This window comes from Corvus cornix, chromosome 6 (genome assembly GCF_000738735.6).
Source record: "Corvus cornix cornix isolate S_Up_H32 chromosome 6, ASM73873v5, whole genome shotgun sequence".
Classification (NCBI taxonomy): Eukaryota; Metazoa; Chordata; class Aves; order Passeriformes; family Corvidae; genus Corvus; species Corvus cornix.
In genome coordinates, this window is record NC_046336.1 from 2,108,948 (window position 1) to 2,233,258 (window position 124,311).

The following is a 124,311-nucleotide window of genomic DNA, read 5'->3' on the forward strand; positions in this document are numbered from 1 at the left end:
GCACCAATTTAGTGGATTTGCTCCCACAGAAATTTCCTTGCTAAATTTTAATGAAAAATGTTAAAAAATATAACCTTAATCCCATGAACTGCAATACCTGGGGCATCACAAGGCAGACTCAAACCTCTTTAGCAGAACAGTGAAGGGCTGCTGCCAGCATATCCAGGTTCCTTCGTGGGACATTCCATGGACTGATGCTGTGCCACGGGCCGGGTGTGGTGGTTGACCCAGGGACCCACCAGAGCTGCCCCATCACTCCCTGAACTGGACAGGGGGGACAGAGAGAAGGGGACATGGTCAGCTGGTCAGTTTACCACCCTGTTCCTTCCTCCTCAGGGACTGGAGTCCTTCCCTGCTCCAGCGTGGCTCCCATGGGAGCCAGTTCCCCACAGTCCTCTCCAAGGTGAGTCCTGCAATTTATTTTTCCAGATAGATTCATCATCTTTATTTTAGAGAGGTTCCCTTGCTTCTTTTTTAAGCAAGTTTTAATGACCGTTCATGATTAGTGGAGCTTTCTGATCATTCCTGCCCTGCCTTTTGAAACAACCAAGGGACATTTTGGTATTCTTGGAAGTAAATTTGATTCACGTAAACAACAAACAACTGTTGTTCATCTTGATTCCTTCCATTCCTCCACAGTTGGACACTGTTTATCATCACTCTGGAGTGGAAGTAAATAATAAAATAGTTCTCATGGAATTAATCATTCAAAGAAATGACAGAAAAATACCAAAAACCCAAGAAATATTTACCTTTGTTATTATGAAGACAAGGTCCTTCTCTTTCGAGGCCTTTCTTTAAAAATGGTGGAAAAACTTGAAAGGGCCTGCCAATATCTGCTTCAGTATTAATTAGGATGAATCGATCATCATTGTATGGAGTATTGTTTGCTGGTTAAAGCAGAAACACTTTGGGAGATCACACCTTCGAATAACTAAGGATGCACTGGGGAAGATTAAGCGCTTTAAAGTAGTGCTATCCAGTTCTAATAGTAAATGACCAAAAGTTTGAATTAGAGGAGAAATGAAGTCTTTGCTAATTGCTATCACAGCTGTTTTCTGTGATTCCAATGAATTTGATTATTTCAGATGTACAAACCACTGCCCAGAGAGCCTACACGTAAATATTGCACGACTGGTTGCCCACTGCACCTCTTAAAGATTTCAACTGAATTAAATCTCATTATTTCTCAAAATAATTTCTAGTAAAGGCTACTCAGCCAGCACAAAATACATTTATTTTGCATAGAATCATAGACTCGTTAAGGTTGGAAAAGACCTTTAAAATCACCGACTCAAATCATCAACACTTTAAAATAGTTCCTGAAAAAAAGACTGATTTACACTGAAAAAGACTTTTCTGCCTTCATTCCCTAAGGCAAACATGTTTCCTCTTCCCTCCCTGCTTCTCACAAGGGAATTGGTCCTTGGAAAACATTTAAAAAGGACTTGGAAGAAGGGTTTTACTTTCAGAGAAAGTTCTTAACGTGTACTCAAATGACTTCTCTTTATTCCTGCCTCATCCGCGTCATCTCCCGGCTCTGTGTTTATGTACAGGTGTGAGAGTGAGGAAAAGGTCACAAAAACCCAACAAACGTGGGCTTTGGGGTTGGCATTTAGCAGGGACAGCGGGATGGGAGGCACAGGAGGGACAGACACTGGGAAGGTAAACAAAGCAAGCCCAGCCATTGCTTTTCACCCAGCAGCAACATTTAACCCGGGCTTGAAAAGGAGGAGGCTCACAAATACAGTGAAGTCATGTATTCAATTTTGCTCAACTACTGGTGTGAAATTTTAATCAAAAAACTAGAGGAGCTCATTCAAAAAAGAAATTAGCGAAGAAAAAAAATTAAAAAAAAAAAAAAAAAAAACTTTGGTCGTCTCTCATCAGTGAAAACTGATTTAGTTATGCAAATTACTGCTATGAATATTAAACCACTGATGAAAGGTTTTTAATGAAGGGATCTTTTGTTTTGGAAATGCAAGGGTATATGCTTTAATTTCTTGCTAATTTACTGTTCTTTGATAATGTTCGCATTTTCCCCAAAGTGACTCCACTGATGGGTTTAATACTGTGAATAGAACTACAGGCCAACAATACTGGTTTTGACAAGCCTTCCCCTGTGTAACTATAGATCATGATTTGCAGCCCCTTATGCACAATTCTATTAGGGTGAATTTTGTCTACAGGGCTTTCCATGAAATGAATTCTCATTTTAATGTTAGCCTCCTGCAGTTTTTAATTTTTAATCTGTAATATGAAATTGCAAATTTTACAAACATCATTTGAAAAAGCCACTAGGACAGAACCGAATGCCAAAGTTTACATATTGCCTAATTAGACTGTTATGAGAAGCAGCTTATCAATGTCAAGCCAAAGATCATCAAAAAATCCAATTACTAATTTGAAAAACACATATATTTATAGGTTCATTTTGTTTAATTTGCATCCGATTAGCTTAATAATTGTTTAAAAATTGTATTAAGGTTAATAATTTTGGTTCAGTTAGCAACACACCTGGGCTGCCTAAGCGGGTACCCCACCAAAAATAAAAACTCCATGGTGATCTTTTCCAGCAGAAAGCACAGAGAGCTCATTACTCAAATGACAAGGCAATTTTAAATATGAAAAGTTATTAAATCCACTCACAGGCCACTCTTTTTTCAGCTGGGTTACTGGGCAGGACCGCTCAGAGTGGGCTCTCCCAAACCTTCCAGGAGGATTTTACAGCGCTGAATGTTGAGTCTTGTCTCACCAGCAAAGGTCTGCTCCGAGATCCTAGCAGGGAATTTGGACTTTTAAAAGTTGGCATCAAAGGGGAGCAGCGGTGTGCAAGGCAAAGGGGTTGTTTCTCTTTAGGGTCAGTTTTAGTGCAGCCTCGGAGTGGACATTTCTAATTACAGCAAGGGACAGGTCTGTGGAATAGGTCTTGTTGTTGGACTCAATCTTAAAGGTCCTTGTGGCTGGACTCAGTCTTGAAGGCCTTTTTCAACCCAAATGGATCTAGAATTCCATGAAATAGGTGCCACATCCAACATCCCTTTGCAACGCTGGCTCCTGGAAGGGCTCGTCCCTCCTGCTCCTCCCTGACATTGCGTTGGACAGCTCAGTGGAGCTTTCCAAGGGGGAGCTGCTGTGCTTATGGACAATACTGCTCCTATGGACCAGTGCAGCTGCGGACAGAGCCTGGGAAAGCCACGGACAAGCTGGGAAAGGTGGAATGGGACGGTGGTGTCCGTGTTTCTGAACGGGCCTCACTGCGGCACCGGAGCCGCCTCTGCCCTGGGATTTCCTTCATTAAAACAGGAGCGGGGCTGAGCAGGGCCATCCCTTGCCTCGGGATCCAGGCTTTCCCTTTAGTTAATGGAAAGCAGGAGGCTTCTCCAGAGGGGGAACAGGAGCACCAACCCGCGCTGAAGCGCCCTGGAGGAACGGCCGCGTCTCCGCTGACTCCGCAGGATCTTGGGAAGCAACTCTCCAGATGATCGAATTAGTGCTTCTGCTTGCCTCGCTCCCTAATTGGCACGAGGTGCACCAGCTAATGAACAACGTGCACTGCAACAAAGGAGGCACACGCTGGAAGAGGAGAAAAACGAGCTGGTGCTAATTGGTGGGCTCGACTTGGCTGGGACTAATCACACATTTTAACGGGAGGGCTACAAAGTAATGCCCACACCCCAAAAGGCACTGCAGCCCTGATTTGCATATGTATAATGAGCTAGATTTGGTAAATTGGCAGGATTCAACTTCAACATAGTAAAGCTGATGGGTTTTCATCTGGTCCAGCCCCTGAAAGTCTCAGCTTTAGTTTTAAACTTAGTTTCAGGCTTTGACTGAAGAGCTGCGCTCAGTGGGTTCAATTAAAATGGATTTGGCCCTTCACTTGCCTCATGGATGATTTCTGATCTGCCTGACCCTCCTAGAGGGGTTTCTCATTTCCCATTATTTAAAAATAGGTCACTGAGAGTTTTATGAACACATGCAAAATATTAATTACAAAGTTCACCAGCCCAGTTTTGGTCAGCTGGTGGGATATCTTCCCTCAAAGAAAAACAAGGATTTATGGCAGCGAGCTCTTCTGCAGAGATTTACAGGATAAATGCTCGTAGGTGGTTGAGAAGAGCCTGGTCTAATCTAACTTACAGCTCTAATTAGCTGATTTTTAGAAAACTCTGTTTGACCTTCTTGAGGGCAGTGAAAGCTGCATCATTCCCTGGTATTCACAAACACTGCAATTTAAAGCAGCTCCAGAGCTGCAAAACGGAGAGCATCAGATCCAGATGGAGATGCAGCTCCCTCTGGAAGGAGCAGAGGAGAAAATCAGGAGTTCATTCCTGTGCCACACAGTAGCCACTAAGATTTCCCTCTATTCTTCCATCAAGCAGCCTGGAAAACTCTCAAATTGTACAAAATCCCAATTTTCATTGCACCATGCCAGCACTTATGTCTTGTCCTAGCAAATGTCCTCCTCTCACTGAAGGAAATGATATTAAGAAAATTAAAAAGCTAAATATTAAATAAAAAACCATTATACAATAATTTCATATTAACATAACTTACTTTATAATGGTATTTCTATTAAAAAGATAAATATTAACATTAAATTCACTTTTGAAATAAACTTTTACTTAGAATTAAATTGAGAAATGCAGAAATAAGCTTCTACTTTTCAGATGGCTGCAAATCTGTGCAGTCCTTTGATCTCCTACCACAAATAGCAAAAAAATGGTATTTTTCCTGGAAATCACAAGTGTTTTGCTTAGTGAAAGGGTTATGCTTTATTGTTAACAGGTTTCTCTTGTGGTAGAACATAAAAACAACTCCAATCCAACAAATTATTGTGTCTGTGCAAGTTTAAACTTGAGCTAACTTGGATTAAACTCCTCTCTCAAAGTGCTGCAGTTCAATTAGTCCAGGCCTCTCCTGGAGCTTGGACATTTGTGTTGAAGGATTTGATTCAGCATTTTTTAAACTGCTGGTCTGAAGTCAAAATTGGGTTTTTTAGTTCCTAAATGAATACTGAGGAGTGAGATTTCTCTCACACAGGTCTTGTTTTAAATATCCAGCTAATTTTAGGAGGGAAAACAAGCCACGAGGAAATTTCTGGCAAGATTTTTGTATCTAAATACCCTAAGTTTTAAAATGTAGTAACTTTACTCAGATAATTCTAATAGCAGCACTGAAAGTGGTGCTAAAAACACTGATTAGTTGCCAGTGTTTCTTCCCTGATACACAGATACAGGAATATTTATCTCAAAGTGCTTTGATTTCTTCTGGCTTTGGCCAAAAGTATTTCCTGGGCAAGGTGATCCTGAATGATGCTGCTCAGAAGCAGCAGTGAGTAGATATTGAAGCACTTCTTTCATGTTTTTATGGTATCCCTGCCCTTAATTCCAAATTCTGACTGGAGGCCTCTTGTTAAAATTGATGTTTTCAGTGAAATACAGAATGCTTTACTCATTGCTTCCTCTGCCCTCTGTCCTACAGAACCTGTGGCAATCAAACATCAGTTTGGGACTACAAGGGTGTATTTTAGCCAGGCACAATCCTGCATTCTACTGGAATCTAAAAAGTCCTTCTGGACAAAAAATTAATATGGAGAATTCTCTTAAATTCATTACAATAAAAAAAGAGAAGTTTATAATGCTGAAGATCAGAACAGGATTGGGTTTTTAGTTTTCCAATACACTGATTTTTCCCAATTTTCAGTGTTAATGTCCATTGCTACTTTATCATAAAGATGACCCAGTGAAGACAAACCATGATGACAGACACGTCCTGACCTACCTGCCACTCACAGAACCACAAAAACATCAATACCTGCCCTGAGCACCATAAAAACTTCCCAGATGACCCCACAGCCCTGATATTTAGATTAGCTTTTTTAGTACTACAGAAGGAAAATTTACTTCATGAGATGTTCACGTTTATTTTATCCACAAATTCCAGTTTCTGGTCGCAAGCCTGAGAATATTCACTAATTATGTCTTTTGGAGTGGCCGGGAACCTCATGTGGAATTTTTTTTAAAGGGTGGGAGCTCCCACCTGTCTCCAGGAGTTTTTTTTTGTGACCTCCTCTGAGTACCAGCCATAAATTATATTCTAAAGGAACAGGGAAAGGAAGCTGGAGTGGGAATCTATGGAGACAACATCCTCAAAGATCCTCAATTACCTGCTATCTTTCAATCTGTGAGAATTGCCTCCACCAGAGCCCAGCCTTTGGGAAATTACAGAATTTCCCAAAATTCTGGGGGTGTTTACAGCTCAGCTCCAAGGTTAACAACTGCACTGCTCCTGTTCTCCCAAAACAGCATCACACCTCCAGGGCAGGGCAGGAGAGGGATGCCATGGAAAGAGACAAATTAAAAGGTGCAAAATCCAAACCACTTCAAGTTTTCTTTCCATATTTCATGTAATTAAGCAGCTCGTCCTGCTGTCAAGGAACTCTTTCAAGGCAAGAACTCGCAGAAGTCCAGAAGGAAATTGGATATGAAAGAGACTGTCAGGAAGAGGCAGAACTGTGGCATTGATTGCAATGCAGGGCTGAAATATTAAAATCCAGTTTTGTTGTCAGGAAGTTTTGAAGGTTCTGATACTCTCTGTGACAATCAAGTTGATTTTTCAACCTTATTTATGTCGTGGAAGCAGAAAGTCCATCTATTTTTAATAAGTGTGGAGATGAATTTAGAGTATAGAAGGAGGTTCCCACAGGGAATGGATGTGGAGCGGTGACAATTGACAGCACAGCAGTGACAATGCCATCTAAAGGATGTTCAAACCAACACCCCTGGAAAAATAATGCTCCTGCTTAAATAATAAATATTCTGCAGGGATTTAAAAGCCATGAGGATGTGGCACTTGGGGACATGGCTCAGTGGTGGCCTTGGAAATGCCGGGGTTGGACTTGATGGTTTTAGAGGGCTTTTCCAACCTAAATGAGGCTGTGATCATAAATATCATCAACAGGTTGCTCTCTCTATTCAAACAAGATTTAAATTGCTTATTCTTCCTTACTACTCACTCAAAATCTCTGGAGAAATTATCTTTTAAAAAATGTGTAGATATAAAAGATACATAGATATATCTATACCCAGCAACTTGTAAATGCAAGAAGTCATGGGTAAGGGGAACCTCTGCTTCCTGACTTTTTATTTATGCCTCATTCATTCCTTCCTTTCTCTCCTTAAGAAAGATCATCCGCTCTGATCAAAAACCAAAAAGATTGATGATGCAGAAAGTCTGCAATGAACTTTTCCTACCTGGGGAAGAAATTTCCTAGAGGAAAGAGAAGATTTCTTTGGCTGACTCCTAAGGTAACAGATCTGTCTGAGCTTTCCCTCAGAATTATCTGCCTTGAGGTCGATTTGCAGGTTCAGATTTTCTGAGTGGAAATGTAGCTGCCCACATAATACATCTTTAGCAAATTTGAATCAGCAGGAATTCATGTGAAATATCAGTCCTACAAAAGAGCAGAGTAAATCTCTGGACATGTCCTGGATAGTGAGCAAAGCCATGGTCTGTGTGGCTGCAGCGTCCCCACAACCCAATCCAGGTTTATGTTCCTAAGATTCATCAGCCACATACCTTAAACTTCTGTTTTCCCTGGCTGGCTGTAGAACATTCCAAAAAATGACACATCCTCACTTCCTGAGAGACTTCCACACATTAACCTTTTTTACCTTAGAAATTCCCATCCTGCCTCGTCCATCTCTTCACGGAACAGATCTGGCCTTCCATAGATCTCCACGGGATCTGTGTTCCTGCAAAAACTGGGATCTGACTTTAGAGAGCTCTCCAAATCCTACAAAAGCACCAGGATACACTCCCTAAGGAGAGACTCTGCTGCCTACCTTAGAGAAGACTGGGACCAGGGTTCCTTGAGACCAAATCCAGGGAGGCAGCCTGGGAAAGTGGGAATGAGAGCAGCAAACAATTCCTGATAGTTTTGGCTGGAAGGGGAGAAACCCCAGCTCTGGAGGAGAACTGAGGCATTTAACCTGAGCTGAGCTCCTGTTAGACTTGAACTAGAACCAAAGCCAAAATTGACAGATCAGAGTGACTGGAGAAAAAAAAAACCCAAACCACTTGTTAGCAGCAGAAAAACATTCCTGTGGATCTTTGTATTTCCCAACCATGGCACTGGCATTGCTAACACAAAGGAGACAGTTTTGATTTTAGGGGAGATGGTAAAATTTGCTCTCCTCTGAGATTTCAAGGCTAGTTTTAGGAATGTCATGATTGGGAAACAAGAGTTATAAAACCCACAAAAAGCCCACCAAAAAAGCAAACCAAACCAAAAAAACCCCACCATAACATATTCCAGTTCTCCTATCAACCATGTGAATTTCAAGGGAAAGTACCGGATTCTGCACCTGGGATGGAGCAACCCTGGATGTATGGACAGACTGGAATTTTCACACTAGAATTAAGTAGATTAAAAAAAAAGTGCATTCTAATCTGATAAAAACTCCCTGTGGATATGGGCACAGCACATCCCACATAATAAAAACAAACAAGCAAAAAATCCGAAGTAAATTATAAAAAAAATCTTATTATATCACATCTAAGGTTTGATGTCTGACCATTACCCAGTGCATTCCTTCATCTGTTTTGGATTTTGAAGGGAAGACTTCACGAATGTGAACTCAACTAAAGAAAGGGTCACTCGATCTCATTCCCAAAACGAGAAATTGAGAACATCCAAACATAGCTTCCAGCTGGGGTCCCTTACAAGGACACTGAGGGGCTGGAGCGTGTCCAGGGCAGGGAACGGAGCTGGGAAGGGGCTGGAGCCCCAGGAGCGGCTGAGGGAGCTGGAAAGGGGCTCAGGCTGGAGCAAAGGAGGCTCAGGGGGGACCTTGTGGCTCTGCACAAGTCCCTGACAGGAGGGGGCAGCCGGGGGGTCGGGCTCTGCTCGCAGGGAACAGGGACAGGAGGAGAGGGAACGGCCTCAAACTTTGCCAGAGCAGGGCCAGGGTGGATATTGGGAAAATTCCTTCATGGAAAGGTTTGTCCAGCCCTGGCACAGCTGCCCAGGGCGGTGTTGGAGTCCCCATCCCTGGAGGGATTTAAAATCCATGTGGATGTGGCACTTGGGGATGGCTGGAGTTGATCTTTAGGGTCTTTTCCGAGCTTAACAGTTGCAATTCCAACTCCTCTGCTGCAGAACCATTCCTAACTCCTCACACACCACATAAACACGGAGGATTTTAAGTCAGGCCTAAGAGCTGTGCAGACGTTTGATGCCCAGGCTGAATTTTCTGTTTCTGCATCTAAGAAGCCCCCAGCCTTGAGGACAAATTACCTGTAAAAGGTCCTAAAAATTGTATCTCCAAACCACATCAACCAGAGAGGATGAACCTTAGAAATGAACTCGTAAGACAGCATTAATTACATTCTTAAAACCAAAAACCCACACCAGTCCCCAATTGTTTACAAGTTTAATGACTTAGAAATCGCATTTTTCAATACAAGCTTTGATTTTTTTTAAAAAAAAAACTTATCAAAAATTCAGCATCATAGTTCTGCTAATACAACTGCAATTTTTTAAAAAGAATATTTACAGAACTCCAATGAAAGATAAAACTTAAGCAGAGGAAAATTTCAGTAGAAAATAGCTTCAGCTGGCAGTAATATGGCTTCCTGATTGCTGAATTGATCAACAGGAAAAGGGAGAGAAATACTGGCATAACAAAATGTATTTCCTGTTTGCAGCTTTGCACAAGCACCCCATGGTTTAGGAACCACCACACATTGGCAAAGCTACTAAAAAAATATCTACCTTCTATCTGTAAACACATTAAGAAATATACTTTGTAAAGCAACCATAGAATTATCAAAAATCTGAGCTTAAAATCTGAGTGCAAATCAATTCACATTAAAAAACCCCCTGTAACTGGAATTACTGAATTGATTTAAAAACTGGTTCTGGGACTCCTATTTCTGTGTTCTTCTGCTGGACCTTGTCTTCCTGTCCATCCCTCCAGTGCTCTGAGCTGCCCTTGCATCCTCTTCTCCAAGTTCTTTAGTTTTGTTTCTTCTTCCTTTTTGTAGGGATCCATTTTCATCACTCCCTATTTGCACATGGAAAAATGTCAATTTGTATTATCAATCAAACATTTCCCACAAAATTCCATCTTCACCTACATTGTTTTGACAGGAAATGTCCCCAATGACAACATTCCAAAGATTACGTCTCTGAATTCAACAAACCAGATACCAACCCCACACTTCTGCACATCCAATATCCTTTAAGTTGGATCCCTGAGGATTTACAGCTATTTCTGAAAGTAGGTTAACATTAATGAGAGCACCAAAACCAATTAGCGGCCATTTGAGCTAAAATTCCTTCCACTGATATGTAAACCTAAAACAGAACCAACACCAAAGTTCTGCAAAAATGAAAACAGAGGAAGTTTTAGGGCAGGAAATTCCTCACTGTGTAGCCCTAAAGAGTTGCTGTCATTTCTACTTCAAGGCATTCATTTGATAATATTTTCTAATTGGGAGTTTTTAAGTCAAGCTGAAAATTCCAGGGAATATTTCAGGTGGCCAGCAGGACCAGGGCAGTGATCGTCCCCCATCCTGGGCACTGGGGAGGCACCTCCAGTGCAGTGTCCAGTTTGGGTCCCTCACTTCAGGAAGGACATGGAGGGGCTGGAGCGTGTCCAGAGATGGGAATGGAGCTGGGATCTTGGATCTTTTCCAACCTAAAAGATCCCATCATTCTGTGCTCTCCATCAGCAGCCCCCCGAGTTCTGCACACATCACTCTTGTACCTACACATAACTCAGCCACCCTTAGAAAAGAGAAAGCCAATCCTTGCCTCACCTGATTTTAATCTCTTGGGTGCCACATCCTCTGCTGGCAGCTGGCATTTCCTTCTGCGAGAAGGGGGGGCTGCCTGTGGAGCAGGCTCACCCTCCTGGCCTTTTTCAGACTGATTCTCTTCAGAGCCAGTGGATGTCCCACTCAAATCCTGAGTTTCCAGAGTGCTTCCATTTTCTGGCAAGTCACTGCTTTTACAGAGAGAAGTAGAAGTAGCTGCCTCTAAGGTGAATTCCACCTTCCTCCTATTATTCCTCAGTTGCCTTGTTCTTCCCTGGCATGGATTATTCTGTGGAGATGCATCTTCACTTTCTTTAAGAATCCTCTTCTGACCTCTGCCTCTGGGCAGGTTGGGTTTTCCCCTGAGAGAAGTGGAAGTTGTTTCTTCACAAGTGGAAGAAGTTGTTTTCTTCCTGCCCACTCTGGATGGATTTTCTTTTGCAGGTGGAGCTACTTCCACAAGTTTACTTTGTTCTTCAGGAATTCCATCCTTACCATCTTCTGGCAAACCTTGACATGAGGTGGGGCTAAGAGCCAGTGAAGTGGTTGCTTGCCTTGAGCCCCCTTCTGAAAGATCCCTGTTTTCTTGGGAAAGAGAATTGTCCAAACTCCGTTTTGCTTCCCTACTGTTATTTTTCCTACCACTTTGTTTTGACAGGCCCTGTTTTCCCTGAACAGAGGGGGCAATTTCTTTCCTTCTGCCTCTTCTCAGTTGATTTTCTTTTCCAGGTGGATCACAAGTTTCTAAGGGAACATTTTGCTCTTCTTTGGGAGCTTCTTCATCACCTGCCGGCAAACCACGTTTCCCTCGAAGAGAGATGGAATTGGCTGTGCGTGATGCCAGAGCAGTTTCTTTCCTTCTGCCCCTTCCTGGTGGCTTCTCCTTTGCACAGGACACTGCTTCCAAAGGCACACTTTGTTCTTCATGAGTACCCTCATCTTTAGTCTCCAACAAGCCACATTTTCTCTGGAGAGGAGCTGAACTTTTTGCTTCTGCTGCTGGATCCATCTTTTTCCTCCTGTCCCTTGCTGATGTATTCACTTTTGCCTGCACAGTTTTATTCCCCAGAGCTGGATTTTCATCTTCTCTCTCTGCCATCTTTTTACCATCCCCTTGCAGCACCCCATGCCTCGTTCTGACAGAAGGAGATCTGGTCTGTGACGCTGCAGCCACCTCGCGTCTCCTCCCCCGTCGCGGTGGATTGTCTTCTGTTGAAGAGGGAGCAGCTTCCAAAGCCGATTCCTGCTCTTGTACAGCCTCATCTTTGCTATGGTCTGCACTTAATGTTTGTTTTTCCACAAAGGCAGGACTAGCTATCTGTGGCATGGAATCAAGTTGCTTTCTCCTGCCCCTCCTTACCTGTGAAGGAGGATTTTCAGAATTCTCATGTTGATTACCTTTGTCAGTCATCCCTTCATCTTCCTCAGGTAAACTTTTTCCTTCAACCACTTTGGAACTGCTTTCTTCAAGCTGAAAATTAACTTTTTTACCTCTTCCTCTTCGACACATCACTGCATTTCTTTGTGCTGGATTCTCCTGCACGATTTCAGTTTGCTTTGCTTTAATTATTCCCCGTTCATTTCTCGTCCTCCTTTGAGCAGGACTGGCACTGCCTGCAGCAGGGACTGCTGTGGCACCTGGGCTGGGCTGGTCCTTCCTGGCTTGGCCTGCATTGATACAAACAGAGCCCAAGGAATTCTGGAGAGAAGATTCATCCACTTCTGCTTCTGAGTTAAATTTGGGAGGAATTGGTTTTAGGCTGTTCACATTTTCAGTAAGTTCATCAGCTTTTTGCTCCAAAGAGTCTTTTTTGCCTCTTCTGTTTCTAGCCCTGTTTGTTTCCAAGTTCTGAGCACTGACTGGCATTTTGTTTGTCTCTGCAGAAGGTGACTCTGCCTTTAATCTTCGAGCTGCCTCTGTTGTATTTTCCTGAGCATTTTCTGTTTCACATCCCTGAGAGCCTTTCATCTCATTTTTCACGTGGGATTGTGTTTCAGCATCAGTTTCAGCTGATGTTTCCTCAGTTTTCTGAGGTGTATTTTCAAGTGCGACCCCACGAGCATCTGCTTTCATTTCAGCTGAGTGCTTTCTGTTTCTAGTACTTCTAAAAGATTTAACTCTTCTCTCTGTTGCCTTTAGTTCAAGTTTAGTGCCATTTTCAGATTTTTGTGCTGTGACAGCCTCAGGAGCTTTGTCACAAGTCTGTTCCTGTCTTTGTGTAACTTTTGGGGATGGGTCTTTACGAAGCTTTCTGGTTGCTCCATGAAGTTCTGCTGGAGAAGCTGCTTTCCCTTGGTCATTCCTTGGTTGCCTCCCTTTTTTAGGTGGTTGCCTCCCTCTTTTGGGTGGAATCACTGGTTCTGTGTTCTCCGCTCCTCTGCGCTTCCTCCTCGGTGACAGGAGCACTTCTTCACTGTCCTCTATCCCACTGTCATTAGCTTTGCTATCAGGTTCATTGGAACCTGTTTGCAGCTGACAAATTTCATTCTGAATGTTTCCAGGGTCTGTCTTTGTGCCTGGATCACCTTCAGTTTCTGACACATCACAGATGCCACAGTCCTGCAGATCCTGTTTGGTATCTGCAGCTGCTTTTTGTAGCACTGAAGAATCTTCAACACAAGACTCAAGATTTCTGTTCAGATGTTTTGACTCCTTCACCTCTTTCCTTTTACCTCTACCCGGTCTCTGAGCAGCTCCAGGTGGTTCTACAGATGCAACAATGTCAAGCCCTTCCCAATCAGGGTGCTTTGGAACAACTTCTTGTATGCAATGTTTTGTCTTCCTTCCTCTTCCCTTATTTTCAGGTGTGATCACTCTCATCTCCTCCTGGGTATCAGGACTCCATAATTCCTTTAAATTCACACCATTTTCACACAGCTTTTCTGTAGCAGGAGGCAGAGCCTTCCTTGGTCTGCCCCTTCTTGGTCTCTGGGCAGGCTGCTCTTCACCAGTTGAGTCCTTCTGTTGAAAACCTTCACCTTGGGAAACTTTTCCTTTCTTTTCTAGAACAGGGTGAAGAGCACAAACAAAAATTAGAAATTACTGTGCCTGATCAAAGTATTTGTGAGTTTCCATTTTCCTGAGAGAGGCATCTTGCTCAAACAAGCCAAAAAACACCCTAATTTAGAAAGGAAGAAATACTTAACCAATTCCTAGATTAAAGGCCAGGCTTCTGAAGTTGTTTAATTTATTTGGGAGGACAGGGGGAAAGGAAAAAGGGATCTTAGCTCAGGAAGTAGCTGGGCTCACTGACAGAGCTTTAAACTGGATTTGAACTTCATGGTAGCATTCATGACTTCGTATATTCATTATTCCTCTAAGCAAAGTATTTGTACTTACCATGTTTATGACCGGAATTAGAACCGGGAAGTGTAATTTCTTCCTGAGAATCCATAGCATTTACTGGTCTGACCTAAGGGAATAAACAACAACTAATAAATGGATGAACGTATTGGAGCCAACCAACACCAGATGAATGTACACCAGTATTTATAAAAATTCTTGTCAAATCCTTTTCATTACATATGAAATCAATTAGTCTTATAACTATATCCATTTATCTGACAGAAGCACACAAACATAGCAAACTTAACTCTTGCCATCTAGAGTGAAAGAGAACAAACACTGTGGAGAAGCATCTAAACAACTGCTCAAAGGGAATTTAAGGTATTGAAGAGAAATTGAGTGTTCTGTAGTGTTTTATTGTAGTTCTAAGCACTAAGCCCAGTGATACTCAGCATTTTACCCATGGAATATGAAAATCAAAACCACTTTTTCAGTGATAAATGATACTGGGAGTGATGGCAGCACATCTCCACTGAAGATCAAGATTCTTCTCACAATAAAAACCAGCACCAGAATGAACCAGGCTGGGCACAGACATCACCAAACCTGACCCACTGGACGGAGAGCCTGACTTTTCCTACCTGTAATGATCACAGTGGAATGGTGAATGAGATGCCGGGAATGCCACTTTTATAGTAAGTCTGTTTTTAATGCCACTAGGCTGGTGATTCTTTAAACAATCTTAAAACACTCATTCGTGACAGATCCCTTCAAATAGATACATTTTAACGCACACAAATGCACCTGTCCTAGAAAATGTTGCAAGATACAAGATGTCATACTAGGAAGTCTGAATTCATTTCAAGCACAGGTTTCAAAGTCTAAAAACATCCCTTCCAAAAGTTAAAATGTTTTACCTTCATTTCCTCTGGGGTACCAAACATTTCTGTCACTCCAGCATAGTCCACTTCAGAATCAGCAGATTTCTGCCTGGGTTCTGCCATGAGCCTTTGCAGCCCCACAAAATCCTCAACTGGTTGATATTTCTCTTTAGGAGACTTCATTAATCTGCTAATTCCAAACATGTTTTCTATGGGCTCAGTTTTCTCCTTTGGCGTCTGGAAAATGCGGCTGATCCCAACCATGTCCTCCACGGGCTGGGATTTCAGCTTTCGGGCCCTCTTGGTTGAAGTCACACCTGGCACACCTTTTATGGCTTCCCTGCTCTCTGCTGGAGTCTCCAGCAACCTCTGCAAGGCAATTTCATCTGAGGCTGGTTCCAACTCTTGCTGTGGGGTCCTCATGAGATGCCTGATGCCTGACAAAGCCTCTACAGGCTCCAATTTCTGATCTGGGGTCTTCAAGAGCTGTTTGATGCCTGACAAAGCCTCTACAGGCTCCAATTTCTGATCTGGGGTCTTCAAGAGCTGTCTGATGCCTGACAAAGCCTCTACAGGCTCCAATTTCTGATCTGGGGTCTTCAAGAGCTGTCTGATGCCTGACAAAGCCTCTACAGGCTTTGTCTTCTGCTTTGGGGTCTTCATGAGCCTCTTGATACCTGACAAAGCCTCTACAGGCTTTGTCTTCTGCTTTGGGGTCTTCATGAGCCTCTTGATACCTGACAAAGCCTCTACAGGCTTCGTCTTCTGCTTTGGGGTCTTCATGAGCCTCTTGATACCTGACAAAACCTCTCCCGGTTCTGACCTTTGCACGGGGGTCCTTAAAATCTTCCTTTTGCCTGACATGACCTCAACTGGCTCCAACTCCTGCTTTGGAGTCCTCCTTTTACTTCCTGATTTCACCAGAGATGGTGGTTTTTCTGGAATTACTGCCAAACTATCCACATCATCTTCATGCATAGCTTTTCTTTTTTCAGGAGTTTTTGTGGCTATTTCATCAAACATGGATGGAGATGACTCCTCTCTCAGAAAGTGGAATATGCCTAAACTCTCTTGCTTCTGTTCTGAAGCATCTGAATTATTTAATGGTGACACCATCATCTCTCCTGAAATAAGCAGTAAATTTATGTCATTTGGAAAATAAATTAAGCAGAAAATCCTGTAGAATCAAAAATCTACTCAAATACAATCTTCTAGAAACCAAAATCCAAACACGTGCATGGGTTTGCTGCCATGTCTGAAACAACACTTCAACAGTTTGAAGTTTCACACCAAATAAAATGAATGATAAATTATCCTACTCAGAAGTTAACTGGAACTACAACATTTTCTTCTAATACCTCATAAATTTCAATGGTTCCTTTCATGGGTTACTGGCTGCTTCACCTCAGTTAAGTCTGCCTAGGCTGAGATTGCTGCTAACCCAAAATATACCTAAACATTCCTTTTTTTAAACCTACCAGATTCCTCAGGAGTGTGCAAGTCAGAAATGTCCCCTGCAGCACACAGTGGTGTGAACTCAGCATTCTGAGCAGCAGCCAAAGATAATGTTCTTCCATCCTGATTTTTCGGAGTTTGAAACATTTCAGGCATTCCTAGAAATTGTATTTGGAGAAATGAGCACATGTTTTGACAAAAGAACTGCACAGCTGGCAGAGTGAGCAGACTTTAAAATCTCACCTGTGAAGCTTTCATCCATATCCATGTTGAGCTTCAGCATGGGATTTTTTACCACTTTAGGGATGTGTCCAGCAGATCTGATTGTGGTGGAATAAGCTCTACCTACAACTATAGTAGCAGGTGACTCTGCATGACCCGTGCTGAAGTGATCTTTTATTTTCTTCTCTGGAGTCTGCAGAGGTAAAGGAAAAAGAAAATAAAGAGTTATTAAACCAAGATTCTTCTTGCTGGAAGAGGTGGCCAAGCTCCTTCCACCATTTATCACTAGTCCTGGTTCACTGGGAGGTTCCAGATGACTGGAGGATGTCCAGTGCTAAGAAGGGTTGGAAGGCCCAGCCAGCCTGAGATTAGGAAAGGAAAGGCAGGTCCTGCCTGATTTCTATGATCAGAGGTTGGACTCCATGATATTGGAGGTCTTTTCCAACCTTAAAAATTTCATGATTCCTTTTGTACAAATCTCCATTTCCCACATGCTGTGAGAGACATCAACCCCCATTTTATACCACAACAGGAGCTTCCAGCTTCTCTATCAAAATCCACCCAAGCTGTTTGGTGGTCATGCAAGAAAATAAAACAAAGAAAGACAAAAAAGGATACCTTTGGTGGGTGGTTTATCCTCTTCAGGGGTCTTCCTTTACGGACACTTTTTTTAGCAATCTTTGACTGTGGTCTTGCAACTCCCAATTTTACCACTTCGGCCCAAGATTTTGCAACTAGAAGCAAATGAGAAAAAACCACTTCAACTCTCAGCTGTGTAAATGGAAGTTGGCAATTTTATTTCTTTATGGTTCCCATACATTTTCTGCAGTCTGCCAGAGGAAAGTGTTTGTTATTATCTGACAACACCTAAAGTGTTCTCTGAAATATTTTCAATTCGAAAACCCAGTTTCACCTTAAATTTAAGAAGAGTTCAAGTACCCAGTGTGGCTTTCCACACCAAAACAATGAGCTTCACACAGGGTCAAACACAGCTCAGATCCTACAACTGAACTCTGACCCAGTTCCTTCCTTCCTCTTTTGTAAGGAACTCATTTTTCCCAACAGAAACTCGCCATGAGCCTTTCAGCCTTGTTTATTACAGATGAGCTTTCCTCTGGTGAGATTTAACTTAAGAGAAATTGTTTCCAAGTGAAGTTTCTTTCACCACTTCCTGAGGAATTTCAGTCAGGAAAACTATTTATTTATCCTGCATTTAGATCTACACAGACTTCCCGTAATTTTTCTTGTATCACCTTCTCCTTGTGGCACACTCCCAAAATTCCTGAAACAAGGTTACCTTCATCACAGCATCATTCTGTACACAGCAGTGGGAGCAGGGAATTACAGCTGTGGAATAAATGAAGCTGGAAGTTGTAGGACACCTGCCTTGTTTACTTCAGAAAAAAATTTATCAAAACACAAGGATTATATAAAAGAAATGATTTTTTAAAGTAGAGATAAAAAGGGGAATGCTGTTCCTAAAGAAAAGGATGTTATTACTCTCTTGTCAGAATTGCTATGTCAGTCTGTAAATAAAAAGAACTTTGAAAAGCTGACATTGCCAGGATGTGCAAGATGCAGAGAAAAATGCCAAGCGTCCAGGAAATTATCTGAAAAAGCACTGGAAACAGAGTTTTATTTTGGATCTGAAATTTTAAGAGCTGTGATGTTCTTTTCATGTTACTGAAGGAACTGATGCAGTGATATTAAAAAGCACATTACAAAGAGGTGGTGAGAAATGGAGTGCCATCAATATTTGTCAACAGCTCTGCTGCCATTAAAATGAACAGAATAATAAAAAGCAATAAAAATTCCTGGGTGAATGGTAAATTTGACTTTGTCAAACTGATTTCACTGATGAAAACAGGTGACAAATACACCCTACCTAAAAGTTTATTCAAAATTCAAAACTCAAAGAACCAGAGCTCCCCTATTACAGTTTCCAATGCTGTCAAAACTATTTCAAATCAGTGCTCAACACCGAGAATTCTGAAGATTTGAAAGTAACACCCAGTTATGATCTTATTTTTTATTTCTATCCATTATGTACCACTGTGAGTTGTTAAACTCAGTCCAGTTCCCAGACAAAGGTTGTGAGCCTTGTATAAAAATAAGGCACGAAGTGAAGCCGCCTTGCTATAAAATGTTACATTTTGGAAAACAAAATGGATGTGATAAACATGGCTTGGTTTAAGACTACTTGAACTTGACAGATTTTAAAGATCATGACTCTAAACTTGCAAAGAGAATGCTAATTTTACCTTTTTTCAATGTCTGAACTTTAAGATTTGTGTTTAAATGAGTTTATAGATGCTTTAATAAATCTGCTTTATGAATGAGAAAATGCAACACCTTGCACTTCCAAGAAGCCCAGCAGACTTCAGAAGATTCACCAATTATTTGGTGCATAACAAAAAGGCCTTCTCCAGTTTGGTTCCTGTATTTTAAAGCGTGAAAGTGAATATTAAAAATTATCTGTTGAAACCAACCTAATAAATTGGCACTGGAGGCACCACTTCTCCTCTTCGCAGTGATAACAGCCACAGCTCCACCTCTGCTCTTCATGGGAGTGCCCTTCAAACCCAGCTGGGCACTTCTGGTTGACCTGGTGGGTGTCACTGTCGCAAAGGCTTTGGCATCCTGGGCAGCAGGACAAGATTTCGGTGTTTTCCCTTGGACACCACTTCTCTCCTTTGGATCCACATCTTCAGCACCAGCATCCTTCTCCTCTGCAATTGGGAATGGTGTGGGGGGCTGGGAGATGGAGAAACGCCCTTTCCTGAAAGGGGCTGGAGAGCCTGAAGGAACTTTGGGTGTTGCCTTCCCTGATGGAGGGAATGAGGCACCTGGAGACTGCTGGGCTGGGGAATTTTTGGGTGACCTTTTTTCTTCCTGGTAAAAAAAAAATAGACATTAGTGAATGGAGGATATTTCCTTCTTTCTAATGAAGTGATCTGTCCAGGGGAACCCTGCCTGAGACCGGGATTATTTTACTCTTTTCAGGAATGATACAGGAAATGATTCCTAAACTGTTGATCAAGTTTGGGGCTAAGTTTGGCAGGAGGGTTTACCTTCCTTTTGATCCTCACACTTTCCCATCCTTACCATTCATCCATCCCCAGCCACCAATTAAATCATTTTATGTCAAATTTAGATTCAGATTGATTGATTTTTAATTTTTAGTCTGTTTTTTCCTTGTGTGTTTTACCCATCCATTAAGTAGCAGAGTGATCTCACCAATGAATTTCGTGGCACTTTCACCTTAAAATAAACCTGTTTTTGCTGATGCCTTTGCTGTTGATTCTTTGAGCATCCCAAATCACTCATGAGTGACACCAGCATGCATCACACAAGATTTACTACTCATTTTGAATTAATAAATAATAGAATAAATACATATAATAGAATTTATAAATTCTGATCACAGTAATGGACTCAGCAACTTGATTGCTCGTAACATTTACCTGATCTACCAAGTGCTTCAACCCCTGAGCCTTTTTGAGCACAGCCCGAGGAGAGTTTCCGTAGGGTAAACTCTGCCTGGCAGGGAGAGCTCCTCTTTTCAAGGGAGAGTTGGGAGGCAAACTTTTATCAAAGAGTTCTGGACTCAGATGACCACCAAAAGACACTCTTTTTCTTTTTCCCGAAGTTTGAGGGAGCATCTCACCACTCCTCCTCTTCTGAGGGATTCTTTTTGTCTTGCCTGAAAAGAACAATTAAAAATATTTTTACATTATCTAAGAAACCAAGGCAGCATTTTAAGCCTTCCTTCTGCATTTCAAAGTTAGAAACAAACCCAAAGAAACTTACCTTAAAGAGAAACAGATTCAATCCAGGACATTTTATACATATTGTGTATTGTTATGGTCAAATGTAACTCCATGATAAATATTTTACAATTAGTGTCAGCAACTGGTTCTGCATTTTATCCCAGTGGAAGAATTTTTAGGAAAGTGTTACAGCATTTCTCTAATATCAAAAACAAGGCAGGGGATCCAATGTATTTACCTGAATCTTCTCCATTCAAGAGGCCAGGAGTTTTAGTTTCTGAGCCAGGCTCAGTGACTTTGAGCTCAGCAGCACTTCCAGACCTTCTCTTGGCTGATGGTCTCCGAGGTGTTGCAGCACTGGCATCTTCCAAATCCTGGTTTTGGTGATACCCCTCCATGCCCAGCTCTGCTGGAGTTCCACTGGCTTTTCTGCTTGAATCATGATGTTCCTGACCAGCGTTTGTCTCCAGTGCTGTTTCAGTCAGCACTCCAGAGGTCCTTGGCCTCCCCCTTTTCCTTCCAGAGCCAGGTGTCTGAGCAGCAGGAGATGCCATTATCCCTTCTGAAGCTGGTGCCTCTGAATGGACACTTTTGTCCAAGAAATTTTTACTTTGCCTGCTGTTTTTTCTGGGACTCTTGGAATTAGAGAGAGAGGCAGAGTTATCCAGGTTTGCCTGATCCCAGATTTCTTTCAGCACTTCTTGGACAGGTTTTCCTGGTGTTTGTTGTTTGCTGTTTCGTCTTTGCTTTAAGCATTTGTCTTCTGGCAAAGGCAGTTGTGTGCTACCAGTTCTGCACACTGAATCTTCCCCTGGAGCTCCAGCTGGGATTTCTGGAAGAGACTTCAATTTCAAGGACCCACGCCGTGGGGTTCTTGGAGTCTCTGAATTTCCAGGATTCATTCCACTGGCTTCTTTGGGAGGTGACACAAACAGAGACCGAGGACTCTTCCTCCTGGGCGTTGGTGTGGACAGCACACATTTACCTCCTTCAGCAGCGCTGGGGGTGGGCGGTGTGGGGCTGCATATTGTCCCTTTAGCTGGACAATCCAACCTTTCTATGGAGCACTGCTGCAGTGAAACCAGGGAATTCCTGTGGTTCTCCTTGCTGGGTTTGGGTGTAACAGCAGAATGTTTGCATCTGCCTGGTGTCCCTAATTCCTTAGGATCCTGCAAAGGACTCTGACTGGTATCTCCTGGCACCACCTTTGAAATGGGAGTTCGAGGACTCCTGGTAAAACTCTTTCTGGGAGTTCTTCCTACAGCTGACAGCTGCTTAAATCCTGAGCTGTTTCCTTCTTCTCTTCTTACAATTGTACATTCTTCAATATCTTCCCTTCTGCCTGTTTCCTTTCCTTTAGTCAGGCCGCCCAGATCAGAAAGATGACTCAGGGATGAAATGGGAGCATTTGGTTCTGGCAGAACACTCCCAGGGTCTCCTTTTGCAGCTTGTTGAGAGGCACTTCCCCTGTGCAGAGGTTTTTCCACTTTCAGCTCATTCTTCAGGTTTTCATAGAGTTTACTAAAGGGGGACACTTCATTTTGCTTTTTAAGAACATGATGTAGTCTCCGTGAAGATTTGGGTGTTCGGAGTTTGACAGGGAAAGCTTCAGGAAGATTTTCCTCTGGAGTTCGTTTATTTTCATTGGCATTTTTCTCTTCACACTCAGCATTATCTACACAGTAAGCAAAACAAAACAAAAATACAGACGCAGAGTTACTTCAAAATGGTAGAACTACACATATAAGTTCCATAAATACAGATTAAAAATTCCTTCTTTTCCCTCCCAAGATGGTCAACCAGGATCTACTGAAATGGAACACTTGGAAGCAGCCTGGGCTTTTTGCATTGGAACAAAAATCTGTCAGAAATGATAATAAAGAACCTTCTCTGAAACTGAGGATTATTTAAGATAAGAAGGATAAGAAGGTGAAGCCCTGGCATTTAACCAGTCTATGAGTTATAATCATCCAGAATTAGCAGCTCTGGATTTTTCTGGTTCTACAGGAAACAGCTCCTGTAAACAATTATTTCAGTATCTACCAGGTACTTCCAAAATTACACTTGTTTCAATTTTTTATTAGGGAAGAATGCATGAGAGAATGCAGTATTTGCTCAAAAAAGGTGTAGCTGTAGGTGAGCAGAGAAGTTCGAGTTAAATTTTAATGACAGAGGTGAATTCACATCTGTCATGATGAGATCTAAGCGTGATGCAGTAATTGCTGACATAGCAAGGTGTTCTCAGATTGAAAAGTCTTAAAATGCCTTTTTTTCCCTCCTTTAACCTTGTTTGAATTCTTAAGCTAAGCAAAAACGCAGTTAAGGGGACAAAAGCAAACAAAGTCCCCAGAGAAGAGGAACCAACCTGAAGCGTCAAGACTTTTAGCTCCTGAAGTTTGTTTGTGTAATAATTCCACTCCTGCCACCTGCTGAACATGAAGAACCTGTAAATTTGTACAACATTACAGCAGAGCAACAAAGATTTTACAGTTTAGCTTTCAATTCTACATTAAAAAAACTACTTATGAGAGACCATGCATTGTCCCTAAACAGGCATTAAAGTATTCAAATTAAATCCTTGAACTTTGCAATAGTTAACATTGAGTAATACATTTGAGACTCTAAAGAGGAGAGGTTGATCTTGTTTTATCATTTAAATTCTGAGCTGTCAAAGCAGCTGTAAAATCAGAATAAAAACACTCGAATCTCCCCTTCTTACCAGACCCAGTGGAAGATTTATAGCTCTATCTGTATTAGTAACATCATGAATTATTAATTGTCTTTTACCAAAACCAGACAAATTTTTGACTAAAATTTAGACTAAAAATTACTAAATTTTGAAGAGTATTTATCTGAAGGAGTTTATTTGTATTTTAGACAGAAAGGCACTTCAGGGCTGAAAAACTACCCCTAAGAAGAAAACAGAACAAGGAAATAAAAAGCCATATCACTACTACCAATGTACTGGTAAAGAAAATGCCCACAGCCACCAATTTACCTGCAGAGTTTCATCTTTTGGAGACCTGGAACGCCTCTTTTTCAGAGTTGATTGCAGAGGATATTCAAACCTGAAAGAAATATTTTAAAATACTATTTTTTGTCAAATAGTTGATGACTTAAATTCCTGTTATTAAGAGGAATGACCTAGGAATAGTTGTCCCTTCCCAACAATGCACACATCTCAATTTGAAAGGCTTTAGCAACTTAAAACCACTTTCAATTTCACCCTAAAACTGACAACTCTTGAAACAAAATCAGAATTATCTCTCTAGACAGTTCTATCTTTATTTACCGTAATGTAATATAAGTGATAAAAAGATATCTTTAAGCAATCCTGCCTTCTCATGAAGGCCTGTAAGACTTTATGAACTAAACTTCATTAATTTACACTCTAGAATCAAATAATTAAAGTGTGGTCCTGGCACCCACCTGAAAGAACGATCAATAATGGTTAACACATCTCCGTGCTTCAGGAGAACAGGCTGCTCAAAGCAAGCCCCATTCAGCTGCGTGGGGTTTACTGTGCTTAAATTAGTCAGGACTGCCTAAAAATCAAACAAAGAGTTCAGTGACTGCTGAGATGCACCAAGGCAATGCATATTTCAGTAAAACATGAGCATCTCACCTCCTTGTTCTCATTTATCTCAATTTTGCAGTGCTCATTGGACACCCACGGCAGCCGCATGCGGATGTCACATTCTGTTTTCCTGGGGGAAAACACAAGTTCAGTTTCACACAAAACACAGGGAAATCTGCTGTAGAATTAGGGAATTTCCCAACATTTTAGTTAATAACGGTACAGCAGCATAATTTCTCAAATTTGAAGAAAATCTCTAATGCTTTTGATTTGCTGTTGGTCTTATCATTTATCACTTTTATTCCCTTCCCCACATTTCCTGTGGCCAGAAATTTAAAAGTCAATCAATAAACAGAAGTAGTTCTGGCAAGGAAAGGACAAGTAATAAAATAAAGTTCAGCTTTCTACTGTAACATCAACCTTAATCCAGTCTCACCTTCCCTCCCTCTTCACACCATTCCTCCATTAACATTTATTTTTGTAAATAAGCATTAAAAGACCTGATCTGCAGGAAAACACTCATTATTTCAAAGTATGCAAGCAAATTCTCACCTTCCAAATAAACAAGAAGTTGAGGTGAGTGGAAAAACAATTCCATCAGTCCCATTCCTTTTAATGACAACGATTTCCCCATAGCGTGGCATCTTCAAATATAAAGAACCTTACCTATAAAAAACATGCAGATTACTCATTCTAATTTGGTTTACATGCTTACAAGAGTAAATCAATGTAAGTTTTTATGTTTTACTTTTGTTCCAGAGATGAGATATTTCCCAATGAGCAGCAGAAGAATCTCGGTGCTGTTTACATGTGTTTGTTTCCCTGTGTAGAAAACTGGGAATATGTTTATATAAATTGTTAGAATACTCACAGGTATTCAGGAGATTTTTGCTACCCATCAGAACCTTGGAAAGGTTCAGGAGCAACACAGATCATATTTTGTCCCGTAAGCAATTTAAAAACTCACTCCTCCTCAGCTAAATCCGAATCTTTCAACCTCTTACCTAGACGGAAATTTTCAGATTTAGATTTAAAACAGAGACCAAATGACTGCAGTTGTGTGCTCCAGGAAAAGCAGGAATAGTGTCATCAGCTCCCAGGAGCACTGGCAGGAACAGCTGGGAAGAGGCTGGAAATCGGGAAATTGCTGATCTCTGTCGCGATGGGCTGCGACAGAGCTGAGAGGGAAGCAAGTGCAGATCTCTGCGTGCACAGATCGCGGCACAAGGAGAAACAGCACTGGACTGGCATAAGAACCCCAAAGCCACAGCACAACCGATGCACCTTTTATATATTTCCATGTAACGCATTACTTAATGTATAAATGCGATTGCCACAAGCGAGCCTTAAGGAAGCATCTTTATAAACACTCTATATTTGAAAGCAGCAAGGTAAAAACAACGGAATTAAAAGCAGTTAAGAGAGACCCTTATGGAATGTTTGGGTCGGTTTCATGCGATAAACACTTGTTGACAACAGGACACAACTTTGGGGCGAACCCGGCAGTCCCTTCGGCTTTTAGGGAACGCAAATAAATACTCGGTGTCCCGTACCGAGAGTTCCCCGTCCAGGCAGCCACCAACTCCTACAAGCCAAAAAAGGCACATGAGCTGCAGATGCCGAAGTTTATAAGCCAGGGCTCCGGGCGGTCACGGCACAGGTAAACACCGGGTGAGAGCGGGGCAACAGCCACCACGGCAGGGGCAAGAGCCATCATGGGGGGGTAGGTGGCCACCGAGGGGAAGATGTCAGGCGGCCCAACTCCTCCCCGCGGCCCCCCTCACCCCAAAGCCGCATCCCCCGGCCCTGCTCCCCTCACCCGCTCGCCCACCCGTACCTGGATCTGTCAGAGCCCTGAGGGGCCCCGTGCGGCGGCGTCCGACGCGCCCCCCCCCGCGCTCCCGGCACGGCGCGACGCCGACTGAGCCCTTCCCGCGCGCGCGCGCCGGCCCCCGAGACCTCGCACTGAACGCCCCATTCCCCTCCCCAGACGGCTGTATTCCTCCGCCAGGCACCGAAACGGAACCCCCCGGGAGCCGCGCAGACAGACGGACAGGAGCGGCAGCCGCCGCCCGCGCCTGCCGGCAGCAGCCGTGGCTGAGGGACAGCACCGAGCCCTTCTGGCCGCGACAAGCGGCACCGGACAGTGGGACTCTTTTAGCTTTACCCCGTGCCGGATCGGCGGAAGGAGAAACGAACGCACCTAGGTTGCTTCGTTGACCGTTGAACATTCGAAAAGGAGCGCGGCGGCTTTTGATTGGCGGAGGGGGCGGCGCGCGACGCGCAGCGGAGCCAATGAGAAGCGGCGAGGGCGGTTTGAGTTCAAACGGAGGCGCCGCCCCCCGGAGCCGCTCGCGCCTCAGGCGCCGCCCGGGACGGGGCGGAGCCACCGCGGAGCCTCCCGGGCCCTCATGGCAGGGGCGGGCCGGGACACGGATTCGTGACCGAAGCTGTGCCTGAACATGGATCTGTACCTGTGCCCCAGCCTAAACCTGTACTTGTGCCCGAACCTGAACCAGTATATGAGCCCGTGCTTGTAGCTGTACCTCTGTCCATACCTGCACATGAACCTGGACCTATATCTGTACCTGTGCATAAAGCTGTCCTGTACCTGTGCCTGAATCTGTACCTGAGCTCATACCTGAATCTGTACCTGAACCTGAACTTGTACCTCAACCTTTACCCATTCCTGTGCCTGTATCTGTACCTGTGCCTGTACCTGAATCTCTACCTGTACCTGTGCCCATACCTGTGCCTGAACCTTTATCTATATCTGTATCTGAACCTATACCCAAACCTGTGCCTATATCTCAACCTGAAACTGGATCTGTACCTGAACCTAAACCTAAACCTGTACCTGGATCTGTACTTGAACCTAAACCTGAACCTGTTCCCAAACCTGAACCTGCCTGGGCTTATTCGGCCCCTCTGTGAGGGAAGGGGATTTGCAGGGCTCAGCTGCTCCCAAATTTGCACCTCTGCAGATCAGCAAAAAGCGCCCAGAATCAGTTTATATCAATTCAGCTTCACTTATAAAGTGAAGTGTTATAAATTTAAGCATCTGTGTTTAATCAGATTAAAATACTACTAGCCACAAAAATACTATTAACCACGAAAATAAGGGGTTTAAAGAGAGGGGAAAAATAAAGGGAGCAAGGATGAGAGGGGGTGAGCAGCAGTAAAAGTTAAATTAGTATTTTAAGTCCATTTTAATTAGCAAATTAGTTACCTTCATTTAACTATAAAACTGATCCCCATCTCTGCTCCCAAACAGGAATTCATTACTGAGACTTGAATTTGAGGATCTCTGAGGCTGAACATCAAGAATCAACATGAACATTGTGTTGCTCTGTGTTTGAAGATAGAAGAAAAAAAACTTTAAAAAACGAAACAAAACAAAACAATGCATTACTGAGATATGAAATGGGACCTTCATTCCAAATTTGCTGCTTGTGCAAGGGAAAGGGATACAGGACAAGGTCATCCAACCTTTTGTGCTTCGGGGGATAAAATTCTACTATTCAGATCTTTCACAAAACAGAACTTTTGATTTTACTACTATTTTATTATCTGGCTTGCCTCAAAGACTATCCTGTGTGGTGTGATGACTTCAGGGTGCTTAGATGTGATACAGTTAGATGTAAGCAGCTTTTAAAATGTTATTTCTGTTCCTTTCAATCAAATGACTTTGAAGTCTATTTCATAAGCTTGGGGGGGGAGTTTAATTTAGGTCAGATTATTATTATTATTATTATTATTGTTATTTTAGAATAGCCGTATGCTACTGGACAATCTTTAATTTAGATGTAAATCATACCAAAGTCAGGATTCTGTTTGGGTATCACTGGGTATCTAATTGGATATCATTGCTAATAAACAGGTAATCAAGTCAGAGCCTTCCAAGGACTCTTTACAAGTGCAGTTATACCTGAATGACGTATCTGAAACAAACAATTTATAGCAGAAAAACTCTTTGAAATGGAATTTATTGCAGTCTCTGCCAGCCCACGTGATCAAACAGCACAAATAAATAACTACATCTGCACTGTGTCAATAATTGTATATTCTGGCCTGATTTACTCTGGTGTCACAGCCTTTGTGATGTGTTCCTGCAAACACAGCAATACTTCGAGGGAAACACAAATTAGGAGCGAAGGTTTTCAATCTGTCTCCAAGAGCAGCAGTGCTCTCTGAAACAGCATCTGTACAAATATTTGCCAAAGTGGTTTTACAGGAGGGAAAAAAAAATAGGACATTTTCTTCAAGGTTTGAACTTGCTGGTAGGTTAATTTGGGAATATTTAATTTAGATAAATACACCTGAATACACCATGAAGTAAAATTGTCAACTGTTAAAAATGAGCAGAAAAATCACGTCAGTGCTTGAATCTCCTTGTTAGAGAGTTTAAAAAATCAGCATTTTAATTTGTCACATGAAGATCCTCATACAGGGTTATTTATTCAAGTGTCTGAACAGGTGGTTTGGAAGCACTGAATGAAGCTCATTTCTCACAGATTTGTACTATCAGTGGTTTTCACTTTAAAGTCTAAAAAGCACAAATTCTAGTTAAAGCTTTCCCTAAATTAGGGCTTCTACAAGGTATAAAGTAAATAAATATTCAGGCTATTCACACTGTGTGAAGCAAAGTCTGGAGATGAGAAGTTGCTGTGTGACAAACCCTGAAAATGTAATGTTTTGCACCAAATTTCTCTCTTAAAATCATAGTTTATTACACTAACACATTATTGCACCCAGGATGTTTGGAATGCTTGTATTCATGCACAGAACCTAATGTTGACACAGGATTTTACATGGGAGGAATCTGCATAAATTTAGGAACAAATGGGATATGTTTCTAAATTATATCAATCCACAGTTAACAAACACTTTGAAATAATAAATTTACCTGAAATGGTGAAAGCACATAAACTACGAAGGGAAAAACATCTGAGTATGATGGACACACCAGTATTTTAAAGTCAAATCTGTATTTCAAATAATCCAAATTCATCTGGAACAGCAGCTTTCCAATAGGCTGTAGTCCTTCAAAGCCAGGGAAGATAACTGGGAAGCAAAAGGCACAATGTCCCAGTGAAACATGTCTGGTTTAAAATGCAAATCAAAACTTTGCAGTGTGTTCTAGGCCAATTCCAAGATTTCAAGATCACCCCCAAGGATTGTGGAACCCAATTCCTGGTCCCCAAGAATCCCACCCGGTACCTGATCTGGGAACAAAGTTCTTAATCCAGAAGATTTTGCCATCAACTGCAGCAGATCACTTTTGATCCCAAGGGTGACCATAAGAGGGATTTTGCATCTCCCAGCCAGTCCTTTTGCACAGCTGAGTTAGGAATTTGTACATTTTATGAGGACTGGGGTGAGATTCCCCTGGATTCAGCAAATTAACAAATTCTAGAGTACATTATTTCCATACTTACAAACAAGGGAACAGAGCTATTCCACGGGCTGCTTCCTTGGGAACAGCTTCTGCTCAATCCACAGGCTACCACATGATCATAAAATCATGGAATGGTTTGGCTTGGAAGGGAATTTAAAGCCCATCCAGTGCCACCCCTGCCATGGCAGGGACACCTCCCACTGTCCCAGGCTGCTCCCAGCCCCAATGTCCAGCCTGGCCTTGGGCACTGCCAGGGATCCAGGGGCAGCCCCAGCTGCTCTGGGCACCCTGTGCCAGGGCCTGCCCACCCTGCCAGGGAACAATTCCTGCCCAATCTCCCATCCAGCCCTGCCCTCTGGCACTCCATGCTCTCACTCCATCTCTTCCAACAGCCTCACTCCATCTTTTCCATAGGCTCCCTTCAGATTTTGGAAGGACAAAGTTTCTATAAAAATCTCAACGAGAAAATACCCTGCTCAATAATTCCTTCTCAAGCTCTTCCCACCTGGGAGAGTTTTCCTTTCTTTTTGTCCACCCAACTGGCTACCCCAGCTTGGATCTTTTGTTCCATGTTTATGGATAGTTGGAGTTCAGGAAATGTTCACGAGAACACTGGAGCAGTTTCTCATGCAATGGGAACAGGTGAAAGGAGAAAATGATTCATTGTGCAAAGAACTTCCTTGGCAAGGTGTCAACTCGATTAATAACGGAGTAATTCCCCTCCTCTGTGCAAAGCAGCACAGAAAATGGATAAAAGTCATTAGAAGGAAGCTCTCACAAAAAGATCTAAATTACATCCTAATCCTTTAATTCCTCAGATGAAGAACACTCCCTGGGAAGTTCAGTGGCTTGAAAAATTCTCAATTCAACAACTTCTGCATTAGGCAAAACAGAGCTGAGACTTGACGTATGTGCCCTGTACAGAGCAAACACCCCTGTGATCTGCCTTAGTTCATGCTGTGTAAATATGCCATTAAAATAAATCTATCTCATGGACAGTTTACAACCAAAGTGTGGTTGTTTCTAAAAGATGAGTTTCTAAAAACAGAACCACAAGGTCTTCATGGTGTTCCTTTGTAACATTTAGAAGTAGGAAAAAAACAACTTTATCACCAGTAGAGTACAGGAATATCCATGTTTGCTGTGTGATCAACAATCACAATTATCAACAGTTATTTAGATTAACCAACAATTAATTAATAACTGATTAATACTTGAGATTCTTCTATTTTCTGAGATGCACCAAGGCACCTGCCTGTCCTCACACACAATTTCTGGTGGTCTCACAATCTCTGCCTCTTGATCCCTGCTAGAAGTACATGACCCAGTCACACAAAATACTTGATCAACTCCTCTGGAGTAATTTAAAAAATTAACAGCTTTTACATGCAATGGCAAATTAGAATCAGAGAGTTGCTACATTTGGAAAAGATCATCAAATCCAGCCATCAACCAGTTTGTCACTAGCCCATGTCCTCAAGTGCCACATCCACACATTTTTTGAACGCTTCCAAGGATGGGGACTCCACCACTGCCCCAGGCATTTTTCCAATGCTTTAAAACCCTCTCCATGAAGAAATATTCATCTCCAAACCTCCCCTGGCACAATTTGAGGCCATTTCCTGTCACCCTGCCAACGTCAGAGCAGTGCCCAGGGAGGACATGCTGGCTGAAAGTTCAACAACTGTGGGAAAAAAAAAAAACCTAAAATTACCTACCCTGAAGAGGCATCTCCCAAACGGGAGGTGTGGGATGGGCCAGGGCAAACAGAGAAGGGGTCAAACAGAAAAATGGCTTCATTAAATCCTATTTGATTCAACATGAGGATGTAACCTCAGAGCAGTTACTCCTGGTTTACACAAACCGCCCCCGCCCCTTGTTACAACAGTGGGGCCTTCTTGGTTGATTTTAGCAAGATGTCCACAGCAAAACTGAATTGTCAAAATGAATTAAGAAATTGCTGTTAATTACAGGGAACTTTCAATTCATGATTGGTGACACAGCTGGAAGTTTAGCTCCTGTTTTTATCTTGGTATGACATCAGTTTACCACAGGATTATGTTACTATATTTAATTAATTTTACTATATTTATTTTGTATCCTTACAGTTTGGGAAGACCTGGATTCCAACTACTTCCATGAGTGTCTACACCCTTTATATGCACAATGTTCAGTCCCGACATCAATCAGAGTTTTTCTCCCAAAAAGCTGCTGATAAGCACTGAAAAATTACTCATCTAGATAATGGATTTCAACTCTTTTAGAATGCTTCATTCAAATGAACACACGACACAGGAATGAAATTAAAAGATTTAAATGAAATAATGCAGGTGGAGAATAAAAAGGAAGCTTTGTTCTTGCATCAGAATGTATTAGATCTTGCAATTTGCATATACAAATAATTCAGCCACATTCACCGGCATTAAAAACACAGCAAGATCAAATTAGAAATGTAATAAAAGAAAATAATAATAGCTGAAACTGTATAATACATACATATGTTATAAAGATTTGACAAATTAAATACATTTTGGTTATTAACTTTACATGAAAAATGGGACGAGGGAAACGCAAACGTTTCAAAAGACTGAACATGGGGTGGTCAGGCTCATTTTAAAAGTTTAAAAAATACATAAAAATAGCCTAAAAAACACTGCTAATTACAGTATGCATTCTTCATTACGGCCCAGTTCAGCCAAGCACTTAAGGGATTGCTTCGGGAACACAGAACCCATGGCACTCCCATGGATAAAGTGGGATAAAGATGCTGGGAAGCGAACGCTTAAATGCTGAGGTGAGCTGGGACCTTCTGAACACATGAACAGTCAAAGTCACACAGTGACCAAAACCACAGACAGATCAGAAGGACACTTCCAATCCAACTATTTGGCGTTTTAAAGGAATTCCATGCAACGTACGCAGATTCAAAGGAAAATTCCAAGCCACCGAGACGCTCCCCAGAGCTCCAGCCAGAGCACACACGACTGCGAAGGGAACTTTTCCAATTCCACAAAAATCTTAGGGAGCTACAGCTGTCAATTCTGAATTATATTTTAGGCATTCCTCTTTCCTCCTCCATATCTGAATATGGTTATCAACTAAAATCCGAGTACCCACTGAGGATTTGGTGTTCCAGCTGAACCCCATCCTACTCCTGGTTGTAAGGAGGCCTTTAGTAAACCCCACGGGCAGCTGGAGTTGTGCTGCAGCTCCTGGGGGGCTGTGGGACCCCCACACCCTCACACCACATCACTGCTGCACTGAGATGGACTTCATAGACAACTCACCCCAGTTTTAACCTCAGGGACCCCAAAATCTGCCCAACACACAAATTATTTTTCAAATGCTGAATGATCAGAAGCATCCTGAAATCAGGATCATAAAATGGGAATTCCTTTGCATTATTCTCCAACCTCTTGGAGTCTCCCTGCACTGAGACTGACCTCATGAGACAACACCAGTTTTAACCTCAGGGACCCACAAATCTGCCCAAAACACAAATTATTATTATTCAAATGCAGGCTAAAGGGTCAGAAAAATCCTGACATCAGCATCAGAAAATGGGAATTCCTTTGCATTATTTTCCAACCTCTCAGAGTCTCCCTGCACTGAGACTGACTTCAGGAGACAACTCGCCCCAGGTTTTTACCTCAGGGACCCAAAAATCTGACAAATTATTGTTCAAATGTGGGCTAAGTGGCTGGAAGGATGCTGACATCAGGATCAGAAAATGGGAATTCCTTTGCATTATTCTCCAATCTCCGGGAGTCTCCCTGTGCTAGAAATCAGACGGAACCCCCTCTGTATCAGTTCCCAGACTGAATTTGTTTTGGCTCTCTCAGTTTGGATGGAATTGCAGGAACATGCCCTTCCTCAGCTTCACTTTCCTACCCAACCCTGTGGCTCGAGTGTTTCTTCTCGTAGAGACTCCCAAGCGAGGTTTAGTCTTTAAACGACCTGTTTTCTGAAGTGCATAATTTACTGTACAAATAAATACAGGAGTGCAGCGATGGGAAGACAAGAAGCAGCCAATGGCACTGTGGGAATAGGGTGCTCAGGAATTCCTATCCTGCCCCTTTCCAGCCAGGATGGAATGGACGGAGACCTATGGACACCTTCCCTCCCCCTGCATTGCTCCAAGGTGCAATGAGATTATATTGGAATGGGAATGGGATAAAATAGTGCAAGAACAGCAGGGAAAAGCTCGGTTTAAGCTGCTTGTTTTAAATAAGGCTTTGATGTTGCATCGCAAAAGCCCGGCTGGACGAGACAGAACTATTGCATATTCGTTATGGAATTAATTACAGATCCACCCCTCTGTGCTCATTAAGTCAGAGATGCTTTTGGAAGAGTGGGAAAGATAAACTTGGTGATTATTCGACGTTCGGGTGCCCCGTGATTTGGGGACTTTCCAACCCCTGGTCAGGGCTGTAATAAAGACTTTGATATTTTTTGTCACCAATTCTGTTCTCAGTAGTACTTTCAGTAAAAATATATCTCTGTACACAACCCTAAACCCCTTAGAGAAAGGCAACAGTCCTTTTTTGATAACATTTCTGGGAGGGGAAGAACCTGGAGGAGCTTTTGCTGCAACACTCAATGTTTCTGGCACTAAACTGTTCATAAAATGTTTTTTCCAATTTTTACCTCTTAATTATCATGCTGAGTCAAATCAAGGAATAAGAGTTCATCTCTTATTTTAAAGAAGTGGGAAATTATGCAGGTGTTTATAGAGAAGAGAAGCTTTTAACTCCATTCCTGGCCTTTTTCTTCACATAGACAAATTCAGGTGCTGCAAAATATACTCTTCAAATATGCAAAATACTCTAAAAAATCACATTATTGCCTTTCTACATCGATTGAAACAATATTAGGGAAAAAAACCAAACTGACTGGGCTTTCAAAGTTCTGTCAATTCAAAAATTCTAATCTGTATTTCTACTGATTTTAGCCTATGGACAGTAAGATTCAAAATCCAACTGCCATCAAAACCTGGAGGCTCTTCAAACCAGCCTTGAAAAATAAAATAAATATCTATTTTCCTGGTGAACATATTTTCCTGGTGAACAAAACATGTTTAAACATGTGCATCACAATTCACTGTTTTTAGGATGAACTGTAAATCACCTGTCAAAAATGTCAAGAACTGGGAGATAACATTACTGATAAATATTTATAAGTGGCAAAATTCAAAGGAAAACAAACCTCAAGAATTAATTTCTTGTTATTTAGAATAAAGATTTCTATCCCATCTTACAGTGCTATACAGTATAGGAACATTATACTTTGCTTTAGAAGATATTTATATTTAAGAAACAACTTTATACAGCAAATGCAACTTTTAGAGCCAACACAACATTGTATTTACAGTTAACTCAACAATCCAAGTGGCATGGAATAAATTAACATAATATACAACTATTTATACAGACAAATTAAAAAATAAGGCAGAATCTCATTTGAAATTAGCATAATCTGAAAAGATGTCGATGAAATCTTGTACCACTCTGTAGCAGAATTCATATTGCTCCTGGAAAACAAGGAAAAGGTGTCAAAATGTGGGTTTGGTCACACTGAGAAAACCTGACTTCTGCAAATCCCCGTGATAAATTCAGCATGTCCTAACTGGGACCAGTAGGTGAGAACTGGTCTGTTCTGATTTCTGTTTGTTACTTTAAATAAAAGCAATGGTTCCTCTTTCTTTGGTCAGGCACAGGCTGATCGCTGCTCTTTGGTTAAAAGGATTTCTTGAGCTTTTTCAGACATGCTTCTTAAACTGAATCAGTTCTTAGGCCTGGCTTTTGATTTAAACCCAGCTGCTCACAGTCCTGGGCTGTCACTGGGCTCTTCCTACAGGAGAAACTCCTGATCATGGCCCAGGGATAATCAGAGAATCATAAAATCCCAGGATGGTTTGGGTTGGAAGGGACCTTAAATATGATCCAGCGCCACCCCAGCCATGGTGCCCAGAACAGCTGGGGCTGCCCCTGGATCCCTGGCAGTGCCCAAGGCCAGGCTGGACATTGGGGCTTGGAGCAGCCTGGGACAGTGGGAGGTGTCCCTGCCCATGGCAGGGGTGGCACTGGGTGGGCTTTGAGGTCCCTTCCCACCCAAACCATTCCATGATTCCAATTTGTGTCCACACATTTTAAGGTAAGAAAGAACAACTGATAAATAACTTGAAAGACATTTACTTAATATATTTAATCACCTACAACACTCAAAATATTATGGTTTAACAGCCTCAAGTTCCTGAAAGACAGAGAATATTCATCCGAGTTGTATTTTTGGAAATGCTCTAAAAACCCCTGTAAAAACCCTGCTAATGCCTTGCACGCACACAGCTATCGTGTACCATTGATGTCACCCTGCAAAAACCCCTTTGTTCTCGTCCCCCAAGAGTATTTCCACACAGGACTCCCTCCCCAAGCCCTGGGCTGGTCAGTCCCATCCATACCAGCGTTTGCACCATGTGTGGCCTCTGCAGCCTCAAGCTCTTCACAGCTTGGAACACGTCCAGGAGCCCCTCGGCCTTCACCCGCTCCAGGATGTTGCTCAGGGCTATGAAGGTGCCCGTTCTCCCTGCGCCAGCACTGCAACAAAACACCTTTGCTTGGCATCAACTGGGGTAAAAACGGGAGGAGTAACAGGGGCAGAGAACAGGCAAGCTCAGGTGCAGAGGGGGCTCACCTGCAGTGCACGGTGATGGGGTGGTTCCCTGTCTGCTGCTGCTGCTTCTGCACAGCTGCAATGAGGTCGATCATCCCCTTCCCTTCGGCAGGAATCCCGATCTCCGGCCACCCATGGAAGTGGAACTGCCTCACCAGCCTGCTCTGCTTCTCCTGGTTGCTCTGCCAGCAGGAAAACAGCATTCAGCCACCTGTTACTTCCAAGTGGAAACACAATTCCTGCCTGGAACACCTGCAGCATCAATTTTGCCTTGCTACATCAGAGTACTTGCAACCTGATCCATCATGTATTATGGACCTTGGTGATCTTATTTCCAGCCTAAATATTCCAGGATTCTATCCTGGTCCAGCAGACTTATCAGGCCTGTTTCCAAATCCCCATCCGCTGATAATTCCCCTATAATTTTCCTTTGGATTTGCACAGCTGTTTCCCCTGGGAAGGACTTAGGATACACTGGAAGTGACCAAGGCCAGGTTGAACAGGACTTGGAACAACCTGGGATAGTGGAAGGTGTCCCTGCCCATGGCAGGGAATAGGATGGGATGAGTTTTAAGGCCCCTTCCACCCAAACCAGCTTGGAATTCTGTGAAAAATCTTGGACCGAATTTTCTTTGATAGTTATATGGAAGATGGCAGGAAAATCTAGGAATAACAGCAACAACAAAACAGTTTAAAAAACCCCACCCCCACCTCCCATTTTGCAGCCACCTGTTTTACTGACCAGAATTTTCAGGGGCTTTAAGCAAAAATGTTTCCTATAAGCTTCCCCTTAACGCCAGATTTTGATTAACCACATTTAGCTTTAGCTAGAAATCCCAGAATTTAATATACATAATCAGATTTGTAAATGCCTTCGAATGGAAAAAAAAAAAGAACAAACCAAAAAACCTGGAGTTTTAAAGGATTACCTGGTTATATGTGACCAGGAAATCCCTCACACTGATGGCATCCATCAGGCTGTCACTCTTGATTTCCACCGTGATCTCTCCGTGAGTCACAGAGCCCTCCGATGGCCAGTACTGGCAGCATTTTTCCTGCAGAATCCAGAGAATTGCAAACATTCCTTGATTTTTTTCCCAGTTATCACGTTCTTATTAATCTCTGATATAAGAAGTGACTTCCAGCATAAGAAGTGTGTTCTCAACAGTTTGTATTGCAAACACTAATAACTAAGAATACAGAGATAAAATATTTCTGTAATAGAAACCATTAAGATGAAAAGGACTCAGGAGGCCCAGATGGTAAATACTGCTTTAAACCAGAGTAGAATAATAAGTGTAATTCCTGAAAGCAAGGCAATATTGTTAAAAACCTCCCAAAACCACCAAGAAAAAGCTTTTCACAACACCCTTGTTGAACCCAGAATCTTCAATCTGCAGCACAGGACTCTTTCATTAATTAATGATGTATTAGGACAGGCTTGGAATGAGCCACGGGAGCTTTTACTGGGACAAATGGGACAAGAGTTTATAGAAACGTTTGTTCCCAAATGCCAAAACTCTGTCCCATGTCAGGCATCCCTTAATGTGAACTGGAAGTTTGAAATCAGTGATTTCAAAAAATCACAGCATTCCGTAATTTGTTTGTGTTTTCTGACACTTCCAGCAAAAGCAGCAGTGCTGCCCCACACCGAAGAGTGAAGCAAGTGTCACTTTAGGAAAAGCAAAAAAAAAATCTCAGATTGCTGGAATTTGTAGGCAAAAAAATTCTTTTCTCCAGTATTGATGCTCGTGGCTTGCAGGTGGGAAGGGAAACTGTGAGGCTGCAGGGTGGGCACATACCTGCTCCCTCTCCTGGACCTCAGTGAGCATCACGATGGTGTGGCACTTCCACTCCCACACCATCCGCCAGAAATCCTCCACCGTGTGGGGAAGGGGGCCCTGGGTGGCGATGAAATAATCCTTCTGCCGATATCCCTGCGGGAACAGACCGGGGTCACACGGGGGAGAGGGACACGGCTGATGGGCACAGCGACATCACAGCTTCAGTGATTGGGAACAAGAGGGAACGGCCTCAAATTGCACCAGGGGAGGTTGAAGTTGGATATTGGGGGAAATTTCCCCACAGAAAGTGTTGTCACTGCCCAGGGCAGTGGTGAAATCCCAGTCCCTGGAGGGATTTAAAAACCATGGGGATGTGGCACTTGGGGACATGGGGCAGTGGTGGCCTTGGCAGTGCTGGGGAATGGTTGAACTCGATGGTCTGAGAGAGCTTCTCCAACCTCAACGATTCTGTGAATCTAAAATCTCCCCGAAATTCACAATCCTGAGGTGAATTTTTCCAGTCATGGCTGAAGGGATGAGATTCTGCAGGACCAGATTTCACAATATTATCCCAACAGCAGCTCTCAGCTTTTCTCTACAGTTAACTCCTAGCTCAGGTTCTGAGCTCCAGTTTTATTTCACAGAATCACAGAACCAGTGAGGTTGGAGAAAACCTCTGGGATCGAGTCCAAGCTCTGACCCAACACCACCAAGGCACTGAGGGCCACGTCCAGCCTTTCCTTATTTCCACACAGATGTGATCTTCACTTCCTCAGCACCCACAATCCTCAGTCACTGATGTGGTTTTACTGCTTAAGGGCATGATGACTTCTCGTATTTAAATAAAATCCTGTGTTACTCGGCTTCCAACAGGAACCTGGGAAGAAAGCTTGGAATTTATCCAGCTCTGCCCAAATAAAGCCTGGCTGCCAAACACTGTGACAGCCTTTCCCTGTGCTAAACACTGACTTTTCTGTTTCTCAGAAAAGCAAATATTTACACCTGTTAACCTGAACCAGATAATGGAACCGCTGGCTGTTAGTTGTGCAGCCGATTTGTTTTGTCAGAATTTCATAAAAGGCTTGGTTTGTAAATCTAACAACAAGGTTTAAATGACACAGCCATTTAAACTGAAATTGAAAACACCAGATAAGAAAAGCATCTGGAAACTCCCATAAACAAAGCTCATGTTCTTTGCAAGCCAAGTCGACTGTGCCCCTTTAAAAAGACTTACCAACAACAGCAAAAGCTCTGATTTGAAAAGGAAATGCATGAAAATGTTGTGTACGTACATCTATGAAGGAAGCATTGATGTAGTCTGTGTACTCCTGCCCTCTTTTCATGGACAGAATCACTCTGTTAAAATCATCTGGAAAAAAAAAAAGTTTAGTCTTAGTTTTGAGTCCAGTCTTACTTTTGTTAACTGCATGTGGAAGAAGAAACCCCACTAAATCTCTTCTCTGAAATGTTCCTTTTCAGGTGCAAACATTACAGTGCTGCTCAGACCATGCAAAGGTGAAAGTGCCGAGTTGTTTAATTCAAAAAACCTGATTGTAACAGATTTTGGGATGATTTAGTAAAACCCAATTCACGGAATTTTTTACAGATGACACTTTATAAGAGGAGCTGTGTCCTGAGATGAGCTGGGCTGCTGCCAGCAGACAGATCCAGTGTGTGCTCCCAACCAGGGATTGATGGCACTTGTTTGTTTCGGGAGATCAGAGGCTGGGCTCTTACAGGGGATGATCTGGATGACTCTTGCTTTCTTCATGTTGGCTGGAAGGTTGCCAGTTCTCATGTTCTCCTTCATGATCCGCACGTTGGTCAGCTTCTGCAAGAAACCACACAGGAGAGTGAGGGCACAGGGACAGGAGAGGGGTCACTCAGCACATCCTGCACTCACAGGGCCCTCCAGTGACTTTACTGGGGCTCAATCAGTGCCACAGTCACAGGGAGCCTGACTGCACAACAGCCACTTCATGGTCCTGGCTGTAACAACTAAGAAAGAAACAGTCACAGAATCCCAGAATGGTTTGGCTTGGAGGGACCTTAAAAGCCCATGAAGACACCTTAAAGACACCTCCCACTGTCCCAGGCCGCTCCAACCTGGCCTTGGACACTGCAAAGGATCCAGGGGCAGCCACAGCTTCTCTGGGCACCCTGTGCCAGGGCCTGCCCACCCTCACAGCCAAAAAATTCCTTCCCAATATCCCATCTAATCTTCCTTCCCTCAATACTGTTGATTTTTGAACTTGTTGCTCTATCATCAAACTTATTTTTACATCATTTTCTTTACCCAGTTCCCAATTTCTGGTTAAATTAATCGTCTAAAGCAAAGAGAGAACTCCAGTGAACACCCAGATGTCAATTAATACTCTCTATCTATACAGAAAATAAATATTTCAGCATAAACAAAATCATAAAAAAATTCTAACTATTCCTCAGGGCACTAAAGTCATTTTAAGAATGATCACAGACAGCCAGTGTGGTTTGCTTCATTTGGGGTTCCTCCACTGATCAAAAATGGGTTTTTTTTGGGTTTTTTTGAGGTTTTTCTCCTGACAGTCTGGACATTCAGCACCAGCTCTGTAAACTCCCTGCAGTTCTTCCTGCTGTCAGTCACCTCGGAGTTAAAAATCCCATTGGGATGCAGATTAGGAACACCTAATCCAGTTTCCTCTTGCAGCATTATCTGATCTGGCAACCAGCACCAGCCCAGAGAATCACTCCCCTTTTCTTTCAGAAACAAACAAAAAAGGTTTAGGGAAAGGCCATGGAACCACACAGCCCTGAGTGAGCATTTAGGGAACAGGATGTTCAGCAAGGCCCCATTCACAACCACCACAGAACAGAACGACTTCCCTTTAATGCACCTTTAAGGTCACACTTTTATCCTCTTGGCTTAAGTCTTGGAAATCCTATGGCAAAGATTTCCATACTTACTTTAAACTCCTCTTCCAGCCCTATTTTGACCAGGTTTGGTGCAGCATTGTGGGATGTCTGGAGGTGTTTTTCCAGGGATGACACATCCAGCTCCGTGTCCCCGTAGAGGTAGTACTCGAGTAAGGCTTGGTAAATGAAGGAATATTGCATCTGGAAGGGACAGGGAGGGAATGAAGGGAGGGAAATTAGGAATTCTGGGATTCATCTAATTTAAAATCCCAGACTGGTTTGGGTTGGAAAGGACCTCAAATCCCACCCAGTGCCACCCCTGCCATGGCAGGGACACCTCCCACTGTCCCAGGCTGCTCCCAGCCCCAATGTCCAGCCTGGCCTTGGGCACTGCCAGGGATCCAGGGGCAGCCCCAGCTGCTCTGGGCACCCTGTGCCAGGGCCTGCCCACCCTCACAGGGAACAATTCCTTCCCAATATTCCATCCATCCCTGCCCTCTGGCAGTTCAAAACCACTGCTCCTTGTCTTGCCACTGGTTGGGGTACAACCTACTGATTATTAAAATAAGAATAATTAGAAATTGTTAAGCTAAACCAGAGTTTTCCTGTTACATCACTCACATTCTCTGACATTCCACTCTCATGTGCATGGGAAAACCTGGAAATGACTCCTAAAAATGATGTGTTTTACAGTGGTCTTCACCTGTATCTTCTCCCCCATCCTTCCACTGGGCTTTGTTCATTTTCGAATTAGAAAATCCCAGAACGGTTTGGGTTGGAATGGACCTTAAATCCCATCCATCCCACCCCTGCCATGGGCAGGGACACCTCCCACCATCCCAAGCTGCTCCAAGCCCCACCCAACCTGATCTTTTCCAGGCGTGCAACAGCACAGGACACACTGGGCTGCACAACGGAGTGGAAGTACAGCAGCATTTCCCTCTCTGCCCAGGACAAGCTGGAATTTCGGGAGATTCAGGTGCACTCACGTCTGTCTGAACCATCTGGGGCCGCTGATTGCGGATCCTGGAGACGAACTCGAACACGTCCACCTTCTGCTCCGCATGCATCATGTCCATGATGGCATCGATGACGATGAAGGTGCCCGTGCGCCCCACGCCAGCGCTGGGGAGGCAACAAACACACAGAACCCACCATGGGACCACCCAGCCTGCAGGGACTGCTGCAGCAGTGAGCCTCGCTGCCATGGTTTAGCATAGTTTAGGTTTCTATCAGAGAGCCCTCTCTATCTCTGCGTCCTTGAAAACATGAAAACAAACTGCAAAACTGCTTTGGAAGTTTTGGTCGGGTTTTTTTCTCTTCTCAGGCTCAGTTTAAAGGCATAGAAAGGCACAAAATTAATTTCTGGGCATAGGGCAGCGAAATGGGATACACATCATAAAGTCACCCCAAGACACTCGTGCTTAGACTGGACCGAAATGCTCACTGGGAAACACTGAATTCCACAGAATCATGGAATCATGAAGGCTGGAAAAGCTGCCTCAGATCCTTGAGTCCAGTTGTTCCCATCCACATCCCCAAGTGCCACTTTTTAAATCCCTCCAGGGATGGGGACTCCACCCCTGTGGCCTGTCCCAATGCCTGGCCACCCTTTCAGTGAAGAAATTTTTCCTAATATCCAATCTAAACTTCCCCCTTTTTCATTTTAACAAGGACAGCAAAAAAAGAGGGGTGTTTTTAACATAAAAACTCAGCCCTTCCCAGCTGGTACCATCAGAATTATACTTAAAAAGACATTTGAAAAAAAAAATCTGCTTGACCATCTGTAATAATTCAGGTTAAGATGAAATTTAAATTATTGTTTTACTCATTTTTAGCGCCACATTTCCCAACGCTGACATCGCTAAACACTTTTTTGGTTTTTATATCCTTAAAAGCCACGAGAGGGAGCACGACCATTAGAAATGACAAAAATCCAGCGACTTTCAGCTCTTCCTTCCAGAGGAAAAGGGCATGGCATCCTGTACTAGTCATTCATTAGTGGCTCTCCTTTAACCTCCGGGCAGTTTGCTTGGCTGCAATGGCCACAAACACCTCCAGGAACACGATAAAAACATCTCCCCTCCCCTCGTGGCCTCAAAAATACAAAGCAATTCTCAGCAAGGCAACATAAGGTTTTAAATAACACCAGAAATGAAAATTACTGTATTTGTAGTACAGTTATTTCATATCCCACACATGCTTTAACAGCAGTGAAACCAAAGCCCATGAGCTCCTCTGTTCCAGAGGTCTGGAGGGACGATGGGGATTCCCTTCCCTCTCCCTTCCATCCATCCATGTTGGCCCTCTGGCACCACAAAGAGTCCCCCTCATGTCTTAACCCCCACTGTTTCTCCTCCTGACAGCCCTGGAAGCCACCTCTGAGCATGGATCTCCCCTCACTGCTCACTCCTGGGACTTTCGCCCCTGAGCCCCAAGCACAGCTTCCTCACTTCCCTTTCCAGCCCTGATGCCCCTTTTTACACATCCCTGTTCCCTCCCCACGGTTCCCTGATCAGATCAGCTCTGGATTCCATCCCTGCACCTTCCTGCTAAAGCTGGGGACTTCACCACCCTGGACATTCAGCTCAGAAGCTCCCTGAGGGTCTTCATCCTTAGCCTGCTTTGTCCCTCACTCAGCCATTCCTCAAAGTCCCTCTCTGCTCACTGAAAGATTTCTATTTCTAAAAAAACCTATTTCTAAAAACCTAGGGAATACAAGAATCAGCAGAAAATCCTGATCCTGCCACTCCTGATTTTCACTTCTTCACTTCCAAATGCTCAATCAGTGTTTTATTCACTTCCGAAACCTCCCTGGAGAGGTGTTGGTCAGAGTGGCTGGGTCAGACTTTCCTACAAGCTCCCTAAAAACGGCTGGTTACTCACTGCTGAGGGGCTTCCCTTTCCTTTTCCCAACAATTCAGTGGTGTCACATCCTGAACTCGGACGGAAGGTCGGTGTCACCTCTGTGCTTTGCTCTGACACTGCACGAGCCCCCAGCACTGACCTCACTGTGCTCTGCTGGCCCTTTATATTTAAATCTCTGCAGGTATTTATTAAATTATTTTATATTTTCCTTTCTTTTGTCTTTCCTTCTGCTGGTTAAACCAAGCACAGCATTTCCTGCTGCTGCCAAATAAAGCTCAAGCCCAGAATGAGACTCCATACACAGCAAAGGGCTATAAAAATATTGTGGCTCTCTCAGCTGACACAACTCAAATCTGCTTTTCCCATTTAAATGGTTTTCTTCAAGCCTTTTATTTAAGACACCTGGGAGAGAAGGTGACTCCCAGCAAGGCAAGAGCTGCATGGAAATGAACCAACAAATCTGGCTTGCTCAGGACAAACACCCTCTTTTTCACCAGCACATACTTCCAGTATTTCTAGCAAGGAAAAAAGAGACAAATACAGGAATTTACAGCATTTCTTTCCTTATAAACAAGACCCAGACAGACAAAGCTGCTCTTTTTTCCTTTTCATTCTGCTCTTGTGTGTTCATTTTATTCTAACCTTGCAATGATAATTGCTCCTGGAAAGACACTTCTTGCTCAGTGGTGAGCTTACAGTTGCTCACAGGTTGCAATTCTTCTCTTCAAACTGTTTGGGAGTTTGGCTTTAGTTTCATTAAAGATTTCAACAGTTTGGCACCAGCCTTTGACAGCAGGATGTGCCTGTGTGAGTGGCCAACAAGTGGGAATTGCTTCTGCATTGGTATGAAGCACATTTTTAAAATTGCAGCATTTCAGTCTCTTGAATGCAAGTCTTTCTTCCAAGCTTTTTAGGCATTTCATGGCTAATTTCCATAAAAAACTGCAATTTGACTGTGGGAGAAGTGGGGGACGAATTCCCAGAACAGCATTGAGTGGCAAAGGCCACGGATTTCTATCACCAGGCTGTTTTTCTGACAAAGAACAGATTTCTACCAAACAATGGGTATCCCTCATAAAAAAACCCCAAACAGAACAACAACTTCTGTTTGAGTATTAAACTGACAGCAAAGACAGAGCTTTGGAAACTGTTCTTACTCTGGGCTCTCAAAAACTCAGCAGATTATTACCCTTGAATATAAATATGTGAGTAAATATATAATATATCTATTCATATAAATATTTTACAATACTTAAGCAGATATGAATACACAGATATAAACATATTAATATAAATATATAAATATTAATATATATATATTTAAAAAAAAATATATATATATAAATAACTGCAGGCCAAGCCACAAGAATGGTTTGAGGAGCACATACATACCTACAGTGAACCACAATTGGTCCAGCATGGGCAGGATTCAATGATTTGACTTTTTTCAGGAATTTCAGCATCCCAATAGGTGTGAAAGGCACCCCAAAATCCGGCCAGCTGGTGAAGTGGAGCTGTGTGACGAGCCTTGGAGCTTTACATCCCTCGTGGAGCTGCAAGAACACCCAGGCTCAGAGCTGATATCTCATTTTTCATGCACAGATTAATAAACAAACTGCTGTGGTCATTTATGGCTTCATTCCCTGCCACACTCAGAGCCTGACTCAAGGATTTGGAGTTTTCAGTGCATGTAAAATACAAACACTATTTCACTAAGTGAAAATATCATCTATTATTAATTTGCAGTGGGATAATCCCAGGACAGGATTGCAAAGAATGAGACAGACTCTTCCAAGTTGCCAAAATATAGCCAAATTCACTCATTTTTTTATCAGTGCAATTTTTTTTCCTCAAAAGCTCAAGTCCCTGCTCCTGTGCTGGGCTGTGACAAGGCATCATTTGCTGTGGCCCTTGGGGACAGAACCTCTCACAACCCATGGACTGTAGAAGATGTTCGGTGGGCAGACCCTGCTTCCCTGCCTGGCCTGGGAGAGGCCCCCCACCTTTCTCCCCTTGCAAATCAGCTGCTTGAATTTCTTCTAAGCAAATATTTGAGGTTTTATCAGCTTTTCCTAAGGCTTAGGGAAAGCCCCCAGGAGCAGCTGTGTCCTCACCGACTGCACGCAGAACTTGCGGATGGTGTAGTCCACCAGCACGATGCAATCCTCCACAGACACACGGATATTCCCGTAGGTCCAGCAGCCCTGGTCAGGCCAGTACTGGTAACACTTCTCCTGCACAAAAACACAGGGAAGTTTAGAACCTTGACTTTGCTTTCACTGCTGGGTGCTCGTGGGGTTTTTTGAAAACAGGGAAGGTGAGTACAGCTGTGAGTGTGCAGAGCTTCTCATCTGGCACAAGCAGCTTTAACACCCTGCTGCTGCTGCTTCTTAAACTGAGGCAGAGAAGGTGAGAACAGTTTTGAAGCAGTTTTTTAACCTGCTCAGCCCCACACAGCTTTTGTTTCAGTTTGGCAGCTCTGTTACAAGGTGTCCAACTGTAGGCAGGCACTGTGAGGTTTGGACTTTGTTTTCCAGCTTTAGCGGCAGGCAGTGAGAAATTCAAAGCAGTTCTCATCTGGAGCCATTGGGAATATCCACATTTACCAGCTCTGGCTGCTCACATTGGGAATGGACCCTCATGGACTGGCTTTGCTGTCTGAGCTTCCCCAAGCAGCAGTAAAAGTGCAGGAAAATAAAGCCCAGGAGGCAAACAAGGAACGCCCGTCCTCAGGGGAGGAATGGGGGACAGGAAGGAACAGCAGCACCCTCACAACGAAGCAGCTTTAATTTCTCACTGTTCAGTTGACAAATTGGGCATTTTGAAACCTAATGCTCAGGAAAATGAATGGAGTTTTTACCTTCACTCCTAATCAGTCCCATCCACAAGTGCAGCCTTACACTGGGATAAAACCATTGGAGCTTTCCTTTGGCTGTGAGCTAAGCAGGACACCACTGGCTATCAGAACTTTCTCCTTCAGATCAACTCATATAAATGGGTATTTTAGAAATGAAAACTGTGTTTTGGAACAGAAACTCAGCTGTGCTGACAGGGGCCAGGGCAGGAAGTGGTCAGAAATGCACCTGGCCAAACCCTGAGCAGCCACGACTGCTTCTGCAGCACAGGGGACATCCCAGAGCAGAGTGAAAGCTCTTTACCTCTTTTCTTTCTTTCAGGTTGGTTAACATGACAATAATGGCCGATTTCTGCTCCCAGATCATCCTCCAGAAGTCATTGACTGTTTCCTGCTTGGGTCCTGCAGACAGAACAGGGCAATGCTCAGGAGAGGGGATGGAGCAGATCCCAGAGCAGCCCCACACCCCTGCCCTGGGCACCCACCCAGAGCTGTGCTTGCTACGGCCTGCACAGGTTTAGAATACACCAAATATATATATATATATATTTATATGTTAAATAACCCCCCGTGTTTTCTTTTACATAATCATGCCCCCAAATCTACGTTTTTAGCAGAAATCTCCTCTCTTGAAATATTCATAGAATGACAGAAGAGTCTGAGTTGGAAAGGACTTCAAAGCTCATCTCCTTCCCACCCCCTGCCATGGCAGGGACACCTCCCACTGTCCCAGGCTGCTCCCAGCCCCAATGTCCAGCCTGGCCTTGGGCACTGCCAGGGATCCAGGGGCAGCCCCAGCTGCTCTGGGCACCCTGTGCCAGGGCCTGCCCACCCTCCCAGGGAACAATTCCTGCCCAATCTCCCATCCAGCCCTGCCCTCTGGCACTGGGAAGCCATTCCCTGTGTCCTGTCCCTCCATCCCTTGTCCCCAGTCCCTCTCCTGCTCTCCTGGAGCCCCTCCAGAGTATTTATTCTTAAATACTATTTAATCTTGTAACCAAATTATGGCAGGAGCAACATTCAGCATTCCTACTTCGCAGCTCTTCCCCATGCCAAGGTCCAAGGTTCCCACAACAAACTCAGAACAGATTATCAGGAGACCCCAATTTTGGAGAAGCAAAGAGGATCTGGAGGGGGAAATGAGCCTCTGCTCAGAGCAGAATCTCCAGGTCTAGAGGCAGCTGGTCACCTCACACATATTTCAAGTTCATTTCAACTGTGGCCTCTAAATCCAGCCTCACACTTGACCACCACCTGCAGCTAAAAACAACCTTTAAAACACATCTATGATTAAATGTGCTCAGCCCTAAGCTGTAGAGAAGAGAGAAATGAGAACAACTTACCTTGTGCTGCTATAAATTTATTCTTTTCTTTATAACCCTGTGGAAATAAACACCACAGCAGTTAAAAGGTGAAAGGCCAACATGTGCTAGCAGAGAATTACTTCTTGAATTCCCAAAGTTTGGCCAGCTGTGGGCAGCTCTCAACTCACATCTATGTATGATGCATTAATGTAGTCTGAAGGTGGGACTCCATCAATTTGGGTCAAAATCACTCTGGAATGATCATCTGAAAGAAAACAAGCACATTGGCAAGCTCATCAACCTGAAATATGGTATTTCCTTGCAAGCAGGAGGCCTGGAAAAGCACAGAGTTCCCAAACCACAGACAACACATGAAGAGCATTTCTGACCAGTGGAATTGTTATTATCTGAGTATTTGCAGCAAATGAACGCTACCAGCAGCCTGCTCAGTGCCAAAATTATGTGTCTGGTTTAAAAGCAAAAGGAATGGCTTACATGGCAGGATGTTGGGATATCTGTTCTTCTCCCTGTTTTCTTCCTTATTTGCCATTTCAAACGTTCCCTGCACATATCCAGATGTTAATGACTGAAAAAAACAAAGATATAGAGTCCATGTGTTAGAAAACAAATCATTCTGACTTGCTTAGGGAAAATGTGCATCCAACAGAACTGAACATATTTCAACCTTTTTCCCTCAGTAACTTTCACTACTCTCCAACAGGCAACTACAACCTGGCAGATTTCACTCCAGAGAACAAGTTCAGCAGTTGGGGAAAGAGAAGGAATTTTTTTTCCCCTCGGAGATCACAGTTATTTAGCAAATTGGGAAACTCTGAGCTGCTGCCTGGAGCTGCCATCTGCCGCGGTGACTCAGAGCGCGCGACCCAGCCGTGCCAGCGCCACGCTCCACAGCCACTTACAGCACCCACACCGGGCTCAGGCACACAGACAGGGCTGGGGCCTGAACCCCTCAAAGATAAGGACATTAAATATCCAACATCTCGCTCAGCTCTGCAGGTCAAGGCCCAGCCCTGGCTGGAAAGGAGGAAGGAAAAATAATTTGCGGGGTTTTTACGCGGTGCGAGCGCGAGTTGAATTCTGAGAGTCATCAGCAAGAGCTGAGTGCAGATAAATTTAGTCTGGCTTAAAAAAATAACAAACAGTCATGGAGGGCAATAAACCAAAGGAAAAAGAGAGAGAAGAGTGGAAGTGAAAACAAGGAGGTGCCCAGGGTGGAGCTTCTCCACAGCTGAGATGCCACTACTGCAAATGGACAAACCAGAACTGAATTTCATGAAGTTCCTTTAACTGAGCTCCAAAACCCCCAGAGCCAGCAGGGTGGATCCCACCGAGGTAAAACCCCAGCGGTTTGGGAAGGCACCACCACCTTCCCCACTCTTGTACCTCCCACTGCTCAGTTTGAGTCACACAGGGCAAGGAAAAACATGGTCAGGGAGGGCACAGCTGAACCAAGCAGCCCTGGGTGGCTGGCAGAGAGCAGGGCTGGAATTTCCCCCTGGAAACACAAAGGTGTTGTCAGCGTGACACGGGAGGAGAGGGGGGCACGGGGAGCACTGATCCTCCACCACACAGGAAACAGCACCGAGCTTCTGCTGGGGCTTTGATGGCACGTAAAGCTGTGAATGCAAAGGAAAGGAGGTTAAAAGAGGGTTGAGAAAGAAAGCTGCTTTCAGCAGACTGAAATTCCTTAGGTGAATGAAGCTCATGGCTTTTTATCAGCCCATATTGCTGATTAAAATACATTTATGATTTATAAAATACAAACTCATTTCTTATACAAAAAGAAGGAGTGGAAGGCGTCCCTGCCCGTGGCAGGAGGTTGGAACTGGATGATCTTTAAGCTCCTTCCAACCCAAACCCATTATGTGATTCTATGAAATAATTATCTTTTTAAACACAATTTCTTCAAACTTAAAGTCAGGCACCCAAGTTTCAATTAACAGTCAGCCAAGTTCTGCATTTCCATGTGAAAAATGCATGAAAAGTAATTATCTTTGGCAAAATCACCTCTCCATCCCCCACTCCTGACCCCTGCAAGGCCTTGGCATCTTCCCAGGAAGCTCCTTGTGCCCCAGAGTGGGTGGTGAACCCAGAGCAAGGGCAGAGCCCAGCTCCCTGCTCCCACCCACTGGGGAGGATGTGATTCATCCAGGATGCTCCTCAGCACATCCTCCCCATCACCCCCAAATCACGAGGAGCTGATGTGTCCTGCTGGTACCGGGTCATCTGCTGCCACCACACTGACCTGTCCCTGCTTGGCAGGAGCCCTAAAATCCAACTGAAGCTTTGAGAGGCTCAGCCCACCCCAGATCAGCACATTCCCTCTTTTTTTACCACTGAATGAGCCACGGGGATGTCTTAATCAAGCCAGAATTAAAATTTCAAAAGAAAACTCTTACAGGAAGCTTTTTAGTAATTAATCTGAAAATCCAGGCAATAATCCCGAACTTCCAACATCCAGCTTCCATTAGGGATGATCAACAGAGGTAGGGGTCTTACAGAAAAGAATAAATTTCTTTTAAAATTGTTTTCTTTTTTCCTGTGAAGAAAGAACACACTCTTCTAGTGCCCAGTGTTCACAAAGGAATCACAGAACAAAAAAAGAAGGAGCTTCTGTTATTCTGGTGAGTGTCCAAGGAGTGCAATGGACCTCTTAAGGGTCATTCAGGCTCTAAGGACAAAATCAAAGGTGCTGGAGAACACCATCAGGCACATAAATCTAAGAGAACTGTCCTCAAAGTGTCAGGAACTGTCCTCAGAACTCTTTTCTGCCTGCTGGGTGTCCTCATCTCTCAGTGTCTGGTTTATTTTTACAAAAAAATCACTTGGGACCAAACTTCTCAGTCCTGGGCAGCGCTGGCTCACAGGGCTCACCATTTTCAGCCTAAATTTGTTCCTAATTCCCACTGGAGCCCCTTTATCTGCATTCCCAGAGATGCCTGGCCCCTGGCATGTTGGATCAGGAACTGTGGAGCAAACACTGCAGTGGGCACAGACCCCTGGAGCATCCCCAGGGCAGGGCTGAGGCACAGAACCAGAGAACCATGGAATGGTTTGGAAGGATCTTTTAAAGCTCACCCAGTCCCACCCCTGCCATGGGCAGGGACACCTCCCACTGTCCCAGGCTGCTCCAAGCCCCAATGTCCAGCCTGGCCTTGGGCACTGCCAGGGATCCAGGGGCAGCCCCAGCTGCTCTGGGCACCCTGTGCCAGTCAGGGTCCAGCAGGACCCAGCAGCTCCCACCCCACGGCCTGTGCCACGTAGAAAGCTTTGGACACGTCCAAATCCTGCAGGATTTGGCAGCTGTGGCTCCATGGGGCAGACACAGGAGTCACCTCAGGGGCTGAGTGCAGGGGGATGTGAGTGCTGTGAAGGAGAGGGCAGCACAGGGGTGTCTGTGCTGAAGGGTTTGCATTTATCAGCCCCTTTCCTGCCAGGGCTGCATAACAAACCTTGGAGCTTTATGCTCCAACATCAATCACTCAGATTTCCAGCTGCCTTTGCACCTTCCTTCCCCTCCCCGGCTGGAGAAAACAGCTCCTCCATCCACACAAACAGCCACAGGAAAAAAACCACATCGAGCATCAACCCCATCCAACCCCCAACCCCACCACTGCTCATTTTTGGGGACCAGACCCCAGGCTTTTTGGGTGCAGACAGAATCCCACATGCTCACAGCACGGGCCAGAAAATTACCAAAGCAAAGAGGGGTTTAAAAACCGAAACAGATGGTTTGTTTCACTCTGAACCTCAGAGCAAATTAATCCGGAGAGTCAAAATTCACCAGCGCACACCTTGTCAACCTGGTTCTCACTTTCATTTTGTCAACCTTGATAAGGATTTCCACAATGCTCCCTGTCTGGTAAGGCAAAACTCTGTGGTTTAAATTTATCATCACCCAAACTGCAGCTATAAACATGCTCCCAGTTAAGAAGGTAACTCAGCAGCCTGCCTAATCAACACGTGCATTGGCTCTCACAAATCCACGCTTGACATTTAAGCTCCCGCTTTGCTTCTGTCTGTGGAGGGAAGTGAAAAGAAGTTATCAAAAGTCTGGAAGAGGCCCCAGATGCAGGCTCCTGGTGGTGTGTTTCTCCACAGGAAGTGGCCCTGCAGCAGCTCAGCACAGACTCCAGGTACAGCTCATCCCCGCGACCACACTCAGGCTCTGGGCACAAAGCAGTGACCAAGGCCACCCTGAGAGCTGAGATACTTCATAGAAGCTCTGTGCTAGGGCACGGGAGCAGCAAAGGGGGAAGTGGTGGGATGATAGCAACGAGCAAAAAGCCAAATTATCAGGAAAAAAGAAGTCAAGCCCCACCGGGGCAATATTGAGGCCACACTGCACCCTCTCCTCTAAGTACTTCCCACAGAGGTGAAACACCCAGAGCCCCCAAAACCCTTCCACCACCATCACGAAAATCAATGCCAAAGAGATTCAGATTCAGTGTTCCTCTCCTCCAGCTTCAGGCAAACATTAAAGACCTTCTTTAAATGTTAGCCAGAGGCAAACAGTCCATACAATACAATTTGGCATCAAATAGCAGTGAACATTCCAGGTTTTATCCAGATAAATGTCCCCACCCATGCAGAGCCCACAGGAACACCACCAATCACGCACCAAACACAGGAATTATTAATACTTGCAGATATTTTGGTTTTCCCCCCATTTTTGGCCATCCACGTGTAAAAACTCACATTAAACTCCTCCCTAAAGAGCTTCCCCTCGTCTGCTGAGCGTATCCGGATTTCCTCCTCCAGGTTTTCCACTGGGATAGGGAAATACTTCTTGGGGCCCGAGGGAGACCTGCTGAGCAGCATGACCCGTTGCTGTTCTGTCAGGACAAGGGCAGCATGTGTTAAAGGCACGGCCAGAGCGAGAGATTTCCAACTACAAATTAATCTTTATGCTGAAAGATGCCCAACCAAACTTCTACCGTGACACTCTGAGGTGATAACGGTGATTTAAAAGAAATATAAAACCAAATCATAGGCCAAGTATTGGTGAAATTAATGATTTCTGTATTTACACTGGATTAAAATGTGACCAAGTTTTATTCAGAAAAGGAGCAGGTTCTTTCTGCTGACAGGACAGGGACTGCAAGGGCAGCTTTTGGCACCTGTCACCGAAGAGATGCTGTGAGATTATTTCATTTAGAGGGGAAATAATAATAACAATAATAATGATAAAAATTTATCTTTAACTTGGCAGCCACCAGAAACTGTGCCCCAAGAGGAGCTGCTGCCCCTGGGCACAAGCACCAGCCCAGCAGGAAGCTGATGGGTGTTTTTAGGGTTTTGACTTTCCCTCCAGCTGCCACCCTCTTTAACTCACTCATCACTTCACACACAGCGAAGTGCAACTGGCAAAACCCACAGACTGATTCGTTTTTATCTTTAAGTGTATCATTTTTCTCTGGGTTGTGGCTAAAACAGCTTGCACGGCCTTTCCAGGTTTGCTGGGTTTGAGCTGGGCCCCACAGCGGAGCCAGCCTGGGGATCCCCGCGGGCAGAAACAAACCCAGCACAACTCAAACCAGTGGGAAACATTTTTAACTCCTCAGAGTGTTTTATTTCACTGCCTCTGGCTTAAAACTGCCCCATCTCAGCCCCTACTTCCCGTTCAGAAACCACCCAGTGTATTCACAAAGAGTTAAGGACCTTTTACCCCATTCTAGGAAGAAATACTGCAATTCTTTCTCGAAATCCAAAGATCAGTGTCAGAAACGCGGATCTCGGCCGGCATTCTGGTAAAACATCTCCCAAGAGCCCAGGCAAGTTTTACACAGAAACATTTGCTGTATCACAGCTTAAAGTGAAACTTAATTCAAACCACCAACTGAAAATTCAGATTTTATACAGACTACTTGAATATGGATTTCTAAATATGGATCTCTACTCCAAGGCCAGGTTGGATGAGACAGCCAAGTGTTGGAAGGGGTTGGAACTGGATGAGTTTAAGTTCCCTTCCAACCCAAACCATTTGTGACCGTATTTTTTTAAACTATTTTCTCTTTAATAACAACCCTGTCAGTTATATTATAAATAAAAGCAAACATTGAGTAATTGTTAATTAGAGAACAAGGCACACACAAACAAACCTGAGAGTCTGAAAGCAAATCTCTCCATACCTTGCTCTTCCAAGATCCCATTTGGCATCTTTTTGTCTCCGGAGCTCACCACGGCTTTCCTGTGTCTCCTGAACCTGGAGCAGAGACACCACGTTAGCCTGGGCACCTCTGCTGAGAGGAAGCAGCATTTCCCCACAGCCCTTTCTGACCCACCATGTAATTCTGGAGAAACTCTTTCTGTTCATGCTGGCAGCGCGAGCAGGGCGGGCACGGCCCCGTCTGTGCCGCGCCGAGGCTCTGCCTCCCCTTTTGCTTCCGTGGGAGGGCACAAAGGATGGGGCTGAGCCACTGCACGGCCCTACAAACACCCACCTGAAAAAGTACCCCACCAGCACCACGAAAATGATGACCACCAGCACCAGAATGAGCAGCGAAGTCAGCAGCTCCTTGTGCAAGTTGTTCTCCTCGGTAGAGTCTGGGGATGGAACACAAGAAATGTGGAATATTAGACATGGATCCTCCTCTGGCGCAAAAGCTGTGCTTGGTGCATCAAAAACTCTGTCCAATAATCTGCCTCCACTTACTAAAAACATCACAATCACTTGGCACAGGCAAGCTCAAATGGAAAGTTATTTTTTTTGTTTGTTTTTAAATTTTTCCCCCCCTCTTCAAAAGCACAACCAGACCACCCACTTCAGAGAAAATCAAGGATACTTTTTTGGAATGCCTGGTTAAGCAAGGGATTTACCTGTAGTCAGAGAAAGCTGAACAGGTATTAAGCTGAATCTGAAGTCCATTAAAAGGTCTGCTGCAGTGCCCTTATGCCCATCAGCTGCTTCTCAACCAGACAGAAACCACCCAAAAATGCCACCTTTCATATAGATTTTATTCACTCATATTCTATATAAATATACAAGCGAGTAGGAATAATGAGATTTTCCTCAGAATGGAGATTAAAGAACATCTTTGTTCTATCTGGTACAAACTCTGAGCCTCACCCTTCTGTTCCCAGTGTTTTATGCATGTGTCTCTTTACCTTTCATTATGCTTCTGTAACCTTTTAGTTCTACTGAATAATTCAATATAGAACAGATTAAAATCATTAAAAACCCAACGTTTTATTTAAGGGAGCCAAACTCCCAGCCTGAACCTTCAGCAAGCAAAACACAAACCTACAACCACTCCTCCAAAATTAATGCAATTTCTGTTGCTGCTGGTATTTTAGATTTTTTTTCCCTTTTAAATTACATTTACACACTTCTAATGGGTTTTTTTACCATTCCTACAGTGGTCTTTGAGAGCTGACAGATGGAAGGGTTGGATGGGATATTGGGAATTAGGAACTGTTCCCTGGGAGGGTGGGCAGGCCCTGGCACAGGGTGCCCAGAGCAGCTGGGGCTGCCCCTGGATCCCTGGCAGTGCCCAAGGCCAGGCTGGACATTGGGGCTGGGAGCAGCCTGGGATACTGGGAGGCGTCCCTGCCATGGCAGGGGTGGCACTGGGTGGGCTTTGAGGTCCCTTCCATTCCAAACAATTCTGGGATTCAATAAAATATTGAGGAACACATAACACCTGCAATAACTCAGAAAGGATTCATATGGATCAACCAATTACCCAGAACTGATGGCTGCAAAACCATTTGAGTCTTGGGAGCAGCTGGGAACTCTCTGTGTGCTCAAGCAGGGTGTGAGGGCATGGGAAAAAATCCCTTTAGAGGCACAGGTGAGCTCAGGACACACAGGGAAAGAAGGTCTCGTAAGTCAACATCATAATCCGAAGCCAGGGAAGGCAATAAAACGCACGAGAAATGACATTTAAGTGGTGTATAAAGATAAAAGTGACAGGCATGACAAAATTGTAATCAGAAGCCACGACTTGGCAGGGTTTCAGGAAATCACTCTTGGAAGGAGTGTCTGGATGAAGATGAATCACCACTGAACACTTTCTGTGCGCTGTTTTGCAACTCCGTCTGGAAGCCGAGGGCTGATGGGGAAACAAACACAAAAATTCCCTATTTTTGCCCCTCGCAGACAAAATGCAGCCACTTCCACCCACTTTTGGAGCTTAGAAATGTCACCCTCAGGATCTCAGAATGCTCCAGGATTTGGGGGTTTGTGTTGGCTCTCTTTAGCTCTGTGACAAGACCCATGACGTGAGGGGGAAAAACAACGAGTTTGTCTCACGAGACAGTTGAAATTTCCCTCAGACAATTACACAATAAAAAAAATCACCCATCTCTTCCTTTCACAGAACTGCTGCACCATTTTTGGGGTGTCTTTGGAGAAGTGATTCCCACATAAATACTGAAAGCTCAACCCAAGCTGGGAGAAGTTGAACCTTCTGCCAAATCGCTGCCCCCATTTCTTTAGCCAAGGGCAGAGCACCCCTGCCATGACTGATTTCATTCTCTGCCCCAAGATGTCACCTCTCCTCCTACCATTTCACAAGGAAATTGGGTCAAAATCCACAAAAAGTCCCTTCTTTGTACCTGGCCACATCTGTTCCCAAATCCTTGCAGTTGTTCACCAATGCTCACTTGCAGAGCCTGTGAGTGAGGCGCGGTGTGGTTTCATGTTTTACCTGCAATTTGTTTTAGTATCAGTAAATTTATAGAAGTAGCCCAAAAATTGCATGAGAAAGTTAAAACTGAGCTTAGGCCACTGCAGACCAGAGGCTGAAGCATATCTGGCCAACACAACTGTCCCCAGACCAAGGAAGGTTTTAAGGGGAGACTGAAACAAAGGCCTGAAATAATTTTTTAATCCCTACTGCTTCAAAAATTCATGACTAAAACATCCCAGTAAATGGATGTGGTGGAGGCAAATCCTCCAAAGCAGGGAAACTTTTCCTCTGCTCCCACCCCAAGAGCTGTGGCCCAAACCCACTGGAATTTCTGCTCACAGCCAGCCAAAGATCATCCCAAGGGAATTTTTTTAGATATAATGAAAAAGTGACTTCAATATTCACCAGAGAGGGGGATTATCACCAGGAGGGTGCTGACAGCTCTTGTGCTTCCCCTGGCACCCACCAAGGCTGACTCAGGGTTCTCCCTGGCTCCATCCCTGGTGCTGCTGGCCCGTGGCTCTTTCTGGAAGCACATCACCATGTCCTCCAGGGTTGGGATATTCCCACTTCCCATTTGTGTCAAACACAAAGCCAGCCCCAAGGAGAACGGGGATTAACAGCAGCGTGTGCACATCAGTGATCCTCCTTCCACATTCCCTCCCAAACTTTGATTTTTCTCCATCCTAGGATCAGCTCCTTTGCATTTTTGGGTAAAATGGCCCATGAATAAAAGTGTGATTAAAACACTTTTTTCCCCCTCCACAAAGGCAAGCCAGCAGGGCAAGGTTTGCCCTAATCCAGAAAATATTCTGGTAAGTGACACAGAACAAAATCTTGTTTAAATGAGCACAGGAGAAATCCCACAATCACCAACTCTATTTATGCACAGGTCTGATCTTCTTTTCAAAAACCAGAGACATCACAAACAAACATCCAACAGGGAATATGACAAAACCCACACTAAAGCCTCTCAGGCTATTTTTGGAAGAGAAAACCCCAACCCTGCCATGCCTCGGCTGCAGGAAGGCAGGAGCTGATGGGCAGCTGATAAGCAGATTTGTTTGCTACATGTGAAGCACAAACCCAAATCAGAGAAAAATATTAAATAAAGGAAGGGCAAAGGAAAAAAGACAGGTAGGGGAGGGAAACCAGCACCCACAGTGGCAGAAAACAGAAGGCAAGCAGCAGTAAATGCAAGTTTCATGTCTCAGCTGAATCCCACTCAGGCAAAGCCAGCACAGCCCAGCTGGCACTGCAGGCACAGAATCACTGAGCAGTCTGGGCTGGAGGGACCTTTAAATGTCACCCAGTCCAACCCTCAATCCGAAACCACCTCTTTCTGGAGTTCTGCTTTGCAAACTAATTCTTGGAATTGAGTGTCTACCAGCAGAGCATCCCTCTGGCATTTAAATACCAAGTAAAAGGAGCCAGATTCCATCTTCGTAACTCAGTTTTCTGATGTGGCCTCATTTTTCCCATGAAACAACCACGAGTCTCGCAGGGAAGTCCCACCTCTGGGTCCCTTCTGGATATTTCAGAGTCACAGAATGGTTTGGGTTGGAAGGGACCTTAAAAATCACCCGGTGCCACCCCCTGCCATGGGCAGGGACACCTCCCACTGTCCCAGGCTGCTCCCAGCCCCAATGTCCAGCCTGGCCTTGGGCACTGCCAGGGATGCAGGGGCAGCCCCAGCTGCTCTGGGCACCCTGTGCCAGGGCCTGCCCACCCTCCCAGGGAACAATTCCTGCCCAATATCCCATCTAAATCTCCCCACTTTCAGCTTAAAAGCCATTCCCTGTGTCCTGTCCCTCCATGCCTTGTCCCTAGTCCCTTCTCCAGCTCTCCTGGAGCCCCTTCAGGCCCTGAAAGGCCACAATTAGGCCATGCCAAAGCTTCTCCTCTCCAGTCTGAACAATCCCAATTCTCCCAGCCTTTCCTCCCAGCAGAGCTGCTCCATCCCACTAAACATTTCGGTGCCTCCTCTGGATTCATTCCAGCAGCTCCATGTCCTGTGCTGGGGACCCTAGAGCCGGACACAGTGTCCTGGGTGGGGTCTCTCCAGAGTGGGGCAGAGGGGGAAATAATCTTATTTCCAGCATCCCACTGACTTGCTGGAAGTTGAAACCAGCACCAAACAGGACCCCCAAAGCTGCCCCATTTCCTGCCTCTTAACCTGCAGCTCCTCTGATATTCCTCCCCTCTGCACGTTCCTGCAGCGGCGGTGGAAAGGAACGACAGGATTCAAAGGCACCAACCCCATGAACGCTGGCGGAGTAAATACCAGTGGAATGTAAACATTTGGAAAGGTATTTAAAGGTTTACAACTGCTACTCCCAGGCTGCTTCCACATTTCAGCTACTCAACAAGTAAAAATACAAGAGGAAGTAAAACAATCCTGTCCATGACTACTCCTGGAGAATTTACAAATATTGGAATTAGCAGGAGTTATGTGAATGTCATGGACAGTATCATGAATAAACAGTCTGTGGCACGGATCTGAGAGCATTAAGCTGTCTCTACTGGAAATATACATTTATTTATGCAAATTCTAATAAATACTAGCTTGGAAGTTGGAACGACATGGTCCCTCCCAAGCCAAACCATTCTGTGGTTTATTTATTTAATACAGTTGAATATCTGGACTATATATCAGGGCAGCTTTCCAGTAAATGGCAGTGCAATAAACCCCAGAATATTCTCATTTTCTGAAAGGGAAATTTCAAGGTAGCAATTTCATGGCAGCAATTTCATGGTGCTCTTGTAGGAAGTAAAATGGCAGCAGAGCTAAAAACCAACCCATCCAGACAAGGCAACTGTGTTTTAAATAAGAATAAAGCTGATGCTGTAATTCAGCAAATCTTTGAAAAAATCAAGGCAGCTCAAATAATGACATGAAATAATTTATACCAATTCCTTTCAGAATCAAAAGCAGCTTATCTTTTGGGATCACTCATCAAATTAGCATGCAAAAGGAAAGCTGGATTTTTTTTAGGATCTTTTAGTTCTTTCTACAGTCTGTTAAATGGAGTTTTCTTTATGCTTCAATCAAAAATCTTTAGTTTTGTATTTAAAAGTGCAGTATTAGTTCAAAGGCTATCAAATTTATTAGATAATCCTGTTATCTTGGAACTCTTTCTGCAGCAATATATTTTCAGTGTGCACCTACTTGTCTGCCAGACGAAACTCTTCCTCCCTGTGAAGTCAGGAAGGCTTTGATATTTTGGAAAAACAGTTTAGTCACACCAATCATTTCTGTATCATATCACTGAAATTAAGATTTAATTAAAATAGGGATGATCAGATTACTCTTATCCATATTATTGGACTTAAATTCAACACAATTTCAAGTTAATCTTTGAAGATGAACAACATTAATGGCAAAACTCCCTTTGTTATTAAAATTATGGGAAGTGATAAAACCAACAAGTGACTTCCCCTTCTCAATTCCCATATTCTTGCATATTCAGCCCAATATTAGTAACTGGTTTTTCTACAGTTCCAGGTGCCAGACAAGATGCAGGGGCCGACAGTGTTCCAGCGAACCAATTAATTAGCAAATTTACACTCAGCTAAAGCTTCATTACTATTCATAATTTGGTTATTTTGGGAGAACTAAGCACAGCCACACTCAGATTGTCACTGCTGATGGTGGGGCCCCTTGTTCCCCCAACCTCCACTTCCCTTTCCGAGCTCTGGGAGTGCCCAGGAAGAGCTGCACCCACCCTGCCCCTGGATTCTGGAGAAGGCAAATGCTCACACCTAAATTAGCAGCGAATCAAAGACAGCTTTGGGCTGGAAAGACCCTCAAAGATGATTCTGTCCCACCCCCTGCCACGGGCAGGGACACCTCCCACTGTCCCAGGCTGCTCCCAGCCCCAATGTCCAGCCTGGCCTTGGGCACTGCCAGGGATCCAGGGGCAGCCCCAGCTGCTCTGGGCACCCTGTGCCAGGGCCTGCCCACCCTCCCAGGGAACAATTCCTTCCCAATATCCCATCTGAATCTCCCTTATTTCCATTTCTCTTACTACAACCAAGAACCGAAACAATCCAAGGGGCCATGAGCCAAGCCTGGCGTTTGATTCCTGCTCCGCTCTCCATCCCCAGGGGTGTAAAGTTCACGGGCAAATTAAAAGCAAATAAAGCACAAATCAGCCTCCTATAAACACTGGGTGTCAACAACAGTCACCTGAACAGTCATCAAGACTTGGTCACATTGTTTATATGGGACATCAGCAGCTTTATCTCCCTGGCTTGGGCTGGAAGGGACCTCAAGGATTATCCCATCCCACCCCTGCCATGGGAAGGGACACCTCCCACTGTCCCGGGCTGCTCCAAGCCCCAATGTCCAGCCTGGCCTTGGGCACTTTTATAAAACCTTATTCCCCCTGAACAGCCCCTCCCCAGGACTGTCACGTGTTAGGATGTGGTTGTGGGAGGCCTTGAAGAGGAAGAAATCCTGCAAACAGAAATGAGGATGAATAAAAGGTGCTGTGGTGGCCCAGTGAGGAGGAGATTGCCCTCAGCTCCAGGGACAACACTCCCCTGTTTTTCACCTGACAGGACCTCACACAGGACACCTGTACTTCACCCCCTCTTCGAGTCTTTGCATGAGAAAACACAGAACTTGTGTAAGGTTTCCTCCTGGTGTTTAAATACATCCCTCCTGCTGTCTAATGAAAATTCACCTCCTATTATCCATCCATTCACATCCCATCGGATCCCCGGGGGCAGCTCCTGGGCCAGGCAGACCTCACAGCCCAGGCAGGAGACTCCCTGTGCTCCTCCACCTCTCCCAAAGCCATCCTGGGTTTTCCCATCCATGGGAAAGAGAAAGTGAAACCCCAACACCACTCATGTGGAGACCAAACCCACAGGGCAGCCAGCACCATCAGAAATGTGTTAGTGGGGTCAAAGTCCTGCAAAAACATCCTGGACTGTGCCACCAGGGAAACCTCCCTGAAGTCCCTTTCCATGCCCATCCTAACCCCACAGATCATGTCCTTACTGGTTGTTGTGGTTGTTTTGGGCAGTTCAGTTCCATTGGGTGGCAGAGCTTGTGCAAAAATAAAACTAACACAGAGCAGCAGGAGCGAGCAGGAATGTTCCATCCTGGACCTGGAAGAAAGCAAAGTGAAAGATAAATTTTCAGGGCAAATCAATATTATGGGGTTTTTTATCTCGTGGCAGAAGGAAGAAAAAAGAAAAAGCAATATTTGCTTGAAATTTAAATGTATTATTGTTTTATACTCTCCCATTGCCTTAGCACTGAATGTTCAGTTCTGATGCAAAAAGAAAATACCACTTGTGCACACCAAAAATTCATTAAGGAGGTCTTAAATCCAACAACAGAATGGCAACATTCAGCCATGGTTCAAAGGTAACATGAGAAATCAGGGCAGAAAAGCTCCATCCATAAAAAAAGGTATCTGAGGACACTGAGGCAACGAGCCTGGGAGTCATTCCCAGAGATAAGAGGAAAATTCATAACAAAGAGGAAAAGTTTTTACCACCAAACAGACCAGAAACACCAGAAAGTTTAAAGTGCCTTTAGCACACACTTTTCAGAGCTCCCTTATCCCACTTGACTCCTTTATCCACAGGTAAGGTGCTCCATGCATGAATTCCTTGGGAGAATGTGGGCCACAGCTGAGTCTGCTTTCCAAACACAGAATTTCGGGGTTTGTGAGACCAGAAAATCATTTCCAGTGTGAAGAAAGTTACAGGAAAGTTGTGATGAGAACATGCTGTCTCTTAATTCAGGGAAATTCATAGATGGAGATAAATAAACTGGTCTAGAAATACTCCAATCCCTCTAAATCGAGGTGGAAAGTAACTGCTGTTACAGATTTGCTGTTTATTTATCCAGTCCCTAATGAACAGATTAATTAGGAGAGGCTGCCATCTCAGCCATTAGCCAGTCCTGCTTGATTTAGAAATATTTTCACACAACCTTTACTTTGTGCCTTCCACAAATGGCAGGATTTATCCAGATGGTGGCTCTGCAGCCACTGCTAAAATTATATCCCTGGAAATGCTGCTCACCAGAGCTCCCTGTTTCAGGGTAGTACATTGAATTTAGCAATTTCCATAGGGTATTACACAGCCCTGCCTAACAACACACTAAAAAACCCAGGAACTTGGCAATCATTAGAAGAACCAGTAGAAAATCCTACCTTTCCATGTAAAGAGGGATAATCCACCTCAAATAATCCCTGGATAAGCTCAAGTAAAGAAAAATCTCCCGTAACAACAACTTTCACACCACCTTTTCGCCACTCTCACAGCTGTTACTCAGAAGTGAAATATTCCAAGTCATTCCCAGCCTCTCCAAAGCCCTGTCCTACACCCAGGAGTCAATTCAAACTCAGCACACACCTGGTATTCCTTGGATACACAGCTGGAAGCTCAGTTATTTTTTCCTCCAACATAACGAGTAAAGAAAGAATAATAAAGAGTATTATTAGCATCAAACTTGATTTTCTTAATTTTTTTCCCCAGTCCATCTCCCTACTAATTTACTCCTTCAATTCCTTCTACTACTATTTATAATTTAAGCAGACTAAATGTCTTACCACCTAATCCCATTCTTCGGGTTTTACAATCCCATTCTTTCCCAATCCCATTCCTGGGATTAGACAATTCATTGTGTTTAATGCCTCAGTGCAAACTGTGCCTGCGTCGTTTTTAACATTATATAAACGTCCCAAATTAACAATTTATAATTATATTATATTTATAATTATGGAGCTCGGGACACGCAGCAGCAGTTAATGGAAACTGAAGGGAAGGGAAAGGAGGAAGATTTGGAAATGTGGAATACAACCAGGATAAAAAGTGGAATTAAAAGGGAAGAGGTGCTGAATGCTGGGATGCTTTCCACCCTCAGCAAAGGCTGCTGAAATCCACTGGAATTTCAGGTAATCAATCCTGGAAATGGCTGATTTTCCAAGGCAGTGCTGAGTTCGCTCTCTCATCCTTAAAATACATCCAGCTCCTTAAAAAAACCCTACAGAATAATTGGAGTTGCTGGAAGGTTTCCAGGAGACCGGAAAGTGAAAGGAACATCAGCGCTTCACTCCAAATCCCTGTCAGGAGGGTTTTCCAGATGCCAATTCCCTGCCAGACCCCTGGAATCTGTTCTCTGGGATGTGATGAAGTGTGGCTGGAACACTCTGTGGTGTCCCACAATTTATCAGAAATAAACATAGCGACGAAGATTATGCAAATTCTGAGCTCTCGTTTTTGGCTGAAGCCCTTTGCGTTTCCACCTCCTGAAGAGAGGAGGGGGAAAACTCCAAGGAAATCCAGGAGCTGCAGCAGAGGTGGATGCAAAGGACTGGGCTCAGCAGGACCAAGCACTACATAGGACCAAGTAGAGAACCATGGAATTAAGGTTGGAAAAGACCTCTAAGATCATCAAATTTAAGTATTCCCCAGCACTGCCAAGGCCACAGTGCCCCATGTCCCCAAGTGCCACATCCACGTGGCTTTAAATCCCTCCAGGGGTGGTGACTCCACCACTGCCCTGGGCAGCTGTGCCAGGGCTGGACATCCCTTTCCATGAAGAAATATTCCCTAATTTCCAATCTAAACCTTCCCTGGCACAGCTTGAGGCCGTTTCCTGTCCCTTCTCTTCCCACTGGGGTGGATGGGGAGGTGACCAAGCTGCAACCCCACAAAACCACCGTGAACTTTGTATTTATATTTATGGCCTTTACACACAGGCCTGCAACGATACCATTTTCTGAACCAAAAACCCCACTGCTGCAGGCACAGCAGCATTTCCCACATTTTCCTTCCTCACAAAGGCACAATGTCATGATACAGCCTGGTAAAACAAGAAGGAAAAAATAGTAACAACTCTCCCGGGAGAACAGGCAGGGAGAAAAGCACGGCTGAACAAGGAAGGACAACCACGAGCTACCAAAGAAGCCTCTTGTTGATAAAAGTGGAAAGCAAAAGACCCAGGGAGAGACAAACTGTTATTATTATACAGCTCTGCTGTAGGGCAACTGCTGCCCCTTCTGGAAAAAAAAATAGGAACTGCCTTTAAAACCACACAGGAATACAGTGCATTTATCGACTTGGATCCTACTGCATCCAGTGTTGCTCCCTGGGCACGCATGGGTCGGCCTCTGCTCCCACGGAAATAGCAACAGGATGAGGACTGGCCTCAAGCTATGCCAGGGAAGGCTCAAGTTGGACATCAGCAGGAATTTCTTCACAGAAAGGGTGATTTGACATTGGAAGGGGCTGCCCAGGGAGGTCTGGAGTCCCCATCCCTGGAGGTGCCCAAGGAAGGGCTGGATGTGGCACTCAGGGCTCTGGGCTGGGGACAAGGTGGGCATGGGGCACAGCTTGGGCTCCAGGATCCTGGAAACCATTTCCAGCATCAATGATTCCATGATTCTACTCTGAATGGCCCAGGCACTTTGGGTTTATGTTTTTCAGTTCCATGCACTGATTTTTTTTCTGTAGTTTATTACTACTCTGGGACACTTCCCACTATCCCAGGCTGCTCCAAGCCCCGTCCATCCTGGCCTTGGACACTTCCAGGGATCCAAGGGCAGCCACAGCCTCTCTGTCCAAGGAGGCAAAGCACTTGGAGTGTAAATGCAATTGCACAGGGATCAGCTCAAGAATCGGGGCAGCCTGTGACACCTCTGGACAGCTCCTCCCGGGATCGCTGCGGCCGCTCCTCGCACAGCCCGAGGAGGTGCCATGAGGCCAGCCCAGCTCCCCAAAACGTGAATAAATGGCATTATTTCCAGGGATTAATTGATTACCACACATGGCTAATTTCTATTTTGGCTGCAGAACTGAATCCTTATCTGACCTGACAGCTTAAGAGTAAAACCTGGGCTTTGAGAAAATAGGCCAACAAAACCTCCGTGGTGTCACATGGCCCTGCTACAGATCTGGAGCCCTGCTCCTTTTTCCAAGGATGCACCAGCTGCTTCAGAGCAGGTTAAATTGATACCCATCCCTTTCATCCTCCTAAAGCAGGAAAAAATCAGAGAAACACCTCAGGTAACACAGAGGAGAGTGGAGATACTGTTGGGATTTGTGTTTTCCCCCCAGGCTTTTGAATCCCAGAGCTCAGGTCATGCCCCAGACTCTCAGTGCTATAAAAGTCGTATTTGCAAGGATAAGGAGCATCAATTCAGAAAACAGAAATGAAAATGAGAGACATGAAAGCATTGTCACTGTAGGATGACAAAGCCATTGGCCACACTAAGTGCCTACCCCAAAATTTTGATAGTTTAATAAAAAAACCCAACAGAAACACCAGAAAGGCAACGAGGGGACACAGCCACCCTCTCTCCTTTGCTCTTCCTGCTTTCCCTCCATAAACCCCAACACACTGCTCGTCCCTGTAAAGATTCCCCAGAGCAGCTGTGGCTGCCCCTGGATCCCTGGCAGTGTCCAAGGCCACGCTGGACAGGGCTTGGAGCAGCCTGGGACAGTGGAAGGTGTTCCTGCTGTACAATGGGTTGGGCTTTAAGGTCCCTCCCAACCCAAACCAGTCTGTGATTCCATGATAAGAATCTCCAGGCCCAGTGTCCGTTTCTCCAGCTGCCTGGAGGTTCCCCTACCTGGAGCAGGTGAGCCGGCACGGCGGCTCCTTCCTGGCTGCAATCCCAGGCTCCAGGAGCTGCTCCCACAGCTGGCCTGATTCTCTTTTTCCTCAAGCTGTGGCTTCAGGAGAGCCAGGGACTGTGTGTGCTGACCCATCCCAGGCACTGCCAGGTTACAGTTTAACTGGAATTGCTCTCCCATGACCTCCTTCGTGGTTAGGGCTTTACTGCCCCATTATGTCATCAGGGTAGGCAATCAGTGCTGCAGCATTCCCAAAGAAACTGTTCCTCTGAATTCCGTGTTTACAAGATAACTGGAAAGAGAACTGGTCCTCCCTTTTCCAAAGGAACAGGGTAAACCTGCATCAAGATGCAATCATGGAATCCCAGAATGGGTTGGGTGGGAAGGGACCTTAAAGCCCATCCCGTTCCACCCCTGCCATGGGCAGGGACACCTTCTGCTGTCCCAGGCTGCTCCAGCCCCATCCAGCTGGAGTTAGAGCCTTCCTGCCTCGCGTTTCCAAGGAAAATGAACAAAGAGCTCCAGGAAGTGCCAAGTCCCACAGACCCCTCTGACCACACCCAGGCCCTCCATCCCCATCCCCACTTTGGGAACCAAAACCTGTGGAGCTGCAGGACCTCGGACTCCTGCCCTCAGCCCACCAGGGACACCCCACCCTCCGTGGGCCATCAGCTGGAATCAGCTTTTCAGAATTCCTCCTCCTTGGGGTAACCATTCCACAGGATCTGTTACTTGGAGTTAGACATTAGGCCCCAAATCCAGCTTCCAGAAGTTTGATCAAGTCCCATGTTTTGACCTGCTTTAACATTCATGAGCTTTAAAAAACCCAAACAGATCAAGTTTTCATTTTCTTAATTTTGAACCCTTGTAATTCTTCCTCAGAGCCTCAGGGCGTCCTAAAATCCAGAGGAAAGAAAAAAAAAATGGACTTGAGATGTTTGTGGAGATGTTTGTGCACGTGTTCAGTGCAGCCCAGCAAGAAACTAAGGAAGGGATCTCTCCACTTGGGAAATATTCCTCACAACTCAGCCACATGACAAGTTAGAAAACGCTCTGTGATGAACATTAAATCTCACCATAAACCCCGTAATTTTTTAATGGGACTGTTTACAGCACACTCACTGTTGGGGTAATTGTACAAATAAAAACCAGGCAAGCTTTGTTTCCAACCCCTTCAGAAATAACAAGAGAATTTAAGGGATAAATATCTAATTTTTAAATAATTTGTAATTTAATATAACCACCCATAAAATGATAACTGACTGTAAAAATTCCTCTTGTATTCCATACAAACACCCTCAGTAAAGATCATTTCAAAGAGATGGCAATAATTAGATTTAAAAATTACAAATCAGAAGAATCATTTACACGTAAGACACCGAGCGAGGCAAAGCACCAATTAACTGAATAAAATCAATTTCCATTTGGAATAATCAAGCTTGATAGACTGTCTTACTTATTTAGTCACTTTGTGTCTAATTCAGGTGGATAAATTATTATATTTGCTTTGATTTCCATGGAAGAGGAGGTCAGCAGATGTGGCAAATCCATTATTTGTTCTAAAAAAATGATGTTTAAAGAGAAATGCCTCAATACAGACAAGAATTACCGCCTTTGTAATACCAATTTTGAAATTCTACCCAGTTCAGCTGGTTCTGTGTGTGTTTCCCAGCATCCTGAGTCTCCAAACCCAGCCTATCACGGGGAACACGAGTTCCAATCCATTTCAATTAGCAAGGCTGGGATCTCCTGGGAATATAAATCACAGGTTGTCACCAGCAGATTAAGCACTGCATTAACAGGGCTGCTGCAGCCAGGATTAACTGACAGCAGTGACACTGGGGGTGACGTGCCAGCCTTACAAAGTGACATTTCCCACTTGAAATGTGGTGGGGGAATTTTTCCATCAAGGAGATTCTACAAATGCACCCAGGATTGGATGGGCTGGGCCAGAGGAATGGGTTGGACCTTCAAAGGTCCCTTCCAACCCCAATTATTCCACGGTCACCAGGAGGCAGCAGCACTGAGTGTGACAGGGATCCCTTTTCTTCTGTTTCCAGGTATTCTTTGGCACCACTGCTCACCACACAAAGCGGTGGTGTCGATATTCTGTGGGATAAACTGAATTAAAACCAGGATTGGCTTAGATGTTTTTAAAACCAGGAGCATAACGAACCATGCAGCCTTAATTTGGGAAAAATCTACATTGCCTGCTCGTGTATTGCACATATGGCTTATCTGCAGCCCCCCAGCTCTGGAAATGAAGGGGAAGAAAAAGAAGGAGAGCTTTATTTTCCATGCCTGAGTGGCTCTGAATGAAGCAATGCAGGAGGCTGTGAAAATACTGGGATGTCATATCTAAAACTACACAGGTCAGGCTTGGAACAGGCATCTGTCAGATCAAAAAACTCCATCAGAGAATCATGAAAACTTTTAGGTTGGAAAAGCTCTCTGAGACAGAGTCCAACAATTCCCAGCACTGCCAAGGCCACACTGCCATTTGTCCCCAAGCGTCACATCCACACAGCTTTGAAATCCCTCCAGGGATGGGGACTCCACTCCTGCCCTGGGCAGCTGTGCCAGGGCTGGACAAACCTTTCCATGAAGGAATTTTCCCGATATCCACCCTGAGCCTGCCCTGGCCCAGCCTGAGGCCGTTCCCTCTCCTCCTGTCCCTGTTCCCTGCGAGCAGAGCCCGACCCCCCCGGCTGCCCCCTCCTGTCAGGGACTTGTGCAGAGCCACAAGGTCCCCCCTGAGCCTCCTTTGCTCCAGCCTCAGCCCCTTTCCCAGCTCCCTCAGGAATTCTCCAGCCCCTTCCCAGCTCCGTTCCTTTCCCTGGACACGCTCCAGCCCCTCCAGAGGCTCTCCTGTTGGGAGGGGCCCTGAACTGCCCCCAGAATTCCAGGTGTGGCCTCCCCAGTGTCCAGCACATGGTGACCACATTAGGAAAAGAGCACACAAAAATTGGAAGGAACTACTTCAGAGAGAGAGAGATGAAAAATATTTTCAATTCAAAGCTCTGTTTTCACGCTGCAATAAAAGAGGTCAGGATGACTAATGAGTCCTCTCACAGATGTACATTTACCCTCAAACACTTTTTGAAGAAGTCTTTAGCCATTTTTTGCACTTTCCTGACCAGCTTTTGCAGGAAATATCCTGCAAAACTCATCAGGTGCATTTCTGAAGGGATCATACAGTTCCAAAGTCAACACAGTGAGGACAATATTTCACTATTTCTTACCTGATGTATAGAAAATTGTTTAAATATTTCCAAAAATCTTAACAAATTTCCTGTAGTTCCTTCTGTTATAAAAAACAACCCCAAACACAAATAAGTAGGTTAATTTGAAGTCTCCTAATCATATCTTTTTTAAAGATTCATTTGTGTTGTGTCATGAACTGAGGCTTTAATCATTAAGGAGGGGGATAAAATAACTCCTACCTAAAGCTAAGTGTAAAGTCCCATGATTTCAGTGTAATTAATTAAATGAGTCATGTTTTATTTAGGTGCTTACACAAGCACAAGAGGATTAATTCTAAATAAAACCAATAGAGCTGTAAAATGCTCATTTGGAAAAAGGTCCTTGACAAGTTCCCAAGGCCAATCCTCTACCACAGGCTGGACCTATCTCGTTCCTGCCATGTTAGTCTGAACTGCTCATCCAAATCTCCAGTTCTTCAGCATCCCTGTCGTGGGTTGGCCTCTGCCCCCTCACACAACACCTCCTGCCCCTCACAACCTCCCAAAGCCAGGGATGGCTCCAGCCTGTTCCCAGATCAGAATTTCCCAGAGGCCACCCCAGTCTGAAAATGCCCAACTCCATCTGAAAGCCAGTTTGTCCTTCCCCTGTGTCAGCCCGAGTCCCATCCCTGCACCCACGTTACCATGTGGCACTGGCAGCTTTGGTTGCCCGTTCCCTGCTCATCCCAGGCAGGGCAGGAGCCTTTCCATCATCCTTTGGTGATGAGGAGAGCAAATCCACCACTCTTCCATCTGTTCCTTCACCCACCTTCAGCGTTCACAGCGGAGCCCCTGCAGGAACATTCCCCTCAGGGACACAGAACCCAACCACGCTCGGCCATCTCGTGAAGGTGCAGCTGCAAAGGAGCACAACAACACCAACTCCACACAACCAGAAGTCTTTTCAGAAACCACAAAATTCATGAGAAGCCGATTCTTCTCTTTTCAGTCCCAGAGAGAACTTACTTTGCGTCAACTGCAGTGCCCAGTTGTGCCTCAGCCAGCAAACTGCAGCTCTGAGGGGACAGCTCCTCGCTGCAGTGACAACCTTGCCCTGAAATGCCAGGTCTGAGCCCAAATCCAACTGCACGACAGCTTCAGCCAGAGCACAGCCACAAACTGGGAAGCAGGACAGCAGATCCTGGAGCTGGATGCCACCATCCCTCCACCTGCTCCTGTTCCAGTGTCCCACCCCTCCAACCTCACCTTGCTCCTGTCCACGCTCGGTGTCCCACGCCAGCTGCCAGCAGGTGACTCCACACACAGGAGCCCTTCTCAGCCAGCTGCTTCCATTCGAAGCACAAAACCTGCTGCAGAAGTATTCCTGGAGCTGAAGGATGTTTCTTGAGCTCCAGGAAGAGCTGAATTAGCTGACTGCAGTATTTAAATGCCCATCTTTCCGCAGGTTCGTGTAATCAATCCCCTGAGGTGAATCTCTGTTGTGTGACATTTTTGCAGAAAGAACTGACTCTTTTCAGTTCATGGGGTATTTTTACTTCTCCCCTGCAGTTGGGCTTGGACTTACTCCCTTTTTTTCAGGCCTCTTTCACCATTTCCTCCTCGCTGACATTCTGGGTTGCGGCAGCAGCGGTTCTGCAATGCAGGGCTGAGTGCATGCAATTAACAACTTGCTCTCAGTTAGCAAAACGACTTGGGGAGAGCCAGTGGCACCTCCTGTACCTGCTGCTGACGTGTGAAAGAGTTAACAGAACCTTTCATTAGCGCTATCAGCAGCCAGCCACGCAGTTTTATATATAGAAAAGCTTATCATGAGTGAGGAGCCAGCCCGCCCTGGCCCCTCTTTCCCAGCAGCATTTGAGGAACGTCTGAGTAAGCCCAGCTTTTGAAGCCTGCAAAGAGGAGCCAAGCTATTCAAAGAGAGTGTGGGAGAAAAGGCCTTGGCTGATTTTGGGCAGAGGAGGTTTATAAACTGCCTGGGCTCCTGCTGGTAACCCCAGCTTGCTCTGTCAGTCCCTACCCCGAATCACTGGGAATTCTAGATCAGAGGCAGAAGCCTAAAAGACACTTGAAAGTTTCGAGACAGAGGCTCGGCACAGACAAAATCACATCCAGAGCCTGAGTTCCAGCTTGAAAGGGGGTGAATCTGTGGAGCCACTCCCCGCAGTCGGTGACAGGGACAGAGGTGGCAGAGCAGGATGTCAGTGCTGAGTCAGCAGGAAGCCCCAGGCTCTGGCCACTGTCACTGTCCCCACAGGGAGAGGAAGTGGTTGTGACTCCGGGGCTGGTGGTGGCAGCTGTGACACCCAACCACGGCTGCCACCTCCACACCCCCGCTGCTGTCACTGTCCCCAGGGCACCTCACACAGCCCCCGTTAAGGGATGCCCAGTGCCCAAGGGGAGGATCGAGCCATGAGAGACTGAGCTAAGATGAAGGCACTGAGGGTTTTTATGGGGAAAATGAAGGAAAAACCATTGGATTATTTTCTAAGTGCTTGTTGTGTACTACCAGGTCTATGCCACAGCCATTTCACACTCCCGTGCCACAGGATGTGTCTCTTGCTGTATATTCACTGTCCATCCAGTTTGGTCTCATTTTTGTTACGAAAGGTCTCTGCAGCAAGGCTCTCTTTTGAATTATTTCCTATTTCACCTGCAAGCTCAGCAAAGGACTGAGGTCATTAATGCAGAAACACGGAGAAGGAAAAGAGACTCATCATACTAATCAGGGCACTAATTAAGTAATTCAACATTGGCCAGCAACAAAGCTCCAGGACTTCCTTAGGAAATCTTAGAGGAACAAACATTTCAGATAAAACCCACTCTGACTGGTTTTAACATCTCAATGATATATTTTATGATACTAAACAGCTACCCATACCCCAAATTAATGACATTTTACTGAACAGGGACAGGGAACCTTTCAAGCCAAAGCAAAAGCTTGCAGCTCCATTTTCCCAAGTTTCCAGCACCCCCCTGTCCCAAAAGGCCTGTGACTGAAGTCCCAAATTAGCGTCACCTCTCCCTGTGCTGTCAGCAAATCAATCTGGGCTGCTTTTCAAGCAGGGCTCACACATAAATCAGGCAGTCTGCCATTGATTCGCATGAGAAACCCTTGAGCAGCAGAGTGAAACACCAATAAAATCTTACCATTAACTTGAGAAGTTGCCTTTGGTTCCGTCCCAGCGGCCCCTCTGCTCCTCAGTTGCAGAAAATGTGTCCTCACACAGATGCTCCCTTGCAATGGCTCTGGATGAGTGTTTAAAATTGCTTCTTGAACACAAAAACTAATTACAGCCAAGGCGAAATACTCACAGAAGAGTTTCATGCTGCATCATGGCCAGATTGAACGCTTGTGTTTCAGCAGCAGTTTCATTTTGGAAGAGAGAAGGGGAGGATGGGAAAAAGCAAAAGTGTGCCCTGACTCTCTAGAGTTAGAAAAGGGGAACACACAACTGGATGTGGGAGAAAAGGACAGAAGGACGGAAGGACGGAAGGGTTGTGTGTCAGCACAGCAGGTTGGAAATCTTACAGGTGTATCTGAAGTCTAGTAGAGCTTTGCATCACAAAAAGCCAAATCCAAACAACAAAAGGAAAGCTCAGGTTGAGTGATGGATTTAAGCATGCATGGGGAGCTCTGACACTGCTTTTGGTGCCAGCACCAGTCACTAAACACGTGCAGAGGCAGCGGCTCACTCCTGAGCCTCCTGATTGTTCTCCAACTCCACCATGACCTGAGCTCCTCCACACCAGGTCCTTGCAGACCCAGAACCCCACAGTCCCTCCAGGCAGGAAACAGCACCAGGGACACCCTTCAGGGATGATACCTGGGAAGGAAACTTAAGCAACAGAGCCTTAGGCACATTTTTCAGAGTCAAATCCATTGTTTGGCCAAATTTAAACACAGAGGGATCTTTTCAGAGGTGAAGATGGAAATGGAGACTGACAATATGAAAGTTAACAGTAAAGGTTCTCCTTGACTGGTCAGCTCGCTGGTGGGATGGGTCAGGAATTCCAGCCCCACCACAGAGCTGCTCAGATCTGCAGCTTCAGGGAACCCAGCCATCCCCCTCTCCTCCTCCCTGCTTTGTGTCCTCCATGGAGTTAACACGTCTGATGTGCACCTTTAGTAGAAAAAGTTCTTGCTTTTAAACCTTCAGCCGCTTCCCAAGATTTTTAGCAGTTCTGTAATTGGAGAAGCAGTGTTGGCAGCACTGTTCCAAGGTTTCTAATTCCTCTCCTCACCTCTGCAGTGGCTGAGACTCTCCTCCAGCAGCTTCCCTGGGCACGGAGCTGCCAAGACTGAGAGGAGAAATCTTTTTATGATGAGGTGGGCAGGCCCTGGCACAGGGTGCCCAGAGAAGCTGTGGCTGCCCCTGGATCCCTGAAGTGTCCAAGGCCAGGTTGGACGGGACTGGAGCAGGTAACTTGATGATCTCAAAGCTCTTCCCAATTGACATGATTCTGTGAGTCCATGTCCCTGCTCATTGTGGGGGGCTGGATTAGGTGGCCTTTAAAGGTCCCCTCCAGCCCAAACTGTTCCACGTTTCTGTGGATCCTCCTGCTCCCAGCACACACAGCAGGGCTGGATCAGCTGCTGTAGAGCACAAAGGGTTTGCCAGCACGAGGTTTTGCACATTCTCATTCCTTTTGTCTCCTACGCCCCGCTTGTTCCCACTACGCCAACACACCGTACATCACCCTGCAAACGAGGGGGAGGAGCAGGGAAAACTCACTTTCTCCTGAAATCTGAACCAGTTTAATGATCAAACTCACAGGCACAGCCCAACCAATGGCTGAGACAGCAAAACTGGGATGCCAAAACAGGGATGGGCAAGGGATGCAGAGCAGCAGCAGTGACAACAGGGCAGGACATCGGTGTCACGTCTCTAATTCCAGGGACTGCGCTTTCACAGCCTCCTTGGCACAGTTGGTGCAGCTCTGTCAGACGACACCTTGTTGATGTCAGACAGACAGACAGGATCTGCTTTTCCAGCTGAAATAATGCCTTACAGACCTTATTTCTTAAGGCCTCCACCTCAGGTTCTCCCCTTTTTTTAAGCTCAGAGTATTTTCCACAGCCATGCTCAAGCTTCTTCTCAGCCCCTGTTTATGACCTCCATCCATGACCTGGCCCATGTGGACCCTCCTGTCAGCACAAGGATGCACCATCCACATCCCGAGCTGCCAACCACCCAGGAGTGACTGTCACCAAACATTCCCCACAGCCAGGAACCCAAACCATCCCAGGAAAACCCCCCTCTCCAGAGGTGTTTGGATACAGCCCCCTCACGCTGAGCCAGCTGCATCCACACACTGACAAAACCATGAAGCAGAATCTTTCTGAACACAGTAAAAGTCACTTTAGGGATTATTTCTAAAGCCAAACCAACAGGATTTTTTGATGTTGAGATTAAGCCACTGATCACATGAGGCGAGCACAGGACCCTGCTTGCTCTGTACATCCCAGGGGCTCTCTGGAAGCATCAGCTTCAAACCAGCTCATGCTGAAGTTTACACCAGGAAAAAATCCATAGTCTTTGTAGCCTTTTCCCCCTGCAGCTTCCACTTACGAAATGTGTATTCACTTATGTGTATTTTCGTACGTGTACAATTCTCCCTCCAAATTTTTACAAAGCAACACTAAAACTCCAACTAACAAAAGCTACTCCAGAACATTTATCCGCCACAAAGTCTCCTGAGAGAGGCAGCAGTCACAACAAAAAGGTTCCTGATACCGCAGCCACGCGCTCCTGGTGCAAACCTGGCTTTTCCAAGCCCTTCCCAGTGACCAGCAGGGAAATTACATGAGTACAAAACAATTACAAACCTAATGAAGCAAACGATGCCAGATGTTGAACTTAGGCCCCAGATAATTCCTGGGAACACCTGTTCCCTGCCCGGGGGTGTATCCCAACAGCAGCATGTGGAAATGTGTGAGGAGATTCAAGGGAACATCTGTTTTTCCATGAGCTGCTGGCTGAGCATTCATCAAAAGGCCGATATTCCAATTATTTATTTGGAATGGCTGCTCTGGGCACAGGCAGCAGCTCCCTGCTCCTGCAGCACCAGGAATTAAAGCAACGGCCTGGCCTGGTACAGATACAGCATCTGCCACCAGTGCTCGCTATTCCTCTTTTCCTCTGACATTCCCAAAGTTAGCAGATATATATTTACTTCCCAGAACTAAACTTACGGCATCAACAGCACCAGCTTTAATTCTAAATCTGGCTCTGGGACATGAAATGCATCTGATTTTCTCATCCATTATTAAGTCCCAGGCATGCTAATAAGGCGTTTATCTCCAAAAAAGATCATTACCCATGCAGATTTCTAGGGATAGTCAAGTTCTTCACAGCCTGGAGTCTCAGGACATAAATAGAAACTGCTTTTACTATTAAAATTAAACCAGCAAGCCTGGGAGTTATTAGAACAGTAAAACCCAAGCCTGCAGCGTGGTTGTGCAGGCAGCTCTGGGAGCCTGCATCAAATCCCAGGGATGCAGGCACTGCAACCTGCCACAGAAACTGCAGGAATGCTGAGTGCCTGCATCCCTGGAATTCCCCCATGCCAGCTTCACAAACAGTGCTGGAAGCATGAACAGGAGCCCTTGGTCTGCAGTGAGAAAATCAAATGCCCCCTGAATAAAGCACCTGCAACGTTTCATGCATAATGCAGAATTACGGTTTCCTGGCAGGGGAGAGATTTTTCTTTGCTCAAGTCTGGAAAAGAATTCATACCATAAAATAGGAACAACATCAACAATAACCCCAAGAGGAAAACGCTGACACAGGCTGGAGAAACCACTGGAGAGAAAAATGAGTTTAGTAACAAGGTGTCTGTAGCAGTTGGGGGAGAATAAAAGCAGCAAGAACTGCCACCCCCTCCTGTAATTCAGATTTCGAGGGCATTCACCACACCTCTGGAGGACTGCACTGAATTTTCCATCATTTCAGCTCAGATCAGTCTTGGGCTGGGAAAATTCAAGAAAACCCAAAAAACGGTGTCAGTCTGAGCTGAGTCTTTGGAGTATCTTTCAAAGTCTGATGACTTCTCAAGCTTTAAGCTTGTCCTGAATTTAGAGAAATGGAAAGATACTGAAAGATATTGAAGGAGAAAACCAAATTACTGTCATCATTTTGGAGATGAATCCTACCTGAGACGTGTGTGATGTTGGGAGACGAAGCAGCCAAAAATCAGCTGGAAATTGAAGGAGTGAGGGGCAGGGCAGGAAGGCACAATTTAAATGTTGGAATCTCCATTTAAAACACCTGCACTCCATTCACTCTTTAGCATAAGCTGCATGATACAGACAATAAGCTTTAAAAATAGTTTTATATTCAGCTTAGAAAAAACAATGAAGCAGTTCTCAAGTTTTAGTTAGGTGCCACTCCTAACACAATTAAGCTAAAAATTGGAGCTGAAAATTTAAAAATGATGCTCGGTATCACCTGCAAATCACACGACAGCTGAACACCATTTCAGAGAAATGACTCTGACACCAAAGATAGAGCTGGGCTAAAATCTACCAAAAAAGATGACAATCCCTGATGGCTGCACTGATAATAGACACTGAGCTGCACAAAGCACTCACAGCTACACCACCAGAGATGTCCCTTCCCTGTGCCCACCTCACCTCCCAACCACCATCATCTCTTTTACAGCTACCATCATCTCTTTTACAGCCATCATCATCTCTTCTACAGCCCTACAAACTGATGGATTCATGTTCATTCCTTGAAGCAACGACATTCATATTGCAAAGGCTCCTGATGAGCTCTAAAAAATGATCTGTCACCCCTTCAGATCCTAGCTGGAAGCATGGGCTCTTCCCACAGGTCCCACCGCAGGCAACTCAGGTTTCCACTTGGGGGAATGGCTTCCCAGTGCCAGAGGGCAGGGCTGGATGGGAGATTGGGCAGGAATTGTTCCCTGGGAGGGTGGGCAGGCCCTGGCACAGGGTGCCCAGAGCAGCTGGGGCTGCCCCTGGATCCCTGGCAGTGCCCAAGGCCAGGCTGGACATTGGGGCTTGGAGCAGCCTGGGACAGTGGGAGGTGTCCCTGCCCATGGCAGGGCTGGCACTGGATGGGCTTTGAGGTTTCCAGGCCAAACCATCCTGGGATTTTATGATTCTCTGAGGTGAAATCCAAAGCATGAGAATTTCTCATACTCTCTGTCCCAGTTGGTGTGCACGGCCCATGAGAACCTGGATTAAGCCTCAGCCTGAAGGCGCCCTGACGGACAGGAAGAATTCATGTGGGGGATAAAAAACCCCCCAACCAAATAGATCAAACTCCCCAATAAAAGAACACACACACCCCCCAACAGGCCATTAACCACCTCCCTCTTTCTTTCTTTGGAACCACGTAACTAATCCAGATAGAAATAAATTATAGTGGCAACATGTCCAAAATACAGGGTGGATGGGGAAACATGGCAAAGACCATCAAAAGGAGATTTAAAAACCCCAAACAAACAAAACTGGAAGAAATTACTCTCCAGTGATTCCTCTTGCCCCAGTGAGTTTCTTGGTGTTAATTCCCAACTCTCCCCTCCACTCCAAGTCTGGCCCATCCCCTCCCAGCCCCCGGTGCAAACCTCGTCTCTGCCGAGGGCCGTGCTCTCTAAGCCTCTGGCCTTGCAAGGCAGCAATTTTCTCACAAATAATCCTTGCAGTTTCATGCTTTTTCATTATTCTAGTACAGGAAATGGCTCAAAACAAAACTGAAGGCTTCCACCTATATTTTTTGTTTAGCTCACCACCCAGCACATCACTGCTCTGGCTGGGTAATAGAATTGTTGTAATATTGATCAGAAGCTTCCAAAACACTGCAGAATTGGGGTTTTTTTTCTATTAAGAGGTCTCTCTGTTTTTGTGATTATATTTGATACAGAGATATGACAGCCATCCCATTATTTTTATGATTCCAAGACTTTCTGGAGCAACAGCTCGTCAGGCTCTCTGACTACAGAGGCTGAAAAAATCCTTTAATTTCCACATCAAACCCCTGCTGAGGAATCTGGCGTTGCACATCCACTCCCAACAGAGGTACAACCATCCTCTTCAAAGCCTAGGCTGGGCAAAAAGGGAATTTCCCTTCAGAATAAACACTGGGGTGGCATTTCCATTATCCTGTTGTCACGAAAAGCAGGATCAAAGTGATGAAGAAACACACCCAGAGCCACACAGAGGCCCAGGGCGTATCTGAAGTGCCATCTATTTTTGATGTTATTTTAGAAATAATAACCCAAAGTTATTTTCTTAGTAATTAAAAAACCTGGAAGACCAATGATTTTGTGCTACTGTTCTCAAGCAAGACCCACCTGATCAATAAATACCAAATTACAGCATTTTCACATCTTTTGAAAATGTATTTTGAGGAAGAAGTGCCCCAGGCCAGGTTGGATGGGGTTTGGAGCACCCTGGGATAGTGGAAGGTGTCCCTGTCCATGAGTGGATGAGCTTTAAGGTCTCTTCCAAGCCGAACCATTCCATGATTTTATGTAGAAATTCCAAGTGTGTAATGATGCCCCTGCCCATCTTACACTGAGTATCTTAAGTGAAGACTGGAAACCTTAAACTCTGTTATTTAGAAAAGTATTTCCATTCTCAGCTGTGAGACAAACTCAGAAAAATTCATTTGCCTTCCATAATTAAATTACCCCAATGCTGCAACACTTCAGGCAGAAAAAGGTTGAAGCATCAAGAAACACTCAGATAATTCTTCCCTAACTTCTGTCTAATGTCTGTTCTTTCCTTCTGAATGAAAACATAAATTTCATTAGTGGAATATGATTAAACCTTGGTTTTTTCCTATCTGAAAACCCAGTAATCACCACCTGAGCATGCCAGCTGTCAATGACAACAGCCTCAGGCTCTGATCTGCAGGAACTGAACAATTAGTAATTAATTAGAACAAAGCTGAGTAGTACAACACAAGCTGGATTGTCAGCTAGAGTTATTAGAGTTGCAGAATTAGGGTTGGGACTCCTGCTACGTGTGAGCACAGCAAGCTCACGGTTTCTTCAGCAAGTTCACAGAAAACTTCCCTTCAAAATGTGATTTTTCCTTTTTCTCCTTGAAGTGACAGGACAGAACTCCTGTCCCCAAAAATGCACCTCTTCTCCACAGCGCTGCAGGATGACAGACAGAGTGTCTGCCTTGCCCAGCCCTCTGGCCTCTGCACCCAGTTCTCTCAAACAAATAAAGTTCTACTGCCTCCAAAATACACCTCTGCTCATCCTTGGTATCTGGAAAATTCTTCACAGAGAGTAAAATTTGATGAAACTGCTCCTTAATTTGATTTTCATCCTCACAAATTCTTTACTAACAACCCCCTAAAGCCATGCCCTGTGTGACACAGTTCTTCATGCTCAGGGAAGGAACAGGCAAGGACAGTCCCCAGCTGATACTCCAATTTTTGGGTGTTGTGATTGTGCAGAAGTAACGAGGCCTTTGCAAACACACCCATCACTGCTCTGCCTCCCCCTTCCATCGAACTCCCTGATCACCACTTCTTCTCCAAAGCACAACCAGCAGCCTCGGGGCTCTCTGGGGATGGGCAGGTAACAGGAGGAGCGCAGAGAGAGGCTGGCAGGCAGCTGCAAGGGAGTTCAAGTGGAAAAAAACTAAAATACACCCCAGAGAGGACGTTTGCAGCCACTTTAGTGCATTGGAGACACCACTTACAAATGTGAGAACAGCAGAAAACAGAAAGTCTCTGTTCACAGCGTGTAGAAACTATTGACAGCGTGGCATGAGTAAAGAAAAACGTTCCTGTACGTGGTGCTTCTGCGTCCTAAGGAAATTTGAATTGTTACAGCCAAAAAAATCACCAGAATATTAATGAAAAACTAATGAAAAGTATGGTATCAGTCCAGCATCGGTTCAGATCTGCTCCATACCTTCACACTAATCCACATTAAATCAAACCAGTGACAAACTGAAACTGTGCCATGAACACAGAATAAAGCAGGAAAAATTGGCGCCAATTTATTGGGTGCTGTAACCTTGGAGATCTCCAAACCTGCTGTGGATTTAGAGGACTAAGATCAAGATTAGAACCCCCCCTTTAACAGAGCAATTCTCAGATAAACACATATTTAGGTCAATGACTTCCCCGCCTTCCCCAAAACTGTGCCACTGACTCCAAGCACAGGAATCTGCATCTTTGGAGAACATGGATCGTCGGCTCAGGCAGCCAAGGGCAGGATTGATTGAGAGTTCTGATGGCTCTGCTAAATAATTGCACCAGAATTTTTGTTTCTTCAGTCACACCTAAATATAAACAGCAACTTTCAATACTGAAATTGGTTTTCTGGTCAGCTCTGGGATTTGGAAATCTTCAGGGAAATGGAATCATAAAATGGTTTGGGCTGGAGGGGGTGTTAAGGATTACCTGGTTCCACCCCTTGCCCTGGGCAGGGACACCTCCCACTGTCCCAGGCTGCTCCCAGCCCCAATGTCCAGCCTGGCCTTGGCCACTGCCAGGGATCCAGGGGCAGCCCCAGCTGCTCTGGGCACCCTGTGCCAGGGCCTGCCCACCCTCACAGGAAGGAATTCCTTCCCAATTTCTAACCTGAATTTCCCCTCTTTCAGCTAGAACCCCTTACTCCTTGTCCCATCACTAAAATTCCTGATGACAAGTCTCTCCCTGACCTCCTTGTATTCCCTTCAGATGCTGGAAGGTGCTGCGAGGTCTCCACACAACCTTCTCCTCCCCAGGCTGACCACAACAATCCACGTTACTCACTGCTGCTCAAAGCCACATGTCTGTCCCATAAATGTTGTGTTCGGGACATCTGACTTCACAGCTCTGGAAATCCCACTGCACACTGTCTCATAAAACTGCGAGTCCTCAACCTTCACCAGGGTTATATTGTCTGGATAATCAAAAAAGTTTCATCTATTTTAGGCCTCTTTCCAAAATGTTGATTTGTTACCTCTTCCCTTTAACCATTCAATGTTTCAGCCTAGGAGGTTATACCCCAATAAAGGACAAAATTGTGCCAAAGGGTGCAAATAGTCTGAAATGCATCAATCTAGCGACAGGAAAGCCAGGAAGAGCTGTCAGGAATATTTGCATGACCACAGCCAAACTTGAAATGCCAAACCATTTCTGCAAGAGCTCCTGTTTAAAAAAAATAGGTTTAAAGCACTGATGTAGGAGACAGGGCTAAAGCCAAATCTCCTAAGGTTAGTCCAGCAAAGGGCACCTTTGCTGAGCCAGGTCCTAGAGCAGATTTCGATGTGCAGTGGCATTGCTGCAGGCAGGATGCCTCCCCAAAGGCAGGATTTGGCACATTCCCATTGGGATTCTCCAGGTTCCTGCAGGTCCAGGTCTACCAAATTTACCAGCCCCTCCCAGCTGGGTGCTGCAGGCAAACTGGGCCCTGCTCCAGTGCCCTGCCTCAGGATCCCACGGGATTTGAGCAGGGATCGGAGAACAGCTTGGAAAACTTATGTACAACCTCCAAATCTACAAATGACTTCCACTGCTGCCCACACACTCCGTAGTCATATTCAGCAGCTCAGAAACTTGAGGAGAGGGAGCTTTTCTTGCCCCAAAGAAGAGCAGAGAATGATAAATTAAATACCAGCACTATATTTAGAAAATAAACTCTTTCCGCTGCAGTTATAATTTGCCGAGTGTCACAACATTTTGAGTTTCCTTGGAAATATTATCTGCAGGGGAAAAAAACACATTTAAACACGGCACATTCTCACTCCCATTTCCAGCTGTAGCAGAGGACAGCTCAAAAACCCTTCCCAAGAAAACATGGCACAAGGACTGGGTGTCAGTCACTGCTCCTGCCCCTGGGCTGCACCACCCCTGCATCCCTGACACTCCATCCACACATTTCCCAACTCCCACCTTTTACTATTCCTAGCCCCACTAAACTCACAGATTTTGGGTTTAAGTTGGTTTATTTGCATTATGAAAGGGAAAAAAAAAATACGTTTTTCTCCTCAGAGAGCAGCAGAGTGAAGGTTGGGAGATGCTGAATGGCCTCCTTTGATGTGAGAGGTTTACACTTGACCTTCTGTTTTCCTTCCTGGATATTTAAATCCTGTTGGCTCCGAAAGCTGAGTAACAATGAGATCCACACACTGACCTGCTCCAGTGGAGCTTCGATCCTTCTCCTAAAAGCGAGTCCATGGCACTTGGTTCTAACACTTTTTCAGAGATAAATGACTAATTTTCAGCTTTATTTAGCTCTCTTGGCATTTGAGCAGCTAAATAGATTATTCCAAGCAAAATTTATCACTTCAATAATTCCAACACATCGCCTCAAAAGGCAAGGATTAGTATTTCAAAGACACAGAGCTAATCCCAAAAAATTCTTCCCTGTGAGGGTGGGGAAGCCCTGGCACAGGGTTCCCCTGGATCCCTGGAAGAGTCCAAGGCCAGGCTGGAGCACCCAGGGGTAGTGGAAGGTGTCCCTGCCCATGGCAGGGGTGGAATGGGATGGGGTTTAAGGTCCCTTCCCACCCAAACCAGTCTGGGATTCCATGATTCAAACCAGAGCACCAATGTTTTAACTCAACATCCGAACAAAACCATGAGAAGACGTCAAAACAACCCCTGGAAAAAAGAGAACGTTCTTGTGTCATTTCTAAAACTCACATATGGATCTGAAAGTTGAACTTTATGGCTCATTTCTTCCTCAAAATGAAAACTCCTGAGAAAACAGCACATTTTCTATATAAATAACTGTCAAAGCACACTGTTGTGATGCCTCAACACTCACTTCTGAGACATTTCCAGGATTTTTATTTGTCTTTCTACTGCTATAATCTTTAATTCCTTTTAATCAACACGAAGTATATTATTTAGCTGAAAGTAAGCCAATTTTTATTTGGTAATAAAGCAGCATAATACACACAAGAGAAGCAAGGCACCAATGAAATCTGGGGAAGAGGAAGGAATTCCATTTGAAACGAGGACAAAAACTTTGAATCAGGAAATCTGTGGCTTTCCAAGGAAAGTGAACCTATGTGTCCATTTGGAACAGGAAAAACCAATATTCAATATTCATTTGCATTGCAGAGCAGCTCCGCAGCCCACACAGGGTAAATACACTGGACTCGAATGATTTCTTTGTAACCACATTGAAATGGCTTCATTATAGCATTTTAATTGTGGGTAACTGCAGGGAAATCTATAAAACAGAAAATTAAATAGAAATAGAAAATAGAAAATTCTGCAGCTGGGCAGAATTTTTGAATGGATCTGCTGAAATGCCTCAGAAATAGCAAAAAATAGGGATTTCCTACGTTCAACTTTAGGGAAAGACTGGAGCACGTTGTGGAAAGCAGCCTAATGCCCCTGGCAATGGAAGAGCTAAGCCTGTAATACTTTTCCCTCCTTGTTAACCAAAGGATTACAATCCCTTCCCATCCCTGTGGTTAATGCAGCTAATACAGCCAATACATGTTTATTGGAATTCTCCCTGCAAACCCAGCAAAGCCTTTGGAAATTTCAGCCAAAAAGCATTAAAATGATCTTTAAGTCTTCTTTAGGGCTGTTTCAGATGTGTATTTTATACTTACATATTTATTATCACTAATGTGATATTCACAGATTCTGGGGACTCCACTGCAAACTCACAGAGAATTCCCAGAAATGCTTAGGATCATCTAAAAATGTTCTGGTTTGATGTTAACTTAGGTACAGTTCTCTGACAAAAAAAGTCACTTCAAACCCTGTTCATACTGTGAAGTGTCCTTGGGGAGCTGCTCGTTCCAGTGTGCCACAGCCTCAGGTTACAGACAGCACCGAGCGACCTCCCACTCAAGCGTAGCCAGGGATTCTTCTCCATCTCCTAGGGAAGGGAATTACCCTGGCACTGCAAATGGGAATGCTGGGCTCAGCCATGCTGACTTCCGATTAAAAAATAGAGAGGTTTTAGTTCATGGAATCGTTGATGCTGGAAAAGCCCTCTGAGATCATCAAATCCAACCTCACCACTGCCCCATTTGTCCCCAAGTGTCACATCCACACAGCTTTGAAATCCCTCCAGGGATGGGGACTCCACCCCTGCCCTGGGCAGCTGTGCCAGGGCTGGACAAACCTTTCCATGAGGAAATTTTCCCCAATATCCACCCTGAGCCTGCCCTGGCCCAGCCTGAGGCCGTTCCCTCTCCTCCTGTCCCTGTTCCCTGCCAGCAGAGCCCGACCCCCCGGCTGCCCCCTCCTGTCAGGGACTTGTGCAGAGCCACAAGGTCCCCCCTGAGCCTCCTCTGCTCCAGGTCAGTGTGGAGCATCCCAAAATTCCATTTCTCAGCATTGCTCAGGTTGGAAAAGTCCTGGAAGGTCACCAAGCTCAACCCCAGCCCTGCCAAGGCCACCACTGCCCCATGTCCCCAAGTGCCACATCCACACAGCTTTGAAATCCCTCCAAGGACAGAAACTCCACCACTGCCATCTAGCAATGATAATTTTTAAAAGAATAGGTTTGAATGATCAAAATGATGAACATCAAGTACTCATTTTATCTACAGATTCATGGAAAAAACCCAAATTTTCCACTTCATCAGGAAGGAAGTGGCATAGGGAGCTGATTGATCCCTCTGTCAGGTTATTGCCATGGATAAACAAACAGAGGAAAACCACCACAGGCTTCAAAAGTTATTAATGGGAGAGAAGGGGCAGAGGTCAGGGCTTTATTGCCAATTCCAACTTCTTCACCTTATGAAAGGCAGATTTAATTAAATGTATGTAATTTAAATATATATATTTTTAAATAGCCCAATGCTAAGATTAAACTTAAAAAAAAAGTTCCTGTGTTGTCCTCAGTCACGATTGCTCCTTATCTTCTTGAACTCACAGTAAATCTTGGAAACTCTTTTTAAAGACACTTCAGTGAAAGCAGAACTTCCCAAATCATGTAGAAGGCTAAAAATATTTCAGCAAGGTCCCTCAAAGTCTAAAGTGTCTGTGAGAAAAGTACTTTTCCCACAGAAAAATTCACAGTATTTATAATCTAGAACTGCTTCACATTTACTTCTAAACAGCACAGGTGTGAGACACCACATCAGGTCCCCAAATAAAGTATAAATGTTCTTGTGGAAGGGGAAAAATCATGGAATGGGTTGGGTTGGGAGGGATCTTAAAGCTCATTCTGGCATGGACAGGGACACCTTCCACTACCCCAGGGAAGCCCCATCCAACCTGGCCTTGGACATTCCAGGGATGGAAAAATCCTCTATCTTAGATCTGAATTCTGGTGCTTTGATACTTTGGAAAATTTCGTTAGGCAGCTTTGAAGGCCTTTAATACCAAAAAAGGTTTGGATGTGGGTTTGCATAACCACAAGGAATAGTTCCCCACTTGCACAGGACTCACTCTTCTTAAAATAAAGAGAACTAAATTAAAAATAAATCAAATAAATCAAACTCATGATCTAGCTTACCAAGCAAACTTGACTTTCCATTAGAAATCCTAATACATCTTCCCAATTCTCCGTTTCACACTGATGGGCTTGGCTAAGCAGAAGCCATGTGAAATAGGTGTTATTAAAATGCCATATGCAGCATCAGATGGTATTTCCTTACACAGTTCAGTTTCTGAGCTCTGGAGGAAAAGAAATGGTAATTCTATGCAAAAGAAGCTGTGACTCACCAGCATGCTGCTTTTGCAATTATCAAATTCCCCATTTTTATTTACACGGGTTTGAGCGCTCTTAGATACTTTAAAAACTTCCTGATTAAAGAAAGACCAGAAGCAAAACAAATTTCAGAGATTTGTGTACAAAGAAATCGAGAGAATTGATACCTTGAGGAGCGGCAAAGGAGCTCAATGCTAAAAGCAGGGATTTCACATTCAGGAAATGATGGGATGCATGGATACTTCCTCCAATTTGTAAAATACACCCCAAAAACTTTAAACTTCCCTCAAAGAATCAAAGAGGTGTGATTTTATACACCCCTCATGCACACATTTCATGGGGGCTGTACATAAAACTGAAGACTGCAACAGACTTTTTTAATCTTGCACTTAATAACTTTGTAAGTGTAATTAATGCAGCATTTCTTCTATATTTTTTTTTGCTTAATCCCAATTATTTCAGTTTGAAAGCACCTTCGCCTTTCAGAGTGTAAAATCTGAGATGAAAATACAGCACAAACCAGTTTACATCCTGGAGTCACATCTTTTCAATAAAGATACATGATTAAATGAAGGAAAGTCAGACTAAGCATTAACTTCAACACTTCCTGATGCCAGACTTAGAATAACTGTGTGCCAAGACATGCTTACAAAGTTGAAAGGCAAAAAAAAACCCCACAAACAAATCAAGAAGTTCCCAAACAAGCTGTGGGTTTGGTTTTGTTCTATTTCTTTCATAAAAATGAGAAATCATAACCCCAGGGAAGTCATGAGGCCCAGAGCAGTGTGCTGGGCACTGGGGAGGCACCTCCAGTCCTGGGGGCAGTTTTGGGTCACAAAAGAAAGGGCATGGAGGGGCTGGAGCATGTCCAGGGAAGGGAACGGAGCTGGGAAGGGGCTGGAGAACTCCTGAGGGAGCTGGGAAAGGGGCTCAGGCTGGAGCAAAGGAGGCTCAGGGGGGACCTTGTGGCTCTGCACAAGTCCCTGACAGGAGGGGGCAGCCGGGGGGGTCGGGCTCTGCTGGCAGGGAACAGGGACAGGAGGAGAGGGAACGGCCTCAGGCTGGGCCAGGGCAGGCTCAGGGTGGACAGCAGGAAGGATTCCTTCAATGAAAGGGCTGTTAAACACTGGAAGGGGGTGCCCAGGGTGGTGATGGAGCCCCATCCCTCAAGGTGTCCAAGGCACGACTGGAGGTGGCACTTTTCGATATGGTTGAGTTGGCACGGTGGGATTCAGCTGGAAGTTGGACTTGATGGTTTTGGAGGTCTTTTCCAACCTCAATGATTCCATTTTAAAGCCAATTCCGTATCCCTAGTGAACTGGTTTGCAGCTCTTGGCCACAGAGTCCCTTTGTCCCCCATGTCCCAGCACAACAGTGGCCTGGTAAACGCGGTGCCCTCCAAACACAAACGTGAGGGGGCTGGGCTGAAAACAAAAATTAACAACTAAAGCTGCCTCCTTGCCTTGTACTGATCACAGGGAAAAGAAAAGAAAAGAGGTCACATCAATTCAGCTGAAGCTGGTTAAAAGTGTGTTTTTAGGTTATCCTGCACATCAGCACTGTCAGCACGAAGAGCAGATGCCTGGCTGGGCTTTGGCAGAGCCGCCCTCTTGTCTTGCTGAGCAAAGTGACTCCTGCACCTCCGAGAGATCAGTGAACATCAGCCAGGTAGCACAGCAGTAATCAAAATAATCCACTCATAAATCCTAAATCCACTATATAAGCAGATACTGATAATCATGGGGCGTAACAAATGGTACTGGGAAAATCCTGAAGAAGCTGAAGGAAAAGGAACCCCCAGCAGCGAAACAGGAATTTTGCCTGCAGACAAAGCTCTCGGGGCTGCTACAGCCCCTCCTGAAAACACAGAGCCCACAAGAGCTGGTTGGTTTGGAACATGAAGGTTTTCCTCTGCAAGCCAAGCTGACAGCAAACATATGCTCAAGTGCTGCTGCAGCAGACAGCGAAGCCTGGCTACTTTGCAGTAATAAATATTAAATAACTACATATGTTACATAAATATTTTTAAATCATATTACCAGAATAAATGTATCAAATAATATTTAATAGCATAATATTGTTAAATAATAATAAAAAAAATTGAATAATTATTCTGCTTTTTTATTTCAGTTGTGCACAGACTGGGTTAGATTAAGTGTTCACATCAGTGAGCATCACACGGATATCACAGCTGCCTTGCTGAAGGAGACAAATGCTGTACAAGGTTATAATCATGAATAAACCACCTGAAAGGTCCATACTCCCTAATTTACAATGCCAAGGTTTTTTCTGACCCCAAAGAGTGAGAGCAAATGCAAATGCAAAGTTCTGCTTCCTCCAGACCTTGTTTGTACCATTTCAACACATCTGGTACATTCCTGTGCATGACATTCCCCTTCTCATCCCAAATTCACCCATCAGCTGCAAACCTTGCTGCTCTACAGCTGAATACACTCAATTATTGCTGCAGCTTGACCTGGGAAACAGGAGTGGCTTTCCTTTATTTTCCTGCTCCATTCCAGCCCAGACTCAGCTGGGGCTGATGTTTGATCCCCTCATTTCTGTTCTATCAGTCTGGGCCTACCAACCAGTCCAGCAACCTCAAACCATTCTGAACAATTTTACCTGAAGAAAACCAGCAAAATTCCTTAAAAACAGGAAAGATTTGTGGATGAGCCATAGTACAGCACAGCCAAGGAAAAGCTTCAGCTTTTCAGAATGGTTTGGGCAGGCAGGGACCGTAAGGACCTTCCAGTGTATTCCTCTTGCAGTTCAGAGAGAAGAGAATTCATCAGGGAAAATATTCTGCTTATCATGAGTGATGGTTTCTCATTTCAGCTCAGACCTTGCCACCTGGCCAGTGATCCTCAAAAAGCTGACACTTACAGAAAGAAACATCACAGTTTTGGGATGGGAAGGAGTATTCACCACAATAGCTCTAAGAGCTCAAAAACGCTGTATTTTCCATTTATGTGAAAAAAAGAAGTGAAAAAGAAATCTCCTCAGAACAGCGTGACCCTGCTGGAGAAAAGGGCTGCTGTGTTTTCCCACCGGTGCCTGGAACAGACAAAAGTGGAAGCTGGTGGCTAAAGGAACAGCTAAAAATACCCCAAGCAGTCTGGAGCTGAGAGTTGTGTGCCCTCACCGCAATTAGCAAATTGCATATTCAGTTTCACTGACACTAATGAGTGCAGTCGAGTTCATCTACACCTCAATTAACTTCAAGAGACGCTTCTTTTCCACAAATAATGGCACTTGCTCCTTGCTTTTGCACTGTCCTTCTTTCTGCCTGACCCCTAGGGCAGTAAATCACTGCCTCATTTGCTGCAAATACAGTTTGGAGGGATTAAGTGGGTGAAAGAGAAGAGAAAAATGCACTTCCAACACGGGGAGGAAGGGAGAAGGAAACTCCTGCACTGGATGGGAGCCAATGGATGCCAGCAGGTTTTGGGGATACAGCTGTAGTTGAGTGTATTTAAGGAAAATCTGGAAGTTTCACTGAAGGAAAAGTCCAGCACAGGGAACAAGGCACCTCTGGTACTTCTCTGGGACCTTTCCAGGTGTGACCACCACGTTGTATCAGAGGTTAAAAATCTGTTTCCAGCTCAAGTGGGAAGAGAAATCCCAGCCTGTACAAGAGTTCCCCACAGCAGGATTAGCAGGTGGGACCAGGAGGCTGCAGTTTGCCACTGCTTATGCTGAACAAAGTCCTCGTAGATCTTCCTCTACTTCTCTCCTTGAAGGAGACAAGAAAGAGGTTGGTAGGGGCTGGACTTCAAACAAAAAAATGGCAATGCAGTGTTTAATCAGCAGATGATTTTAAGCATTACATTTAAAGCAATGAAGTAAAGGTTGAAGGATCATTCAGAGGGGAGGAAGAGGAAATGGATTTTTGGTACCTGGGAAAATAAGATGAGAAATAAATCAAGAGATGAGGCGATTTCAACCCCAAACCACCAGTGAGGATGATACTGAGGAAGGATTGCCTGGATACCCATGGGAGCAGCAGGCTGGGGGAGAACACAGGGATGCGTCCCAACCCAGCCACCACCAGACCTCACTGTTGGATTTGCTCTTTATCCCATGAGCTCCTAACACACAATCACAGAATCATGGAATGTTTGGGTTGGAAAGGACCTTAAAGTCTGTCCAGTGCCACTCCTGCCATGGAAGGGACACCTTCTGAAGCTATCCCAGGCTGCTCCAAGCCCCAATGTCCAGCCTGGCCTTGGGCACTGCCAGGGATCCAGGGGCAGCCCCAGCTGCTCTGGGCACCCTGTGCCAGGGCCTGCCCAGCCTCACAATCAACCTTCCCTTCTGTTCAGATGCTGACAGCACTAATTACCAGAGAAGTGTGCAAACAGATGCTAATTTGAAGCAGTATCACTCAGGAGAAGCCGTTTGGCAAGAGGCAGTGGCTGATGGAAAATCCAGCTATTGATTTTCCTATCGGCTGCTGTCATCGCTGCTGCTGCCTACAAATAAACAATCCAGAGAATATTTGCTTTCCAATGACAGCTGGTGTCAGCATCACTATGCATTTGCTGTCAAGCTTCCTGCAGAATAAACTGATATTTTGCTATTTAATGTGTTTCAAAATCATCAGTGCAATTCCTGATGGCATTGTTGTATCAAATGTACGTGTATCCTAAAGCCCTGGCAAAGCACTGAGCATCCACAGCCAGTTCCCATTGAAATCCTTAAAAACTCTTCTCAAGACATGGCATTAAAAAGGATTGCTCCTTTTGAACATATTTATTAAGGAAGAGAAAAAAACTCTATGTGAATAGCAGCACAATAATCACAGCAATAATACAGAAACATCCTCTTGGGAAATATTTAGCACAAGTGAGTTTTGAGTGATGCTCAGGGTATTTACAGCTCCCAAAAACCTAATTTTAGACTTGTAAGGGATTTCTATAATTATTGATTTCTCTTCCTTACTTTGCAAGTTGGATTTTTGCATAAAGGGTTGGGGTTTTTTTGAGGACAGGAATAAAAAAAGGCAGAGTGTTTTCCCAGCAGTCCTTGACAGCTGCCTCTAAGGCACCACAAAACACAGAGGACAGTCCCATTTGGAACCTCCTTGGAGTGAAACTCGTAACAAAGCTGTGGATTTGACCATTACAGTTAGAGATGCTGAATTTCCATCCGAAAATGGTTTTTGGTGGAAAATACCCCTTGGTGAAGTGTGGCTTGTAACCATGGGAATAATTCTTTGGACTGAGCTGCATCCTGGACCTAAGATCAAAGAGAACTATATTTCTATTTTGGAAATAAGAAGTGGCTTAAAAATAAAACAGAAATGCAGCATTTGTGGAGAACATAGAGTCCCAAACGTGCAGGTTTTACTTTCCTAAACAAACCAGCAGCTGAGCCAGGGCAGAGCCCACAGGCTGGCCCAGCCTGGCAGCGACACGTCCTGCCCTGGCTCCTTCTGTGCCAAGCACCAGCAGCATGCACTGAAATCCTGGCCTTGGAAAGGTCCTCCTGGTGTAAAACCAGTTGTTTTGTGACAGAGTGGATTCTCACTTTTTTGTTTTTAATTAAAAATGAGCCTTTTATCTCGCCCAGTGTTTACTATGGCGTCCTCCGATGACAGAGAGCTGGCAGGGCTCTGCCTCTGCCCAGGCCATCTGTCTGTGCTTACTGGGACCTGCTGGTGGCCCCAGTGCCATTGAAGAGGCACAAACACCCAGGGCCTGTGCTCCAGACAGGGCTGGCGGCCACTCAGGCCCTGATGTGGCATTTGGGTCACTCATTTCACATCACACATTGCAGACAAAACACCAGCAGGGGGACAAGGGGATGACAGGTGAAAAGCACATTTCACACCGCAGCACGAGCCAAGGCATCACGGGGATCCTGGGAACGGCTCTGTGCCCTGCCAAGGCATTCCAGGGACTCTGAGGTGTCCCCAGACACAACACACACTAACACAGTCGCTGATCCAGCCAACGCTTGCACAGAGCTTGGCTGCTCCCAGGCTTTCTCCAGGGAATATCATACAGAGAGGAAATCCTTCCCTGGGAGGGTGGGCAGGCCGTGGCACAGGGTGCCCAGAGCAGCTGGGGCTGCCCCTGGATCCCTGGCAGTGCCCAAGGCCAGGCTGGAGCAACCTGGGATAGTGGAAGATGTCCCTGCCCATGGCTGGAGATGGAACTGGGTGATCTTTAAGGTCCCTTCCAACCAAAACCACACAGGAAGACTCTGAAATGCCTTAAATGACACTTTAAGCCCCAGAGGATACGAAACCAAAGCAGTTAACCTGGCTTCCTTTGAATAACCTTTTCAGATGGAACAGGTTTACAACAGCATCACCAAAACCTCCAGCAGGGTCATTTATAAACACAACCCCCCCAATATTTTCACTTCTGCTTGTTTTCCATTTTCATCTCATGATTTGAGTAATTGCTTCCCACACTGTAACAAATGAATTGCTCTAACAAGGAAACTTTCAAAGCAAGTCTTTCTATATTGCTTGAAAGATACTTAAACTATATCTCGAGTATCTTTCCAGCTCTGTGTGTTTCCTTTTCCAGGGATCTTGGGGATTTTTCCCCTGCTACATTCTGGCCCACAATCACTCAAAGCACAAATACATCCCCATACTTTTAAGCCCAAACCACAGTACCAGTTTCATAGAGAAAAGTCACACACATTTCAGAGTAAAAAAATACAGGCCCAGGAGACTAAGGAAGGAGATCCTCCAAATTATATTTTCCCCCAATTATTCATATTTTGCTGTTCCACAGTCCTCCTCTAATATTTTTATTTTTTATTTAATATTCCTGGAGATCCTATTCCAAATCAATCAGCTGACAGCTTATAAAGGTAATTTTGGTTAATTTTCAGTCCTTCAACCTAACTAGCTGAGCTACATTTCATTCACCAAGGCCGCACATTAGACATTATTTTTATTTTCCTTTTATTTACCTCCTTTCCAACTGATGCAGAGATGCCCAAGAGCTGCTGCCCCACAGGACCCATTTTTTCAGATCAGCTGAATTCTGCTGCCTGTCAGACTCGTCTTGAGGATAGATCAGCCAAAAAAAAATGGGAGAGCTTTTTATAGAATTAATTCAGATTGTGTAGTCCCACCCTGAGAATGGAAAACCTGACTGCTGAATATTTTGCTTGTGGCTTAAACATGTGATAAAAGCTCATCCCACGGATTCAGTGGAATAACCTGGCAGGCTCTGGCCATCCTGTAACACCAAAATTTTCCTCCTGTGACTGGAAAATAAACGTTCAGGCGATCAATGACTGGCTGAAGCTGCAATAAAGTGAAATCCCTCTTTTATTCACTAGAGGATCTGGCCACGTACTTGCATCCCAGGAAATATCAGAGAAAATCTACTTGGGGTATAGTTAAATAAAATATGCCATGGACAGCCCTCAGCCTCATCACAGCCTGCTTGCAAAGACTGGGGAAGGATGGAAGGGGAAGTCACAGGAATTTTTTTTTCCTGCAATTTTCCCTCTTTCCTACAGAGGGAATCAGAAGAATCCCACACCAGCTGCCATGGGAAAACCCAGGCTGGGAAACTGAGGCTCAGCTCCTTTCCCCCTCTCCAAAAGCTGGTTTGGACACACTGTTTGCAGATTAAATCCAAATCTCATCTCCACATCCTCGTGTGTGCAGACAAACATCAAGAACAGAAATTCTGTGTTTGGAAAAGACAACCAAAGCTGAGCAGCATATCCCCCCGGAAAAAAAAGCAACCAAGTTTTTATCTCCCAGACAGAATAACTTTAATTACATTATATTTTCAGGCTCTGGAGAACTATTTCCAGGCATTTGAAAGGACCAAGATCACGCTCTGAGAGATGGCAAAGCTCATTTAAAGCCTACTGGATGTACAAAAGCAAGGAAATCACATCCTGGGAAGCCAGAGCAACTCATCTGGAGGAGGGTGGTGGGAAAAGGAGGGGTGAGAGGTCACCCCTGTGCTTTGTAGGTCTAACAACCACAAGGCTCTTTCCTTAGGCAGTTGCTAATTGTGGAAAAATTGGAAAAATGGCAGATAAATGTGATGTCTCAGGAAGATTTTTGAACTCAAAGCCTCAGTAGATGGAAGAGCTGAACTGATTTGTTGGCCAGAAATTGTCCTGGCAGCTGCAAACCCATGCACTGGTAGCTCTGATTTTGCGAGCTCCAAGTCAATCTCTTCCCATCAAGAGAGGAAAATGAGGATAATTTGCTAACACAGCTCTGAGCACGCTGTGTCTGGCAGAACTGTCCGCTCCAGTGAGGATTATCCCAGAGATCTCCATCTCAGGAGGCACTGAGGGCTTCTCACACACTTTTCCACAGGAAAAAAAAAAAAAAAAAATATATGTAAATGTACATCTGCAGGGAGAGAAACAGAAAGGAACTGCATTTCCTACCAGCTCTGCAGTCTGTGCCTGAAACTCATCCCTTCCTTGCCCATCAGGCAGGGAAAGCCTGCCCTGGGCCACACGGATTTGGTGGCTGGGATCTGCTTTTCCAGCTGAAAGCATTGTTTTCCAAGGTAGCTGCCTCAAACAGCTGATCTCAGCCTGAGCAGAAGCAGCACCCGAGCAGCTCTGAACAAAAATCACATCCTTAATTTTATTTATTTATACTCAAGTAGGAGGCTCAGGGGGCAACTTCTCATCCCACAACTCCCTGACAGGAGCCAGGCGAGGGTCGGCTCTGCTCCCAGGGAACAGGACAGGATGAGGGAATGGCCTCAAGCTGTGCCAGGGGAGGTTTAAATTGGATTTTAGGGAAAATTTCTTAATGGAAAGGGCTGTCCAGCCTTGGCACAGAGTCCTGAGGCAGTGCTGGAGTCCTCATCCCTGGAGGGATCTGTGGATTGGGCACTTGGGGACATGGGGCAGTGCTGTGGAATGGCTGGACTTGATCTTACAGCTCTCTCCCAACCTTAACAAGTCTGGGATTCTGAAAGATTCCAATTGTACCTAGTCCCTTTCCTGAAAGACCAAAAAAGAATCACATTCATATTGCTGGAAAATAAATTGGACCAAATAATGGGATTGTATCTCATTTCTGGCTGATTTTACACGGATTTTTCATTGTTGTAGCTTTCTGGCCATATCGCAGAATGAAGCTGCGTAAAGAGGGAGATAGATATGTGTATGTATGGGTATATAGGTATATATATATAGTTAAAGTATGTATTTCTGGAGAGCAAAAAGCCAAGTCCAATTATCCCCAAAATTCATGGTCACTAAACTCATGTCAATGCTAAGTCAATCCTAGTCTGCAAAAAAGCATTTTAAAATAAGAACAAACCCCAAACCCACACAAAATGGAACCACACTGGCTCCCAAGGGACCTTCTGTCCACAGGTCAGGTACAAACCATAAAGTGCTTTTGTAGAGGTGAAATTAAATCATAAACATCCGATGAAATGAACCCCACAATGTCTGAACAGAAGCTTTCCAGCCAACATAAAAGCCTGAGAGATACTTCAAAATTTATTTAAGAAAAATCTTTAGTGTTACCATGCACTGGTCCTGGAAATGTTCCTTTGCCTCTCGCACACCCAGAGCTCTGATTCTTTCAGGGAACCAACTAAAGGCATTAACTAAAAATAAAAAGCAAACGAGATCAGCTTAAATAGCTTCCTTAAAAAACATATCCTATTTCCCAGCATGCTAATTAATAGAACAGAACAGATATTCTGATATCATGATTAAGAACAGTTCATTTTGAGCATCACCAGCAGATCAAGGCAATTAACTGGCAATTTGCTCACTAAATGACTTCCCAAGATGTGCTACCGAGATAAGGCAAAGCCCTTTTCAAAGTGCCTTTGAGCCAGCAGAAGATGGACCTGCAGGGATTATTTTTATAAACAAAGTACAACTCGATTCTTCAGTAGTAAAGCAAAACTTCTGCTTCAGGAGTAAGGACAAAAAAAAAATTAATTTATGTGGAACAGCAAGACACTGGGGGGTTTTCTCCTTATTTCCCAAACTGTAACCACTATAAATGGTGCTGTGATGGAGGACACATCCAAAATATCATTTTTAGAAAATATAAAACTGAAGTTCTTGACTTCTTGGTATTTTAACCATGGGACACGGGTGGAGAGCTGAGAGCAGATAAATCCCTTTTCCTGCCCTTTAATCTTCCTGCCCCAACACTCACTGGTTTTCACAGTGGTGCTTCACAAGGAGCTGTGCTGGCTCCTGGACAACAGAAATAAAAGAAATGCCATCCTTCAGGGGGCTGGGAAGAGGATAAACAAGGAGGTTTAAAGACACTCAGTTTGGTCCAAGTGACCATTCTTGGTGAGATTCCAGGGAAGGATCTCACCCCACGCAATCCCAAGCAACGCAAACTGGTGAAATTGAGGAGGATGCCACAGAACTGGTCACAGAGTCACAGAATGAACGAGGTTGGAAAAGACCTCTGAGATCATCAAGCCCAGCCTAAACTCAGCAGATCTGAGAAGAATTTGCTGGCTCTGGAACAGGATCTCTGCCCATCCCTCCTGAACCTCCAGAACCCCAAACCCTGTGCAAAGTGCAGGCACAGATCAGAGCCAGGAGGGCCCCAGGCAGGGCTGTCAGGCCAGCAGGGGATTTCTGACCCAAATGCCGAGGTTTTGGTGCTCAGCTGAACCACATCCTGCACCCAGGGGAGGTGGCTGATGCTGAGAGCTGTGGCTGAGCCCACAGTGTCCCCACACCTCCCTGCACTGGCACGGAAACATTTCCCTAAATATTGCCCAAAAGAGGCCAGAGGAGCTTTTCCAGTGATTCATCCATCAGCATTCCTAAGCCAGCAGGATTCCCCCAGCAAAGCAGAATTTGAAATTAATCTGCATAACTTTCTGTGCAGCTTCCCAACCTTTTCCTTCTACAAGGATCCAGCCCTCAAGACATTTTCTGTCAGTACTTGATACCTGCAGGGGTTTCTGTTCTGCAAAGGGGAACCCTTCCCTGCTCCAACAAAAAGATCTGAACAAAATCATTACACACACAGCTTTTACCTGAGATTTAATTGGTGAATGCTCAGCCACCTATGCAAAATGCATCACTAAACCCACAAAAGTATGTGTATTTTAAGACATAACTGTACTGACTTGACCAAAATTGAGTTTTTTTCTTTAAATTCCTAAACTATGGACTGTAGAGATGCTTTTATTTCATTCAGTCTATGGATCAGATTTCCATTACAGGAAAACAGCCCTTGTCATGTTTAAGCTGAGCTCTCCCTTCGCTCTACAGTCTAAGCACTGATAATTTAAACATTACATACATGTAAAATTTTACTTTCCTCTGAATCAACAGAATTGGTTGGATTTCCCATTCTGCACCAGCAAGGTTAAAACAGAAGCATAAAAGCACAGCTACTTCATGAGAATTAACTGAAAATATAATTCAGTGACCGACTGTAAGCACAGGATGTTTTAAGGCACTGAACTCCCCCAGAACAGCACAAACCCTGCTGTGAGCAGCCCCACTACTCTGTCAATACAGCCTCTGAGCAGAAATGCCAAACATTTGCTTAGAATAATGATAATTATTAAAAATAATGCACAAAGTACACAGATTGATGGTAAGAAGTGTCAGGGCCTCCAGCATTTTGGAGTAACACTGTATGTGCCCAAGTGCAGCTGGAGTTGCACACAGATGAGTTCCCCTTCCTAAGTCATTCCCGATGACACTTTTTTGTCCTTAATTCACAATTAGCAGTAACAAGTCACTTCATTTCATGTAGAGCTTCCTGGAGAGGATTTAGGTGAACTGAAGTGCTCTGTGAGACAGAATAAGAGAGGCTGAGAAGAGTCTTTGGGATCATCCTGCCCACCCTCCTGCTGGAAGCAGGGCTGAGCTCCAGGCTGAGGGATGTGTGCTGGGGGTTCTGGGGAGAGGATGCTGCAGCCCCCAGCCTCCTGCACACCACCCCCACAGGGAATTTTCTTCTCTCCATAAATCCTGTTGCAATTTGCCCTCATAGAACCAGTTTTTTGTTCTGCACTTTGGGCTAGAGCTCAGTTTGGTGTTCTCCATGACTTTCCTCCCCAGCTCAGCCCCCATCCTTCTCCTCCAGGTTGTATTTCACATCCTCACGCCCTTGGATTTGGCTCTGGTCAGCCCCAGGAGGCTTTTGGATGTCCCTGTGCAGAGCATCCCTGCCCTCCAGCACAGCAACTGCTCCCAAAGCAGAGCCATCTGCCAGCGAGCTGAGCGAGCACTCCATCCCCTCAGCCAAAGGTGCTGCTCGGGAGGCTGGGCTCGACAGCATCCGCTGGAAAAGGATGTGCAAAGACCTCCACTCTCGTGTTTGTCTGGATTAAATGAGGAGCAGCTGCTGAGTAAATCTGGCTGCAGAGTTTGCTCCCTGCTACGGCACAGACATTTCGTCTTGACCGCCCTTGTCGGCAGTGATAAGATGATGTTATCACACCGAAGTCCTGAATGATCTCCTGGAAGGTCAGGAACCTGCAGAACCGTGCCAGGTTTCAATATCTACCTCACACAGCTTCCACAGATGTGAACTTGTTTGGTAATTGTCTGCACAACAAAATAAATCATTCTGTAAGGGCCCGGGCCAACATAAACAGGAAGAAAACACTGTGTTCAGAGGTCAGGCTTTGCATGTTTTCCAGGGTTTTGATGTCCTAAGGATGTTTGTTAGGATGTTTGGGATGCACACAGAATAGAAAATCAGGACTGTGTTAACCAACATCCAGCCCTTGTACTGAATCTTCAAAAACCCCAAGAGAAATTGCTTCTTGATGAATATAAAAAGCTTTACAAGCCTCAGTTATTCCAGCAGACTGCAATTGCTGATGTTTTGACCATTTGCCTCAAGCACTCGAGGGAGATGAACTTGCAAATGCCACCACACCTCAGTGCAGCAGAAATGCAAACAGCTCAGCCTGGATGCTCCCTGACAGGAGTGCAATTATATCCCAAACATGCATGAAAAGGGTCCACAGCCTCTCCTCAAAAAATAAAGTAAGTAAATGAATGCTTGGATCCAGTTTATTTCTGCCCCTAAAGGTTTTTTTAAGTCCCCTTTTCCACCTGACATTAATTAATTGCTTCTACCAGAAAGGCTGTACACCCTGCAAGAAACATTCCAAGTGATTTTAAAACTGATCACAGCAAAGCTGAGCTTGGCAGTGAGCTCTGGACACCACCTGGGCCAATCTTCTGCGGAAAGCTGGGCCTCAGTGCAGGTTTTCCAGGAACTGTCAAGCAAATTCATCAGTATTTCATGAGTGTGTTTTAGAACAGTAATTATGAAAATGACTTTTGCTCCGTGCTCATTAAGGAACTTCCTTTCACGCACGACTGGAATGACAACATTGAGGCACTCGCTGCACCTCCAGCTTCAGATAAATCAGAGGAGCTCCTGAGGGCAGCAAGAGGTGAGGCTGCTCCAGTCCTGAGCTGGCCAAACCCCTCCTGGGTTATCCTGGGAATCTTCCCTCCACGTCCCTCTCCCTCACCTTCATAGCACATCAGTGCTCCAGGGAACACTGGTTTGGGGAAGCCTGGGAAGGTGTTACCGAGCCTGGATAATTTACAGGAACTTCTCGTGCCCTGAAGCTGCACATCAGGACAGCAGGATCTGACTCATCCACGGGATTTCCATCTGATGCTGACACCACTCCATGGGCAGCAACACAACACAAACCCCATTTTCCTGGAGATCCTAATTCACTCTGATACCACAGGGTGGTAGCACCACGAAAGGGATGGAGAGCAGAGGGTTCTCACACAGCTTTTGGGGTCTCACTCAGCTGCAAATCGTGGTGTTTGATGTTCCTCTAGGAAGCCCATTTCATCCAACCTCCCCAGAGCCAGAACTTGACAAAATCCTCATTTCCAAGAGAATAGCAATTTGTACTGGAGTTCCAACTCCTGTCAGTCATTTCCCAGCATCTGGGCTGGGATGAAACAATGGAACACAGAGATGCAACACAGATGGCTTAAAAGTCATTTCAAACACCCAACTGTTGTGGGTTTTCAGCACAAAGGCGTAAATTGGCTCTTAATAAAGCTGGGTGTGCATGGCTGCTTCCAACTCCATCATCCCAACGACCTCAAATTCCACAAGAATCACCCTGAGCAGCACGTTCCTTGGTCTCAGATGAACACAGCCCTAAACCAGTCACTTACTATTATTTACAGAGCACAGCGGTTCCATAAGATGGTTATAAGCATCTTTTTAATTTTTAGTCAGGGTAAGAGTCCACTAAAAATAAGAAAAAAAATAAAGACATGAAAGGCCTGCCCAGCTTTACTTTCTAAGTGTCATTTGTACTTTGAATATACAGTTTTCCTACAGCCTAAAGTATTTCTACAAAACAGAAATCCATGGATTCTCAGGCCAAAGTCTGCAAGCAGCTTCTCACTGGAAAAAATCCACTCCAGACCTGAAGGAAGATTCAACCATCAGGAATCTGCTCCAGGACAAGACAGAGCAGGGAGAAGAAGGAATACCTGCCCTCAGGAGACACTTTATGTGTCTCACTGATGTTGTCCCAAACAGCCTCCACCTGATCAGTTTTAGAAGAAAATAACACTGAGACCTCATGGGTTTGATTGTAGAGCAAGAGACGGGCACTGGGTTTGGGAAACAAGGGTGGAAGGAAAACAAACCAACCCAAATGCCTCCAATTGAAACACTCAAGTGTTGCCCCATCCCTGGCAGTGTCCAAGGCCAGGCAGGACAGGGCCTGGAGCAACCTGGGATAGTGGAAGGTGTCCCTGACCATGCAAAGATTTGGGATTTCAAAGTTAAATTCCCAAAAACCCCCAAAATCTCATGCTCTGCAAGTGCTGAGCACAGCCCTGTGCCCCCTCCAAGCATCCGAGCAACCTCTGTGAACTCTTCATGAGCAGCTCCTCCGTAGGAGCAAACACTGCTGCATTCATTTAGGGAACAAAAAGAGTATTATGGGAAAATATGCTGCTCACAGTTCTGGTGTGACATCCTCAAAAAGGGCATTCTGCTTCCCCAAATTCGAACAGGGAAATTTTGGACGCTCTGTAAGCAAGCAAAAGCTTCAGGTTTTCTTCTCTGAGAGCAGAAGACCCATTTTTTCAAGACTGTATTAGGAAATAACCATCTTTATGTTGTTCTGAAGGACTTTGTTCTGGTTTTGCCTCTTAAATATCAGATACTAAAAACTCATGGCACAGTCCCTGAATTTTTACCACTGCCTGAAAGCACACAGGGATATTCTACCTTCAGCAGACTGGGGGGGAGGGATCCCTTATAAAATGTGCCACCCCTAAATCAGAGCTGTCCAAACTCACAGAATCATGGAATTGTTTAAGTTGGAAAAACCCTCCACAATCATCAAGTGCAACTGTGGCCCCCAAGGCCACCACTGCCCCATGTCCCCAAGTGTCACATCCTCAGGGCTTTTAAATCCCTCCACGGATGGGGACTCCACCACTGCCAGGGCTGGACAACCCTTTCCATGAAGGAATCTTCCCAAAAATCCAACCTGAACCTCCCCTGGCACAACTTGAGGTCATTTCCTCTTGCCCTGTCCCTTGTTCCTTGGGAGAAGAGACCAACCCCCACCTCGCAAGAGCATGAAAAAAACCTCAGCATCTGCTCTGGTACAGTTTGTGCTTCTCCCAAAACAAGAACCAGTGTAACAACTTCTCAAGGCTCTGGAAAAATTCCTTGCTCCTGCCAGCCTCCCCCTCTCTGTTGCTCCTCTGTCCCAGCACCGTCTCTGCCACCTCAGCTGGGACATCAAATTCATCCCTGAAACTACGTTATCCATATTATTCCTTGGATTCCTCAGGTTTCTGTGTTGATCCAGGGTTTAATGCCTCAGCAAATAACCAAAAAGAAAGAAAGCATCACAAAAGTCACTTAAAATAGGGGAAAACGGCCTATTTGGTCTCCTCGTTAGCAGTCATTTTGGAGTACACAAATAAAATGTAGCACAGTCCTCTTTAGGAAAGGGTTTTCTGCATTTTTTAGTATTTACACTGTATTAAGATCAGCTATTTAAAAGAAAATTAGCATAACCTAACTATACTTCCAAGCTATGCAGCACTTTCCATTTTAATCCATCATTTCCTTTGGGAGTTTTCTGCAATAGGTGCAGTTCCTTTTCAAAAAAAAGGGAAAAAAAAAGGTATTTCCATGACTTTTTTTTTTCCTCCTTCTTTCTGACTGAATGAGTTTGCAAAAACAAAGCCCTGGCTATTTAAATATAGCATCCAGATAAGCTATTTATGGAAGGTCAGTGTTTACACTTTGGACTACAACTCATTGAGAGCAAACATGTACAACAACAGTGCTGGAAAAGCTGCTCTGTAACTGGGATCTGAGGCTCTAAAAGAAAAAACAAAACTGAGGTTAAACTCTCCTTCATCCTCAGCTTCCACGTGAAAGCTCAGCACCACATGAATATGCATTTTGCATTTCATACACAGCATCACAATTTTGTGAGGTGCCTTGGGACCTCTGAAGAAGGCACAGAATAAACGAAAATCGTTTTAATTAAAAGCAAATTAAAGGGCCCTCTAATCCAGGCAGCGGTGGCAAATCCGCGGAGAGTTTTTAGAATGAGGATCCTTGAAGTTCCATTGCTTATAACCCTCCCTAATTCCAGCTTCCTTCCCTCACTTCTCCCCAGAGGAGCTCGGAAACTGCACAAGATCAGGTTTATTATGAAAATTCTGCTCTAGTTGCTAAAAAAAGCTTTTGCTCCACTTTCTCAGTGGCCAGAGGCGCTCGCGCCCTCACAGAGCAAATAAAAATAAAGGAATGACAAAGGGAACGTTTCTTCTCACTGCAGGGGGAAAGAAGAGATAAGATTCCATTTTAGGCTTTTAAGAAGTCATTTCAATACGGATTAGGAAAGTTGGAGTTCTCCTTCTTGACAGGAGGCTTTTGAAATGCAGCTCAAAAAATCAACTAAGTAACCACGTAGTGAAATGTTATCACAGGAATGGCCTCAGATTAGAGAAGTCACAAGGAAGGAGAATGTGTACAGCTAAAAGAACTTTATTGCTGTGATCTTTTTCACTGCTGTTCTACAGCGGGAGGACATTACTGGGAAAACCTCCCTGGTTTCCCTCTGCCTGTCCCCAGTTCACCGTTGCCTATCCAATAAATTCCAGAATGAATTTACAAATGCTACCAAAAATAAACAGGAAGCTAAACCCAGTCATGGTGTTTATTTCTGTCTAAAAGGCTTTTTAATATGTATTTGCCTCCTTAAATAACTGAATTCCTCCGCTACGAGAAAAAAATACATAAAAATCCCAACCTTGAGGGAAAGAATCCAAACAACTGAACAAGAGGAACAGGAAAAAAAAAAACCAGAAATGGGCAAAATGCCTGGAGAAACTCTGCTTTGATTTTGACACATGGGAATAAATGGGAAAAAAATATTCAGCTAACCCTTCTTTTAATGAAAACATCTTCCATCTCATGTGCAAATTTCAACAGCTGAGAAAGCATCCTACTCAATCTCCCCAAAGTGGTGTCAGCATGTTTTATGTAAGTACTGCTTAACAAGGGATGTGTGCTTGCAACAAACATTTTCGGGTTCTGCTCTTGAAGCTCTGGACTTGCCTCTGGATCAGAAGAGGAATTGCAATTCTGGAGAGGGTAACGGGAGATGTGCACAGAGGACAGATTTTTTTTCCTTTAAATAGTCAAGATGTATTTGTTGATGAGGAGTTTTCAGTAGTTATTTAATAAATAAACAGGAGAAAAACTTGATGACGCAGCTCTGCACCGATCCGTGGCATGAAACATCTTGGAAACAACTTCAAATGTCTGGCAATAAGGTTGGGGTTTGGTGACACTGTCACTCTGAAAGGATCCTGAGACCAAGGCAGCTCCCCTGGGACACAAGGGGCACAAACAGGACAAGCTCCCTGCCCTTAAATGGGATATCCAGGGAAAGCAACAAATTCCCATCAGGATGCGGGGTTTGGGCAACGCCAGTCCCTCTGCCCAAGAGTACTGCTGGCCCTGGCACGGCTCCTTCCCAGCCTCTGTGCCCTCCCAGGCAGAGCTCTCTGCCCTGGGTCCCCCACTGACTCAGCAATAATGGGATTTTATTCTTCCTGCTCTAGTTCTGAACTCTTGTCTTCATGTGGTACCTACAGAGACACGGCCACCATTTGCAATGCAGCCATCTAAACCACCCATGGCAATCCCACAACCATCTAAACCTCCCATGGCAATCCCACAACCATCTAAACCACCCCACAACCATCTAAACCACCCATGGCAATCCCATAACCATCTAAACCACCCCACAGACATCTAAACCACTCCATGGCAATCCCATAACCATCTAAACCACCTCATGACCATCTAAACCACCCATGGCAACCCCATAACCATCTAAACCACCTCATGACCATCTAAACCACCCATGGCAACCCCATAACCATCTAAACCACCTCATGACCATCTAAACCACCCATGGCAATCCCATAACCATCTAAACCACCCCACAGCCATCTAAACCACTCCATGGCAATCCCATAACCATCTAAACCACTCCACAGCCACCCCATAGCCATCTGAAAGATCCCACAGGCACCTGAAACACCTAACAGCTACCTCATAACCCATCTAAAATACCCCTTAATCACTTAAAACACCAAACAGCCACCCCATAACAATCTAAAACACCCCATAGACACCCCATAACCATCCAAACCACCTCACAGCAATCTAAAACACTCAGCAGCCACCTCATAACAATCTAAACCACACCAAAGCCACCCCAAAGCCATCCAACAGGCATCTAAAGCACCCCATAAACATCTAAAAACACACCACAGCCACACGAAAGCCGTCTAGAACACCCCAAAGTAACCCCATAGTCACCTAAAACACCCCAATGCCGCCTAAAAGCCATCTAAAACACCTCATAGCCACCTAAAACACCCCATAACCAATCCATAGCTGTCTAAAACACCCCACAGCATTAGGGAAATGTTTTCACATCACACAAAGCAGGCACAGCTCACAGCAGTGGGAAAACAAGGGAGCAGCACATGCAGGAATACAAACAGCACAAAAACAATCTCCAAGATCAAAGGATTTCTGTTTTCCAACCTTCCTCTCTCGTCCCCTCCCCTCCCTCCATAGCTGAGAACTCCCTGAGCCGCCCTGCATCAGTGTTTGCGGGCCAGGCCAGGAAAATACCTGGGTTAAAATAAATAAATAAATTCATTTTTAAATTAGGAAGGCAAAAGCTCTGCAGAAGGAAACATCTCCCTGATGGGATTTACAGCCAGCAGAGCGGCAGCTCAGGGGCATGAACAAGAAGCTGAGAACAGGCAGAAACCTATGAACTATTTTTGGAAGAAGAAAAATTCTTCTGGAAGAAGACACTGACATAACCACAACAGCCTTCAACAGACAGATGAAATGACATCAGCACAAGTTCATTTGCTTCAGCCTTTGTCTGCTTCCTCTGGTGAGTTTTTAACTTCTCCTGGCCAAAAATCTCTGTCCCATTGTGGCTCCTTGGAGAAAAAGGGGAAGATGGAGAGAGCAGAAAGACTGGGATGAGTGAGGCCGCTGCTCATGGAGCCAGGGAACGGCCGGTCCTGCTCTCGTCCCACCTGGAGCTCAAGGATTGCATGGGCTTTGCAATAATTTAGCCCAGTGTGATGGGAACAGAAGCACCAACCCCCCATTCCCACCCTGCTGCAGCCCGGGATCCACATATCCTGATAAGACTGAACAAGTTATTTCCTTCAATTCCCCCTTCCACATCCCATATAATGCAACTCTACTTCCCCAACACCACAGATTGTATTCAATATTATTAAAGGAATACATTTTTCCATCAGCTGGAGCCATAGAAAACCTGTTCCCAAAGCGATAACACCAGGCTGGGGATGGCAATTTCTATTTTTACTCTCCTCAGAACGTTATCAGCGTGGAGGAAAGGTAATTTCCAGATAAGCACACACAATCTCTCCTTTCTGAGGGACTGAGTTTTATCACAGGGAGTTTTCTCACAATCACACACCTCAACAGCAGGAAACATTTGAGTATGGCCCCCATCTCCATCCTAGGCAGCTTTTCCTCAGCCCCAACCATTCCATTCCAGGATCCACCAGCAAGATCCAAGGAGCTGTTTTGTCATTTATGATGTACAGGAGATTGACTTCCCCCACAATTGTCAACGTTCATTATAAAAGTGCTGTGATGCCGAGTTCACCTACAGCTTTTCCTTCATTTTTTAGGATTAATATGATGTGAATAAACTGTTTCTCTGCCTCCCAACTTCACATTTCCATCCGACTGGAGAGGACTCTTCCACAGGCAGGAGGCCAGCATCCTCCAGAGACTCACAGGGATGCTTCAATGAACAGAAATCGGTTCCAAGTTTGTTTTCCGTAACACTGAAGGGATGAATTAAAAGTTACTGCCCTCAGGGAGCATTTCTTGTTTGCATTTACATAAAGTTTCCTTCATTTGAAGACTTTGGATGTGTCTTACAGGGATTTGACCTCTTTGCTTGGATGCTGCTACCCTAAGACCTTCCTGCAGAAGCCAGAACCACTGTTTGTCCAGTGTGGGAGATGAAAACTCCGACCTTTATCAGTTTTTGCTTATTTCAGCTATTCTTCAGTACAATGATCCAAAAAGAAATGGTGAACTCCATTCCTCCTTAAGTCATTATTACTGCTGGCTCCAGGAGTTCCTGTTCAAAGGCTGGATAAACAGCCAGAAATCCAGATGCAAAACAAAAAGCACCAGTGGGAGGGTGAAACAAAAATAGGTAAAACTCCTTAAAAAAATACAAGACTCTCACTGTTCTGTGAATTCTGACAAGGAAGGAGCTGTACAGCTCCAAGCTGAAACACAAAATGGACACGGGTCAATCTTCAGAGACCTCCAGGAGTTGCTCAGGGCTGAGGATGACAACCAGGACAGTGATTCCTGTCCCCTCCAGACTACCAGGACTTCCAGTGCATTAGACATTTTTACAGAGAGAAGTCCACGAATGACAGGGGTTTAAAGTCAAGATGCAAACTGGACTCTCCATTGGCTCTTCTGCTGCTCCAGTTGCTCCTACTCCTTAAATAGTGGAGAGATACGCCCAGCTTTTGGCACAGGCTCTGTTTTTCCATGAAAACACCCTCTGTGACTTGGTTGCTTCTAAAAGGCTCAAATAACAGAGCCCATCTTTCAGATGGACTCTTCCCTCAAAAACTGGTGATCAGATGTGCCTACGCAGATGGATTCAGCTCTAAACAACACAGAGCTGGGAATCCATCAGCTCAGAAAGGCCTTGGCTGCTTTTGGGCATCCACAGCTGCTCTGGGCACCCTGTGCCAGGGCCTCCCCACCCTCCCAGCCAGGATTCCCTCCCAATCTCCCATCCAGCCCTGCCCTCTGGCACTGGGAAGCCATTCCCTGTGTCCTGTCCCTCCGTGCCTTGTCCCCAGTCCCTCTCCAGCTCTCCTGGAGCCCCTTTAGGCCCTGCAAGGGGCTCTGAGCTCTCCCTGGAGCCTTTTCTTCTCCAGGTGAGCACCCCCAGCTCTCCCAGCCTGGCTCCAGAGCAGCTCCAGCCGTCGGAGCAGCTCCGTGGCTGCCTCTGGACTTGCTCCAGCAGCTCCACATCCTTACACATAACTGGTATATTCCCAATATGAATTATTTCACAACAGAGTAAATATTTTATCCCAAGATCAGCCCAAGTCTTGCTGAAATCGAGCCTGCACAGCCTCAGTCAGCTCCTGGCAGGTCCTCGTGGGCCACGGGCAACTGAGGTCAACTCAGCACGAATATGCAACACATTTGTTCCATTTGTTCTGCAGAAACATCAGGACAGGAAAATGAGAACCAGCAGAATTTTTCTTTTAAATGCTCCCAGTAAAAATGTTATTGAAGACATCAATGGCCAGAAGGTCTCCCCCAAAGACATGAGCCGAAAATGAGGCGTAACAGGGCCCAGACACAGCCCACACACACACAGGAACCACTGCTCAGCATTCCCAGCACGAAAGCTGCTCCTTCTCCTGGAAAAACAACCTCGGAAAATGCCCCAAATCTGTTCAATTAAACCCAGAATGGAGTGAAATTCAAGTGTTTTCCTTCAGGCTGCAGCAAGGGATCCCCTGCCTGCTCCAGGGCACCCAGTTAACACCAAACTGCAGTTAAAATAAAGCTTTGACAGGCACCTGCAGAATAAATTTGCTAACGCTATTCGAGGGTGAAAGGAGAAATAATTTGGATTTGGGTCTCTGGATCACAAGGCCATGATGTAATTTTAAGCCCCTCTAGGGTCCAGGACTCTGAAGATTCCTTGTCCATTCAGATCCAAGTGGAAGATCTGCAAGAGGTTTTAAAGACTTGATCCTGCCTGGCCAAAAGCTCATGGACAGACACTCAAGACAGTCTCAAACAACACCAGCAGAGACATTCCCAAAATAAGGAAAGCTAGCTATCCACTTGGCATTTTCTTATCCTGCTCAGGGTATGAGGTCAGATATATTAAAGCCTATTTCAAAATAAAATGCTGTAGCAGAGTCCCAGAGGTGCAGTAATAATATCCTTTCCCCATTGTCCTGACTCTGTTTGCTTGGAAACAGAGCACACAGATGATTTTAGCATCCCAGAAATTTATAACTGGGGATGCCTTGTTTGCCCATTCTTCCTCCAGAAAGCCACATCAGCATAAACGTGTTTAATACCTGCTTGCATGACTTGGGAAAAATGAGATAAAATTAAGAGCTCTCCAGGAATCCAGAAGCAAAATGGGCTGTGGGGATTCTGTATGGAGAAATCCCCTTTTTGGGACCCAGCAACACCAGGGCATTGCTGCCATGAACACAAATCTTGCTCAATTATTTAAATTTGGTCATAACTAAAATAAATTTTTAAAAATCCCAACCTAAAGAAACACACCAACACTGCTGCCCCAACGACCCCCAAATTAATTTTACTACAATAATTACTGATTGCCACTATTTACTATCCTGATACAACCAGAATTAATCATGTATTTACCATGCCTTAGGCTTGAAGCTATTTTAAGGAGCCACTATTTCCCAAATTCCTATTGCCAAACATCCCGTGTTGCAATTAAACAAGAGTTACAGCTTTTAAAGACTCCGATCAAAGAGCAGTGACTGATGCAATTGTTTAGATGTTTCCAGGGAGACTTACAAAGCCAGAAAACACCTGGTGGTTTGAAGAGGTTCTCATGGGAGTTCTTAAACACCGAGCTGGAAATTACACAAATGCCTCTGTGGTTTCTGAGTGTTGTTTCCTTTTGGCCCTGCAAATTAACAGGATCTCTTTAATACCTTTGATAATTTATTAGCTCCTGCTCAACTGCTGCAAACCCCTAAGCAGCAAATCCCTGATGCCACCAATTCTGCAAATGCATTGCTGCCTGTGATATTTATGTGCTGCATCACTAATTATTGATTTGAGGAGCTGAAAGCGGCTTGAGAAGTTCCTTTTCTACCTGAAATCACAGTATTTTGCCACATTTACATCCCACAGATACAATTCATCAACACATATAAGATTAACACGGTAGTTTTAAGATAAAATTATAATAAAAAGACCAATACTACAAGGAATTTTTAAGAAAAGCATCATGCCCTCCTGACCTAGGGAGATTAAGAGAAAAATAAACCTCACACCCATAAAACACAACCACCAGTCCCAAATACCAAGAAATGCCATCACCTGCCTTTGGCTGAGGGAAGAGGGGACTTCCCTACACTCCTGCCTTGCCCTTGACAGGATGAAACAAATCACTGCTGAACGGGCTCATTTTCCCCCTTGGGCTTTGTTGCTTCTGTCTCCGAGGAAAATTCCAGTTTCCCTGCAGGGATAAAGGTTCCTGTGAGCCCTGGAGGCAGTGCCCATGAATGGCTGCAGTGTTCAGTGCCAGAGCCAGTCATGTTCCCCAAAACAATTGGTGTTTGTGGCTCCTCCAGGCAGCAGCAGCCCACTGGACATCAACAAAGGGCTTGTACCACCTCTGGGAGAAAATACTCAAGAGAAATACAGTATTTTCTCTAAAATTCACCTTTTTTGTTTCATACTTTCTCCAAAAAATCCAAAAATCTTTTTTGTTTCATCCTCACAGTCAAAGCACCTTTCAACAATCACCACCGAAGCCATGGCATGTCTCAGAATGAAAAGCAGTTGGGAAATGAGTTTAACTAAGTGAAAGCTACAGCTCAGCCATGCTCAAGTCATTAAAAAATGAGGGCAGATCTTGCAGTGAAAATCAATTTTTATGACAAAGTCTTTTATGCACATACAATTACACGTGCAAGGTGTTCTCTGCATTCAGGTTCTGATTGTTCAAAGCAGAAATTCAAAGCCCACTGCCCTCACCAGCTCCAAATTCTTCCCTGTACCTGGTTATCCTGGGAAGGTGAAGAGCAGAGATGGGATCCCCCAAGCCCCCCTTGCAAACCCTGTCCTTTAGGTCCATGGGCATCCCCACAGCCCTCACCTCAATTCATGGCTCTCTTCATCCTGCTTTGCCCAACACCTCTGCTTCCCAACAAAGCCACTTCCACCCTCGGGAACTAAACACCAACTGGCTGAAGTTTCACTTCTAAGCAAATCCTCAACTCCCACCTTGCTTTATTCCCATTCAAACCATCCATGTCCTTTATCTAATCATAGGGATTGCTGTCATTTGTACAGAAATTGCACCTTAAAATTATTTTACTCTGTCTTGTTCTGTTGGCTTTGATTCATTTCTTTTGGTGGTAAGAATCAATTTCTATCTTTGTATAGACATAAGTGTGTGAAATGTACATTACCCAACGCTGAAACTCAACCAGTTTATCTCCCAAACTCCTTTCCCTCATCAGAGAGAGTGAATCAAAATATCTTTGAATAATAACATGGTCATTTGAGATGGCTAAAGGTGTCCAAAGCACTGCTGGATGGACACAAAACAGCACAAGACATGGTTCATGCTCAGCTTTAGGAGAGCAGTAGAGCTGGTGGAAGGCACTGAATTTAAGAGTTTCAAATATATCTCAATTCAGAAAAAATCAAAAATTTTTCAAAGCCATTTACCACACTTCTGAAAAATAATACACAGCTGTGACTGCATTTCTCGCTGAGAAATTACCCCACCATTGCTTTCTCCCTTCCCCCAGGCCCTGGACAGCTGGGCACAGTTCTGCAAATGCTGTCTGGCAGGACAGTTCCTTCCTTTCCTCCTTTCCCACGCTCCGGAGCTGGTTCCGATTACAGCTCCCAGCGATGGCCTTCGGAATGAGGGGAAAAAACCTCAGGGACAGCCTGGCCATCTTTAAATCCCATTCCAGTAAAAGTACACAGAGCAAAACTGCCCTCAAAGAACATGGTCAGCACCAGCATCCTGCACAGTATTAATCCCCGAAAACTGAAATGTAAAACTCTCTTCACAGAGAAAGTTTTGAGGGTTCGGTGATTTTCCAAGGAAATTATTCAAGGTTCTTCCTCGGAAAATTCTGGTAAATGAGGCCAAATTTCAAGGGTAAATAGTTTGATGCAGTGCAGCAGTTCTCAGGCTTCTTCAGGACAAATTACAGCTCAAGTTACACGTGCACAGAACTTGTAAATAACTTGGACAGTTCACCCTTCAAAGACACTAAAAAAAAGGAGAAAGTGAAGAATCTGACTGCAGAGAGCTCAGCTGTGCTCTCTGCATGTCCCAGGTCATGCTGTGCTCAGGTGAAATCGAGGACTTAAAAGTGGAATAAAATCACAGAATCATGGACATGTTTAGGTTGGAAAGGTTCAAGATCATTGGGTCCAACCATTCCCCAGCACTGCCAAGGCCACCACTGCCCCATGTCCCCAAGTGCCACATCCACACAGCTTTGAAATCCCTCCAGGGATGGGGACTCCATCACTGCAGCTGTGCCAGGGCTGGACAGCCCTTTCCATGAAGGAATTGTCCTCAAATGTCCACCCTGAGCCTGCCCTGGCCCAGCCTGAGGCCGTTCCCTCTCCTCCTGTCCCTGTTCCCTGGCAGCAGAGCCCGACCCCCCCGGCTGCCCCCTCCTGTCAGGGACTTGTGCAGAGCCACAAGGTCCCCCCGGAGCCTCCTTTGCTCCAGGCTGAGCCCCTTTCCCAGCTCCCTCAGGAATTCTCCAGCCCCCTCCCAGCTCCGTTCCCTGCCCTGGACACGCTCCAGCCCCTCCAGGGCTCTCCTGTCTTGAGGGGCCCCAAACTGACCCCAGGATTTGAGGTTCCTCCTTGAAAGATGCCCCATTATGACAGCAGCAATTATCTCAACATCACAAGCTGTTTCTAGTAGTTCAAACTACGTAATGTAAATAGGTCATTATTTAAATATAGTTCCCTGTTTCCACCTTTTCCTTTCCTCTCTGCCTTCCCAGAAATATTTAAGTCTCTACAACTTCCTCTCCCCCCACTTCTGCCGGGAACCAGTGCTGGAGTGGGAGGTGTGCCTGTGGAGAACAGATTAGAATTAAGTGTTGAATCTGTGGCCTTGAAACGTGCCCTCAGCTGAGTTTTTAATTTGGGCTTTTCAAGATTGATCAGCATACGTGCAATTTAAAAGCAATTTGAGGCAGCAAGGTAGGGAGTTTGACTTAAAATTAATGAGCTTTTGACATCTGCAAACAAAATGATAACGTGAACCCATTTAAACCCAGCCCCATGTTTAACAGGGAAAACATCTATCATTTTAACGTGGTTACACAAAGGCTTTTCTGCTGCAATCTGAAAGCTGTTCCACCACAGTCTTGCTCTCAGCAGCAATTTGCAAACTTTGTTGTATCAGATTAGTAGAAAGACAAGCTGCAGATCAATTAATATTATTGAATAATTAAATGCTTTAAGTGACATTGTGCAGCATGATTGAAGACACTTACGAAACCCAAATTTAAATTAAACAGAATCAGTACCTGAGACATCTAATCCTGTAGAACACGGGGTACAAACGTTATTTATGGCTTGTTTAAATCAGGATTTCACTACTCAGGAAAAGCCCAGCACTGCAGCTCCAGCAATCCACACCATATTCCAGCAGAAACCGAGGCCAGGAATGCAAAGGAAAATAATCCTCCAAGGACAACCAGCAAAGATGACAAGATTAAAGGGCAAAAGACAGTCAAGATGGAATTTACCAAAAGAAATGGTAAGCAGGGTGAGGGAAGGGTTAGGAGTGAAAACTGCTCTGAAGCTGAGGAATTACAGCTCTTGGTGAAGAAATAGTTACAGATCCTTTATCAAATATCCTGCAAACCAGAGGGTCAGCCAGCAGGAATTGTCATCATTGGCTTCAAGCTGTCATCACACTGACTTTCATTCACCAGAGTTAGATTTTCCTTCGGACAAAAAATTCCATTAAAATAACCAGAGGAGGTAAGAAATTACAGGAGCAAATGCCAAGATGGAAGCAGACATGGTCTGAACCTCACAGAGCATGGTCCCACCTTCGGGAATACGCAGACAGGACACCAGCAGCTCCTGGGGCACCTGTGGGATTCAGGATCACATGCAGGAAGTACCAACTCCTATAACCAACCCAAACCCAACCACTCCATCCTCATCACAACCCACATCACCCCACAGCCATGGCAGAGGGGTGTTTGAAAGCATCGAGTTCCCCAGTTCATCCCACTCTGGCTCCACCAAAACTGCTCTGCTGGTCTTGGAGGGGCACCATGATGAACCACAGCAGCTCCATTTCAGCTTCCTCCAGAAACTACCAGATCAAAGAGATTGATTTTGGTGAAAGGGAAGAAAACTCAAACCCCACAGCAATTAAAGGAACACCCAACCATCAGGAAACCTGGAATCGATTGAGTTCAGAAGGGTGAGATCCTGCCATGGATGTGGAGTTGGGTATTTCAGTCTAAATTATTTCCTCCAGAGCAACAAAACGTAGAAATTGGAGGTTTATCCTCCAGCTGACCTGATTATTTTGTCTTGATCTTTTACAAGTGACGTGAGTAACACACTTTTCACTTCTTCCCCTGTAAATCTCCTGTTATTTGCTTTCTCTTTAAAATTCATTGTACTACTGAACCAAAGCCTTTCCAAGTCCTCATTCTTCCTGGTGATCCTGGTTGCTGCATCCCTGTTTGTGTGTTATCTTCAGGGAACAGCTGTTCCTGGCACAGCTCCTTCCAGCTGCTGGGGCATCCTCACACTCCTGTGGGAAAGAGCTGCCACTTCCCAACACAAGAATCCCAAAAATTGTCACTTCTATCGCTCATGTATTTTTTTAGTTTATGTCTCATCTCACCTCTGCCTGATTTACAGCTTTGGTTTTTGGTTTTACCTGCTCAGATCTCTCACTCTTACCAAAAAAATTATTGCTGTACATTAGAAAAAGGAAATCTCGGATAAGCCAAGTTTTCAGGACTGAGCACTTTTTCCTTGTTACAGAGGGGATAAAAGTGATAGAAAAGCTCACAGCTGAGTCGTTGTACATTTCCCAGTGACAATCCACCATCACTGCAAGCAACAAACTAATCCAGCAAACTTCTTCCCGGTTTTATTTCTTCCCTTAGCCAGGAAACACCTTTGAACACAGACAGATCTCTGTGAGCAGATTTTACTTTGCCATTTCAGCACTGAGTCAGTGCCAGGAGCCAAAGGGAAAAGGGCATTTTTGGGGCAGGAGATGTCACTGGTGAGGCATCCTCTGCAGGAAACATATTTGGGCAGGCAAAAGGATATCAGTGATGGAATTATTATTATACTTGCAGTAAGTCGGCTGAACATGCCTTAAAAATACATTCCATAATGTGAATAACTCAAAATTAAATCCTGTACAAACACTTCAGCACAATGCTGCTGCTGAGTGCCTCCTAATCTCTGCCTTATCAGTATCTCATTTCAGCTCTGGCTTAAACAAGCATTAAATATATTTGTACAACAAACCTGAAGAGATAGCTACACATTGGAGCAAGAAGTTTGGAATAAATACAGGCAGGGTTTTTTTTTAATATTAACACTTAGAGCGTTTGGGATGCAGATCAGACAGGGCAAAAACAACACCAGGATGAAACCCTGCGCAGAAAGGCACAATGAGTAAAAAAATATAAGATTAGAGTTTAAAAGGATGCAGAAATCCTGCACAGAGCAGCCACTTCTCATTCAGCCCGAATTCTGCTGCATCACATCACAGATCAGTTCAAGCAACACCCGAATCATTCCCTGAGACAGCTCCGAGCCCATAAAACCAGAGTCACATCCAGGGGAGCCGTAAACGCTCCGCCAAGACCTCACAATTCCAAACTCCTTAATAATTCATGGATCCAATTTCCACCACTTTCCATGCCGGGCACAGAACGATATTGCAGCTTACAGAGGGATTCTGCTGCCATTAATATTGCAGCAGGAGATCAATAATGAAACGCCTATCAAGGAGCAGAGAGCTGCTCACTGCGGGCATCCAAACAGCGTCCCTCAGGTGTGGCTGCTCCGCTGGCGCTTCCCAACCCACAGGGATGCAGCCCTGGAAAACTGCAGCCTCCCTGGGGCTGCTGGATGTGGAGCAAGTGACAGAATTGGGAGTCTGCAGGGATGATTCACCAAACCCATCCCATTGTGCTGTTCCTACCACACTATTTATTAAGGAAATATGGTGCCTTCCTGCCAGCCCCCCTGGAATAAGGATGGAATTGCAGCTTCTACCCAAAACATCTGTTTTCAACCACTTCTCCTGAGAAATTTTCATGGCGTGTCCAGATACAGAATAATTCACTTTAACTTTTTATGTAAAAACAAGGGTTTTTTTCCACCAAAACATCATCATTCACTGCTGACGGCCCTCGAGTGCTCTGCCGCCACCTCCACACACACAGGATCTCCACCTGCTGTTAAGCCGTGCCATAAATCCGTGCTGAGGAGTCTTTTGGAAACAGAGACTGAAACACAGTGTCACATTTACAAAATGACAACATCATTCCCAGGAGGGACCAACACAATGCTCAGGTTCTCTATAATTGAACCATTTTTCTGCAGAACCTCCCACTGCTCCAGCAAGCAGGGTGGACTCTCTGTGCTCCCAGCAGCACGACAAATGATCGTTATTCTTGGGATCTTCCTGCTTTTCCTCCTCCACAGCATTCCACGCTTGCTCTTTTTTATTTTCCACTGCAACTGACCTGCTCCAAAACCTTGAACAAATTTCCCTGACATCACCAAGCAGGAAGAACATAAACACTTCACTGATAACAAGTGCTGGAGAGGGACTTTTGATAAGGGCACGGAGTGACAGGACAAGGGGGCTGAAGGAGGGGAGATCTGGAGGGGATATTGGGAAGGAACTGTTCCCTGGGAGGGTGGGCAGGCCCTGGCACAGGGTGCCCAGAGCAGCTGGGGCTGCCCCTGCATCCCTGGCAGTGCCCAAGGCCAGGCTGGACACTGGGGCTGGGAGCAGCCTGGCACAGTGGGAGGTGTCCCTGCCCATGGCAGGGGTGGTACTGGGTGGGCTTTGAGGTCCCTTCCAACCCTTCCGTGCATCTCTAACACGTGGATCTGACTCTGAGAGAACACCAAGGACGTCTGTGACAGGGCAGAATTGCACTGCTGACTTCCTTCAGCTCTATTTCACTTGGCAGTTTGTCAACCCCTGTCCACTCATTTTTCTTCACAAAATCTCTTAAATGAGCGAGACAAAGGTCACCAAGTACACCAGACAGAGCTCTGCTGTAACACAGTCAGAAACCAGCTCAGTTAATAGCACAGCTCTGCACCTTTGGTCCAGAAACCCAACAAACTTCCAGATCCTCCTCCTCCTAACCTGCTGTCACCTTCCAGCTGGGAAGGTGGAGGAGCCCTCTCTGTGCAAGGCAAGGACCAGCTCTGCCCTCTGCCCCAGCTCCACGGGAACCTGAGTGGGACAGGAAGGTTTTACACAGACACTGCACCTGCTGAGTCCCCCAAAAATCATTTTCCGCCTTCCTATAATTTCAGACCACATGGCGCATCCCTGACACCACCCAGGAGCTGGGAATGCCATGGAGGGCGAGGGAAGAATAAGACCAAGAAAATTCAGGGATTTACGACAGCTGTTTTATGGAAAGGTCAGCCCTTTACTCAGAGATGAAAAACCTCGACTGAGCTTGATAACAGATAAATAACCATGAACATGTCAGGTGGAAAGCAGGAGAGAAACCAAGATACAAACTCAAACTAGGACCTAAATGTGCTAAAATTCCCCACTTAGCACCTGCACTTCCCAGCCTGAGGAGAAATTCCTGCAGCCCAAACAGCCCCAGCACCACGCTTTAGGCACATAACGATGGCTGGGTTTATTAAAGGTGCCAGGGAAGCCTTCAAAGCAGGAATTCAGTTCTGCTCTGTGCTTGGGAGAACATATTTCCAGCATTTCAGGAATATAGAGCACGCTAGTCAGAGCACAGCAAGGATGGCTGGGGGAACACAGCAATCCCTTTATTTGGGAGCACAGTAAAGCAATCAAACACTACGCCCACACCATTTTGTTTCTCACGTTACTTTCTTTCCCTTGCTCTCTCACGTTTCTAAGCTCACTCCACACATTTCAACTCGTTCTGGCACTTGAGAAAACAAATGTTTTCAGCTAACTCCCTTTGCTGGGCCGATCCAGCACCTCACAGGTGATGTTTGCATCCACACCAGCGCGGCCCCCTCATCTTGGGGACCTCAACCTGACAGTCTCTGCTTGTCCCACTCCATCCCCACCCCTTTTCTCTTCAGCGCCACCACCCCAAGCACAAAGCCCCGTAAACACCTCGTTACTCCCCATTAAGGACTCTTCGAAGCCCAAATTCCACCTGGTCAAGAACAACACCAAGCTGGTTCCCCCCCTCCAAACCACCTGCAACTTCCCATTCCAAGGCTGAACTGGTTTCATTTATCCCCCAGCAAAGTCATAACGTCCCTCCAGGATGAGGAAAGCCCATTTTATCCACATTTAAACCTCTTCTAAACTACACCCACTTTCCAGCTGAACGTCATTGGTTTTCATCAGAAGTTACTTATTTTATTTATTTATTTATTTACGAGCCCCAAACACAATCTGCACAGAAGGTATGACTGCCACGCACTTAAAAATTCTTTTTTTCAATTCTTTGCCTCTTTATTTCTACTTTCCACGGCTTATAACATCTCAGGGGGAAGAAAAATCTCAAAAAACAAAGCTCGATAAGCGCTGTCTTTTCTTTCAACTCAGCAGTCTCTACCCCATCCAAATCAGACACAGCCAGCTACGCAGCTGAATACACAGAAAATCACTTCACGCTATTGAAATAAGCCACATGGAGAGTAACCTCACTGAAAAATTGGGAAAAAAACCCAGGAGACAGCCTTTCACAATTAGAAAACACTGTTCCATCCCACAGCAAATATCCATTAACCCTTTCCACAAAGCCGCGAGTAAAGAGAAAAATAAAATCCTGTGACGGGAGGCAGTGAAAAGTCGCGTGAAAGCAAACTAATAAATAGAACGAATGGAAATAGAGCGAGTTTAAACAACACCAGCCTTGACCGTGGGAGACCAGAAGAGTTCGTCCGCAGCCACCGGTCCCGCTCACCTGAACGCCGCCCCCAGTCCCGCTCACCTCAGGAGGGGCTGGATGGGAACCGACGGGAGAAAATCGCTTTTAAAGGCGCAGCTCAGGCGCCAGCCCCATCCCGGCAGCGGGGCAGAGCCCGGGGCGCGGACACCTGGGAGGGATGCCCGGGGATGCGCAGAGACGTCCAGGGATGGCCGGGGATGCGCGGGGAGCCGGCCGTGCCCTTGGCGCAGCTGCTGCCGCCGCGTCCCGCATCTCCCGAGCGCCGCGCGGTGTCCCGGCCCCGCCAGGAGCTGCGCCCGCCGCTCCGCCCGCCCGGCGCTGCCCCCGCCGCGGTGTCGCCGCCGGGATGTCGCTGCCGGGATGTGGCCGCGCTGTCGCGCCGGCGCCCACGGCCGGTCCCGGGGAGCGCCGCTCTCCCCGGCCGTGCCCGGCTCGGCAGCGCCGCCAACAACCGGGAACCACCCGGCCGCTCCCCGGCACCTGCGGGCGGCGGCATCCCCGGCGGTCCGCGCTCCCTCCCCCCGCCCTCGCTCACCTGCGCGGCTGCGGTGGCTCCGCGGGCCGCTGGCGGCGCGGCCGGGCCGCCCGGGCAGGCGCTGTGGGCCGGGGCGGCGGCTCCCGGCAGGAAATTTCCCTCGGCCGCCGCCTCCTCCCGCTCCCGCTCCCGATCCCGATCCCGCTCCTGAGCCCGAGCCCGCGGCGGGCGCGGCGCCGCCTGGCGGACACGGCGCGCACTGCGGCGGGAGCGGCGCGGCCGGGGGGACGCGGCCTTGGGGCTGTGCCGGTGCCACCGCCACCGCCACCGCCCCGCCGGTGCCACCGCTACCGCCGCCACCGCCACAGCCCCGCTACAGCCCCGCCGGTGCCACCGCTACCGCCGCCACCACCACCGCCACAGCCCCGCCGGTGCCACCACTGCCACAGCCCCGCCACAGCCCCGCCGGTGCCACCGCTACCGCCGCTACCGCCGGTGCCACCACCGCCACAGCCCCGCCGGTGCCACTGCTACCGCCGCCACAGCCCCGCCACAGCCCCGCCGGTGCCACCGCCACAGCCCCGCCGGTGCCACCGCCACAGCCCCGCCGGTGTCACGGCCAGCACAGCCCCGCCACAGCCCCGCCGGTGCCACCGTCGCCACAGCCCCGCCACAGCCCCGCCGGTGCCACCGCCACCACGGCCAGCACAGCCCCGCCACAGCCCCGCCGCTCCCCGGCACACGCGGGGGCTGCGAGCGCCGGGCTCCCTCCCGAGCCCCTGAGAGCGCCCAGCTCTGGCCGGGCCGCACCTCCCCGTGTCCCATCCCCGCGTGCTCCCGGGATGCCGGAGTCCCCGCTGGGCACCTGCCACCCTGCGGGCTCCGTGCCCTCGCTGCCCGGCGGTGGGACGGACACACCTGAGGCTGGCGGTCCCCAGCGTCCCCTCCAAGGGACAGCGAAACGGGACGGGGAGACCCGAAATAGAAACGGCAGGTGGGAAAGTAGGACAGGGAGGAGGGGATTACCGAGAATCAGGAGTCACCGCGGCTCAAGGCACATCTTGCTGCCTCTTGGCTCCAGTCCCTGCTACACACCTCTCCCAGAGCCAGAGGAGCCTCCCAGCAGGAGAAATCCCTTCTCCAGGAGGGATCCAAGTGATCCTAAAAGTCTTTCCCAAACTTAATCAAACTCTGGATAACTTTCAAACGCCCCATACCAATGCACCACGTTTAAGTTTTACAAAGGATGTCCCAGAGCAAGAAGAGCTTCCCAGCAGAAGAAATCTCTCCTCCAGAAGGGATGAGCCAAGCGATCTTAAAAGTCCCAAACTTAATCAAACTCTGGATTACTTTCAAACCCCCCATATCCATGCACACCACATTTAAGTTTTCCAAAAGATGTCCCAGAACAAGAAGAGCATCGCAGCAGGAGAAATCCCTCCTCCAGGAAAGATCCAAGTAATCTTAAAAGTCTTTCCCAACCTTAATGATTCTCCACGTTATTTTCCAAACCCTCACACCCACGCACACAACATTTTGGTGCTCCGAAGGATGTCACATCTTTTAGGGGGTGTAAAGAAAGACCCACCAGAACAAAAAAAAATATCAGAACATCTGTGAATATTTGTGTCTTCTGCAAGAAACTTCATCAGGGCCTAATTGCATCCCTTTGGCATCGTGTTGACAAGGAAACAGCAATTTAGTGTGAGGCTAAATTTCCACGAGCAGATATGGCAGCGCAAGTGGGCACAGCACCAGGGAGGAGCTGGATTTGAATGAACTTTTTTGCAGATCAAATGACTGCAAGTCAGCAATTTTCTCGCTGGTAACCATTTGCAAGGGATTGGATATTAATTTAAATGAGTGCTTATAGCCAGGCAGTAAAATAAATAGAATTATTATACATGTTGGACAAAATGACCACGTTTTCTATTAGTGCAGGAGTTAAAAGTACTATTAGGCTGTGTGGTCCCAAAATTAATGAGTCATGAGACAGAAATGGGAAGCCAAGCTGTACAATAAAGCACCAAGAGCGTGCACACTGGAGTTGTTAATGCATTATTTGGTGGGAAGGGTTTGTTGGAGAGAAGGGGAATATCTACATCAACAGTGCAATTGTGAAATAAAGTTGTAAACTTCATCCAATCCTCCACACTCATGTTCATAATTATATTGATAATTTAGCCTTGTTAGTCCCTACCAGTGTTCCCAGCTCTGCTTCCTTCCAGTCTCATCCAGGATGCTCCAAGGCCAGGTTTATGCCATTTGTGTTTTCCAGGATACATTAACGAGCTGCAGCCAACAGCCTGAGGCTGATTTTTTGTTGGCTGCAGAAAAACAACCCAGTGTGATGCTCTCTGATAGAGACCTTCAGCCAGAAATCCAGATTTAAAGGCCAGGAGTGGGGATCTGAAGGATGAAGTGTCTTGAAACCCAATTTCAGATCTCTCCAGACAATGTCTGAGGAGAGAGATAGGGGAGAGAATGAGAAACGAAGCTGCTGTGGGATTGGAAGCCATTTAGCAGCAATTTAATTACCTTGACAGAAGGAAGACAGGAACCAAAAAATAAATTTAAGAAAGTGGAAGGCTGAAATGCTGTGCAAAAATAAGATAACAACAGGCAGATGTTCCCACATTTATCCCAATCCTGCTCCAACAGGGACTTTCCTTCCTCCACCTCACAGGCCACTGGTCAGGTGTCTTTTCCTCTCTTTCCATTGCAAATCAAAACCGTCTCAGCAGTGGCAGCTCTTTGGCAGCCGTTACCCCCTCGCTTCCAACTTCCCAGAGATGCTGCAGGGCCTCCCACAGCTCCTGGCTGGCCCCAGCCCCTGCATCCCCCCCTTTGCAGCGTGGAAGGAATGAAATTCCAGCAGAAGTGGTGGGAACTTCACCTTGAGCAATTCCAGGCACTCTGCTGATCTCTGCTACAGAGAGGCATCTCCTCTGCTTCAAGCTCAGGGGATAAGTGACAGGAAAAAGGCAATATTTGAACACCAACATTTAATTTGGGGTATTCCAACATGATTCCCTTGGCAGCAGCACGGTAGGTTGACTTCGGTGCTGATATTCTGGAATAAAAATCAGAAATGTCCTGAAGAAATCAGGAAATCAGAGGCAGGACAGCAAAAAACTGGCACAGACGTGTGATATCTGTGGCTGTAAACACATCCCAGCCTGAAAATACAGGGAAAACTCTTCCAAGTAGGAATAATTGGGCAGGCTCAGGGAATAAATGGTAGGAAAGAGGTAATATTTGAACATCAGCATTTTATTTTGGTGTTCCAACACAATAGATCTGTCTCTTTACTGGACTACAAATTTTAAATGTCCTGAAAAAATTTGGAAATCAGAGGCAGGACAGCAAAAAACTGGCACAGCCCCATGATTTCTGTGGCTGTAAACACATCTCAGCCTGAAAATGCAGGGAAAGCTCTTCAAAGTAGGAATAATTGGGCAAAAGCGTGAGGCTGTGCAATATTCCAGCAGTAGTTAATTTAATGACTCCAAAGGGGTATTTGTAGAAGGTTTTTCCATTCAGAATCTGAAATTAGGAGTCTGTAGGAACAGACTGAAGTGTTCAAGCCTACATCTTGTTATAATTGTTACAGAAATTGCAATAAAGGAAAGCCTGCCCTGCCTGCTCTTCTCTCCTTCTCCACCTCAAGGCGTTGTTTTAAACACTCCACACCTTAAGCAGCTTCAAAGCCACGTTTTATTAAAATGAAAATATTGCAAGGGCTGTCTTTTCTATTTCTTAAAATGCCAGGAGTTTTCTTTGCCCCATCATTCTTCACTGAACTGCACTTGACCATTCCATTTCACTATTCAGTCCTAAATGAAATCCGCCTTTTAACACCAAAACACGTCATTTTAAAGTTGTGTCATCTTTTAGGGTGTGGAGAAAAGACACCCTGAGAGATCTTAGAGGCTTTAGTGGAGCTCTGTTGTTTTTGGTAACTACAGACCATGACTTTTGGAGTGAAAAGAAAAATGGAAAATAGATCAATAGTTTAAAAATTTCATTTTAAAACTCCTTATTTTGCCACAATGGCCTGCAGACATTCCCACCAACGATTTTACAGCTTGGAAGTGGGAAGAAACAGGACAATCAGGGAGTCAGATGCTCAGGGAGCTGCTGCTCCCCTTCCCCTGCCAGGGTGGGTGCCCTATGAGACGTTGCAGACGATAAACTTGCCCATGGAAGGATTCATTTCCCATCAAAACTTAATGCTGGATAATTTATTAATCCCAGCATCTTGGAGAAAAGGCAATTTGGGGGCTGTCCCTGCAGCTGCCATGTGTGCAAGGGGTGTTCCCACTTCCCAATATCCTGGCTAACCTGGCAGTGGGAAGCCATTCCCCCTTTTCCTGGCACTCCAGGCCTTTGTCCAAAGAATCCAGAATGGACACAACTCACTCTGGTGCAGATCCGAGGGATGCCCTGGCAGCAACAATGATTTTAAACCAGGATTTTGCACATTTGTGCTGATTCCAGCCTGGTGGCTTTGGGATCTTCCATTTATTTTAATTCCCAGCTGGAAATTCTCCTGGGTTTTTTCCCTATTTTTTTCCCCGTTCCTGCTGGCTGCTGGGGTGACGGGATGGAGCTCCAAGGGGCTGGTGACAATATTCCACCTGTCTGGGAGACAAGATTCCAGTGTGATCCCACTCCAATGTCAGAGCTCAGACATCCACAATTATCCCATGATGGAGCTCTCAGCTGGGAAGTTCTGGGCATTTCCTGGGAAGAAATCTGAGGAAAATTTCCAATGTGTTTGCTTTGTCTTTCAAAAGTACCGTGAAAAAGAAAGGTCAGAGCGAAAGAAGAAATCAGAAGATGGAATTGTGCAAATCCACCCCACAGCAACAGCGGGCAGGGATCCATAAATATTGTGCTCACACCCCTCTCCCAGTTTTCCAAGGAGTTGCTGCAATCATTTGCAGATCAGTTCAGCTTCACATTTCTCAACTCCAGCTCCGATAAAAGCTATGATCCTTTATCCCATTTCCCTCTCCCAGTCCAAAAGGCACAAACAAATCCGTGTTTCCATCGGAATGCTGGCTGCAAAGTGCCAGAGGAAAAAACCTGGATGTCGTTCTTAATATTCTGTAATTTGCTTTAATTCCGATTTATCCGTCATAGAAGAGGGAGAGGCAACATGGGTAACACGTGGCTTGGTCCTACATGGAATCCATGGACCAATCCTGCACACCCTGGAAGTTTTTTGAATCTTTCTGGAGCTGAAGGCTGAAGGAGCTGAGCTCCTCTGCAATCAGACATCGAAAATGGAAATTAAAAAGGATGTCAAGGCTTTGTGGGAGACCCAGGGATGCACCACGAAGGTCAGGCCCAAGGAAAATCCCAAATGTCAGCAGCACTTCCTGCCAAGTCACCTTGCCAGCACTCAGTTGGTTTGAAATTAAATATTTAAACAGAACACAGAATTTTAAAACCACCGGCAGTGAAGTATTGCAGCTGC

At 45.3% G+C, this 124,311-nt stretch overlaps 2 protein-coding genes across 20 annotated transcripts; both read right to left on the reverse strand.

The window, feature by feature from the left end:
- Nucleotides 1–9,423: 9,423 nt before the first annotated feature.
- Nucleotides 9,424–25,940, reverse strand: MKI67 (marker of proliferation Ki-67). Of its 4 annotated transcripts, XM_039554176.1 has the most exons (17): nt 25,856–25,940; nt 24,571–24,684; nt 24,067–24,148; nt 23,871–23,986; nt 23,440–23,509; nt 22,807–22,885; nt 20,680–22,116; nt 20,136–20,374; nt 19,161–19,563; nt 17,290–17,405; nt 16,693–16,864; nt 16,473–16,607; nt 15,630–16,118; nt 15,031–15,569; nt 14,168–14,240; nt 10,831–13,830; nt 9,424–10,073 (listed from the first exon to the last, which is right to left on the reverse strand). In XM_039554176.1, the coding sequence occupies exons 2-17, from the start codon at nt 24,660–24,662 to the stop codon at nt 9,937–9,939; spliced, it is 7,179 nt and encodes a 2,392-aa protein (XP_039410110.1). In that variant the 5' UTR covers nt 24,663–24,684; nt 25,856–25,940; the 3' UTR covers nt 9,424–9,936. The 4 variants fall into 4 exon arrangements, with proteins under 4 accessions (XP_039410110.1, XP_039410109.1, XP_039410108.1 ...); XM_039554175.1 differs by having other exon boundaries at nt 15,031–16,118; nt 22,807–22,867; XM_039554174.1 differs by having other exon boundaries at nt 15,031–16,118; nt 22,807–22,870.
- A 5,774-nt stretch (nt 25,941–31,714) lies between these two features.
- On the reverse strand, nt 31,715–119,913 carry PTPRE (protein tyrosine phosphatase receptor type E). 16 transcript variants are annotated; one of them, XM_010408439.4, is made up of 22 exons: nt 109,536–109,710; nt 109,005–109,116; nt 95,351–95,433; nt 61,450–61,559; nt 54,252–54,354; nt 53,940–54,013; nt 52,507–52,643; nt 48,283–48,373; nt 47,976–48,052; nt 47,827–47,863; nt 46,788–46,885; nt 45,744–45,863; nt 45,022–45,182; nt 41,751–41,886; nt 40,813–40,962; nt 39,607–39,700; nt 39,162–39,238; nt 37,888–38,022; nt 37,015–37,140; nt 36,107–36,267; nt 35,874–36,009; nt 31,715–34,946 (listed from the first exon to the last, which is right to left on the reverse strand). In XM_010408439.4, exons 2-22 carry the CDS (start codon nt 109,041–109,043, stop codon nt 34,872–34,874), a joined length of 2,220 nt encoding a protein of 739 aa, XP_010406741.1. In that variant the 5' UTR covers nt 109,044–109,116; nt 109,536–109,710; the 3' UTR covers nt 31,715–34,871. The 16 variants fall into 16 exon arrangements, with proteins under 16 accessions (XP_010406741.1, XP_039409449.1, XP_019146806.1 ...); XM_039553515.1 differs by lacking the exons at nt 95,351–95,433; nt 109,005–109,116; nt 109,536–109,710 and adding exons at nt 62,820–62,863; nt 66,041–66,133; XM_019291261.3 differs by lacking the exons at nt 95,351–95,433; nt 109,005–109,116; nt 109,536–109,710 and adding an exon at nt 119,853–119,913.
- Between the last annotated feature and the right edge of the window lie 4,398 nt (nt 119,914–124,311).

Excerpts from the sequence above, each read along its gene's own strand:
- MKI67 (XM_039554173.1), bottom strand. The coding sequence starts at position 24,662 with ATGCCACGCTATGGGGAAATCGTTGTCATTAAAAGGAATGGGACTGAT. Across the intron at positions 24,149-24,570 it reads ACTTCTTGTTTATTTGGAAG|GAAAACAGAATGTGACATCC; the intron begins GTGAGAATTTGC and ends GTTTTCCCCCAG. Across the intron at positions 22,117-22,806 it reads TAAAAGTCTTGACGCTTCAG|ATAATGCTGAGTGTGAAGAG; the intron begins GTTGGTTCCTCT and ends CTTACTGTGTAG.
- PTPRE (XM_010408438.4), bottom strand. The coding sequence starts at position 62,947 with ATGGACTGGGGAAAAAAATTAAGAAAATCAAGTTTGATGCTAATAATA. Across the intron at positions 52,644-53,939 it reads TGGGATCTTGGAAGAGCAAG|AACAGCAACGGGTCATGCTG; the intron begins GTATGGAGAGAT and ends TTGTCCTGACAG. Across the intron at positions 47,864-47,975 it reads TTAATGCATCATACATAGAT|GGTTATAAAGAAAAGAATAA; the intron begins GTGAGTTGAGAG and ends TTATTTCCACAG.